Source organism: Lytechinus variegatus, chromosome 7 (genome assembly GCF_018143015.1).
Source record: "Lytechinus variegatus isolate NC3 chromosome 7, Lvar_3.0, whole genome shotgun sequence".
In the NCBI taxonomy this organism is placed as follows: Eukaryota; Metazoa; Echinodermata; class Echinoidea; order Temnopleuroida; family Toxopneustidae; genus Lytechinus; species Lytechinus variegatus.
This window is the reverse complement of record NC_054746.1, coordinates 37,792,574-37,936,752: the sequence shown is the minus strand read 5'-3', so window position 1 is coordinate 37,936,752 and position 144,179 is coordinate 37,792,574. Positions and strand designations below refer to the sequence as shown.

General features: G+C 35.4%; 3 protein-coding genes across 3 annotated transcripts in view; 2 read left to right on the top strand and 1 right to left on the bottom strand.

Annotated features, from left to right (window-relative positions):
- Positions 1-46,805: 46,805 nt before the first annotated feature.
- On the top strand, positions 46,806-98,074 carry LOC121419203 (adenylate cyclase type 10-like). Its single transcript, XM_041613560.1, has 35 exons — positions 46,806-47,122; positions 48,995-49,177; positions 57,690-57,833; positions 62,557-62,700; positions 63,089-63,297; positions 63,733-63,847; positions 65,082-65,246; positions 65,673-65,755; positions 66,051-66,207; positions 66,588-66,619; positions 68,734-68,852; positions 71,313-71,389; positions 71,863-72,046; positions 72,380-72,441; positions 73,625-73,790; positions 75,039-75,231; positions 75,595-75,681; positions 75,886-76,166; positions 76,585-76,810; positions 77,199-77,358; positions 81,843-82,095; positions 82,777-82,878; positions 83,585-83,886; positions 84,149-84,434; positions 84,853-85,087; positions 85,881-86,024; positions 86,513-86,688; positions 87,024-87,174; positions 89,677-89,768; positions 92,206-92,324; positions 93,172-93,268; positions 94,887-95,002; positions 96,289-96,406; positions 96,917-97,115; positions 97,214-98,074. Exons 1-35 carry the CDS (start codon positions 47,062-47,064, stop codon positions 97,553-97,555), a joined length of 5,580 nt encoding a protein of 1,859 aa, XP_041469494.1. The 5' UTR covers positions 46,806-47,061; the 3' UTR covers positions 97,556-98,074.
- A 12,740-nt stretch (positions 98,075-110,814) lies between these two features.
- Positions 110,815-122,120, top strand: LOC121419202 (transcriptional repressor protein YY1-like). The gene is made up of 5 exons (XM_041613558.1): positions 110,815-111,448; positions 115,770-115,968; positions 117,241-117,301; positions 117,899-118,057; positions 119,337-122,120. The coding sequence occupies exons 1-5, from the start codon at positions 110,887-110,889 to the stop codon at positions 119,544-119,546; spliced, it is 1,191 nt and encodes a 396-aa protein (XP_041469492.1). The 5' UTR covers positions 110,815-110,886; the 3' UTR covers positions 119,547-122,120.
- An 11,676-nt stretch (positions 122,121-133,796) lies between these two features.
- The window catches only part of LOC121419201 (mitochondrial basic amino acids transporter-like), an 18,394-nt gene continuing 8,011 nt past the window's right edge, over positions 133,797-144,179 (bottom strand). Inside the window, exons 3-5 of the mRNA XM_041613557.1 lie at positions 140,052-140,095; positions 137,540-137,623; positions 133,797-135,128 (exon numbers count right to left, since the gene is read on the bottom strand). Coding sequence (XP_041469491.1) covers positions 134,415-135,128; positions 137,540-137,623; positions 140,052-140,095 — 842 coding nt within the window. The 3' untranslated portion in view covers positions 133,797-134,414. The remainder of the gene's footprint in view (positions 135,129-137,539; positions 137,624-140,051; positions 140,096-144,179) is intronic.

Sequence of the window (144,179 nt, the reverse complement as noted above, 5' to 3'; positions counted from 1 at the left end):
CATATACACTCTAAAAACAAAGTAAAAAAATGACTCGTTAAAAGAGTCAGCTGGGTGCAACTGTTATTCTAGTCATATTCGACTATTTTCTAGTCGTATTTTACTAGAAGAGAGGTATTTCTGACTAGAAATTAATATCAGAAATGTGAATATCAGTGATTGCCATATCAGTTGCACCCAGCTGACTGCCTAGTCAATTTGACTGAGTTGTTTTAACATATACCTGCGCACAGAAGTAATAATTACTCCTCAAACAATAATTGATTAATAATCAAGCATTTGCTTACAAAGCAATGCTTACAATAATGGCAATTTTTCAGAAATATTGAAAATATTTGTTTATCGGATGAAGTACTCGTACACTGCACTTCACAGGACGAAAACACACCAGACGTTGGCCTGTATTGTCCCAGGAAGAGGAGAAGAAAAAGGAGAAAATGACAAAATTGCATAAAAGAATAAAAAGTTATCATTTGTGACGTCATATACGAGCAGCTTTCCTACATATCGTATTGTAATAAAATCAATGAAATGCCTTTTCCTCTTTTTACTGTACCTTCAGTATATAAATAGACAAATGATCTCACACCCGTTCCTATAAAAAGTAAACAAGGTTAAGTAATCACGAATCATTAAAAATGTGAAATTCATGCCTTTTGTATTATAATTATATCACATATTACTGGGCAGTTGCTCGTTTATGACGCCACAAATCCAAAACCTAAAACTGTAATAACCTTACTTCTCAATCTTTAATTGATCTTCCTCAAACCTTCACCAATAATTTTTGTATTTTTTTCACTTATTTTACAACAAACTTTTCTTCATGCTGAACTTTCCCTTAAATGAAATTCACACACACTTCTATGAAATAAGAATAATCATTACTCTATTATCAAACCTTCAATTATAAGTATAATTTGCATATCTTGTTTACTTTTAAATGTTTCTTTTGTGTTCTAACTTTCATTTACAAACCCCCAAACCTTCGACTCGAGGATACTCTAAGAATATAAAATTCTCAACTGATTGTTTGGTGATTAAGACGCATAAGCCCCTTGAATAGCATTCTAAACGTGAATGTAATGGGTACGCGTATTAGCACTATCATGAATGTGATTGGTTCGCTCGGTTGAAGCACGTGACCCTTTGTAAAATAGTCCGAGGTCACGATACAACGGTAATTGATAACCCTGTTATAAATGGTTATTGTCGTAGACTCGTCTTTTGACGGTTAGTATACATCTGGCTCGATTGGCTTCCTTCGTTGCTAAGTTGGCCATGCGTTTTCTTTTTTTTTCTTGAGAATGATGGCGATCTCGATTCTTGAATGCCCAGAAGGGCACTGGAAGAGGAGGTAATATTTATGTACCACGACCCTACCCTTCGACTGCTGACGACACGACCAAAATAAACGGTAAGTGCGTTTTACAGAATTTGTTTGTCTTGTCTTTCCGCTGATGTCCAAAGTCAAAGAGTTGGTTATTTTGGCACAAGTGGCAAATGACCTGATGGTTGTTACACTGTCTATCAATCAACGTTTATAATGACGACCGATTTCTATCGACCGGATCAGAATCTTGAACTAGCGAAATACTCTCTCTTCAAAGGGGTGCAACCATGAAAGCTGAGATAGTATTAAATATGACATGTCCACTTACTATTTCGTTTAACCCTAAAAGGACGGGGGGGGGGGGCATGATGGCCGGGCCCTTCTGATCTCGGCCGCCGAACTTGGCACACATATTCTTTACCACATAAACTACAAGTTAGTATGAAAAAAAAATCGAAAATAATTATTTTTATCTATTGTGAATAAAATATGCATTTTTTTTCATGAAAAACATTATTTGCATATTTAACACCGAATTTCAATTCGAATTTTCTTCTGTTTTTGTAGAAGTCATCTTTGTCATCTAATTTAAGGGTTTCCACAAATAAAAATTGCGAAAGTCAATTTTTTCCTTATTTTTTTGTTTTTAGAATTTATTATTTCTTTGTTTTTTCATCTCTTTTTAATTGTTTTATCATTTTTTTCATTTCCTTTTTTATATGAATTTATTACAGACCATTTAACAACTAAATTAACCCTAAATTAATTAGAACGAGTAATAATCATCCTTTTATGAATTTCATCTCCCATAGACTTTGTACACAAAGTATAAAATGAGCCATTTTCGCAATGATATTGTCTCGTAAACAGTCACATGACGTCGCGATGCTCTACCCGTATGTCGTGAATAAATAATGGTCTAAAAAGTTGCGCGAGAATTCAAACAAAAAAGTCATAAAATTTTACGGCGCTATTTTTTTGCGTTTCGGAAATATCGCGTCGAGGGGGGGGGGGGCATCATGACCCCCAGTCCTTTCAGGGTTAAGCTCATACAGAAAATGAGAGGGGCGAGCATAGCTTATTAGGACGGGGAAATTTTGTGACGTCATCCTACAATAGATGTCTGTTACTATCATGCGAGAGAGCGTAGCCAAATGAAATGTCGAATGTTATATTTCGCATTTAACATAATCATGATAGTACATTATGCAATCTGGTATAAGCAATAAAGCGATAATGTTAGCATGGTTAGGTCCACCTACCAAAAATAAATGTAGATCTAAGGAATTTTCATTTGAGGGAGCTTTGCGAACACCCAAGTAAAATCCCCAAATTTCTTTAGCGAAACTTCACATTTAATGCTTATGATACTGTATATACTCAGGTATAGAATATTAGGATGGGACAGGGTCGATGATCTGGGGTTCTTAACTAATATAGTATAACTCAAATGCAGAGATAGGAAAACATAAGTAGGGGAAGGCGGTGTAAGTTGAGCATAGGGGCAAGTTGAGCCACCACCCCCCAGGCCAATAATGAATGAGTCGGACATTGTGGTGGTGTCATATATTGATAACCCATTACATAACCATTTACCCAACCTTATTGTTTTCGACTTTGAAACAAAATGTTCTTGCTCAATTCAATTCAATTCAATTTATTTCACATTTGCATAAAAAGACAATACATACAATTACAATGATAAAAGGCATATAATACATGATATCACACAAAATACAGAGAATACAAATGTGTGGAATTTAACAAAGGCCAAAGGCCTATCAAAGGCAAATCCCAAACGGTTGTAAGCAGAAAAGAAAAGTATTATAGATAAAAACAAAACATTAAAAAAAACAGAACTAGCCAAACACAAAAGCAAACAACAAAACGGCTTAAAGAACAATTCATGAGTTTACAAGAATTTTTTTTACTTTCGTTTAAAAGAGTTGAGTGTTGGACATAGTTTAAGATCAATGGGTAAACTATTCCACAGAGTGGGTCCAACATATTCAATTGTAGTTCGTGAGAAATTATATTTGAAATTAGGCAAATAAAAGTTGTCAGACTGTCTAGTAATGTAATTACTAACATATTTGTTTTTCACAAATAAATCATCATAAAAAAGACGGAAAATACAAATTTCAGCCCAAAAAAGTAAAAAAAGGGTGTAAAATAGAGGAGTGCTTTTTACCCACACACATCTTTAAATATAATAAAGAAATAAGAACAATATTGTTAATCCAGGTATGGATCTTCATTCTTGTCATAGTCTTTTAAGTGATGGATGCATAAGAAATGTGTCGATGTGAAAATATTGCATTAAGTTCGGACTGGGGTACTGTGAGCCAGCCAACATGGGGCAAGTTGAGCCATGGTAATTCTGGTGGTAATAAGAATGAACAATTAAAAAAAAAATGAAAAGCCATTGATATGCAGGTAGCAAAGTGTAAATTCACGTGACAGTTCTTTCACTTTTAGAGGATGTTAGTATTTATAGAGAATTAGCAAGTGAAAAGACTTGAAATAAAAAATTGACAAACTGCTTCTTCCCGCATACATTTTGTACATAGTTTTTGTGATTCAACTTACCCCAGAAGGTGGCACAACTTACCCCACATATGGGGCAAGTTGAGCCATTTGACATCATTTTTTTCAAAGGTCACAATGAATTTCAGTGTGGGGGTACAAAGTTATATATATAGGTGAAAAATATTTCCCACGAATCAAATTTAAAGGCAATGTACTTGTTTCTACAATATTATTAGTCATATCAATTCTAACATGCAAAATGCGAAAAGTGTCACAACTTACCCCGCCTTCCCCTACAGTTACAACGAAAGTTTAATGTGTGTCTGCCTCAATCAACTGAATCTTACATGGAGAGCAGGCATAGCCTTGGATTGAAATCTGTAAGATGCTAGGACTGTGAACAAATACAATAGACAATAGAGGTGGCATTGCAACGCTTTCTCTGTGTGCCCCTTCCAAGATAAGTGACCATATCAGAAAAGTTGAAACATTTCCCTTTTTATTAACATTTTTTTTTCTCCCCTGAAATGGCACGTATACAGTACAATGAATACACAATTGGAGAATAATCTTCAACAAACGTTTTAAGTATAAACGAAGGCATTTGACATCTCATCTTTATGCCCTCGTGGGGTAGCAAATTTAGACCCTCTTAAATAAATGATTGACCCACAGAGCAAGACAATTTGACGTCTTCGAGTGTGAATATTGGCATTTTCAATCTGTAATACCGTGCAAATTTGCACCATTAAAATATATAAAGCAATGCCACATTGGAACCATCTTTTAAAGGTTCTTGACTCCCTTTAATTTTAGCCCGTTCGTTCTGTTTGATATTGTTACCCTTCTCTCCATTTGAACACGGATAATGATATCGTAAAATGCGAAACATGGGGCCGATTGCAGGAAACGGTTTTTGCAAGGACCGTCTTTCGTGTCGCCGATTTTTTATGATGCGCCATGTGAAACGCATTTCAAATAAATTATCTGCAAACATATTTCATTCGTTGGTTAAAATAAACAAAATATTTCTTCATGAAATGATGTGATATCTCATAAAATTGTATAAAATTTGATTTAAAAGCAAAGTAACTAATTCTATCTTTTTATTTTTCAGAAATTTCAGAAACACCCCGCTTTATAGCGCATTATAAAAGATGGGCAACACGAAAGACGGTCCTTGCAAAGACCCTTTCGTGCAATTGGCCCCAGGCCTTTCCTCTATTCTATTTCATCAATGTATTGCGACATCAAACAACTATACTCTCCTCGGGATTCTCCAAATCATAGAGATGCCCTTGTATCGTTTAAAAAATCATTTTTATATATCTCATCAACATTATGATCACTTGTCTGTTTGAACAAATTTTATTACATTCGTAGAATATTTGATTTTCATTTTAATTTCAAACTTCAATCATCTTGATTTTTGAAGAACTGAAATGATTCATGACAACATTTTCATTCTGAACCTCAATTATCAGTTTCATGGCGCTGTCTTTATTGAGTTTCTTGATTTGGAGTTGGATGATCTGAGTTTGGAAAAATATTCCCCATGCATATGATTTTTATAATTTCTCTTCCGATACAATATTTACTTCCTTCTGCGGAATATGGCAGTGGAAAGATTTGTTGATGTCTTTTAAAAACAAGGACTAAATTTGCCCTCTGTGATATATACTTAATTGTAAGAATATGAGAAATCAACACAGATTATTTTCGTCATTTTGTTTTAGATTCTGCTCCCGTCTAATGGCCGTTATTGAACTATGATTTTTTTAAAAGTTATTATGAACAATATTTGTGACAATATAATACATGATTTTATACCCTTTAATTGCCCTAGTTATTTCAGGCATAAGTCTCACAAGTTTACCGGTGTATCAAATGTATAGTTGTGTTATTGTGGACCTGGCCACGGATGATTATCTATTGTTATTGAGGATGCTGTGACAATGCTCATCACCCCCAGTAACAAAAGAATAATCCTCCGTGGACAGGGCTATGTGTGTTATTTTTTATTATTGCATATACGTGAAGAAAAATAATCATGAACACTTAAGAAAGCCATGGAGAATAGAAATCTTGAATGAGATTGTAGCTCTAACCTGTAGTAAGAATAAAATGATTTTTCACCTGATTGACAAAAAGTCAACAGTTACCATTCACATGAATTACCATTTTTAAGATATACCGTACTGTAGCCTGTCTTTTGAGTATAAGTCGGAGGAGGTGTGCTCCATGTCCCAAGATAGTTCTTTGCACGGCCCTGGGAAGGGGGCAAGCGGGGGAGCTTGAAGCAACTCCCAAGATTTACACGAGGGTGCTGCGTATGATATCCAATACAGGCAGCACCCCTGGAAATGTTGTAGATATGGTAAATATCATATATTTAACCAAAATCACCTTATCTGCTTCAGTATGTTCAGTTTGTATTGTATTGAAAACCTTTTTTTGTTGCTTGTCAATTTTTTTTTCACCAAAATCACCTGCATTTTGTAGTGAACCCCACCTTTTTTTTTTTGGGGGGGGGGGCTTGTCAAACTTTTCTGGACCAAAATCCTCCGTGAAGCGTACAAAAGGAAGAATCTCGTGCGATTTCCAGTAAGAAAGGAAGATTGCATGCATAATACAAACTTTAGGATTTAAGAATGCTATTGCACTGTTTGGAATGTACATTTGAAACGAATGTTTCAAATTCATTAAAATAAGGTGAAAATGATAATGAGCAAACAATGAAGTGCTAATAAATGCATTCCATTTAAAATGACACTGATCGAGTATAGGAGGTTACAATGGCAAGGTGATTATGTCCTATACTACTCTGATTGATTTAAGAGCAGCATTCCTGGAAATAGACGATGGAATTTGTATTTCTTCATCCTCCCTCAATCCATGCTTCTTGTTTCTTGTATATAACAAAAAACTATAAAGGTAAACACCGTTTGAATTTACACTTATAACTTCAGAATAAGTTTGTTATCAATTATACCCGGGGGGGGGGGGCCAGTTCCATTCACGAGTGGATACCATGCGCGACCATTGGGTCTCGGAAAGCACCCTAAACACGTAATTTCCATATTCTGAAAATGCACCCCTTAACAAGTACTGACGTGTGAAACCCTACTCTTAACAAGTATTGGAAACAAAACGATACTCTTGGCAAATATTCCCCGAAATGAACCCCTAAACAAGTATAGGAATGTTTTATTGTTACGGGTCCTCGGTCGTCGGCTTTACCTTATTTGGTTTAGTTCGACCCCACCTTCTACACCTCGCGCAAATCGGACTCTAAACACGTATAGTGTTGGGGCAAAAAGGACATCCTTTATAAAACTTTTTATTTTTGTTTCATCATCCCCGCAAAATCGACCCTAAACACGTAATTTTCCTAGTGAAATAGATACCCTTTTTTCATTATTTTTGTGTTTTTGACACCCTTATCACGTTACGTACGTAACGTGCCCTATCGTGAAAAAGACATCCTTTTTACGTGTTTTTTTGGTCGCGCATGGTATCCACTCGTCAATGTAAGTGGCCCCCCCGGGCAATTATAATGTTCTCTAATCGACAAATGGAAATTATAACTGCTGGTGGTCATGGTGTTGATCGAATAGTGTAGGTATGTCTGACTTGGAGATATGAATTAGTAATTCATGTTTTTTCTTCTTCTTTAGGGCTTATAGTAGGGCTGGTAAGTTTCCTGACCGCCATAGGTTTATTAAGAACATTTTAAAGGTACTGATTACTCACTCTTAGAAAAAAAAACCCAAATTGGAACCCTTCTGTCCCGTATTTGGAACCCTCTAGAAAAGGGGTCCCAATTCGCTAATTTACCTGCTCAAGAACCTCAATAGTTTTAAAAGATACCTAAAAAGGTTCAAAAGTGGCTGTTTAAGGTGGATTTAGAACATTTCCGGGAACCTTTATAGTTTTCGAATATCTGATTCGACCACATGAAAACGTGGAATTATGCAACACAGGAAACTTTTACAGGTCAATAATTTGTCTCCCAGGTGACTCCCTATGGTTCATAAGAGTTAAAATACACAAAAAGTTAGTAAAATTACATAATATTTGTTCTTTATACGTCCCATGACGTATTTTTACATGACATGACACATATGATTTTTTATGTACATAGGTTTGATAATGTAAGTGCTTCATGTCACATACAAGTGTTTGATAGGACAATGGCTGTTCCATACGTATTTTGACTCACTTATTATGGAACTTGAATTGATTTAGTGTGTCTTAATATATTATTATTATCATTATTATTATATTTGTAGTTTGTTAACTTTTGGACTCCTGCCATTTACAACCTTTTTAAAAAAGCTTTCTACAGGTGTTCCATCTTCCATTTATTTCTCTCACTTACAATATTAATTTGCCATGCTTATATATTTGATCTATTTCTTTTTTTGTATATACATGTGCAATTCAACTGTACATATTTTGATGTTTTTTAATGGAAAAAGAATAAATAAATTTGACACTCACTTATTTTACAGGGCGTCAACTTGTGGACAAGTTAATGAGTCATTTGACATAGAAAAGTTTGTGTAAATGTTTGAAAATGAAGTCATTCTTCTTTCTTTTAACAATCCATTCTTTTAGCCTTTAGATTGAATGGATTATTCAGTTCTTCCTGGAGACTAAATCACAATTTCAATAACATTAATATATATCATATTTAGAAGACACACGATAATTTGCCCCACATGTGTATTCTCTAATAGTTCAGGTTTAAACCCAACTGCATAAAAGTTGTTACCTGCGTAACTTTGCCAGTCATGCCCTAAAACTAATCAAGTATTCCATGCAAGTTTCCATTGGGGTCAAAGTTAACATATATTTTTTAATGCAACGGGGCCCAGGTCGCAGTAGTTTTGCCATTATTACCGTGGAAACCTTTGTTTTAATTACTGCTGAGCCATATTGTCATGATAGCACAATTATAATTGTAAGTTCTGTATAAAATGGGCCCCATAAGGTTGCAATGTAGATATAGGCTAACCCATCTGGGGCCTGATGGCCTCAAGTGCTATACTAGAGCTTCTGTGAATGATGTGCTGACCGGGCTTGTCCCTTAAACTGTTGGTGAACGAAGCAGCAAGCAAGAGGCCACCAGGCCTCATCTGGCGCAGTTGAGAACACCAATAGTTGATGCAATTTGATGTATATAATTCTATACTTTTTGTTGCTTAACATTTATATATATATATATTTTTTATTTTTGACAATTCTAAGCGCTGTGATGGTTTTTGTGTATAGTGCATATAAATAACCGTTATTATTATTATTATTATTATTATTATTAAATCAATTTTAATATTAAAAACATCTTTTATGTGGGTATTATTTGATGGTTATGCAGAAAAAAAATGTACAGCAGCATGTTAAATTTGATCGTAAGTTATGGGCATGTTTCATTAAGAACGTAATAAATTGGACATTGGCAAGTACCAAGGCAACAGGTCTCGGAAGCAAATCACAATCGCTTTGAAATGATCTATCTCTATATATATATATATATATATATATATATATCTACTTTAGTAAAGGTTTTTTTTATCTGTACGTAAGCCTATCGGTACTTACCTAAACTCTTATATATTATAATTTACACCTGCATAATTTGGAGATTTTTGTGCATCTATGTAGCAAAAAAGGGAAAAACATACCCACTCAGATTTTAAAATATTTTCAATTTAGACATTCAAAATTATAATACATAACGTGGAGCAAGACTGCAATAAAAATAAGATATAGCCCATTGTTAAATTCATTCAAAGGTTGATAAAGACATTTTTATTGAAACCTGACAGCCTATAGAAATTTTGCATGAGTAAATGTATGAGTGTTGCTGTGTGAGGTTCTGAGTGAGTGTATGTTTGTGTGAGGGTGGTGTGTGGAATTGTGTGTTATTGTTATTTATATGCAATTTTTATATCGCATTAATCTTAAGTTTATATTTTGAAATTGCGTACTTCTAAGATTATGTTTGTTTCCAAGGAGATAATAATTACTTTTACTTTTGTTGTCCCCCACTGTTTGATAATCATATACATGTAATGTGAGAAATTATACATGTACAACAGCTGTGGCAACTCTTTTTATTAATTGTAAAAGAAATGAATGAAGATATCAATGGTAGGCGTAGCTTTAATCATGTTAATAAAGGTTTCCCAGAGCTACCTGCCCTTTCAGAAAGATTGGTGATTTCCGAAAAAATGTCTCTGCCGGGAATCGAACCTGGGCCCCCCGGCTACCTTAAGGAAATTGAATTGGTATGATGTCGAGAATCTGTTCATGATTGTCAGTTGGATCGGGGTTGCCCTATCCATTAACCTGTCTCTGTGATCTCGTGGTTAAGGCACCAGCGTTCCAAGCTGGGGCCCGGGTTCGATTCCAAGCACGGAATTTTTTTCGGCATCACCATTTTTTGCAAAGGGCAGGTAGCTCTGGGGAACTTTGATTTAAGCTACGCCTACCATTGTTCGCTTCATTCAATTCTCTTACAATGTATATGTATATACACACACACACACACACACACATACACACACACGCAGAGTTGTACACTTTCTATTTGAATGACTGTGAAATCCAAGAAATTCAATTCAAAATAAAGGGTTCAACTAAGCACCTTTAGCCATGTTATCAATGTAACACTGTGAGCACCATTTTGCGGGCTTGTTTCAATTTTGCAACCTTCTGGTCTGAAAGATGCTTAGTTGCACATAAGAGTGTAAAAAGACCAAAATGGGTACAGAGTTGCAACTTTTAAAGGTGCTCCTATTGTGACATTTGAACTAATCATATAAGTGTGTAATGAAGCATTTATCATTATTATGTTTGCTCGCTTTTGATAATTCGTATCAAATTTGTAGGGAGTACATTGTGTTTATAGTCTCAATGTTCACAAATTGGTTGTAAATTGAACATATTAATATGATCGTTTTTTTTTTCAGACTATAAACAATATGTTTTTTATGCCTAAATCTATGAAAATAAAATGTCACTGGATAAAACACTCGCATATACTGAAATGATTATTTTGATAAATCAATGTCTACAGTGTAATCTTGAAGAGAAAATCCCCCCCCAATTTGATACAAAATTTAAGTTAGATTAAAGAAACAAAGGTTTGGTGAAATTCCATGAGATATCACAGCTATGAATTTTAATTTCATGACGTTATATTGCACATTTTCTCCATATAACATGTTATATGACTTCCATAGATATTCATTTTCAAAACTTCTTTATGATTGATTTTCTTTTCTGATTTTATATCAATGAACAAATAAATTCACCTTATATTTCCTAAGAAATGTATGGACTTATACACAATACATAATATTTTATTTAATGCACGAGGTCGCATGTGACGTCACAAAATTAATATTTAAGGTTAATAACTTTACGAATTCTTAAGGGATTCTCATATCAGGTATGCCGGTTTCGTTGCTGTAACTCCATACAAAAATCAAATTGTAAATTGCTCATAAGCAATTTACAATTGGATTTTTGTATGGAGTCACAGCAACGAACCCGACTTGATAGAGACTTGATATAGAGTGTAATTTACTTTTGGTCTGATAGGATTCGGTTCTGTTGGTGTGACGGTGGCGTGCTAATCTGCGATTCTACTGAAGCCAATAATGGGGGCGGGGGTAAAGTGTGTATTAATTTTGATTATGTTGAATACGGGAAGATGGAAAATAACATGCGCTGATCCATCTCTCCTTCACTCATTTGTACGAGAAGGGATACTTACGCTGTATATTCCGTTTAATAATGGAACACGTTATTGTAGAGAGACTTTATAAAACTTCGCATTACACAATATATGGGTAGTGTTGTGCATTTTATGAGGATATGTCAGTTGTATAGACAAAAATGTTTGTTTGATAATAAATATTAGAATGTATGATTATAACTTTGCTTTGTTTTATCGTGAAAGGTAAAATCGACCTATCAATTAATCATTCAAATCGATTATTGCAACCTTTTACTTTTCCTTTTGTTTCATGCGAGAGTACAGTGTTAACATAATGTGTTAATAGGTTGATATTAACGAAGAGTCTTATGATTTTACACAGTGCTCATTCATACCTGTATATCCATATTATCCCTAGTTAAATGAATATTGTTTTTAAGATTTCAATTATTTTTTTATTGTAGGTTCGTAAATGTTTGTGAAATTTGATAAAATCATATTCACGAGTTAATATTCTATAAACAGTGAATGTCTTTGGCAAATGGTTATGATGGTCATGACAAAGAAACAGATAAACAGTCATTGTCGAGTTGAACATGTTAAATGGTTATAAACCTTTCAGCTAAAATCAGAGGCGGGACAATGATATAAAACAGGATGGAAAAGGTTATGTCCAAAATGATGGAATATTCCTTCGAAGAAAAAAGGACTTTTTTTGGTGGGGGGTGGGAGTTGCGTCCTTTTGGAGATGATGAATTAAGAAAAATCAAAATATTTACAAATGACCAGATGAAAGGTTTAGCGGGAAGCAACTGTTATTTTAATATTTTTCCTAGTCATATTTGACTATAACACAGTCATATCTGATCAGAGAATGCAAATATAATTGCAGCCAACTGACTACTAATGACGTCATTTTCAACTAATTTGTTTTCGAAAAGAAGGAATCATCACATGGGAGTGGGGGATGCCTCCTTGGTCTGTACTTTCCTACTTCATAACATGAATTACTCAACAAATTGTATATTTCATATTGTAGCCCATCATATGCGAATGTTCCACTTGTTTTCATAGACTCATCCTAGATATTGTTATTTACTGAGAAGCTACTGATCCAGAAGCTTGAAAATTATGCCTTTCGTCAATCTGTCAACAATGCCAAGACGGATCAACTGAGAAGGTATACCTATTCCAACAAGGTTTATTTTCATTTCGTCTAATGCCAATTCGTCACATTGCCAACTTGTCTACTATCATTTGGTCTACCATCGGTTCGTTCACTATCCACATGATCTAATTGCCGATTCATCCACTCACGATGGTAGTGAGACGAAATGGTCATAGACGAAATGGTGATTAGACGAAGTGGGCATTGGACCAAATGGTAATTGGACCAAATGGTTGTTAGACGAAATGTTGATGGATGGAATGGCATTAGACCAAATGAAATTAGACCATGCGGTAAGTGGACGAGTTGGCAGTAGATGAATTAAGGAAGTAGACTGCAGAACCTTGCCGAAAAGCCTTAATAATACAATATTTCAAGATGTTTTCTTCAAGATTAAAGGAATGTATTTCTTATATCATGTATTAAGTACCTTCTGTGGCCTTGGCATCGAATATATTGTAGGAATGCCTGGATGGGAGATGGTGTCCTGTGAATGATGAGCCTACGGGGCCTTGTCCCTTAAACTGTGGGTGAACGGCACGCCCAACCAGGCTTAGTTACATATCTTTTTTACCTCTTTTTTCTAGGACTTAGCTTAGATAATAATGACTGTCATGGCCACATTAACATTTAAAACGTACAGAATGAATAAACCAATTGATTCATATCAGATTCATGTACTGCATAGTTGCTCTATAACCATTATGCTATTATTTTCGTGATTAATTCAAGATAATTTTCATTACTTTGTCACTTTGTATTTTAAGCAATCAGTTGTAGAATTGTGTATCATATTTTTGAGAAAATTTGAAGAGGTGTGAAGAAAATTTATATCCAGTATTCGATAGATGAGGTTAAGAAGAGGAGATGTCAGGACCTATCCAGACGAGATGTAATACGATAAAAAGTAATCTCATTCTCATTAAGTAAAACAAAACAAATGCGACGACGAAATCGTGGATCCCGTCTCCTTAAAGGTCAATTCCTCCTTAGAAAAAAGTTGAATTGAATAAATAGAGAAAATTCAAACAAGAATGCTGAAAACTTCATTAAAATCGGATGTAAAATAAGAAAGTTATGACATGTTAAATTTCGCTTATTTAAAAAAAAACAGTTCTATTCTCAACACAGTGATATGTAAATGATGTAACTCACTCACTATTTCTTTTGTTTTTTATTGTTTGAAATATACAATATTTCAGTTTTTACAGATTTGACGATGGGGACCCTATTGTTTGAACCAGATAACAATTGATTAGACATGTTCACAGAGGAATGCAACTTTAGTTCACATGACAATGAGGAGAAATTGAGAATATTTCATATGTCATATAATAAAATACAAAAGAAATAGTGTGTGCGTGATATCATCAGTCCCCTCATTTGCATACCGACCAGAATGTACATATAAATGTTTTGTAAAATTAGGCGAAACTTTAAAATGTCATAACTTTTTCTTATTTTAGATCCGATTTTGATGAAATTTTCAGTGTTATGCTTGTTTGATTTTTCTCTTTCTATTCAAATCAGCTTTTTGTTGGGGTGGATTTGTCCTTACAGTCGACAATATTGAAATCTTGTCATTTTGTCTTGTCATCCCCATCAACTTGGTTTGACTGAATATCCCTTCACGAAAGAGAATAGCTACAATGCTCCAAATGAACACAGTCACTATGTTAATTATTAACATTTTACATCGTGACTAAACACTAAGAAATTGGGGTGCAAGAAAGGTGCAACTTTGCGATGATAGGTGCAGAGCGAGTATTCGAGCAGAGTTGCACCTTTCACTCGCCACCGCGCCTGCGCAGGCCCGCAGCGGCTGGGTGGAGTGCACGTCTGAACATCGCGTATAGTCAAGGTTCCTGTCATACTTCATACTTATCAAAATGCTTGAAAAGATAAACCAGGGCCCCGTCTCACAAAGACTTGCGATTGATCAAATCAATCGCAATTATGGAAAGCCAGCAACATCAACATCAAAGATACAAGTTTCTTCAAAATATCTTCTAAAATGATGTATATTCAATACATTCGCTGTTTTCTTGACAGTTCAGTATGTTTGTCTTTGTTTTCAAAGGACATTGAGCAAATTTCCTAGAGAAAAATTATGACATTGATGGATTTCCATATACTTGAGATTGATTTATCGATCGCAACTATTTGTAAGACGGGCCCTGCTTGGCAATGAAAACATACTTTTTCTTGTTTGTGTGTATGTGTAAGAATGTGCGTATTGTATACATGACATGACAGTGAAACTTTATTTTTACTTGGGAAATTGCTCCTGATTAATGTATAGAGTTAGTAATCACCCAAATCACTGACTCTGAAAATGTGTCAAGTTGGATCCGTGGCAGTCTTAAGTATAATTTTGCATCTTTAAAAGTGCAGACCACATGTCACAATGGGAGTACCTTTAAGGTTTATCTTTATACTTTTCTTGATGCAAATAAGCACCAAAAAGCCAGTTCGTAGTTCTTTTCTGCGCATGATCAAAAGATTCTACGCACGATCAGACGAAGGTTATTTGTACTAAAGTGACGTGGTGGTTCAAAATCAAATGAGATAAACACCAACTTTGATGTCTTGATTTATTCATTCATATATTGTTTTTAATTGTAGTTTTCTATCACATCCACAAAAAACAACAATGCGTCCACAAACGACTGCTATTTCACACTACATTCTGCAACATGCCTTGATATGCATTCAAAGTAGGAATGCAACAGTTGCATAAAACTTTTTACCTGAGAAAACTCAGGTTGTTTTTACCGGAGTTTTTGCCCTGTGTTAAAGTCAATGGCAGAAATCAAACTACCCTAGTTTTCAGTTTTTACCAGAATTTTCTCAGGTAAAAAGCTTTATGCAACAGGCTTGGTGTGCCATTCTAGTTACCTGGTCTATTCAATTTCTTCATCCTGCTATGTAAGGCAAGCTTACGTAATATCTTGCTTTGAAATCTGCCTATCATAATGAAAGAAATAAAAGGGCATTTGATCAAATTCTAAGACAATATTTTTAACCAATTCTTTATGGAATACGCGTTTTGGCTAAGAATTTTGTCTTAAAGAGAAATTTAGAAAATATTGCTTAGATTCTTTACTCGAGCATGCTTATCTCGTTTATGGAATACGGGCCCAGGTCTTTTTGTCCTCATTAATTCGAATTGTGAGATGCCGCATCTTGGCATTTATGCTTTGTGTACTCATCAATTTGACATGTCGAGATGCGGCATCTTGGCATCTTTTCATTTTTGTCCTCATTGAGTCGACTTGCAGAGATTTGGTATTTGGTATATTTTGGTATCTGGTATTTTATCCTCATTACTTCGGCTTGCCGAGATGCGGTGTTATGGAATATGGTTTTATCCACTTCCGTATATCATAGGCCTATGCTTTAATGGGATGATCCGGGCTGTGGAGCGTTGTGGGCCAGTGGATTAGTCTTCTGACTTTGAATCAGAGGGTCGTGGGTTCGAATCCCAGCCATGGCGTAATTTCCTTCAGCAAGAAACTAATCCACAGTGTGCTGCACTCAAGCCAGGTGACGTAAATGGGTACCGGTAGGAAGTAATTCCTTAAAGATCTGTGTGCGCTATGAACGCCTATAGCTTAGCCGGGTAATATAGGAGCGCCTTGAGCACCTAACAAGATGGATATGTGCGCAATATAAATACCCTATATTATGATTTATCTGTATCTAAATAAATATATTAAAATTCACAGAGCAAAATGAAGAAAACTTCGTCAACATCGGATAACAAAGTTATTGAATTTTAAAGTTTATCAATATTTTGTGAAAACAGTTTTATGCACATCGTCATGAATATTAGGTGGGCTGATGATGTCACATTCTCACTTTCCGTTAGACGTTATTACATGAAATCTTAAATGTTTCATTTTTTCCTGCGTGTGTACATGTGTCTCCATTATGATGGAATTAGTTGCAACAATAAATAACTAATGCATCCAATCGGCTGCCAATCCTTTGTTTTATTTCTTGTTAGAAAAATCTTCCTGCTAGTGCCGTAAAGAAAATCCTTAGTATATAGTTTCTCTTTTGGGAAATTGCTCAAGCACATTATTCTCCCTTACTGAGGCTAATAAAATTCTTTTTAAAGGTATATTACTATCTGTTTTTATTCTCTACAGAACCTATTGTTTTACTACTGTATGATGCATGCAGTAATCCCGGATATTCTATTCATCCGGACAGGAATTTTGAAATATTGTAATAATTGGATATTCATAATAAATTATTGTTCCAGATGCGAATTCTCACTTTGAAAATTTTCTCCTCGGTCACTAAATTCCCTCGTAATTGCTATAGGCGGTTGCCATTGACAAAACCACATTCCCCACGTTCCCTTCAATACCGTGCTGTACATTATATTAAGTTCAAAAGTCCCTGAAATGTAAAGAATGTTTCTTGGAAATATGGATATTTATCGTTCGTTCGATACGCTCTCTCACGGATAAATAATCAAAGTGCATGGAGATGGTAACACAGGACTCTTCCAGTTTGCATTGCCAGCCTTGTCTCCGTTGTCATGAATTGAAATTTAACGACCAGATAGATGTGATTCATTTACGTAGATTGAAATAATGGTTCGGAAATTCTAAAGCCGTTTGAATAAATTATTTTTTTTTCAATGGAGCTCATTCACTACGTTCCCTTGATTTTTTTTAATTTAAAGTATTTCGCCATGGGGGATGACACGGGCTGGCATTACAGATCCCAATTCCCAGCTGAGTCTGTTAAGTCTCCCCTATCTTCATGCTGCCTATGACAGGCCATTCAAAATGTTCTCAAGCCCCCAAACATCCCCCAAAACGTTTAGTCTAGATAAGCCACGCCTGTAGATTCTCAGTTAGAAGGTAGGCAAGACCAATTGGGTTCGTTTATAAAAAACTGTTTATAGCCACACAAAATAATCCCGTGTTTGTGAATAACTTGCCATGGTTGTAAGTTGTTTCGCTCCCAAGCTTGAAAAATCACAACTTCAGTAACTTCACAATTTCATGACTACTCGACTTATATTTTCTTTCCTTTCAGCGCTAAAGTCATGTTCTTATGATCTATCTTTATTTATTTTTCTCTTTGTTTCTATATCCTTCGAGTTCATTTCCATTTTCTTTTGTTCTTTTTCTTTTTGTCATTGTGCTATTCTATGCTCTTATTACCTTTGTGTCCAACTTTGCAAGCAATATCATTGTTCAATATTTTTTAAGAGGGGTCCACATCCTACAAGTATTTGCTTTTTAGTGGATCCTTCATTTTATCAGATTTTTATGTTAATGATAATATATCATTGTACCTACCTCAAATTCTTTTATAAGTTCCATTTGCAAATGCCATTGTATTTATTTACGACCCTTTTTTATTTTTTCTGTTTGAAATGAAATAAGGCACATTTGAATAATTTGAAATGTTCCCGTTTAAAAAAAAAAATATTGCCCAAGATAAAAAGAATAGCCAATTCTGCCTAAAGCCTTTCTAATAATTATTTTCCTTTCTTTTTCTGAGTTTGTCATTACTTTGAACTCATCGGAGGGATGGGTGCCCCTACCGTCTATAGCTTCTCCCTTGGCCGGCATGACAACAAATCTGCATTGTCTAGACGTTCGACCAACCAATACTAGTAGTGGAAGATCAATCTTGTATGTATGACTCCGATGTGAGTATGGTCGCAGCTCCGCCTCCAACTGTGTACAGCCTGGTAGGTATCAGTGAAAAATGGGCTGAGTCCTTTATCATGCTGATGCCAGCCTGACACTTGCACGATTTTGTGTCACGCATTTGCACGACTCAAGTCGTGCCAGTGCGCAAACTAGTCGTGAACTGGCGTGAAGTCTGCGTAAACACGTCGTGACATGTCGTGACTGCGTGCCATGTCGGGACGAGAATTTTGAAATGTTCAAAATTTTGGTCACGACAAAAATTAGCGACCGGGTCGTGAACTATGCGCAAACTGTTCGTGAACTCGTCGTGAACTCGTCGGGACGATGCGGGAGGGTGCGTGGCAGTGCGCGCCATGCCACGACTGTCACGAATGGTTCACGAACAGCTCACGTCGTGTTCACGAATAGTTCAGCACGACACCGTCCAAATTGCGCAAACCCGTCGTGCCAATGCGGGAAGTGCGTAAACTATGCGCAAACTATGCGTGAACTCGTCGTGCCAGTTCGTGTCTATGTGGACACTGACGTGTACGCATTCGTGAACTTGTCATAAACTTGTCGTGAACTATGCGTGAACAAGTCGTAAAACAGAGCGGGAGCCTCCCAGTTCGTGCCCCAAAATGGCACGACTTGCCACGAAAAAATCGTGGCCAAAAGTCAGCGTATATTAGGTTCAAGGTTCAAGGTTTTATTCATATCAAACATACCACATTTTCAACAATGTCAACAACTCAGTACAAACAATAATATTATACAAGGCAAACAATAATATTATACAATACAAATTATTATAGGTAAGCATGAATAAATATCGTAAAATATGAAAAGTGTACTTATAATAGAAAAAAGTACTATAATACATTCTTGTAAATGGTTGTAATATAATGACAGAGAAAGAAAATGTGAGGTGTAGATATGGGGAGCCAAAGGTAAAAGTAGAGCTTGTTGGTCAAAGGCTCCAAGGAATATGCAGTGAGAGTCCCGTAAGTAACACAGTTCTGATGACCAGGCGTGAAGGAACGTATTTTCGTGGGGGGGGGGGCAAAACCAAAAAAAGGCACATGTATGTAAAAACTGGCATTTTGGTGCAAATAGATATTTTCACCATGAGATTATCATCTGCGTGAATGTGTGTTTTGTAGTAATTAAGTTGAGCAAAGCATTTTGAAGTAATTTCTGATTGATGAAATAATATTCATGCTTTATTTTTTCTGCAAGCGAATGGTTTGGATATTTTTTTCAAATCTGAAGCTGTGAAACTCTGTTTTTGGTCAATTTTGGCGGTTATTACTGCTAAAATGGCATCCTCGCGAGATGTTGCGAGCGCGAAGCGCAAATTAAAAATTTCGGACATTTCATTTAATAAGACATGAAAGTTAAACTTCCAAGTAGTTTTTGTTATGAAAGATTTGTGTTTTCTAAAAAAAAAATGATGTGAGCGCGAAGCACGAGCTGAAATCTTTTAATATACTGACCAGAAAAGAAACCTGTTATCAAATGTATTTAGTGACGTATTAATAGGATACATAATTATCTAGCCAATCAAAAACTGGACATTCTAAGCACTTCTTGGATAAAATGAGTACCTTATTATTAACAATAATTGATGCAAACACAAAGCGCGAGCCAAATATTTGTGATATGCCAACCTAAAAAATGGATATTCTAAGCATTTTTGTAACCAAGGAGAGATTGAGTACCTTAAGAACTGATGCGAGCGCGAAGCGCAAGCCAAACAATTTGTGATTTTTCTAACCTAAAATGTATCATGCTTTACTTCAAAAAGGGTATTTTTATTTTTGAAAAAGGGCACATTTCATTTTATATAGGGCATTTTCCATTTTGAAAAAGGGCATTTATTCCTACGAGGAAAGGGAGGGGGTTACCCCCCCCCCTGCCCCTCCCGGTTCCGCCACCCTTGTGACAAGTTTGTTCATCAATGTCATGGATATGGCCACCAGATACTATACGATCGATAAACAGGCATTTAATCCGAAAACGAAAAAGGGTTCGTTAATCCGAACATTTGTGGCGTTATTCAAGGTTTACTGGTAATCCTAAACTAGACTACCGTATTGTATAATGTGTGGATCGGATTTTTTTTTTTTTTTGGGGGGGGGTTACAAGTAAAAATCTTTTTATTTCATGTTCTTAAATTTACAATATCTCCTCCACTAATTTCAAAAAGATATTCTGGAAGCTTTAAAGATAAAGGTGTCACATTTGTCAATCCATTCTGCTGGGACAGCTCTTTATATTCAAATTCGACTAAAAGTGATTTACATGCTACTACATGTATTTGAAAATTTCTTCGGAAGGTTTCCAGGCATGATTTCGTAATAATTGGTAAACATAAAAGATATTGTGGTCGGACCATCTGTTGAATATAAAACGTTTCTTTCAAATGTTATATGACTGTTATACTATAAAATTTCGTGTTTTATAATTGTGATATTCAGTAAATAGTATGTCATACCAAGAGCATAATAGATCTGTATAAAAGGATGAAATTTGCTTTTTCATATATACAATTAACATATCTTTTGAAACAGAGACATAAGGGCATCGGTCCTATCTTTCCTGTCCGAAATTTAAACAAGTATACATCCATGATTGATCATCGTATTTTAGATATTTTGAAATCCATGAAAGTTTTAATGAAGATAATTTTGAATTTTAGTCTATCATATCGAACCCTCCTTTATGAAATGAATTTCGTTTTATCTTTTCTTTTTTAGAGCCCCAAATAAACGTATACATCATTTTCTCTATTCACGTGCCAGGTTGTTTGGCACATGTATTACATTTGCAGGGTAAACAATTTGTGATATCAAAGATTGAAGTATTACTCTTTCGCCATAAATAGTTAAATTTCTCATTTTCGAGATGTTCATTATAGATTGAATCTAAACTAATTTTGTTATCCCAATTAGTTTTTTTTTACGTTTATCTGTAGGGGAAGGCGGGGTAAGTTGAGCATAGGGGCAAGTTGAGCCACCAGCCCCAGGCCAATAATGAATGAGTCAGACATTGTGGTGGTGTCATGTATTGATGACCCATAGCATCACCCCTAACCCCACCACATTGTTTTCAACTTTGAAACAAAAGGTAGTTTTTTAGAGGGAAAAATATGAATTTCAGCCAAAAAAGTAAAAAAGAGTGTGAAATAGATAAGTGCTTTATAAACACACACATCTTTAAATATAATAAAGACATGATAACAACATTATTAGTCCAGGTATGGATCTTCATTCTTGTCATATTCTTTTATATGATGGATGCATAATAAATGTGTGGATACAAAATTATCGCACTAAGTTCGGACTGGGGTAAGTTGAGCCAAACAGCATGGGGCAAGTTGAGCCATGGTAATTCCTATGGTAATGTATCTTAAAAAACAAACAAACCATAAAAATTGATTGAAATGCTGGCTGAAAGGAGCAAATTTACATGACTGCTCTTTTCCTTTTAAAGGATGTTAGTATTTATAGAGAATTAGCAAGTGAAAAGACTTAAAACAAAAAATTGACATATGCTGGTTCTCCCCCCATACATTTTGTACGTAGTTTTTGTGGCTCAACTTACCCCAGACGGTGGCACAACTTACCCCATATATGGGGCAAGTTGAGCCATTTGACATCGTTTTTTTCAAAGGTCACGATGACTTTCAGTGTGGGGATAGAAAGTTATATCTAGGTGGAAAATATTTCAGAAGAATTCAATTTCAAGGCAAGGTACTTATTTCGACAAGATTATTAATCATATCAATTTTAACATGCAAAAAGCAAAAACTGTCACAACTTACCCCGCCTTCCCCTACCTACCAAAGTACCAAGGTATTTTACTGAATCATTTATCCATTGTATAGCTCCCAAGGTTTCATCTTGGGGGAAGATGGACATTGCATGAGTTTTTGTTAAATTAAGTGTACACAACAAAAATTGTGGTGTTTACGGGTTTACACAGAGCCTACACACCAGTTATTTTACACCGGTGTTAAATTGGCAGTGTTAGTTTAACACCTATAGGTATTATTTCAACACCTTTGGTTGTTACATTTACACTCTTTGGGGTAATGTTCAATCTATAGGGTGTTAGCTTAACACCACAGGGTGTGGTCTTCTATTAACACCAACTGGTGTCAGTTTTAACACCAGTGTTTTAACCGTGTAGGGCCTGCAATTACCAGAATTAACAGAACTCACAAAAATTACTGCATCATCAGCAAGCTGTGATATTTTGATTTCTTTTTCTGAACACTGGGTTCCAGTTTCTCCTGGAATATGACTCCTTCAATATTATCGTTTTGTTTAATTTTCCTTGACATAACATCAGCAATTAGGCTGAGAGTGGGCAGCCTTACACCTTGTTCTATTTTGAAATTTTGTGACATCCAACCGTTATTAATTACTCTTCCGGAAGCATCATTATACAAACTTTAATCCAATTAATAAGTGAAACCTTGAAATTCAATTTGTGTAATAACTGAAATAAAAATTGATGGTTAACATTATCAAAAGTTTTTTTTGAAATCTAAGAAAATAAAATAACCTGGAAGATTTAGATGCGAACACTTATCAATAACATCTTCAACTAAACGAACATTTTTTGAAGCTGAATGCAATTTTAGATAACCAGTTTGATCTTTAGAAATGATTTTATCGATAACATGTTGAAGACGTGAACAATGCATGACTTTGGCTGCAATTTTGTAATTGACGTTTAAAAGTGATATAGGAACATAAATTATAATAATAATAATGATAATGATAATAATAACAAATAATAATAATGTTGGTATTATTTACCCAGGGAAGCCACTTCAGTTCTGAAAACTTTTCTCCCAGCTGGCCCTACTATTATTATTACCCCAGCTTTAGCTTGGCTGCCTAGGCGCCCAAAGGAAGGCATTCAATGAATTTCTTCCTACCGGGTACCCATTCACCTCATCTGGGTTGAGTGCAGCACAGTGTGGATAAATTTCTTGCTGAAGGAAATTACGCCGTGGCTGGATTCGAACATACGACCATAGGCGGCGGAAGCGAGGGGGACGGGGGGACGTGTCCCCCCTAAATTTTAGGTGGGGGGACTGTCCCCCCCTAAAAAAAATTTCTGATAATTTTTTTTTTTTTTTTGCTTGTCAATTTTTTTTCCTGCGTCCCCCTAAATTTACGTGGCCCCCCCTGAAACATGTGTCCATCCCAAAATTTCAGGTGGACACCCCCTAAATTTATTGGCTTCCGCCGCCAATGCATACGACCCTCTGTTTCATTGTCAGAAGACTAATCTGCTGGGCCACAACGCCCCCCTCCCCCATTCGAGCATTTTACTCATAATCGCAAGGTTGTGTGTTCGAATCCCAACTCTGCCATTGTCTCCACTTTGATAAAAAGGCTCAAGAGTAATATCTGGCGTCTATAAGGTCAGCCATCATGACTGATTAAAGTAGACGTAAAATGTTTCATAAGTAATTGGTTATATATACCAGCTTGGCGTTAACCAAGCCTTCGGAATTACGAACCTCACTTCGTATTCGGATTAACGAACCTTGGGAATTACGAACCTCATTTCGTTTTCGGACTAACGAACCTTATTTCGTTTTCGGACTAACGAACCTTACTTCGGAATAACGAACCTTCGGAATTACGAATGTATGCGGATCACAATTACGCTAAATGACTTCATAATGAACTACATGTAAGTCGCATGCCAATGACCAAAATTGATCCGAATCTCCCTCTTTTTTTGGGGGGTGGGGTTTATAGATAATGATATTGGATGGCCTTATTTCATGAAATACCAGAAATATTCCACTCGTTATATTGCCAATTTTCCCAAACTCTTGGAATATTTCTGGCATTCCATTCTGAGCCATCCAATATTATACAGATATTGCCTACCTATATAGAGTTTGAATATTACATTTCTTCTCCCTAAAGGAGTTATATATTTCCCGAGGGGTTAAATTTTGCTCGAAGCGCGCAGCGCTGAGGGAGCTTCGGAGGGGAGTTGAAATGTTTATTTATTGATATATTCATATTCCACAATCATCAAAGTACATTTCGTAATCATGTTTACAATGAAAAAAAAGCATAACATATGCAGGATTGAAACGTAGCAATGAAATGAAAAAAGTGGAGGGGCCTACTAAAAAGCAGAGCTTGTAAAATGTAGACCCCTATCAAAACTTTATACAAGGGTAATATGATACAAATAGAGTAAAATAATCAGCAAAATTCTATAAAATTATATAGATATAAACACTGTAACACAAATGTATTTACACTATATACAAAATTAAATATTGACTTAAAAAAATAATCAATGCTACCGTGGATAAGTATGAAGTTCACAAATATTAGATTGAATCAATAAGAATTCAGGAGAATTTTTTTGATGAGTAATTTAAATCGTATAAGATTAGCTGCCTCTTTCATTTCTCTGTCCAGAGAATTCCAGAGTTTTGGTCCTGTGAAAAATACAGTTTTGCTAGAAAATACTGTTTTACTTTTAGGTAAGTGATAGTCATTTGATTGTCTCGTATTATATGAATGTAAAGTATTGTTTCTCATAAATTTCTTTTGTAGGACATTAGGTACACTATTTCTATCTAGCTGATACATGAATTGGAATAGTTGCAAGCGGTACAGGTCATTGATTTTAAGGATACGTTTCTGACGAAACAATTCATCCGTATGAGCTCTAAAGGACATATTGCATATTATTCTCAGTACTTTTTTCTGAAGTAGCAAGACTTTATTTAGTCTCGTTTGAGAGGCATTAACCCATGCCAGAATTCCATAATTAAGATATGGTAGAATTAATGCACAATACAACATGGATAGCGCCTGTGCTGGTAGAACGTATTTAAGCTTATTGGTGACTCCAATATTTCTTGACACAGTTTTGCAAGTATTGTTGATATGAGCATTCCACGTAAGCTTGTTATCAATAGTAAGACCTAAAAATTTTGTTGTTTGCACTTCTTTGATTTCAGTATTATCTAAAAGTATTTGATGCGGTAGATGTTTCAATGAATGACTAAAAAGCATATAATTAGTTTTTTGCAGATTCAGTGACAATTTGTTGGCTTTAATCCAGTTTGTTACTTTTTTAAATTCTGTATTCATAGTGCTCACAAGTACATGTGGATCATGGTGTGTATAGAAAATATTGGAATCATCAGCAAAGAGAATAAATGAGAGAACATGAGATGAATTTTTCATATCATTAACATAAAGTATAAATAACAAGGGGCCAAGAATACTACCTTGTGGAATTCCACAGGAAACTGGCCTTGTTGGAGATTCTGATTCATTTACTGTAACAAACTGAATTCTATCAGTAAGATAACTCCTAAACCATTGTAAAGCTGTCCCTCTGATACCGTAATTTGATAGCTTACATAACAGTATTTCATGATCTATTGTGTCAAACGCTTTTGAGAAGTCAAGGAATAATCCTACAGTATGATCAGAATTATCAAAAGAAGTAGATATTTTATTTATTAATGTCAATATAGCATGAGTTGTATTATGTTTTTCTCTAAAACCAAATTGATTATCACATATAATACTACAGGGGCCGCGGAACCGGGGGGGCTGGAGGGGCTTCAGCCCCCCACTTTTTTCCAAAACCGTGTACAAAAACGCAAAAATGACCATACGATTGTGATTTTTAGCATGGTCAGCCCCCCCACTTTGAAAACCGTTCCGCGGCCCCTGTACTATATTTCTTAAGGAAAGCAACTGTCCTTTTATAAATGATCCTTTCAAGAATTTTTGAGAACGAAGTTAACAAAGATATTGGGCGATAATTACTAGTAATTAATTGGTCCCCCTTCTTGAAAATGGGTATAACTTTAGCTATTTTCATCTTCTTTGGGACCTGGCCAAGCTGCAATGATAAATTAAATATATGAAGCAGGGGATCAGCAAGAGAATGTATAATGTTTTTCAATACTTTATTTGTAATGCCATCATATCCGGGTGTCTTTCCTGCTTTCAAATTAAATACAATCTCAAGTAATTCTCTATGAACTGGAGTAAGAAATATTGAATTATCATTTTGTTTGTCCAAAAAGTCCTTAAACGAATTTTCTACAGGGATAATATTTCCAGCTAACTTTGGTCCAATTTGAGAGAAATATGAATTAAATTCATTTGCTATAGAATGAGTATCTTCAACCATATTTCCATCTACACATAATTTATTAACAACACTAGATTTGTTAATTTTGTTTAGAGCCCCATTTATTGTTTTCCATGTATTTTTAAGGTCGTTTTTATATGATTGTAATTTTTCTGAATAAAACCTCTTTTTTGCTATTCGGAGAGTAGTTGTTAAGGTATTTTTATAAGACGTGTATCTATTCCGTGAAACATCATTTGGATTTGATATATAAGAAACATACAGATTATTTTTCCGATTAATAGACCTTAATATCATTTTTGAAACCCATGGTAGCTTTGGAACACGTTTATAGTCGTAATTTCGATATTTCTTTAAAGGAACACAAGAATCTAAGCAATCATTGAAATATTTCAAAAATATGTCAAATGAGTCATCGACATTCTCTTTCGAGTTATAAACGTCAGACCAATCAACAGAGCTTAAATCTTCTTGGAGGCGTTCAATATTTTTGTCACTAAAGTTGCGACAGATCCTATATTTCTTTTCCATTTTTGCGAGTGATTGCATTGTTTGGATATGGGTAAAAATAAGAAAATGATCGGATATGTCTGTCGTTACAATGCCAGCTTTCGGAAGAGGGTGAGAGTTACAGAATATATTATCTATAAGCGTAGCAGAATGATCAGTAATACGGGTTGGTCTATAAATAATCGGTAAAAAAGTAGAAGTTAACATTAATTCAAGGAAATCGTTTGTTGCAGAGTGATTACTGGTCAAGAGATTAATATTGAAATCACCAGTGATGATACAATTGTTATTTATCAATTCTCCGTTTTGCAAAAGTTCATTAGTAGCAAGTAAAAAATCTTCTATACAAGAAGTTTGAGGAGGTCTGTAGATGACACCTATTAGAGTTTTCTTATCTTTTTGAAGTTTTACTTCTACAAATAAGGATTCGATGATATCATTCATATATTCAAATTCATGTCTAATTGCATAATCAAATGAAGACGGAATATATAATGCTAGTCCACCTCCAATTTTATTTTCCCTATATTGTTTATAACATTATCATAATTCGGGATGGTGCATAAGGAATTCGGTGTTTCCGTGAACCAAGTTTCAGTAAGAGCAATGATTGGGCGATTGGCAAATTGTGTATTTTCTAATAATAATCGTAATTTCTCGAAGTTTTGGTTAGCGCTTCTTATATTCAAATGCAAAATAAAAACATCATCTCCAATCAATTTAGCATAGTCTTTGAATGAATTTTCTGTATAATATGGAGAAGAGGAAAGATTGTATGCTTTATCATGAATATCGAATTCAACTTGAAGTTCATCAAAATTATTTGTAAGAATATCAGTAGAAAATCTATCAAATGGAGTATGATGATTTGAGATAATATTGCTTTTATCCTGACTTGGATGATTTAGTAATAAGAAATCATCATTATTCAGATGATAAAATGGGAAATCACGCATATTATCCACCATTATGAAATAGAATATATTGCCATTTTAAATCAAAATCTTTGTAAGCTGAGCATATAAAGCATCTTTTAGATTTGATACCGTCATGACCCAAAATTCGAGTTTGAAAAATACTGCAGTTGTAATAGTTAACAAAATAAAGATTATTTGATACAATTATTAACGGTCGATGAAGAATATTTGCACACAAAAATAAGTAAAATGACCTCCATGAAATGTCTGGTATTGAAACATTATTGAAAGGGCAGTGAAAGAATGCAAAATATACCACGGAAAATAACACAAATATTGATCGATGCGAAAAATTTTGTGACGTGAATTTCATAAGAAATAAAAAGAATACTGGAAAATGGAAAAACATGGATAGTCCTTCTACAGCTTAGAAAAGTCCTCTCTGGAATGAATGATGATGGGTTGACACTTCTCATCCTTCCTTACATAGATTCGGCCATTCTGGGTCCACAGGAACTTGTATCCGGCATCTCGGCGGGCCTTGTTGACATCTTTCATTAGCTCCTTAGTCATGTTAGTGGAAGCGATCAAGTTTTCATTGAGGTAGATCTTGTCATCGCTGTTGTATCCCAGATCCTTTGTGGAGAGAGTCTTCAGCTTCCTTCTCCCATCGTACATGATGTTCCGAGCTCGACTTGTGGTGAATCGCACGATGATTGGGCGGGCTTTGTTATCAGCTTGGCGTTTGGAACCCAGCCGATGAACCACATCGAAGTCGGATGCTGCAAGCTCAGGGCTGATGTGTTTCGCGATATTAAGTACGATCCTTTCAGGAACCTCGCCCTGTCGTTCTGGTACACCTGCCACCTCCAAGTTGACTCTTCTGTGGTACTGGTCAAGTTCGTTAAGCTGGAAAGGTCAACTCACTGAATCTCTTCTGAAGACAGATGTTCTGTTCCTTCAGTTCTCTGTTTTCCTTTTCTATCTTCTCGGCCTTCAACTTCATTTCCTCAAATTTCTCGTTGAGGAACGACAGCGAGTTGACAATGCTACTTTGTCCCTCTCGTATACTGTCGATCGACTGCTCCAAGACGGTCAACTTAGCATTCAAGGAATTGGAAAGTTTCCCTAGCTCATTCTTGATCAGTGATAGAAGATAGTTTTCATTCGTCTCTTCATTATCACCAGAGTTGTTTTTCGACGACTTTCTCTTCCCAGACATCGTGACGTCACAATTACATGAAACAATCAGAATTAAGCGCACAAAGAATGGTTGCGCAAAGAGATACCAGTGATGCGTTCCATCCAAGCCAGTATGCGTTTAATGATGAGTTGCTTGGCAATGACGCGTAAATGATGCTAGTTTTAGAAGTCTATTGACACTTTCTTCTCCAAAATGATCAAAATTTCAAGTTAAAAATGATTGATAGTATCCAAATAAGTAATCCAAATGAAAAATGAGTATATCTCAGGTGCGTCAATCCATTTTTCAGATTGGGGGGGCAAAATCATGAATCAGTTTTCCTAAAGCGCTCGATCACACAAAACAAACTCACCCTCACACACACCCACACATATGCATATATATATGTGTACATATATATATATGTATACACACACACATATATATATATATATATGTATATATACACATATCTCACCAGCAGATTAATGCGAGCGCGAAGCGTGAGCTGAAAATTTTGACATTTCGATCTGAAAATTTTTTAGTTTAATGGACGTTTTTTAATAAAGAACAAGATATAGATATATCCAACCAAAGATTATTGCAAGTCAAAGTGGGAGTTCTTTTGAGGTTTAGAACTGAAAACGGGACCATATTCACCTATTTAATCATGGAGAGTATAGGTTTTTGTTACAGAAATGATGCGAGCGCGAAGCGCGAGCTGAAATTTTTTGATATTCCAATCTGAAAAGTGGATATTTTGAGCACGATTTTAGACGAAGAACGAGTTGTGTATCTCAATCTCGCTTGCTGATTTCCTAGTAACATTACAATCTTATTTTATTTTTAGCACATGCGGAATTATTGGGGGGGGGGGGGCAAAACGACATGTTTGCCCCCCCAATATTTTCATTGATGGGGCGATCGCCCCCCCCCCTGCCCCCCCCCCCATAATCGACGCCTCTGTCCTTGATATTCACTATCCAGTTTCTGATGCAACCATATAAAACGTTTTCACAAAATGTCAGGAAACACGGTAAAATTGCACAAAATGTCAGAGCACTTTTAAAACACGTCCGACCTCTCCAACCTTTAAAACGATAGACCAGGCAATATTTTTTATAGTCTATATGGATTCGCCATCAGAGATTGCCTTTATCATCTAGCTGCAACCCGAAATTCTTGCTACAGCTCTGATCCGTCTATACAAAATACATCAAGCGCGTTCTTCATCATGTTCATGCAATCGACGTGTTAACACTATAGCGCGTACATCTGGGGGGCGTTTCATCAATATTTTCGTCCGGCAAGTTGTCAGATCTGACAACTTTCCTGGGGGGCGTTTCATGAAAGGACTTGTCAGACGTTTTATCCGACAAGTCCCATTTCATCCGACAGTTACCATAGGAACAGTGCCTCTTAGCCAATCAAAATCATGGAAAGATGTCAGATCTGACAACTTGTCGGATGAAAATATTGATGAAATGCTCCCCTGGATTCTGATTGGTTGAGAACCACTGTTACTATAGTAACCGTCGGATAAAACAGGGGAGCGTTTCATCAATATTTTCATCCGACAAGTCGTCAGATCTCCATGATTTTGATTGGCTGAGAGGCACTGTTCCTGTGGTAACTGTCGGATAAAATTGGACTTGTCGGATAAAACGTCTGACAAGTCCTTTCATGAAACGCTCCCCAGGCAACTTGTAAGCAGCGAGTTACGTCACCTTAGTGAATATAACGCCGCAATTGACAATACAACGCAGTTTTATTCACTGAAGTGACGTCAAAACCTAGAATATGAAAAATGCGATCCTCGCAGCTATGGTCACGTGATGGCGCATTGATCAATATCACTGATTCGAATCTACATAACCTATGTAATATTATATAAATATTCAATAATCCACACCTGCAAAACGATCCGTTTTTTGGTCAGGTTGCTGTCACATAACTACCAAATGCGACTCTGTTATCGGCGATAAATCTTTATTGTCCGAAGATGTACAGGGCTTACATTGTTTTAGATTTAATGATCAGCAAATTAGAACGGTCTGATTCATGATAATTCGAATCCGAATCATGTTGCTGAGTAAAACTATTTTTTTTACCGGTTTCGCATAATTATGTTTACTTTTTAAATCACGAGCACTGACGACTGATGAGCAGCTAAAAAAAAAAAAAGAAAGGACGTGACAAATTTCTTACTAGTTTGTAGATCTAGCTTTTATTAAGTGTATAATATTTTTTCCTCGCTTTGTCCCCCCCCCCCCATTCTCTTCCCTTGTTTCCATTCATTTATTACCTCTTTTAATTTTTTTTGTTGGGGTAGGGGCGGCACCGGGCACTATACTTATTGTGTAAGTGATGAAATAAAGTATTTCAAAGATAAAAATTGCCACCCCAATTCTCGCAAATGATATCTTTCGTGTGCTAGTATATAAAAACACAAACATTTCGAGTCCTGTGGCAATTAAATGGAAAAAAAATCCATGAGAAAAATTAAATGCGCGTAAAAGGTTAAGGGGCGCCGCCAAAATATGAGGGGATGTGGCGGGGGCAAGACGACCTAAAGTTGACGTTTCTTAATTAAATCATGGGATACAGAGAGTTGCACTCCCCAGATCTTTACACTTTTTATCCTCTCCTACTTCCGCCTTTCCTAATTTTAGCTTTCTCCTTTCTTTTCATGATCGATTATATGGCGTGCGCGTGTAGCTGTCAGCGCGCATGCCCACTAATCGAATATGTCGACGACGTACAGTATGCTTGCAAAATCAAGTGACGCGCGTCGTGATGATATCTACACTATATAGTAACAAGGCCTAACCTCACTTTTTTGCTTTGGCTTTGGTCGAACTGTGGATCTAGAAACTGAATTATATGCAGAGGGCAAACGACATGCTACCATTATGAGCAACCTTCAAAGTCAACAAATAAAGATGCCGAGTGTAAGTATGCATATAGGCCTAGGCCTACTATATAGCCTAGCCCTAGGCCTACCCAGTAATGTTGTTGTGTGTCCGGACGATCAGTTTTAGAAAGTCATTTGGAAAAATATGCAAGCGAAGTTAGGAAATATTATAGAGAACAAAATAGAAGATGATTACTTCCATTGAATTCCTATTTTTAGTGTAGGCCTAATCCTAAGACAAAAAGAAGGCTTCAAAAATGTAAAGTGTCCGGACACCCGACCCTCCCCCATCCTACGAAAACGTAACAAAAGTTAGGGCAAGGTCCGAGTGTCCGATATTTGGGTCTAAGAATTAGGCCTAGGCTAGGTCTATTTAGATCTAGGCGACATAGGCCTGGGCATAAATACAGTTAGGACCTCGCCATAGCCTAACGTTAGGCCATACCATAGATATAGATCCTAGATCAAGACTTATTAGCCTACTAGTATAGGCCCTACACTACAGTGCGAATAAAAAAAACTGGACAGATTTGAAGTCTACAATTTTTAGTTTCAATTTCAAATTACGATATGATCTCTATATTTTGGTGTCAATGGGTGCTCTGAAGTCTTATCCTTCAAATGCCATTAAAATAATTTAGTTTCGTTCATGCTTGAGCGAACATAGAATGTTTTTGTCTGGGGTTAAAAAGGAGGCTTGTGCCCAAAATGGCATAAAATGATAATATAATGGTTGGACTTCTTCCTAATCAGCAGACTTCCTCTTAACTCAAAATTCATTTCCAAATATACTTATTTGCTTGAATAGTTATGTTGTCCCTTTTTAATATGTCTTCTTTTAGTTTTGAATATTCCTTCTTTAGGCAAGAACATTTTTTTAACCAAAGTACCGGTATGGGAGTCTTGGGAGAGCGTGTTTTTTTTTTCAAATTCTTTGATTGTGTGCTACAAGGGTTATGGTGCCTTTGAACAGTGGCATACTGATGGGTGGGAGCTTGGGTTGCTCTACCCAAAACAATAAATAAAAAAATAATGACCAAGAAAAAAAATAAGGAAAATAACAGAAAACCTAGAAAGCGAAATGTGATATCATTTTCTGATTATGTCAAAATCACACAATTTTGTATTTTATTAAAAAAAAGGTGAAAATTTTTGCTTGATGGCTTCACAACTTTTTTTATGCATTTTACCCGATCTGCCATATCTTGCTCCTTCAAAATTGATTCAATACACCATTGCCGTTGAAAGACATGAATCCTTTCCTGTTTGTCCTGCCAAGCACATAAACTTGGTGAAAGATTCCATAAAACCCCTTGAAAATAGGATTCATGTCTTTTATAGGTACCATATTTTGTTTCACATAATAAAAGGATTTGAATAATTACAAATTCTCCCAATTAAATGCAAATCTTTCTTACTTGGGTTGAGAAGAAGTCTTCTTTTCTTACTTATGAAGGAAAAGGTAAAAGAAGTTTAAATGAAAAACAAAATAATTCAGGTCAATAAATAAAGTTGTAAACGAAATTTGACAGCAAAATTCGAAAATTATGGCAAAGACAAAGAACAGATTGAGAGGAAGTCTGCTGATTGGCCAAAAGTCTAATCATCAAATTTCTTATTTCTGCCATTTTGGCGCAAGCCTCTTATGACCAAAATTTATTTAGTTAGAACCAGGTGAGTCTGCAGAACGGTATTTTTTGTGCTCTTGAAGAAGTTGAGAAGTGGAATGATCTCGTACTATATTACACTTGCTAAGCTAGGCTACCGATTCTGGTGCGCACAGCTTTTTGAGGAATTACTTCTTGCCGGTACCCATTTACCTCACATGTGTCGAGTGCAGCATAGTGTGGATAAATTTCTTGCTGAAAGAAAAACACGCCATGGCTAGGATTCGAACCAACGACCCTCTGTTTTAAACACAAATAAAAACACAAATTCACCCAAGGTTACATGTAAATCTACACCAGTTAACTTTCTTTAACTGATTCAAAATATGCATCGTGTACCGTACTCTGACCAAACTCTGTTCATAATCACTTGGTCTATATACATTTACTTCTCAGATAGTCTTATACCACACATGCCACACATGCCACATGAATGTGCTAAATCCAAATTTATCTATTGGAAATTGGAAAAAAAATTGTGTTTGTCCCAATAAAACTTCAATGTTTTCAGTTCCTGCAAATATAGATAAGCTTGTATTAAACCAATTGGAAACTAGACGGAATTTGCAGTGCTGCCTGACGGGAAATTAAAGTTGATATAGGATGAAAATGTATTCATAAAATGGTAAGTTGGCTAAATGACAATTAGACCAAAGAATTAGCAAGGCAAACTGGTTATATACAAAGTAAAATTAGACCATGAAAGTAAACCAAACAGAAAGTATACAAAGTGGATATAGAGCACTCGTTAATTCACACCCCCCCCCCCCTCTCTTTCCCTGGAACAAACGAGAAGTAAATGCTATTACATCATATTATATTGTCAAATTTGAAGTTTCTGTCTGCATATTATAGTTCAAGAAAAGAAATCGAAGACCATGGCCAGGGTATATGATAATTTTCTGGCCGCCCCCCCCCCCACACTTTACAAGCTACCAAGGGTGGAATTATCAGACAAGTTTGCTAAAATATCCGTTGAATTACAACGTACAAAAACAAACACCGATTATTTCCCCATGTAAGTATATGATAAAAGATTTTCTGTGTCTATACAGTTCATACATATACAACATCGTTCATATCTTGAAGAAAAGAAGGGGTGTCGCCTTGCTCCGCTTTTTCTCTTTTATCTTTATTGAAAGAACTCCATTTTGGAGCCGTATGCGTCCAGAAACCTATATATAGTTTTGTTTTAATGCACTATTCATTACCTCGTAAAATCCATCTGGAAACAGTCTACTATTGTTCTTTCATGGGACTACTAGTATACTAAACAAACTTGATACAATAAAATCATGATCTTAAAATAGTTTTTCAATAACTGAGTCAACTTATATTAATCGCAGGCCTGCATCTGGGAATACGATCCATGTCTAACTATATCCAGAGATATCGCCATCTTCGGCTATAGCAGGTCAGTGAGGTAGCGTTGAAAAAATGGTGGAAAGAGTATAACAACCAGGGATGCAGGCTTTTCCAAAGGGAGGGGGCACATTTTCCCGATGAAAATTTGACAACCCCAAAATATAAAGTTTCACTTAAAATTGAAGACCATTGTGTCCGCGGAAAATTTTGACAAGCCAAAAAAAAAGATAAAAGGTCCTCACTTTCAAAAGGGGGGGGGGGCACAATTGGGTAAAAACGGCATAATAATATTGATTCCTGTGGCTCTCAAAAGGTTGGAGGTGCACGGGCCTGATGTGCCCCCCCCCAGATCCGTCACTGATAAGAACTAAAACTACTAAACTTGTAATACTTCAGGGGCTCAATCATGAAGGTGGTTATTACACACAAATATGATAAAACATTTTAGTGTGGCAAAGGCAAAGAAATTAATGATGCAATCACTTTAGGCTCAATTCGAAATATTCCTGTGCAGATATTGACATTATTTTAAATGCTAAAATACGCTTCAAGGCAAGGCTTTTTTCGGTGAATGGGCCCTGATGTAAATCAAAGTAAGTGTTAAATACAGCCGGAGTTTGTTAAAATGTGAAAAAAAGTTGGCTCTTATTCTGGCACTTCATATCAAGTAATGTCAAATACTAGTAACTATAGGATTAAGTTTATGAAACGCCAGTCGGACAAACATAGGGGTAGCTAGGTTATGATTATGGAGAACCATAAAGGACTGGAGAGACTTGTGAGGAGATAGAGAGAGAAGGGGGAATACATACAGAATAAGATATCAGCATCTCTCTCAAAGTCATTATTGACAAAGAGAGCTATTTCCTGTTGCATCAGGGATTGTCAATGAGACCCTGGTTGCATAATACAGGAACAATTTGCAAACTCTTTAATATTTTTCTAGGGGCCGTTTCATAAAGCTTTTCGTAAGCTAAGCGTGACTCTAAACGACTGGTGATCCTTTCTTGTGGTAAATGATATTCACCATTCAGGCGCGTATCCAGGGACCCGACCTAATTTTGCCGCCCCTTTGAATTTTTTGGAAAATGCCCCCCCCCCCTCCCCGGCCAGTGAATTATAGGTGCCTTAATGCATATTGAATTATATCATAATCACGTGAAAAGGGGCAATGGCAAAAAATATCCATGAATACATGTTGTAATACTACTGTTTGAAAAAAAATCAACGCAAAAACAAATGCAACCAGAAAGCAAAGTAATCATGAACAGGTTGGGCATCTAATTAATTGATGCAAGAGCGAACTGAATTTTTTAAATTTCCGACCCAAAACTGGACATTCTGAGCATTGGCGGCGGAAGCAAAAAAATTTAGGGGGTGTCCACCTGAAATTTCGGGATGGACACAGGTAAAAAAATTGGACAAGCGCCCCTCAAAAAAGGTTATCCACCTAAATTTTAGGAGTGGCAAACCAAAAATTTTTGACAAGCAAAAAAAAAAAAAAGAAAGAAAAAAAAAAAGCATCAACCTAAATTTTAGGGGGGACAACACACGTTTCGAGGGGGTCCACGTGACTTCAGGGGGGGACGCTGGAAAAAAATTTGACATGCAAAAAAAAAAAAAAAGTTTGTTATCTGAGCAGTTTTTTGTATTTATGAACAAATTTTTACCTAAATTCTCGCCTAAAATTGGGAAATTCTAAGCACTATTGGTATTCATGAACACAGTTTTTAACCTAAATTTTCACCTAAATTTGGGACATTCTAAGTACCGTATCTAAACGATTGATGCGAAGCGCAAGATGAAAAATTGTAATATTCTGACCTAAAATTTTGACAATCTAAGCACTATCAGTGTCATGAACATGATAGATATTTAACAAATAATTTTATGCGAGCGCAATGCGCTAGCTTAAAAGTTTTGATATTCCGACCCCAGAACTGGACATTCTAAGCACATTCTGTAACCATTAAAGGATGGGTATCTATTTAAAGGGGAATGAAACCTTTGGAACAAATAGGCTTGTGTAGAAACAGAAAAATAAAAGAATAAGAATAAAGAAAGTTTGAGAAAAATCGGACAAATAATGAGAAAGTTATGAGCATTTTAATATTGCAATCACTAATGCTATGGAGATCCTCCTATTGGCAATGCGACAAGGATGTGTGATGTCACTGATGAACAACTTTCCCTTTGGTGGACTATAAAATACCCTCAAAATGTCTCTTTACTTTTTCTTATGATGATACAAACTCTCTATCCATGATGTATTCTTAAAAAATATGTATTACATGCCCTCATGTAGAAAGAACACATGATCTATGGATAGATGTGATAAAAGAGGCAATTCAAGTGAAATATATACTAAAGTAATGGGGAGAGTTGTTCACAAGTGACATCACACATCTTTGTCGCATTGCCAATTTGCTATCTCCATAGCATTAGTGATCGCAATATTCAAATGCTCATAACTTTCTCGTTATTTGTCCGATTTTTCTCAAACTTTTATTGATCTGTTTCTTTGATTTTTCTTTTATCACACAAGCTATCTTGTTCCAATGGTTTCATTCTCCTTTAAACAATTTTGCGAGAGGGACGCTGAAAAAAATTCATTCTGACCTAACAATTGGACATCCTAAGCACTTTCTGTAATCGTGAACTGGATGGGCATCTAATCAAACGATGCGAGCGCGAACAGAAATTTTTTGACATTCCGACCTAAAATTTGCACATTCGAGTAAACATGTACAGAATGAGTAAACAATTGATGCGAGCTGATAAATTTTGATATTCTGACCTAAAATTTAGCCACTCGAGTAAGCATTTTTGGTAATCATTAACTGGATGAGTAACAAAACTTTTTATACAAGCTGAAAATTTTTGATATTTCGACCCAAAGTTGGACATTCCAAGCACTTATCTAACCGTGAACAAGATCGTCACCTTAATACTTAAAGGCCCTATCACACCTAACCGAATTGCCTGATATATGCCTTGCGATGGCTGGCGAAAGGCATTTTTATTTTTTATTTTCAACGGTAACTGATAGTAAATCATATTTACCCTTCGTAATTGGGTTCGTAAACCTTGTAAACTAACAGCTGCGATTATTCAAATTCGCGCGGAAATTGTGAAAATGTTTAAAATTTCCTGACGAATTGAAAAATCGTTGGTCATCTGTTTGAATTCACATCTCTTATTTAGTCTGCGGTAATCGTTAGTTTATCGTTCGTATGTTATTGTTGCGCATAGTTCCTCATCGCGATTTTGCCAAAGTGGACCGATCTCGAAAGAACCCTTAACGAAGCAACACGAAGACACGAACGTTCAAGAACGCCCGATCTATTCCCTCGTCTTCGTTTCTAATCGCATGCCATATCAAACCATTGTTCACTATTTGTTCGTCTTATTTGGTTATATCAACCCTTCGCTCGCATTCGGCTGCAATTTATTCAAAGAGGTGAACAGAAAAATCGATATCCTTTGCATGTCTTAATTACGGTATCCTTTGCGTACAGTTCGTTGATAAAATTTGACACTAGTTACTGATCGCATGATTTGACGGGAATTTTATTTGAATTTGTTAAATTCGCTTGCATTTTTTCCCCATTCGTCACCCTCCGTCCACCTACACTCGGTCAGATGTGAGGGGGCTTAAACAATTGATGCGAGCGCGAAGAGCGAGATGAAAATTTGTGATATTCTGACCTAAAATTTGGACTTTCTAAGCACTTCAGGTATTCATGGAATGGATGGGCATTTGATGCGAGCAAACATAAGTTTGGCGCCCAAGGACAAACACCAATTTGGCGCCCCTAGCTAGAACATAAATTTGGCGCCCACTAGGTTTGAAGATCATTACGGCCTTTTTATGTCGAACTTCAATTTTGCGCGCCCCCCCCTCGATCGAACATAAATTCTGCGTCCCCTATGTTAAACATCGATTTGGCGCTCTCGGTTGGACATATATTCGGCGCCCCCCCCCCCCTGGCCCCTGGATTTGGTTGAAGATCACTTCGGCGCCCCTAGGTAAAACCTCAATAAGGCGTCTCCACCCCCTAGGTCGAACATAATTTCGGCGCCCCCCCCCCTATATGTCGAACATCCATTCGGCTTCCCTTGGTCGAACTTCACTTCGGCACCCCCCCCCCCCAGGTCGAACATGAATTCGGCGCTCCCTATTTCAAACATCAATTAGGTGTCCGAAGGTTTGACATATATTTGCCTATACCCCCCCGGTTGAACATCTATTGGGCGCTCCTAGGTAAAACATATATTCGGCGTCCCCCACTAGGTCGAACATAAATTCGGCGCCCCCTCCCCCCCCCAGTGGCGGATCCAGAGGGGGGCGCCCCGGGCGCGCGCCCCCCCTATTTTCGCCGGATTTTTTTTTTTTTTTTTTTGATGGTTATATTTACTGGATTGGTACAATGTAGTAAATTTTAAGGGCTAGATCTAGTCAAAACTATATTTTAACTTACGCTCATGGCCTTTGTGTTCGCACAAATGCACCTCTGTCATACTGTATTGCAATATGTAAATTCCGGAATTCCAGGGCGCGCAAGTCGATTGGTTGGAAAGTTGCACCACTTGTAATCGGGAGTTGCAGTGCAGTGACCAGTGTGAAGATGTTGGATTGGATATCATTTTTTCCCGAAATTTTGTGTTTTTTGTAACATGCGTTTGTCCGTCTTTATGGCAAATACATGTAAATTGTAAGTAACAGATCGCGAGAGAAAGTGTCAACGATGCGAATGATAATGTCTATCCCCGAGATTATTCTTCACTCAAAGATGAAGCCCTATATCGGGCGCCACGTGCGCAGCATTATCATTCTGCCTTGGTCATGTACGTTTTCACTGAAATGTATAGGTCAGACATATTTGTATTTAATGTAAACTAACTTTTACACTTTCTGGTAGATTCAGAGGCATATTATCCAGGGCGCTCCAACTAAGTTTCGCCGAAGCAATCATTCCAACGAATTATCAAGGAGCAAAATTGTATATTGTCAATCACCAGTCGACCCCACTCCGCGTTTGCTGTGTATAGGCAGCTATATGTCAGCGTAAGGAGCGAAGATTTTATGTGACGGGGGGGGGGGGGGGTTGGGGGGAGAATAAAAATACTTTCGTGCTGGGGAAAAACGTCCCGAGGACACATTGTGTATTGTTGAAAAGTAGAAATTGTGACATTAACCCCCCCCCCACGGGCCAATTTGTAAGTCCTAAACATTATTCCTATTCCGTAACCCTAATGCAAAACCATTATCTTGCAACCCAGACCCAAAAAGTCACAATTTTCTCTAAGATGGTATGAAAAAATGAAATAGAAGTCTGCAGACTAAATAACTATTTACCGCTCCGCATATGAAAAAAAATCATTATCTCTTTTTCAGAAACTAAATTTGTACCAGCGATTACGCAAAAAAAAAATCAACACCACTGAACAGACACAAACCTAGCTGAAAGTAATCACAACATTGTAATGGTGATGAACTAGTTAAGTATGCAGTATCTTAACACAATATAATTATAACAAAATGGGAGGATACGGTATTAAATCTAAAGCGGGACATTGTCATAACATTCCTCCAATCGCGCTTACGTGATAATGCATTGTACGGCAAAACTTCCTTGAATTAATCATGCATGTCAAAGAAATACATTTGGGTGTGATATTCGTTATTAAATTATTTACTGAAGTATTTCACTTACGAAAAACGTATATAATATTTTGTGGCTATGCCCACAGAACCTCGAGACTTGCACAGGCAGCAAACGGGATCTATAGTGCAGAGCTTTAAAAGTATATCCCTTATATATTATAGTGTGAGTAATTAAATTCCACTATTTCGTCTGTTCTGTGCATAAATAAACTTTCCATATTTTCATCTTAAAAAAATAAAAGTCATGATTGAGCTCAAACTTGGCAGGAATAGCTTTGCCCAACAGAAGGCAATCAATACAGTTTACAACATTTACTCTGTTGGTTGGAAAGCTAGTATACATTGATTCAACATGTAGAAAAAACATCAAATTGGAAGCCTATATGAATTCATGGTCTAAACAAGTTGTAATTTCATAAATGAAAAGCTTACAAAATGCCTTCTGAACTCTGTATACCGAAGACGAGCCTCGGTTTATTTTACATTTTCTGCCACTGATAGTTATAACTTATACAATTATGGACTGGATATCAAAGCTCCTTACATGTATTTTCTAGCATTTTATCATTGACCTTATTTAATTATTTGTGGTATAGTTTTGACAAGTGCTTCGTAAAAATTGATTATCTTATGTTAAAATAAATATAAATACAATTTCATCCTGGCTGGTCATAAGTTAAGATGGCAACGCGATGAGAGACTTTGAACGTAAACAATAAAAATGATGAGAATCCCCTTAAGAAGCATTATATTACTTTGAGGTTGTGCAGAATGACTGGATTATTGAAGATGATTTGAAAATAATACGAGGGAAAAGGTTGATTACCAGAAGATGATGTCGTTTTTTTCTGTAGTTTTTAACAATTTACTGTGCATTTTGGGGAAAAAAGAACCAAATTTTATGCATGTTGCCATACGACTAAACAATTCTCGTTTGAAACACACAATGTAAATACACAAATGACAATAAACAGAATGGATTATTTGGAACTTATCGATTACAAGTCTCAGTTTCGTATCATTTAAATTTAACGTTTCAATCACACGATGCAAGCAAGTGAAGAGCCTTTGCCAAATGTATGTTTTGAATGACCGCTTATACGGTGTGTGACTGGAAACCAGCTCCTAAATGAGTCAGTATGTGTCTTTTATTCATGAAGTTACAGTGATTTAAGTGTGCATTTTTCTTCTAAAGGTGCTCTCAAAATACGACTTTTGGACATGATTTTTTGAAAAAGTCCTTGCCGTGGGAGGGGGTATCCCCCCTCCCACATCCTCCCCCCGCTCGGTCGCTTCGCTCCCTCGCCGCTGGCGCCCCCCCTATTTCAAAATCCTGGATCCGCCCCTGCCCCCCCATGTCGAACATCAATTCGGCGATCTGCATTTCCCCCATTCGTCATCCTTCGTCTGCCTACATTCGGTTAGGTGTGAGGGGGCTTTTAAATAATTGATGCGAGCGCGAAGAGCGAGATGAAAATTTGTGATATTCTGACCTAAAATTTTGACTTTCTAAGCATTTTGGGTATTCATGAAATGGATGGGCATTTGATGCGAGCAAACATGAGTTTGGCGCCCCCATGAGCAACATTAATTTGGTGCCCCCGGTCAAACATCAAGTTGGCGCCCCTCCCTAGGTTGAATATGAATATGGCACCCAAGGAAAAACATCAATTTGGCACCCCTAGGTAGAACATAAATTTGGCGCCCAAAAGGTTGAAGATCATTTCGGCCCCTTTATGTCGAACTTCAATTTTGCGCCCCCCCCCCCTAGATCGAACATAAGTTCTATGCCCCCTATGTCAAACATCAATTCGGCGCCCGTAGGTTTGACATATACACAACAAAAAAAGTAGGTCCCCCCTAAATCAAATTGCTGTAACATTTGAACCGAATTAGTTTGAGATATGATATTTCATAGGTGATTTTCTACTCTCATCAAGCAACTCCTGGGGAAAAATGAGATCGATCGGTTGAGTCATGCATGAGTGATTAAAGATTGAATTAAAAATGACCATGAGTCGTTTTTCAGTTTGTTCAAATACAAAGTTGGGCAAAGTTGTTTTTAGGTGAACTTTATGGTGTTATGCTGTTTTACTATCCATCATTCAACCACTTCAGAGCAGATTTTGATATCGTATGTTCATGGTTGAGTGAGCACAATGTATTGCAGGGACTGCGGAAGCTGGGGGGGAGTGGACTTCAGTCCCCCTCTTTTTTCCAAAAGCATGTACAAAAAATGTAAAAATGACCATACAATTTTGATTTTTTTTGCATGGTCAGCCCCCCCCCCCTCACTTTTGGCTCAGTCCTCCCCACCCCCACTTTGAAAACCGTTCCGCGGCCCCTGAATTGTGACGTATCATCATAGGGGTTTATGGTAATATCCTCTACAACTTGTTAGATCATGTTAAAATTTGAAAATGTAGGTGGCTCCCCCGATTATAGGCCCCTCCCCCATTTTAAAATTCTGGATCCACCACTGATTTGTCCATAAATTCAACTGATCCTGAGAATTTGTTAGGAAAAGAATACATTTATGCAGTATAAAGAGTATTCATTCCTAAGTTTTCGAATGTGCTCGCTCAACCATGAAAATGTTTAAAGTTCGGAAAGTGTATGGTGATAAAAATGATGGATGATAAAAACAACAGCAATTAAAGTCACATTTGACGCCGAATTTGCCCCCAATATTCACTTTATACCAATTTTCCCACTTTGATGCGTGCTCACTCATCCATAAATAAACAAATCGATTTCATTTTTGCACAGAATTTTGCCCATAGGTTGATAAACATTACTGCCAAACGACATTGCTAAAGACAGCCTTGAAAAAAAGTCCCACCATATTGAATAAGGGGATACTTATTCTTAAACATATGCACCCATAATGTACACAAGTCTATGAGAGAGGAAGTCAAAATGTTAACAAATATGAAATGAGGGTTTGTTTCATGGACGGTTTTGTTACTTCTGCCAACAGTTATTTCATGAAACTTCGCACATGGCTTCAGAGTAACACTATCCAAAAGGCGCGCACACCAAAATAACCATTCGATACGGCACAAAGTGGGGCCAAGGCCTTGAACTTTCTTCTCATTTGCATAATTTTCGAGTATTGTGTGCTCACTGATGCATTAAACATCGGGATTTTCACAAAAATCAAATCAAATTAACTATGCAAGGAGGTTTGTGACAGATATCCATAGTTACAAATTGCATTTTTTCCAATAACGTAAAAAAGAGCTAATCACATTCCACATGTTCATTCAAGCGTTAATGTTTAATTAAACGCCTTTGAATCATTGAAACATGTTAATTGGTCATGAACACAACGGAAAAGATGAGAAAAGATCATTTTCAGTTACCAAAATGAAACAATACTTGCCTACGATAATTGAAAATCGCATTTTTTGTTTCCAATACATGTTCATTGAACCGTGAAACGATAAATACTCTTGAAGAAACTCTTCCCCAAAATAACTGTCATCATATTTTATCATTTTATTGATAGAAATGAGTAAAAAATCCGATTATAGCAAATTGGGACTTGTGTTTATTCAACCGTGAAATTTAGCCAAAAAAATTGTATCATCTTTTAGAAAGTACCTTTTACAAGCCTGACTATTTTTGATGATGAGAATGTGGAATTAGTTCCAATAAAATGGAATCAAAGTCATGATATTTGGCTTGTGACTTTTGAAAAGTGACATTTTTGCCTTCAGACGGTGCTCACTGAAGCATGACGTAAAATACCTTCATGACATTTGCTCAGAGGGCAGCTTATAAAATTACCTACACGCTCATGTAAAAATATACTAAAAACTCGCTCTGGTTCGGAAATTATTGATGTTTGTTTAAGGGGGGACTTACTTTTTTTTGTTGTGTATATAATTTATGTTTGGCTATCCCTCCCCCGGTTGAACATCAATTGGGCGCTCCTAGGTAAAACATAAATTCGGCGCCCCCCTATATCTAAATTCAATTCGGCGCCCCCCCCCCCCCGCGGCCCCTGGGTTGGTTCGAACATCAATTCGATACCCCTAGGTAAAATATCAATTCGGTCCCCCCCCCTAGGTTGAGCATCAATTCGAATTCGGTGCCCCTAGGTAAAACATTTATTCGGCGCCCCCTAGGTTGAAGATCGATTCGGCGCCCCTAGGTAAAACATCAATCCGGCGTCCCCCCCCCAGGTTGAACATAGATTCGGCACCCCCTATGCCAAACATCAATTTGACGCCCCCCCCTATATGTCGAACATCCATTCGGCGCCCCTAGGTCGGACATCGATTCGGCACCCCTATGTCGCATATCAAGTCGGCGCCCGCCTATATTGAACTTCAATTCGGCGCCCCTAGGTTGAAGATCAGTTTGGCTCCCCTATGTCGTTGAACTTCACTTCGGCGCACCCCCCCCCCCCGTCGAACATGAATTCGGCGCTCCCTATGTCAAACATCAATTCGGCACCCTTATGTTTGGCTATCCTCCCCACGGGTTATTGGGCGCTCCTAGGTAAAACATAAATTCAGCGCCCCGTGTATCTAACTTCAATTCGGCGCCCCCCCCCCCACTTGGTCGAACATAAATTTGGCGCCCCCTATGTAGAACATCAATTCGGCAACCCTAAGTCGAACATCATTATTCTGCCCCTTCCTATGTCGAATATCAATTCGGCGCCCCCCAGGTCGGACATCAAGACGGCGCCCCTCTATGTCGAAAATCAATTCGGCGCCCGCTCCCTCTTCTCTTTTTTTTCCTTCTCTCTTTCTTTCCCTTTTTTCTCTTTTTCTTCTCTCTCTCCTTTTTTCTCCCCCTTTCTTTCCTTCTTTTATTCTTCCTCTTTAGGCGCCCTCTTTTTCGCCTACTCGGGGGACCAAGACCCCGAGCCCGCCCCCCCCCCCACTCCTCCCCCAGAATACGCGCATGTCATGAAACGTTCTTGGTGATTATTTCACTCGTAACTTGCGTAAGAAAGGTTCACCAGCAATTCTTAAACTCGTTCTTAAAGGTCAAGTCCACCTCAGAAAAATGTTGATTCGACACAATAGAGAAAAATCAGACAAGCACAATGCTGAAAATTTCATCACAATCAGATGTAAAATAAGAAACTTGTGACATTTCAAAGTTTCGCTTATTTTTAACAAAATGGTTATATGAACGAGCCAGTTACGAGAGTCGATGATGTCACTCACTCACTATTTCTTTTGTTTTTTATTGTTCGAATTATACAATATTTCAATTTTTACGAATTTGATGATTAGGACCTCCTTGCCTGAAGCACAAAATGATAAAATAATGGAATTCCACATGTCCAGGGAGGAATGAAACTTCTCTGCACATGACAATGACGAAAAAATCAAAATATTTCATATAATAAAATACAAAAGAAATAGTGATGTCATTAGTTCCCTCATTTGCATACCGACCAAGATGTGCATATAAATGTTTTGTGAAATGAAGCGAAACTTTAAAATGTCATAACTTTCTTATTTTACATCCGATTTTGATGATATTTTCAGTGTTATGCTTGTTGATTATTTTTCTTTTTATTCAAATCAAATTTTTCTTGGGATGGACTTGTCCTTTAACTTAGGAACAGCTTTATGAAACACCCACCAGGAGCAAGAGGGACCTTACCAATTCAACTCGTTAGTACTTATAGACCCGTACATACATGTAGAAGACAACAATCTGCAGATTGATGAAAAAGCCTTGTCGAAATTTAGTGGTGGATTAATTGGCAACCTTTATTTTGGATATAAGAGTAACCACCTCAAACACCCGGGTTCAAAACTTCGCTCTTGCTATTTGAAGGCTACTTTTTAGAGAAATAGGGTGTGGCCATCTCGTATGAAAATTTAACAAGAGCGAATTATGGAACGTGCACTTGTATTTCATCATCACTTTATTCAATTTTCGACGCTTTGATGATAATTATTAGTCACACAGACAGCCTAGGAACCTCTGTGTCGGAAGTGATCATTTGGGAAAAGCGAACCCGATCATAAGCGACGAGATCTTGCACACCATGACCAAGTACGTCTGAGTTAATTTATCCTGAACATAGGCACACATGCCCCGTGGACACGTGTAACATTCTACTCTCATTCCCCCAGACAGTTGGAGGATTTTCATTATGTTTATCCTTGGTGATTCGGAGCACAGTAAAAACTGTCATATCGACCCGGCTTTGTACTTTGTGAAAGTTTGATTCTTTGGATATTACTTTTGGAATATTAAACATTGATGTTCGGCTGTTGCTTGTATAGGCCGAGGCCTGACAGCATTGACTCATCATGTTACTACGGTAAGTATAATAGCTAGCTCTGAGCGGAAAGTATTTATTAACCCTTCTCAGAACACGTTTCCACAAAAGAAAATCTGGAGTGAACTGCTCTCATCCCGTAATAGACAGAAGTTATGAAGAAACGGGATATACATGCACATTGTAGATCTATTTGCAGAGAACAATGATTTATATTTTCGCGAGCAAACGCAGATATCTGTTCCGTTCATATATTCGCTTATCTTTTGCTCATTGTCACCCGAAATTATCATTATTATTTTTTGTATTTCATGGGCGCGTAATTTGAACAAAAAAGTATTAATCAAAAGCTTTGAAAATGGAAAGAACTATACATTTATTTCTGTAGGTCTATTATGTGTACCTGCATTCAGTATCATGGCAATATACAAGCAAAATATTCAACCCCAAAATAGCGGAATATTTCATTACGCCATAATTCTATAGAATCTCCAGATCTTGTAATTGCAAATCCAGTATAGTACAAGAGCTCGGAATGATATGTCAACATTGTGTCGCAATACTAATAAGAGACATCAATCATAATACTCTGAAGAAACAGGTAATACGTGTACATGACTGTGTTAAAATCTTACTTGACTCACCCCTTCCCTATTAATTGATTTTTTTTTCATCCATGGTTAAGACCATTGTTTTATTTTGTTTACCAGTACACTTAAAGGACACGCTAAGGACCAACTTTTTGTTTTACATCATGGTCGCATCATGGTATTTTCTGCACATGCACGAAGTGTATAGAATAACATATATTTGAATAAATAACAAAAATGGAATAAAAATCATTATAAATCCTATTATCCAAACGAACTTGATAATTTTTACAAATATTATCAATAAATCAAGTGATCTAAATTTAACCCCCTATAATTCGTTTCAAATTCATATATATTCATTTCCAACAGAAAATGTACAACATTACATATATTATCATTACATTCGTTATGAAACCAAGAAGTAACAGATAAAGAAAGGCTACAAACGTAATTTTATACAATTTTAAACATTCTAATCAAAGATCTCCTAATTCTGTGAGGGAAAAGAAGTTCATTTGTCACTATTCGGGCATCTATTGCAAGTATATTTGTTCTTCAATCGTTAGAATTCGCAAATTACCTTAAGCAAAGGTCATATCCATTTAGCAATTGTTCGTGAATTTCTTTGCCATGTTCCCAGTTTTGATAGATCTGATGGGATGCGTACATGTTGCGAATGATTGTACAAATAACTGAAACATATTATTGTGCTTAAGCAGACTCCAAATCTTAAAAAAAACGCATCAGCTATCAAAGTCAAACTTTGATAGTCTATGGATCTAGTTCATGAAAAGTAGAAATAAGAGTAATCAAGTACACTGAAGATCTTGCCCGAGTATCAGGTCACGTGATCAAGGTCAAAAGTAATTAAGAGTCAATGAACTTAGATCATATTGGGAAAATCAACAATGAAATCTTAACCAAGGCTAAGTTAAGAAAGGTCGTCATAACTTTCGTGAGTATATATCTTAAGAGAAATGAAGTACCACTGATCGTCTTACATGAGTTTCACATGATTGAGGTTCAAAGATCATTAGGGTCAATGAACTTTATCCATTGTGGGGTATTTGTTGACATGCCTTTATATCTTTAAATTAGTTTTTATTGGTCCATGAATGCAAGCATACAGATAAATTTAGGTTTCAATGGCTTTCAGTTACATTCATAAGCATACACAGAGATGGAAAACACATTACATAATACTAGAAAATTATACATAAACAATATAACTTTTCTGCAATAATTTAGTACTCTTAAGAAATCACAATACATGAGCATATTCATATTCAAACGTTTTCATTTTATTTTCACCATGTTGCAGTGAAACCAAAGGTGATGCGAGTCAAAGATGAGCATCCAAAGACCCAGAGGCTGACCCAGAAGGGTATGGTCATTAATAAACTGGCCACTCATGTACCAGATCTCGTACTCGCCCGTTCACAAACAACAAGACTACCATGCAGCCAAAAATTTGAAGGGGTACTTATGTTTGCTGATATCTCAGGTAAGCACATCATTCGGACCTGAATAAAACTGTTTATATTATTCATTAATTAATTCATTTTTTCGCATTCATTTATTCATTCATTATTTCATTGATTCGTTGATTTATTTTTCATTATTTTGTATAAAAATGAAGAATGTGTATTTTGTTATTTTGGAATTATTTGTTTATTGGTTGATTGTTTCATTTATTAATTTCACTGATCCATGAAGCACTGTCTCTGTAAAAACAAATATACACCCGTGTATACAAAAATATATATCCTTTAGAAAATTTCAGAAAGCAAATTAAAGGGTTGGTCCGGGCTGAAAATATTTATAGCTCAATAAATAGAGTATAATTCACTGAGCAAAATGCCGAAAATTTCATCAAAATCGGATAACAAATAATAAAGTTATTGAACTTTAAAGTTTAGCAATATTTTAAGTAAACAGTCGTCATGAATATTCATTAGATGGGCTGATGATGTCACATCTCCACTTGTTCTTTTGCATTTTATTATATGAAATTAGGTTTATTCATTTTTTCCCTCCAAGAACTAGAAAAATTTGATTGACAACTGATTTAGTGCATTAGATATTTATTGCTGCAACTTATTTAATTATAAGGGAGCCATATTATTCACACAAGTATGAAAAATTTTGAATAAACCTATTATATTAAAATACAAAAGAACAAGTGGAGATTTGACATCATCAGCCCAACTCATGAATATTCATGACGACTCTTTACTTAAAATATTGCTAAACTTTAAAGTTCAATAACTTTATTATTTGTTATCCGATTTTGATGAAATTTTCGGCATTTTGCTCAGTGAATTCTACGCTATTTCTTAAGATATAAATATTTTCACCCCGGACCATCCCTTTAATGAAAATCAAGTTTGCTAGATAAAGTATATAAAAATGTAAAATGAATACATGATGAAGAAAAAAATGGAGGTTTATTCAGTTTTCTACGAGAAGAAAATGTTTTATTTGCTAAAATTCCTTTTTTTTCTAAATTTCTAAACATCTATTATTTACGATGACAGAGAATTGTAGACCACAAGTTACAGATAAACCAATGAAACATAAAACACATTCACTTTCCAAACTCACAGATTCAATAAACACTAAATGAATGAACTTGAGTTGAATACCCCCTTCCTTTTTTGCTCTCTTTCTCTCTTTTTCGATCATTTCTTTGTCGAGGCTTGGGTATTTTTGGATTTTTAAAAATTATTTTCTTTGCACTGGAATAACGAAATGTGCTTTATTATTCAAAATTGATTATGAAATTCGAAGCTTGATTAGTTCATTTAAATAATAAAAAAGTCAACCATTTCACTTACCACATTTCAAATTTTCATCAAGTTTTTTCTCTATTTTTATTTTTTTTTATTATCAACGACTGTATTAGTATACCGAAAATAAATCATGTATGTGAATGAATAAACTGGTTTTCATGCAGCTGTCTATTTTCGGTCAGTGACTGGCCGACCGCGGACCCATCATGAAATCCTTTCTGACAAGGGTTGTCCATTGCATTGTCCATAATGATGTTAATCGATTAGCCTAATTAGGATTATTCGAAAAGATAAATGTGTCTGGGCAGTATTTTCCATTTGATTTCTGCAGGTCGTTTTACAATGATTTTTAGGAATATTGCATGTATTTAATGCGGGAATTTTATTGCAAGGTTTCTGGTTGTTGATTGATTTTGTATCCCCAGTAAACTATGGATTGTATACAACGAAGAATAAAATCAGTATATGCTTTAATAGGCTAACCCACGGCCAAGCTCATAAGTTTATTTCTTGTGGGGTCCTCGACATAATAAAGAGCCAATGATGAATCAGGAACATCCATAAATTGGTGCATTTGCGTTTATTTCTTCCCCATTTTCATATTGCCGTTGTTTTAATAGAGTTTTACACTCTAAATTCAATATATAAAAAGGTGTCCGCAATGCAGCTGGGGCGGATCCATGATTTTGCAAAAAGGGGGGAGGGCTCATTTTCATTTTCCCGAGAAAAATTTGACAAGATAAAAAAGGAGGTCTAAAAATTCAGATCAGTTCGTCCAATTATTGGACAAGGACAAAAATGTCCTCACTTGTATATGAAAGGCATGTTCACATTAAAAATCTATGCTGTTTCTTTCAAGGGGAGGGGGGGGCACACTTCTGTAAGAAGGCATATTTACATTAGAAATTTTGATTATGGCTCTCAAGGTGGGGGGCACGGGTCGGATGTGCCCCCCCCCTCAATCTGGCATTGATACAGGTGCCTATACGAGTGCTATAAGTTGAACTTTATTTCTTGTAGTGTATATTTTTGTTCTCATTTCTGAAGTAGTAAAGCTCAAGGCCAACCTGCAAGCCATATATATTTTTTATTCATTCGAACTTACATTTCATTGGTAAAGATGCACTCGTTAAGATGGCAGAAATGCTTATCTAAAATTATTTTGAAATACGTTCAAAGTATGTAGAGCACATGCACATAAACCACTGCAAAACAGTGCGTAATTGAAAAGGGAAGCAGATAATTTTACTTTATTATTGCCCCTTTTCCTGATTAGCTAAAATCCTTTTTTCAGTGATGAAAGTTTCTCTGGGACAGGAGGGAATGGAACGGTGTTTAGAGAAAAAAATCAAGAACGCTACGCAGAGCTAGACATTGACAGCTGCGTGTATTTCCGATTTTCATGAAAAACCGCAGTTCGGAAACGTGGAGAAAAGAGGAAGAAATGTGTTAGAAATCGGGAAGGATATTGCATATTATCCGTCTTTTAATATACATGAACAATGAACCTCAGCTATCAAATGGAATAGGAGTCGTGCCTTGTAAGACCCCCCCACCCATAAATGAACTAGACTACAGTTCATTATTTTATTTTATTTATTTATTTCAACATTCCAATAACAAAAGTATATACAAGAGTAATCATTAATCTTAGTATAACATAATGATAAGCAAATGATAATGAATAACATATGCATATATACATTCTAATAATCTAATTTGAATATATTTATACCTGATAAATGTCCTTTTTTTTAATCATTAAAACAAATAGCAGAAAAGAAATATATATATACATAGATATAATGCATTTTGAAATGTGGGAGACCTCCATCTTAAGCTTAGAGCTTGAAATTGATAAAGGCCTCAAAAGGAATGGGAAGGAAAACCAGACAAGCAGTGCAATAAAAGAGACTTATCATTTATTGCATAAAATAATAGTAATATTACCCCCCCAAAAAAAAAAAATTGACATAATACACCTACAGACGAGGCAGGCTTTAGTTCTGTAGTATTATAATTCTAATGCTCAACCAATTTCAAATCAAGATTTTATTTTTTTATTAAGAATGTCATGGTCGATTAATTAGCATTTTTATTTCTTTACCTAGATACATTCACTTTATCGAAATACTCAATAGCAATACAACTTTTTTATTTGTTTATTTTTTGATCCACCTGTAGAACATATAGAAGTATGATTCATACATTTTCTAGGTAACTTCATTGCGGTGTCCACCTACTTTCAATCTCAAATTCCAGTTACTGCATAATTCACCATCATTACCATTTTAATACTGAGGAAAGTTATGACGGAAATCATGGTCAAGCTTAATTAACTCAATCAAACACGTTTGCACATTGCAAGAACAGCGGTGATAACAACATAATTATAGTGAGGACAGGTGAGGACAAGGACAGGATTAAAAAGGTTAGAACGTTCAGCTTCTGGGTAATAGTGCTGTGTTCTAATTGAGCTTTATTAATACTTGTAATCTATTTCCTCAACATCCTCGACATAGTCATGTATGTGAATAATGTATATTGTGATCAGGAAAGCTCACTGTGTATTTCGACTCTGCTCTAAAGATGGGCGAGGGTTCTGTATAGACGAGCGATGGGTAGGCTAAATATGGATTCACAAAACTAAATTTAGAAGAATTTACCCCCATGAAGCCTCGTTGACTGATTCAATTCAAATGGTTTTTACCACATCTGGCAAAAAAAATCCATGTTGAGATTAGCTCAGCTAAATATAGTCCAAACACATATGTTAGTAGTACAAGGCAGGTTTGTTGACTGGGGGAATTTTTGACAACATAATCGTGAAAATATACAAGGCATTTACATGTATTTACAAATGTATGATTTTAATAACACTTTTTAATTATTAACTTTTACATATAAAATGTCACTGAAATTATTGAAATCATAATCAAGTCAGAGAATGCTAATATTTTTAACTACAAGTCAATCATATATCAACAATTTCTTTTGTAAAAAAAATTAAACAAACAAAGGAAGCACAAAATTAATATCTGCATATGCTCATGAAGATGTTTAGCATTTAAATGTTATATATATTTCATTTATTTATTAAAGCATCTTTCAACAGGATAAAACATTAATCACCTCGAAGGCTGTTTCACATAATGTTCCTACACAAAGAGAGAAATACACACATTAAAATGAAAAATTACAAATAATTAAGAATAATCATATGCAGCAAAACTAAAGTTCAAATAGTGAATACTAAAAGTGAAACATCAAAAACAACAAACAAAAAGATTTAGCTTATTGTACGATGAAGAAGTAAAGGAAAAGGAGAGGTTTTAGGCCTGTACATCAATATGATATCATGTTCAAACAGGAATAGGCCTAAATTTAAAGCAGTGTCATATGGAAATCATAATAGTAATAATAAGGTGTGTATTTTTCGGTTGTCATGCTAATAATAACAATACTGTAAGTATGCAAGAACGAAATAGAAAAGTAAAAAAAAAGTAATGATTTTTTTTTATTTAGCATAATCTACAATGATGAATACATTCGTCTAGTTTGTCTGGTTAATCAAATTTGTGTTATTGTTTTTTTTTTTGTAAACCAACGGCTGACGCATTCATCCCCATTGTAAATTAAAGACCTATACAGTTTTTCTATTTTATCTTTGTCAAGCTGAGATGTATACATACAGAGGTGCTAGAAAATTAGTAAAGCCCACCACAAAATGCACTTCTTTATGCCCAGTGTTGAATGTAGACAGCAACAGAACACTACAATGTCAGGCTAGCCCAGAGAAACAAAGTTTATTGAATGTAATGTTTTGTCACCAGACGTCATTGCAAAACTTGAACACTTTTAGATATGTCCATTTTCTTGTGGGGTTCACTAACTTTTTAGCACCACTGCAAAGGTTTGGCAAAAAGGCCAGATTTTTAACCATCACTGTGGATCGAGCTTTAAATTGGATCTCGTCCGGGGATCTATAGTTAATGAAACTTTAATAAAAGAGTAATCAAGTATCGCTGATCGTCTTGCATAAGTTTTAGGTCATAAGGTCAAAGGTCATATAGGGTCAGTTATTTTAGATCCTGCTGGGGAATCAACATCGAAATCTTAATTAAGGTTAATAAATGTTTGAAATGTCATAACTTTAAAAGGATATTGATCTAGTTCATGAAACTTGGAAGTTAGGGTGAGCATGTATAACTGATCGTCTTGCAAGTAAGTCTTAGGTCACATGATCAAGGTCAAAGGTCATTTATGGTAAATGAAATTGTCATATGAATGTTTTTGTGAACAATTATTCACCTTAGTTTTTGTCTCACCTGCATAGCAGAGTGGACTAAAGGCGCCCCTTTTCCGACGGCGGCGGCGTCAACACCAAATCTTAACCGAAGGTTAAGTTTTTGAAATGACAGCATAACTTAGAAAATATATGGACCTAGTTCATGAAACTTGGACATATGGTTAATCAAGTATTACTAAATATCATGCCTGAGGTTTGAGTCACATGACCAAGGTCAAGGTCATTTAGGGTCGATGAACTTTGGCCGAATTGGGGGTATCTGTTGAAATACCATCATAACTTTCATTGGCGTACCGTGGGTCACGGCATGGGGGGGGCACCAGCAAAAAATTTGAGTCACTTCGTGGGCGCGCGAACCGCGCTCAAGAATTGCGAGGTAGGCCTATACTGACCTAAAAAGAGAAATATTACGGATCGTTCCATTAAACGAATATGTATCTCACTGATCAATTAATGCGAGCGCGAAGCGCGAGCTGATTTTTTTTTTATATTCAGACCTAAAAAAAGACATTATAAGCTATTTTTTACAATCATGATACATACCTGTCTCACTAAACAAACATTGCGAGCGCGAAGCGCGAGCTGATTTTTTTGCATATATAGTTGACCCCGATCAGGGACAAGAATTTTTAAAGAAATTCATGAAGGGCATACGTATCTCACCACAACCATCTAATGCGAGCGCCAAGCGCATGGTTATTTTGTTAGAATTACATTTAAACACCTGAAACACTTTTTGTAGTCATTGTAATCATGAACATGATACATATATCATTAATCAAATATTGCGAGCGCGAGCTGAAAATTTTTGAAATTCAAACCTGAAGAGGGCATTCTAATGCTTGCTCGTAGGAATTTAATAAGACCAAAAGTATTTCAATATACAAATGATGCGAGCGCGAAGCGCGAGCTGAAAATTTTCGATATTCAGACTAGAAAAATGGACATTTTAATAATTGTTTTTTAGAATTCATGAAGAGTTAACATATCTCATCAATCCACTAACGCGAACGTAAGTACGGATTGGAAATGTTTTGTATTCAGACCTTAAAAGGGGGCCATCACTTTACGTAATCATGAAAAAGAAGTATAATATACCACTACATAAAACAATGATAACTGGAACTATAGGCCTATTTGGTGTATATTGATTTGAAAGCGGGATGTTTTAGTACACCAGGAATTGAACAGACAATGCGAGCAGCAGGAATGATGAACACATAGACCCTAAGCAAATTATGTTTCATTTAGTTATGAAAAATATTTCTTATGTAATAAAATACGTTATATATAACATAGTATAATATACAATATTTTTTCATCCCCCACTACGTTTTTGTCTCACCTGCGAAGCAAAGTGAGACTATAGGCGCCGCTTTTCCGACGGCGACGGCGGCGTCAACATCAAATCTTAACCTGAGGTTAAGTTTTTGAAATGACGTCATAACTTAGAAAGTATATGGACCTAGTTAATAAAACTTGGCCATAAGGTTAATCAAGTATTACTGAACATCCTATCAGAGTTTCATGTCACATGACCAAGGTCAAAGGTCATTTAGGGTCAATGAACTTAGACCATGTTGGAGGAATCAACATCGAAATCTTAACCTGAGGTTAAGTTTTTGAAATGTCATCATAACTTAGAAAATATATGGACCTAGTTCATGAAACTTGGACATAAGGTTAATCAAGTATCACTGAACATCTTGCATGAGTTTCACGTCACATGACCAAGGTCAAAGGTCATTTAGGGTCAATGAACTTTGGCCGAATTGGGGATATCTGTTGAATTCCCATCATAACTTTGAAAGTTTATGGATCTGATTCATGAAACTTGGACATAATAGTAATCAAGCATCACTGAAAATTTTGTGCAAGTTTCAGGTCTCATGATTAAGGTCAAAGGTCATTTAGGGTCAATGAACTTTGGCCGAATCGGGAGTATCTGTTGAATTACCATCATAACTTTGAAAGTTTATTGGTCTAGTTCATTAAACTTGGACATTAGAGTAATCAAGTATCACTGAACATCCTGTGCGCGTTTCAGGTCACATGACCAAGGTCAAAGGTCAAAGAACTTTGGCCGATTTGGGTTATCTGTTGAATTACCATCATAACTTTGAAAGTTTATGGATCTGATTCATGAAACTTGTACATAAGAGTAATCAAGTATCACTGAACATCCTGTTTGAGTTTCAGGTCACATGATCAAGGTCAAAGGTCATGTAAGGTCAATGAACTTTGGCCATGTTGGGGTTTTTTGTTGAATAACCATCATATCTCTGTAAGTTTATTGGTCTAGTTCATAAAAAGTGGACATAAGAGTAACCATGTATCACTGAACATCTTGTGCGAGTTAGAGTAGTATTCAAAGTCAGCACTGCTGCTATATTGAACCGCGTGATGCAGGTGAGACGGCCAGAGGCATTCCACTTGTTCTTTCTTTCTCCCTCTTTTTCTCTTTTTCCCCGTTTTTTTTTTTTTTTTTGGCCAGCCGATGGGGGGGGGGCACGTGCCCCCCATGCCCCCCGTAGTTACGCCACTGATAACTTTGAAAGTTTACGGATCTGATTCATGGAACTTGGACATAATAGTATGAAGTATCACTGAACTTCATGTGCAAGTTTCAGGTCACATGGTCAAAGGTCAATGAACTTTGGCCATAATGGGGGGCTGTTGAATTACCATCATATCTCTGTCTAGTTCATAAAACAAGGACATAAGAGTAATCAAGTGTCACTGAACATTCTGTGCGACCGCCAGAGGCATTCCACTTGCTATTAAAGCCAGCACTGCTGCTATCGCGGATTGCAGGCAAGACTGCCATAGAACTTTCAGTTGAATTAAAACATATGACATCTAATATTAAAATACAAACAAATCATAGTATGATCATATCTTATCGCCCTACATAGGTTTCACTGCCTTATGCGAGCGATACAGCATGAGTTCACGATCAGGTTGTGGTACGGACCGTCTTTCTCGAACTCTTAATGACTATCTCGGAGAAATAGTAGAGAACATCCTGGGCACGGAGGGAGACGTCCTCAAGTTCGCAGGTATAGTAGAATCACAGGTAGTATCTTTATAATTTAGGTAGACTATTTTGGACATGAATGTGATGTTCATTATTCATCTTAACTTATTTACTGGTGCCTCTGACATGGATTACTATACCTCAAAATACAGTTGTTTTTATTATTACTTGGGGTTATTTTAATTCTGTGGTAGACTGTAAGATATTTTAGAACTTGCAATGTTCATATCACTATAAAAACACATCAGTTTTACGTTTAAGGCATTTTTGTCTCACCTGCATAGCAGAGTGAGACTATAGGCGCCACTTTTCCGACGGCGGCGGCGGCGTCAACATCAAATCTTAACCTAAGGTTAAGTTTTTGAAATGACATCATAACTTAGAAAGTATATGAACCTAGTTCATGAAACTTGGACATAATAGTAATCAAGTATCACTTAACATCCTGTGCAAGTTTCAGGTTACATGATTAAGGTCAAAGGTCATTTAGGGTCAATGAACTTTGGCCGAATTGGGGGTATTTGTTGAATTACCATCATAACTTTGAATGTTTGTTGGTCTAGTTCATAAAACTTGGACATAAGAGTAATCAAGTATCACTGAACATCCTGTGCGCATTTTAGGTCACATGACCAAGGTCAAAGGTCAATGAACTTTGGCCATAATGGGGTATCTGTTGAATTACCATCATAACTTTGCAAGTTTATTGATCTGACTTTTGAAACTTGGACATAAGAGTAATCAAGTATCACTGAATATCATGTTTCAGGTCACATGATCAAGGTCAAAGGTCATGTGAGGTCAATAACTTTTGGCCACATTAGGGGTATTTGTTGAATTACCATCCTATTGATCTAGTTCATAAAACGTAACCAAGTAAGTAACCAATAAACCGAGTAACCAAGTATCACTGAACATCTTGTGCGAGTTATAGTAGTTTTCAAAGTCAGCACTGCTGCTATGTTGAATCGCGTGATGCAGGTGAGACGGCCAGAGGCATTCCACTTGTTGTATACGAGGGTTAATTCTAGCGTTATCAATAAATAAAAAATCAATAAAATAAATCAATAAATATAATTATCTGAGTGTTTGCCTCAAATGGCAGAGTTTGATAACTTACATGAGTGATGAAAATCAACCTGTTTGCTATTACATCTTTAATATGTTGAAGATTGCGGGGAGGCAATCATCTACGTCCATGTAGCAGCACTTGTCAAATGGACTATCGATTGTTCTTTTTTTAAAAACAAAATCAAATAGAAACTATACTTGGCATTGTACTGTATCTATTGAGACTCGTCTTTTCCGACACATATCATATTAATGTTGGCAGTAATAAAAAGTCTTGTGAAAATGCGAGGCTAAATATAGCCATTTTGCTTTGTCATTGAGAAATCTCTTGTATTAAGCATTCAAATGGAAGGTCTGTTTGGGATTACGCGGTAGAATCATGATGAAGACAATGATATTTCTTGGATACCGGCCATAGATTGCTGAGAGAACGAGGTCATCGAGCAGTGTTGAGGATTTCTAATTCGTAAATATCCCTTCCTCGATGGCGACTCGTTTTAAAGGATTTCTGTATCCCAGTATACTTGGATTTTGAAACGTGTATCATGTATCTTTAAATGACAACTCTCTTTCATGGGTTCCAAAGGATTTCTTAAAAGCGACAAAAAGTGAATGAAGAAGAAAATATCTATTTCCAGTATATACATTAAGCTACGTGCAACAATGGAAATGCACACTCGAAAGAACACTTGGATTCGATAAGAGCTATCAATCCGTCTTCGGGCCCTTTCACACGTGAATCTTGAAATATCATTGTAATGGTGATTGCTATTAGTCCAGGATAGGCCCCATAGAAAATTGACTAAATCTAATGAAAAATATCTAGCATGTGTGAAACCAAACTAGAACATTATTAGAATTACGAACGATAATCACAGTCAAGATTACAATATAGTCCAGGAAAGAAGAGGCATAACCTTGTTTTTTTTATTTATTATACAAAATTTGTTGATGGTTTCTTGTCAATTCGAGGGTTCTGATTACAAATCTGGATGATGCCACTCTTGTAACTTTGAGCATTTTCCGCAAATTGGCAAAATCCAATATGGTCGCCAAAATATGCAAATTACCCATGAAAATCATAAAATTTGTTTTTTTTTTACAAGATATTTACTTTCCTGATATTCAAAATGGCCGCCATAGGCCATTGTATACTCTATTATGTACAATATGAATACGGACAATGCAAAGTGGGAAACCAATATTCATAGAAGTAAGCACCATAATAGTGATCTATGAGTAAAATATTGTCTGAAAGCATAATTACTATTAAGATATATAATTTATTCTGCCAGTTAGGTGATAAATGCTGCATTTTTAAATTGAAAATGGCCACCATAGGCCCTTATCATATAATATACAATTTGAGTGGAGACAAATAATGTTCACAAAAAGGTCATATGGCAGCCATTATGAATGTTGAAATGCAGTATTCATCACCTAAATTACATAAGATATGATATATTTTGTAATAAATCGTGTTTTCAGACAACATTTCGCTCATACATCACTATTTGGCCCCGGCATCTGGCCAGCAAAGCCAAATTTTATTGAAATGATTTGTTCCCATTCACATTGTGCATAATACCGTAAGGGCCTGTAGCGGCTATTTTTAATTTAAAATAACAGTATTTATCACCTAACTGGCAGAATAAATTATATATCTTAATAGTAATTATGCTTTCAGACAATATTTTACTCATAGATCACTATTATGGTGCTTACTTCTATGAATATTGGTTTCCCACTTTGCATTGTACATAATACAGTTAATGTCGATGGCGGCCATTTTGAAAGTCAAAATACAGTATTTAACACAAACTTGAAACCTGAATGATATATTTCGTTAGAAAATACGTTTCTAGAGAGTATCCCATTAATTTATCACATGCATATGCATCTTAGTGCTCACTCTTGTGATTTCTTTGCTCCTCTTTCTCATTACGGTGCATAATACTTTTGAATATCAAAATACAGCATTCATCACATACATCGCATATTAATAATATATTTCGATAACAATTATGTTTTTAGTCAGTATTCCACTCGTTTAATCTTAATAACATGCATCATAGTGATCACTCTTGTGAATTTTTTGGCCCCCATTGCCTTTGTACGCAATACTGTTTGGGCCAGTGGCGGCTATTTTATGTATCAAAATACAGCACTGTTCCCATATATGACATAATAAATGATATATCTCGTTAGTAATGATGATTTGCATTTATTACTTAGTTCATACATCGCGATATTTTTTCAATTTAGTGCTCATTTCTGTGAAAATTAGTTTTCCCTATTCATATTGTACATAATAGAGTATACAAGGGCCTATGGCAGCCATTTTGAATATCAGGAAAATAAATATATTGTCAAAAATTATTTTTTCAGAGAGTATTTCACTCCTGCCATACAATTTCATGCATATCATAGTCAATTTTATGATTTTCATGCGTAATTTGCATATTTTGGCGGCCATTTTTGATTTTGCTGATTTGCGGAAAATGCTAAAGGTTACACGAGTGGCATCATTCAGATTCGTAATCAGCACCCTCGAATTGACAAGAAACCATCAAAAAATATTGTATATATAATTTAAAAAAAACAAGGTTATTCCTCTTCTATCCTGGACTATATTGTAATCTTGACTGTGATTAGCGTTCGTAATTCTAATCATGTTCTAGTTTGGTTTCACACGTGCTAGATATTTTTCACTGGAATCATTCAAATTACGATTTTTATTTACCTTGTGAAAGGGAGGTGAATGAATTTGTAAACAAAGATAGCTCTCTCAGACATGCCAACCGTTCCTCTTTTGTTATAAATACACCAATACTTATTTTGTATGATTTGTTTCTTTTTTCTAATAATGGAGTAGGCATATATGTATTATACACAGCATGTGACACTAGCGCCGGTCCAACAGTCCCAGACCGGTAAAAATATCTGTCGGACCAGTTACTTGTTGCATGAAAAGAACAAGTAAATTCTTGTGTCCGAGCACATGTTTAAAAGGTTGAATTATCAAGTTTTCAAGTGGAGACATTTCACATGTTTATTGACCGAACAGACTGGCGATTGTTACGTTGAGACAAATTTTTAAAAATACTCTTTTTTTAATTGTCAAAAATACTTTTTTTCCCTTATAAGAATACTTGTTTTGGTTGTAGAAGGTTGGCAGGTCTGCTCTGTACGAGGTAGGGAATAGCCGTTGCGCCCGAAGCAACAAAGACCGATCTTGTTTTATTGTAAAACAAACGAAGAAGAAATTGTTACATTTTCATTTTGTTCATACATGATTAATATTTGGGTTGTCTCCCCAAGCGCTCTTTCAGGTGTTTATTTCTATGAAAATATGTGTACCAACCAAACAACGATGTTGAAATAATAATAAATAATAATGATACTAATAAAAAAGAATCCTGCATGCAGTGCAAGACATAAAGTGTTTCTGTCAAATACACTTTTTTAAAGTAGGAAGACCAAGTGAATACGCATATCTGCACAGTAGGTCCATGCCTACATGTACAATCACTATGAGCATTATTATTTCCATCACGCACACAAGTTTTACCAACAACTATCTGCGAAGTATTAACAGTCTATCATGATGTTGTATATTATGCATCCCGATATGTAGAGAAAGCTAATAGCGATGTATGTTTGCTTTGTGTCAGGTGATGCTTTTCTAGCCTTATGGAAGGTGACTAGAGCAAACATGGATCACATCCTAACACGTGTCATCAAGTGTGGTCTTCGTATCCAGGATAGATGTGATAACTGGGACACGGAGGTTGGCGTCAAACTCAGAGTAAAGATAGGTAAATAAAGAATCATTGAAAAATACCACCAGTTGCCCAATTATATATGTAAACATAAAAATCATTGTAATTTTTACATTTAATTCACCATGGGGAAAACCCCCATCTTTTGTATTTTGCAATATTTGATTCTGGTCTCCACTGAAGACAGAGAATTTGCGTTTAGCTATTAAGAGCAGAAGACAATGATTTTGCTTCGGATGACTTTCAGATTTTCTTAGTTCCGTTCGCTTCTCATGTTTCTTTCTATACGCCGTGTGCATTGCTGGCTTGAACCATATCAAGTCCTCCCCCACCCCGTTCGACCCTTTCCTTCCTGTAGTCCATTCTCTGTTTCCTTTAATTATTCTTGACATAATTTCACCTGTCCCTTTGTCATGTTGACTAGCTCTTTCCATCGGACCTGTCAGAGTCACGACCATTGGCAATGAAGGATGCATACACTTTGTCCTGAGTGGTCCAGCAGTACTCGAGGCAAACATTGCTGAGAAGTTTGCTCTATCAGGCGATGTCATCCTCTCTCCAAAAGTTTGGGCCTACTGCCCTGACCATGATCTTATCGACCATACCTTCAAATCAGATGACAAACACATTGCGGTAATCACGTCAATTAACATCTATTTTAAGTATTGCATGAGGAATACTAAGACTTCATATGAACATTTCCTCCTCAGACAAACCCTGGAGACAAAGATCGAGAGATGAAACATAACGATCTTAAAGAACTTTAGACTTGAAGCTACATGTACATGAAATTAAGTTTAATTTGAATTGTATGACAATATACACCATTGATGCAATGACAGTACGTGCTGAATGCTCAATATGATTCCTATTAAAAAAAATATATATGTGCAACTAAAAAAAATTATAACTTGGATTAATTGCATGCAGAGTGAGACAATAAAGGAAATATATTTAAAATGCTAGCACAATCACTATGGTGCCCTTTGATAAACTACCACTGGCTTTAATACATAAAGCAATGTGATAAAATATCTAGCTCCCTATTTGATATTATCTGTGGATCAGGTGACAGCGTATCATCGTCGTAAGCCCATTGAACCTGGGAAAGGTATGAAAGCATCTTCAAGTCTTCCAGCCAATCAACGTCAGCGTGGGGTGGGAGGTAAAGCCCCTCTAAGAGGTGTGTATGTGAAAATTAATAAATTTACATATATATTTCTCTGATATTGACTGCATTTTACCAATTTTAGAATTATTGTTGTTAATATTATTTCTACAATTCCATTACTACATGTTTCGCTCTTTTTGTAAATTAAAAAAATATGATAATACATTCATAAGACTTTAAACATGGGCTAAAGCCTATTGTAAAGTGTACGAGATGGATAAACATGTAGGATAGCGCTATCAAACTATAAACTTAAATTTGAAAGTTAACACCAAAGAAACTTGATATAGAAAATGAGTTAACTTTCTGATACTCGGTACTCAAAAGCATTATATAAAGGCTTGGTCACACCCCCCGAACTTTGTTGGAGTATTCCCTGAACGATAGGGAGAGGGGCCGAATTTCGACAACTCTCGTCACCGCGCACAAAATTGGAACAAAAATCGGAAATATGCGTATTGCCTTAGCGTGCACCACTGAAGCCGGCGTTGCTTTAGCGTTGGTTTGGCGATGACGCGAGCGTTGATAGAGCGGCGTTCTGTGCATGCGGGGGTTTAAAGTTGAATTAGCGGCATACCGCTTTTGACTTCGGAGCTGAGCGGATTGCTTTGATAGAAGTCCTGATATCCAAAAGGACTCCTGGTCCATTTCTCCCCGTATTTATAGCCAAATGCTTGCCCCAGTCCGACACCTCCATACTAACGCCAAACCAAAGTTAATCACCGCAATGGATCGCTTCTTCAACGCCCGACACCGTTCCAGCAACAACGTGTCCGCTCGTAAAACGCTTAGAACCGCTTCACCAAAGTTTGTGCGACGTTTAATCACCACCGGGCAAAGCTGGCGAAGCAGCGGTGGTCCAGCGTTCAAGATTTCTGCGTTGGCTTAGCGGACCCAAGCGTCCACGAACTTGCGTCTAGCGGTGCCAAACTTTGACTGGGCGTTGTTGGAGCGGTGGTGAACTTTGCCGGAGCGGAAAATTGCCCTCTCCTCACCGCTCGCAATATTTTGTGCAGCTCGAAACTTTCGGAGCGGTAGGAGGGACCATCAGTGGTGGCCGAGCGTATACATCGTTGCCTTAACGTGGGCCAACTTCTTTTAAAACGGTGGTGAACGGTAACGAGCGGTGATTTATTTTTTCACCGCTCCAGGAACGCTCCAACAAAGTCTTGGCGGTGTGACCAGGCCTCAAGAGCATAAGAAAGCCCACGTCAAATGGTTGAAATTATTTTGCATTTTGAATCAGATGAAAGATTTACAGGATGGAGACGACTATCAACTGGAGCTTATCTTCTTCAGAACCAGGCTGCTAATGCTCGTATGGGAGTTCCTAAACCTTCAATGACGGATGCTATGTATGGTGATGCTGAGATCACTGATTCAGCAGTTGAACAGGACGCTCGTGGTAGACGTAAGCTTAGCGAAAATTGTAATTATGTTTGTAGAATGAAAGTTTCTCAAAGGTCATCAAATCAATAATCTTGTTATCATGTACCACATGATAAGAGTATAAGGTGAGAAAATTTACGGTGTCAAAAGGCATGTTAAAAAGATTTACCTGTGCTTGTATCAGTGAATTTTCGGTTAATAGTCCAAGTCTTGCAAGATGTGATTAGTTTATAATATACTTGTGCAAAGTGTATGTTTGTTTCTTTTAATTGTTCTATTGTTTTGCTATTCTATAAAAAGTTACGTGATAAATAAAAATGAATATGTATACTAGTATATGGCAAGAGAATAAAAGCCTAAAAATGTTTACCTGAATCTGTGTTTTTGGCAAATACGACCTTGGCGGAATTTCAAAATTAGTTCACTTTCCCCTACTTCTTCTTCACAGAGAGACCAGCCGTGTTTGTTTCACCGACAGATGACGAGAAAGCTCGTTTGCGGAAGTACATTATCAAGCCCGTTCTTCAGAAGGTAGGCTTGATATGGGAAAAGTAAAGAAATATACAGCCATTGAAAAATATTGAAACAAACAAGATTGAGATGTTTGGTTAACCTTCATTCCTATCTATAAGATGATGTTCGTTTTTGTACTGAAAATTAGCTGTTCTTTAAAATAAGCTGTGATGCAATATTTTCTAATTTCAAGTTAACGATTCATCAAGACAACCTGTAACTCTATGTTTCGTTTTTCGTTTTACCCATTACAAAAACTAAACAAATCTATGCTTTGTCAAACATGCATTTACGATGTTGATTTTATATATAGATTGACGATGACATGCCCCTTGAGTACTTATCAGAGATGCGTCAAGTTTCTGTGGTGTTCATCAACCTTATCTTTAAAAGTGGCGCCGACATTGATGAAAGTGACAGTCTTCAAGATGCTTTCAACGTCATATACGACAGTATGCTTGCATTTGAAGGTATATTCTTTGGTCTCCCCTCCCTCTTTTTTAGGTGGTATGAATCTCATACAATATCAGTGTATGATTTGAAATGTCAATCATTTGATACTACTTCTTAATGCAAGATCATTCTAGTGGGCGCAAGTCTTTGGGGTTTTTTCCCTCCCTTATTGGCACTTTCCATATACATGTATAATTATGGTTGCTATAGATGCATGTTGTTATATTGCGTTTTTAATGTATTTCTTATGTATGCCTATCCTATGAAAATATGTGATTTGGCTTTCCGGACGCAATTTATTTTTCTTGTGATAAATCATCTATATTGTATTCTTATTCCACTCTATCTCAGCTCTCCTCCTTTAATAACTCTGTTTTTCCTTCAAATTTTGTTTCAGGTTGTCTTAACAAAGTCTTCATGTTTGATAAGGTAAAGTACAGACGCATCTATGAAATGAAAAATAAATAAAAGTAGGGTGTCTGAATCCACACTAAAAAGTGTCGGCATAAAACAGGCTGATTTAGGGGAAAAATATGGCCCATTTTTTCAGGAAGTTCAGGGTACTAGAAAAATGTGATCTGAATTGATTATTATTTGTGTTTGGCATATTTGGAAAGAGAAAATTCAGGGGCTTCTTTTGACAGTAAGGACAAGTTTATATGATCATTTTAAATAAGGATTTAGAGATAAATTGCAAACCCTTATGTTTGTGTGTGTTGAGATTGCCATTTCCCCATGCGTTTTCTATGGGAAAATGACATTTCTGTTTTGCACAATTTTTTCACTTTGTCGCAATTTTTCATTGTAATCTGGTTTCCAAATCTTTATAAGTCATACCATCAGAAAGAGCATAAAAAAATCCTATTTGACTCTTTATGGACAAGTTTTTGGCATTAATAATAAATTTAAAACAGCTCTCGGAAGCTAAAAATTTGGATTTGTGTGTGTCCATTTCTTAACTACACAGTCTATGGCAGAGAAATGCTGAAAATTGACCTTATTTCATTCTTTTTTGCAGCCAATAATTGGATTTTTTCAAAAATGTTACATTTCTGTCAGTCTAAAGGTCATTTCTCTTCAAAATCACATTTTCTTGAAATAAGAAAAATAATTTTTTTCTCCAGACACCCTAATAAAAGTATTATGATGTTAAAGTAATGCATGCAATAGTCTGACTATTCGAGATTGTAACATTTTCAATAGAGAACTGTCATTTTTAATAAAACAGATATTAAAGTAGTCGTCAAGAAAAAAAATCGGTATATTTTTTCCCCTCTGGAATAGTAATCGTTGCCACCAGTTCTCGTACCTTTTGAACAGGATGAAATGCGAGCAAAGCTCAACTTTACATGTACCTTCAATGTGATGAATAATCTAAAGTAATCTAATTAGGTCGCGAGGTACATCAAGGACCTCCGCATCATTTTATTTCCAAACTAGCTGGATCAATGTCGGAATCTCATTTTTCTCTGAAAAGAGTGACTTACATAATATTTTCTCTATCTCTCTGGCACTGTATCCTCAAAGAAATTTTCCACAAGCAAATTTTAGATTTTAAAAAGGAATTCATCAAGGCTTCAATCAAAGAAGTATCTATGTAATCAATACCTTAATTCAATGAGCTCCAAATTAATGAAAACGCACGCCTCTTCAGCCTTCGACATTTGTTTATTTATTCATTTATTCGACATTTATTTATTTATATGACAAATGAAATCCAGCCAATGCTTTTGCCAGTCCAGTCTCCGATCCTTTGTCTTCATCAGGGCCCCGTCTTATAAAGAGTTACAATTGATGCAATCAGCTGTAACTCTCTTGAAATCCATCATTGTCCTATTTTTTTCTACAGGAAATTTGCAAAATTTCCCTTTTAAACAGAGGAGAACACCGAACACACCAAATTGTCAAGAAATCAATGAATTTATGGATATACATTCATATCTAGAAAATTTCATGAACTAACATGCATTTATATGTTGACTTTGCTGGCTTTCTTGAGTTGTTATTGATCGAATCAATCACAACTCGTTGTAAGACGGGCCTCAGGAGTAAATGACAGTGATCAAATCAATCACAATCATAGGGTGCATTCACAGACAGACGTCGATATGATAACTGCCTGAAAATGCGCCTTCTGATTATGATTCATTTATATAATAGAATTTGATCGGCAACAGCATTTACTGAATTTATTTTGTTTTATATAGATATACATGTATATATGACCCGTTTACTAAAAGTTGTTACACTAAACAATTTGAAGAACAGATTAAAGCCATTGAAATCATTCATTATAATTTGTAGCTGATATTAAACTTGTCATAGAAAATTTTGACTTTTTATTGACTTTTTGACTCGATGAAACAAGTCACTAAATGACCACAAAGTTTTAGCTAATAATCGACCGTCATTTATCTGAAATTTGCCCTTAGGTGGAATCATATTATTATCATTATGCCGAGTCTGAATCAAAATAATTTAATAGACAGCTGGAAAAGGAAAATTAAAAATGAAATAAATAAAAACATATCTTTATATTATAGGGGTGCACATTCTTAGCCATCTTTGGTCTACCAGGCTACAAACATGAAGATGATTGCGCTCGTGCTCTAAGATGTTCTTATCGTATGATTGAACTTTTGAAAGGAACAAACAACATCATGTGAGTATCAGCCTTAAAAACTACTGCTACGATGATTTGAATTGTCTTTAATACGTATACTACCTGTAAACGCATATATATGTGTGTGTGTATAGTATACACATGTTATTCTGAAATTGATCTATGTTCCGTCGTTATGAATGTGCATACTGTGATCTCTTGCTATCTTTCATGTTATTTTTAAAATAAAAAAAAAATCGAAATTTATTTTCATGTGTGAACGCGAAGAATTTTTCAAAAATCTTTTAATCAACAATTATGAACATTAAAGATGGTTCATGTGTTATTTCATCATTGAAATGATTTTCTCCCGTTTTACACATGTCATTAAAAAAAGTACACTTTTTCTGAAATACTTCGCGAGATCATAGGGGGAAACCCCCTATTACGTATTGATACAAGCAGATCTGAATCATTCGTAAAGCAAAATTGAGAGTCATTTCTTTCATACAAGAGTGTTATAAAACAATCCCGAATGTACATAAACAATACCCTTGCAGACAGTGACGAGATTCATGGACGTTTGAAGGTTCCATGACTCATGCGTGCAGACAGAAGAAACTAATACAAAGATTAAGTGGTCATTATATTCTCATTGAGACATAAAATTCGATAGTGACAAATTTTGGCAGCAGACTCTGTGAAAAGAATTAAGGTACCTCCCGATCAGTATATCCAACGGAAAAACCCCAAGTGTGCCACATATGTGCATATTTCACAGCAATCTACTATGCACGGATGAGGTATTATTCATATTGTGAGTTATAGTGTAGAGGGGATAGGTCCCCGGACAATAAATCCACTATTGTATATCGGTTACAAATCTCACCGTTGCATGAATGATCTTTGGTAGATGACGATGGGGCATACTTCATCCTGATGACAGCTTAATTTGAATGGATAGAGCGAAACCAAACAAGCAAGACGCGGAAGTTTTCTCAAATTCGAGTGAAATGTAAAGTTTCCATATTTTGCACTATTTTTTCTAAAACGTTTATAACGTTTCTTGTTTATAGCATGAAACATCAATGAACAAGGAACAATGTTTGCTATTCAAAATCAAGCTATGTATCTTAGAGCAGAAAGTTAAACGACTTGATATAACAAAGTGTTGTTTCTTTTCCTATAGTCTCAAAACAATGGCACTCATTCGGATTGCTGATTTTTGTTTCCTATTTTGATAACATGTTCACTATTTTACTTAATATTTATTCCTCTTCAAATATAATCGTTAAGGGCCCCCTTTAATCTGTGTTACAGCAATTATCCCTGTCCCCTTCCGCTCCTTACCTAGGGTCCTTACCTTCACCTCTCGAATCCTTCAACCTTTAAAGTCAGAAAGAAAGTTTGAGTAAAATGGTTGTCAGACGAGAAGCACCTGACATGTTGCTATCGTCTCCTTTGATATTTCGCGAATGACTGACTCTGGATATCGTCACACAGTCAGAAGTGTGTTGCTCATATCAAGTATTTTTAGATTAGGCTTCAATCTCTTTCTATTTTTGTGGCATGATCATCGTCTTATTTATTCAAACTTGAACTGTTAAGCTTTACTATTAAAAGAAGTTTTATATTTAGACATGCTCTAAATATAGTTATGGTTAATGGACTGCTTGTTATAAAAAGTGTGATTATTTACATGGTATTAGCACGCAGACAAAACCGCTAATTGTTTTGTACAGGTGTAATAATTGTCTTTAAAAAAAACAGTTTCCAAACATGAAAGATTTCTTCGAATGAGCATTTTGATTTAAGCAGGGAATTGATAACAATTCCCTGATTTAATTTTTTGTTTTAACTTTTTTTTAATGTACTACTGTACATCCAGATAGTACTCGAGGCTTTTGAGCTCGGCCTTATAGTTTTAAGTTAAATAAAAAGAAAAAAACCCAATACTTCAATAAATCAATCCATATGTACTATAGATGAATTTCACACAATTTTACATGGTAGACTTTTCATTGTGCGAATTCTGTCAAGTTGATGCTGAAAAATGAAGTTGAACTTTATCGAAGTACCTTTCGTCTATTTCAAAGCAATTTACTCATCATCAGGGGTGTGAGAGTTCAGATTTTTATCTGATTTCAGATTTTTTTGGTACTGATTTTCAGCTGAATTTCAGCTTATATTTGGCTTTCCTCTGTACAAAAAGTATGGGAGCTCTTTCTTTTTCAGACTTTTTCAATATTCTTCCGCTTTTTTCAGATCTTTTTTTTTTTATTTGTGACCACTCACAACCCTGCATCATACATCATATAAAAAATGTTAGGTATAATGTAAAACTATGTTAGAGAATGCATATTTCCCTATTTATTTCACCTATTTCACCTCTTTATATCAGAAATCAAATGATCTTTATAATGCCAGGATTATAATCAATGTATATTTTTGTATAATTGGGAAAATGTTTTATTCAATCTCAGAATAGTATTAAAACCGATTTATATTTCTTGATTTTAGCCAAGCATCAATTGGCGTCACAACAGGTGCTTCATTCTGTGGCGTAGTTGGTCATGTACATAGACATGAATACACAGGTATTATTTTTGCATGAAATATAATTCAGTTGATAAGACTTTTCATGTAATTTTGTATGAAAATCATTTCCAGCTTGAAGTTTTGAGTTTTCATCGTATCCTTTCAAACTATATAATTGTAAATAGGTAATCCGTAAATGTATATTTTTCTCACATATCGAGGATATAGGGTAGGTTTTCCGTAAGTGTATCATTTATGTAATCTATATGAATACGTTTAGCTTTATTTTCTTTATAATGCGGTCTGAACCTACATGGTAAAGCTAGCTTTAAGAAGGAAAAACTAGCCTATTTTTTCTATATCATGAAATAGACATGATCTTTAATAGTATTACCGAATCAATGAAAACTACTTTCCAAAATTAATTGAAATCAATTGAAACTTATGGTTATGTATCGATGCTAAGGTCAAGCAAACGTCATAATGATAGCTTCTCTAACGTAAGCCATGAACTTCTTTCATTACCCTCCAGTAATCGGACGTAAAGTGAACATGGCTGCACGATTAATGATGCACTACCCAAATAAGGTGTCATGTGACTCAGAAACATTCCATCATTGTAAACAACCTCGTGCTTTCTTCCATGAGCTTCCTCTTCGAGAGATGAAGGGTGTCAGTGATGCAGGTGTCATTCATGAATACATCGAAGGCGATGAGTAAGGCATCAGTACTTACAATCAATGCAATTCTTATTTTCTTCTTTTTTTTTGCCTGTCAATATTAAGTCAATTGAGATGTCCCATAATTCTTTTACCAACATTTCATATGAACAGCAAACTCATAGAATTAAACATAGAGAACTGACACATTTAGAAAAAGTATTTTTTTTCGATGACGTAATCACTGTTTGTAGGCTTACACGTAAGAATTTAGGCGCAATATTCTGGCTTTCTGAGATAGTTCCTCGTATCTTACAATTTATCGAGCAAGCGGTTATGCAAGTAAATTCCTCTGAATGTAACATTGCTATCAATATTTTGATATTTCAGGCGCCGTGTTTCAACTGGTTTCAATGCCGTGTCAATACCAGAATATGAGTATCCTCTGCTCGGTAAGTGACCTGAAATGATCCTCAAGCATCGCGCCCATCCCCTCCTTATTATAATATTCTGATTCATTTATTAACTTCTGTGTGTGTTGGATCTATTGGCTTGGCCTGTACGATATTCCCTATTGCTTATCAGAGGTTAAGGTTTCAGGTACTACTACTACTACTACTACTACTACTACTACTACTACTACTACTACTACTACTACTACTACTACTACTACTTCTACTACTTCTACTACTACTATTACTACTACTATTACTACTATTACTACTACTGCTGCTGCTGCTGCTACTACTACGACTACTACCACTACTACTACGAATGCTGCTGCTGCTGCTCCTACTACTACTACTACTACTACTGCTAATACTACTACTACTACTTCTACTGCTGCTGTTGCTTCTACTACTACTATTACTACTACTGCTACTGCTGCTGCTACTACTACTAGTACAACTACTACTACTAATAATACGAATGCTGCTGCTGCTCTGACTGCTACTTCTACTACTACTGCTGCTAATATTACTATTACTACTTCTACTACTACTACTACTATTACTACTACTACTACTACTACTACTGCTACTACTACTACGATGAAGACAGCTACTACTACTTCTAATATTTATACTACTACTACTACTTCTACCACTACTATTACTACTACTACTACTACTACTACTACTACTACATCTACTACTACTACTTCTTCTTCTACCACCGTTACTGCTACTACTTCTACTTCTACTTCTACTACTACTACTACTACTACTACTACTACTACTACTATTTCTTCTACTACTTCCTCTACTTCTACTTCTACTACTACTACTACTACTACTACTACTACTACTACTACTACTACTATTACTACTACCACTTCTACTACTACTACTACTACTACTACTACTTCTACTACTACTTCTACTACTTCTTCTACTACTACTTCTACTACTACTACTACAACTACTACTACTGTTAATATTAATACTTCTACTCTACTACTACTATATACTTCTTCTTCTTCTACTTCTACTACTACTACTACTTTTGCCTTTACTTTTTTACTGCTACTAGTTTACAATTACTACTTCAACTGCCACCACCGCCACTAAGATGACGGTACTAGCACTGTTACCAACATGAACGATATCAGCTGTATTTTTTTATCCATTTCAGGTCGAGATAAAGAGATGGCCGTCTTCATGCGTGAGCTTGATCTTCTTCACCAGCAGAGAAAACGTGGTGATCATCGGCGGATCATTGTCTTCCAAGGTGACCCTGGAATCGGCAAGAGTCGTATGATGGATGCAGCTATCACGGCAGCTATCAAAGATGATTACACGTAAAATAAAGTTAACCTAGTTTGTTTGTTTTTTTGTCATATGCTTATCATTAGTGTATGCATGTTAGATTGTTATCTAAGGTAGATGATAAACTATACATTAGGATAGCCCGTTTATGAAGTTGAGATTGGCTTAGTTCATTCACATTACACATAATTTCACCACTAGACATCTCAAATTCACTCGATTCAAAACTTCAATCAAGTATGCAGGGACGTCTTACGTGTACTTCATTCCAATGTTTAATTCATTTATTAATTTCAGTGTCATGTTATTCATCAAGCATTAAATTTTTCTTCCTTATATAAGTCCAGTTCTGTGTACCATTGCTTAATTCCCAGATGGCAAATAAGACGATCACTTTTGCACCTGTAGACCATCTCAGAAATTCGCCTTAAAGGAAACCAAAACCCAAGAAGAGAAGTTATCTTATTGGAAAGAGTAAAATGAGAGGAACAATTTAGTTCAAAAAAAGTTTCATCAAAATTGGTTATAAAATAAGCAAGTTATGGGAGTTTCAAAACTCTTGTTGTACTTTCTATGGGCATCCTCAAATTGGCAAACGTGCTTCAAAATGGCTGATTTTGTGGACAACTCTCCATTTGTTTTGTACACAAATTTTCAGATTTTTCTCATCATTCAAATTGCATCTTGCCTTCATCTGAGCACAACATATGTCATGGGAAAATATAATCCATTTCATATATGTCAAGGTCAGGAGGAGATCATGTGAAATATGTAAAATAAAGGGGGAAATCTGAAAATATGTGTACAAAACAAATGGAGAGTTGTCCACAAAATCAGCCATTTTGAAGCACGTTTGCCAATTTGAGGATCCACATAGTAAGTGCAACAAGACTTTTTAATCGTCCATAACTTGCTTATTTCATAACCGATTTTGATGAAACTTTTTTTTTTTAATTGTTCCTCTCATTTTACTCTTTCCAATAAGATTGCTTCTCTTCTTGGGTTTTGGTTTCCTTTAAAAATATCTTCATCGTTACCATCATCGTCTGGCATCATAAATGTCACCATATCTTTATTACAATCATATTATATTTTCCTATTAATACTATAATCCATTCATGATTTATCTAAATATGAATCAATTATTGCGCATATGCTTTTATCACGTATAATCATAAATCAATACGCGAGTTGCTTACTAAACTTTCAAGTGTAACTCATTAACTTCCAATAATTCTCATCACACAAACTATCTTATGATCTGTCTTTGTTATTGCCAGTGTTGTGCCACTAGCACTGACCTTGAATGATTCTGGTACTCCATACTACGTGGTCAAGCTCCTTATCGCCATCCTACTCGAGATGGAAGATTGTGCTAGTCATGTTGAAAGGGAGCATTCTGTTATTCAACATGTCAAAGAAGAGAAACTACGTGAGGATCTTTGTCTACTCAATGATCTATTAGTTCTCAAGGTGAAATTTCTTAACATACATTGTACTCGTATCTATGAATATAACCTTTAATATCCATATTCATATTATAGATTTCATATATATTTAACCATAATTTATGTAGGGGAGATAAGTTTGGGGAACAAAACCACATTAATGCGCAAACCTATATGTACATAGTTTGAAGTTAGACTGTAAGCTGAAAAAAAAATTTGGTTATCGGTTATTTCACTCTGTCAAAATATTTCATGAATAACGCCTTTAAAAAAAATCATTAAAATTGCTGCGTAATACAGCATATTTCTTTCACATTTAAACAGTGTTTTTTCCTTGTGCATTTTTTTTCATTTAATGCTTTTGTTTTTATCTCATTTCATCCGGCAGTTCCCTACAAACCCACGATGCCTTCACATGACCAGTGAGCAACAGACAAAGGCATTGCACAGACTATTAGTACAGATCGTCAATCAGGTTAGTCAGATCATCACTTGTAATGCGAACAGATGAAGAGAGTCTAACTTTCATTAATCGGGAGAATACACAATTGTTGTAATTGACCCTCAAAACATTTATATACTTCAAAGTGACTACACTTCCCACAGGTCACATTTGATACTTAATAATTTTTGCTGAGTTTATTCATTGATTCATTCGATTATGAATTTCCTGTTTCAGTCTACCTCGGATCAGTCTGTCATATTCGCTATTGATGATGCGCATTATATCGACAACGAGTCCTGGGACTTCCTATCTCACCTTGCCTCTAGCAACTCATCAGCAACTCTCCTACTCACCATGCGTCCTTTCTCAGATGTTCAGCTCTGTCCTACAGCTATGGGTATCCTTAATGATCAGAAGTGCTATCATATCAAGTTAGGACCGCTCAGTAAGAACTGTATGGCTGCCTTGGCTTGTCAACTCATGGATGTTGTCCAAGTGCCAGAAGAACTCGTCAAGTAATTCTCTTTCCTTTCGTCGTAATATTTTGGTTTACTGAGTTGAGTGTATGTTTGCAGATATTTATTATATTACTGACTTGAAAAAGAAGATTGATTGAAATATATCTCTTACAAAAAGCTTCTTTACAATTGTATGGTTCTTCTTGTTTATAAATTCAATTTAATTATTTTACCAATGTGGCATTCTCCTTATTATATACATGATATATGTTACGATGTTCAAGACGAATATATATAACAAATATAAGAATGCAATTTCTGTGCTTAAGGTCGTGGAGGAATTGACAGATAGTACTATATAGACAAATCTAAAATACTAAGCATCACATTGAGGACCATGATATTCAGAACGTGGGAATGTATCACAGTAATACACTCAAATCTGGCGTGTTCTCTGACTTTTCAAATTCATCAGGATTCTTCAAGAGAAGAGTCACGGCATTGCTTCATGGTGTGAGCAGCTTATCCGTGAGATGTTCTCGAGTGACAAACTTCAGTTAGTACCTCGCCGCAGTCCTGAAGCTAATAAACTGGTCGGTCAGATCATGCCTGATCACTCTGTACTCCAGAAACGAAGAGAGAGTAGTAGTAGCAGCTATTCAGGAAGGCTTCCTAGAAGTCGAAGAGCAAGCGTCGATGAGGTAAACGTCAGGTCATTCTTAAAAAGCAAAATCACCCAAATGCCAAGATGAATTAGCATAGGCAAAAAATGAATTGATTGAACATATAACAATAATGGTACATCATTTGTCTTTTAGAATATATTTTCTAAATCAGTTAGAGAAGAGTTGAAAAGAGATATGCATTTATCATATTAATCGCAGATAAGTTGTCAATTTTTAGCGGAGTTATTTATTGTCATACATACCATAATGATGAAAATACAAGAAGGGATTAGGACCATGATAATAATACTTGTTCAAGAAAGGCTTTAGAAGAATGGGCCATACCATCACGCATCCACGAGTTATTGTGTCTGTTTACGACTACTCATATTTTAATGGAATGTTTTTAATATTTTTCATCTAGCCTGGACCCGTTGTTCAGCTTCCAGCCGAGACTATGAGGAGACTTCAGCAGTTAGATCAGGATATAGAGGAAGATCAAGGAGAGGCAGATACCAGTGTGGTGTGTATTGTCGCACCCGGTGTACAACTACAAGACCTTGAAATACCAGTCTCAATGAAAGGTTAGTACGTTCGTAGAATTTTGCCTTTAACTTAAAACCAAAATGTGATTTTTGTTGCCATTGTTGATTATATATACTTGATTCTATGGGATTTTCTTGAAAAGATTTTATCTCTAGAATAATATTGATTAATAATTCATACACTTTTTACTTCAAGAAAGAAATACTACCAAGAGGGCAATTGGGTATTGTATCCGCCTCGCTCTCTTTCTTTCAAGTCTGTCTTGAAGTAAGATACAGTTAGAAGGTCTCGCCTCAATATTGCTTCTCCTTGTATATCAGGGGAAGTGTATTAATAATGAAACAAGGGTAGCGATCCGGGGGGGGGGGCACAGTGCCCCCTCTTTTTGAAGCCCTGAAAAGTGCCCTTTTTACGCAAGAAAAATGTCATTGCGAAGGTGTACTGTGCCCCTTTCGCCCGAGAAGGACCCGTTTTTATGTGAGAGCTAGTAACATTTGCCTTCTTGTAAGTGCCTTTTTCGAATCAGTGCCCCATTTTACCCAAGAAAAGTGCCCTTCACAAACGTGTACTGTGCCACTTTCACATGAGAATGACCCTTTTTATGTGTGAGCAAGTACCACCTTGCCTTCTTGTAAGTGCCCTTTTTACCCAAGAAAAGTGCCCGTCATGAACGTGTTCTGTACCCCTTTCACCTGAGAACGATTTCTTTTATGTCTTAATGAGTGCACCTTTAAAACACAAAAACGATATTCTCATTTTTGTCTCGCCCACCAGAGGTGAAGGCGAGACTTGGGGATCCAAATGTCCACTATGTCCATAGGTCACAAACATTATGACACATATCCCCGCAACTGTAAGTCACTTTTCAACCAAACTTGGATGGTATATATATTCTTAAGGGACCTGCATGTTATGCTGCAATCAGAGGTCACATGTTACGGTCAAAGGTCATTTTCAATTCAATGTTAAAGTTTACATGCAAGACTCTTATGACACACAACTCTGCAACCGAAAGTTACTTTTAACCCAAACTTGGGTTGTTGATGTCCTTAGGGTACCTGCATGCTATGCTGCAGTCAGAGGTTACATGGTAAGGTCAAAGGACTTTTTCAGGTCAATGTTAAAGTTTGCGTGCAAGACTCTTATGACACATAACTCTGCAGCTGTACGCCACTTTTCACCAAACTTGGGTTGTAGGTACTGAGGAGACTCGCATATGTCATGGCGCAATCAGAGGTTACATGGTAAGGTCAAAGGTCATTTTGAGGACAATGTTATGACACAACTCTGCAACCGTAAGTCACTTTTAAACCAAGCTTGGGTTGTAGGCTTTGGTTGTAGGTGTACTTAGGAGATCTGCGTGTAAAAGTGTTTGGAGGACACATGGTAAGGTCAAAGTTCATTTTGAGGTCAACATTAAAGTTTACATGCAAGATTCACATGACAAATGTTATTCCAATCCAGTCATTTCACAATGAAGTTTCGATACAATTCTGTTGCGTGCCCTCGCAAAGCATGATATTTCTGGTTATTTTCATAAGTGGGCGAGACACAAGATCGTTTATGCCTTGTTAGATGTTACTACTTATGAAGAGAAAACTTGTAAGAATAATCCTACGTGCCTTAAGATTCATGTGAGTGGGGTGGATAAGCAGTGGCGTATAGATGGGGAGCTTGATGGGGCTCTTGCCCCCACCCCCATTCTTCACTATGGGGAACTAAGGGAAACAAAAGAGAAATGGAAAGAGAGAATGGTAAAATATATTATTTTCTGAATATTATGTAAAAATCTATCACAAAAATTTTTGCTTGCTGGCTTCGCTCACTTGTAGTTTCTTTTAAATTTAATGTGATACAATATCTAGCCCCCTTAACATTTTTGGCTCATTAGTCATTACACCACTGTAGATACTGTAAGTAATTTTTCCCCTTGTTTTTAAATAGTGCCCTTTTCGAAAGAAATGTGCCCTTTTTTCTCTGTGCCCGCCCACCCCCCCCCCCTTTCAAATTCACTCTGCCGCCCTGTAATGAAAACAGTAATAAATTGAGATAAGTAAAAAAAAAACGAGCTATATATCTTGTCATTTTGCCTTATCCTCATGGGGGTGACTTCGGCGCAATTCTAGAAATATTTTTTTCCCTTAATGCCCCCCCACCCTGAACAATTTTGGGTTGAAAATTATGAGACAGTGAGGTTTTTGTCTCACCTGCATAGTAGACTGAGACTATAAGCGCTGATTTTCCGACGGCGGTGGCGTCAACATCAAATCTTAACCGAAGGTTAAGTTTTCAAAATGTCATCACAACTTCAAAGTATATGGACCTAGTTCATGTAACTTGCCCATAAGGGTAATCAAATATTACTTTACTGAACATCTTGCCTGAGTTCCAGGTCTCATGACCAAGGTCAAAGTTCAAGGAACTTTGGCCAAGTTGGGTGTATTTTTCGAATCACTATCATAACTCTGAAATTGTATTGGTCTAGTTCATAAAACTTGGACATAAGAGCAGTGGCGTAGCTACGGGGGGGGGCACGTGCCCCCCCCTGAGATTTGGTGTGCCCCCCAGGTGCCCCCCCCCCCAGAAAAAATTGGCAGAGCAAAAAAAAGAAAAGAAAAAAGGGAGAAAGAAGAATGAATAGAAGAAGAAAGGCAGAAGAAAAAAGAAGACGAGTGAATGAAATAATGTGAGGGAAGACTTGCAATTAAAAAAATATATATTTTCATGTTACTATATAGAATTTTTGCTGGCGCTTCGCGCCATAATTGCCCGTTCGATGGGATTCATATCTTGCTCAAAAGGCTGATGTGGAGCAAGTTTTGAAGTCAATATGCAAAACATATTTTAGCTCGGACATCGAGCTTTCATAATTTTTTTTTCATTTACAAATTTAAGTGCTCTCTAAAATGTCTGTTTTATGGTCTACATATCAGCATTTTAAGCTCACGCTGCGTGGTCATATTGTTTGATTTGCCAAGTTTATATTGTCTACGTGTATTCCATAATGTTCCATTAAACAAATGTATTCAGAATGCCCAGATTTTAGGTCTAAATATAAAACATGCGCGATAGCCTGCATGTTCTTTATATTATCCAGTTTTACATCAGAATTCCATAATAATTAATGATACCCAATTGACTATATCCTATTTATGACTTACAAAATATGAATAGTGTCCCGCTTTTAGGTCTAAAATCTCAGTTTTTGTTCCTCTTGCGCTTCGCGCTCGCATCAACTGTTTAGTTACATACCTATCCCATTAATTAATACAAAAAGTGCTTAGAATGTCCATTTTTTTTTAGGTCGGAATGTCAAAAAATTTGCTCGCATTATTGAAATATATACCGTCTTCGTGAGTAACTGTAAGCAGTCCTTAACAGGTCCCTTTTCGATAATGCTAGAACAGTTGATAAAAATTTCTGTTCGCGCTTGGGGGTACATACGAATCTTGTTCAGGATCACACATTACATTGCCCAGAAAATTAAATTTTCAGGAAAAAATACATTAATTTTTTAAAGTAAAAAAAATCGCTCGCGCTTTGCGCTCGCACTTTTTATAAGGCTTATGAGATTATTTTATGTTATTTATAAGAATAAAACTAAGAAGTGACTGATATTGGTGAAGAAAATTTCTGGCCCGGTCCCCTAGTGGCGAAAGTCGGATCCGCCCTTGTGGACACACACCGGAAATGGCCGGTGCCCCCCCCCCCCCTGAAAAAGCAAGGACCCCCCAGTGCCCCCCGGGAAAAAAAAATCCTAGCTACGCCACTGCATAAGAGTAATCAAGTATCACTGAACATCCTGTGCGAGTTTCAGGTCATGTTACTAAGGTCAAAGGTCATTAAGGTCAGTGAACTTTGGCCATGTTTGAGGTAATTATTCAATTGCTGTCATAACTTTCAAAGTTTATGGATATAGTTTATGAATTGTGGACATAGGGGTAATCAAGTATAGTCACATGATCAAAGTCAAATGTCATTTAGGGTCAATGAACGTAGTATTGTTCATTATATGAATGGTGTTTTTTGTGAATTATCATTTTATAGCTGTTTTCAAATTCAGCACTGCTATATTGAGTCGCGTAAATCGTGGGATTGCCTGAGGCGCTCCACTAGCTTGTTTAATGGAGAGAAGCATGTGTATCTTTTTATTAAAGGGTCGTTCAAAGCATTCTAGACACGATACGCAAAAAAGTATTCGTATTGAAAAAAAAACAGTTTATATTAAATTGCAATATAATTTATTATGCTCTTAATAATCCTTATACATGAATTACATTAAGATATAAATGTCAAGCGCTTAGAAACTATTGTAATAAGCGCTATATAAATGTACATTGTTATTATTATTATTTATTCAAATATCATCTTAAAATCCCAAATTGCATGTTGAGAATATAATACACAATGTTGGTTCTATTGGGTACACCCACGAGAATATCTACCCAAGTACCGTTTAAAAGTACATAAAAGCGGGAATTACCATGAACTTTTAAAAATGATTTTATGATTCTTGAATCAGGTATCATCGTGTCTCGTATTGATCGCATGAAACCCACTCAGCAACTCATCGTCAAATGCGCCTCAGTACTCGGCATGACATTCTCTCGTCGGATGCTGGAAGCCATCTTACCTCATAACACCATATGGCGAAAGGCAATCCTACGTAAAGCTATCCATGCACTGATGTTGGCAGGAATCTTTGAGTGTGCTATGTACTTCCACGATACCCACCATACCTCAAAGATGAGAAGCACGCTATGTGCAGTGGTTTCGTAAGTATATAATAACTCACTTTTTCGTGCTAAATAATGAAAAAGATTATTCACAATGCACTCTCACTTTTATATATCAATTTTTCCTTCTAGTTGCCCATCTTTCCTATTGTAAATTATTTGACCCATTATTCAATCAAGGACAATAGAATAAGGGACATTACTCATCTTTTTAATAATCGTGATCATGCAATAATCCTCAAGCTGAGAGAAATGCCAAACAAACGTAATTTGGGATGGGGCTACCGGTTATTTTGCAACTCTCTAGTATGAGTTTCACCAAGACTGCCGTCGATGTATCAAAGATGGTGATAAAAGGATCTGATCGCAGACAGTGTCGTACGTCAAGAGAGGCTTTTTTTCTGATATACAAAAAGATCAAAGGTCATAACAGATTTGTCAAGAATAATTTTTGTACAATAAAAAAACAGAAAATCCGATGAAGCCCACCCCCCCCCCCATAGAGATCGAAACGCACTATCACTTTCAGAAGCATTTCCCGTATGAAACATTCAGAGAAGCAAAAATATGAATAACTAAATAATAATAAATTAAAATAATATATTAAAAATGCTGATAAACTGGATATGTACTGAATCAAGCTGTAATATACTAGTTTCTAACTAATGACAAAATCTAACCCTCGTTACTACATACCTATGTTGTTGTTTGATCATAAAGGCATTCCCATGGGCATGGTCATCGCTTCAATACAAGAGTTGAATGTCACTGTGATGGCTTTGCACCGGAACATAGTTCTCATCCGGAAATAACCAACTGCAGGTAAGCTTTATTGCATCCTTCATCATGTTTTCATTTGCAGGTCTTAAGTATAATTATTTCATATCTGAGAGACTAAAGCATGACTCAAAGAATAGCAGTGGAATGTTCTAACAATGTTAGATTATCGCACAACTTGAAATTACATGGTCTGCGAACCTATTTGAAAATAGGATGTTACCGTTGATATAAATCGTAAAACTGATAAATATTAATTATCAGTTTTAAACAGTTCATTGAAAACTTAGGTCTAATTCCTCATAGAATATTCACGACAAGTTAAGATGCTAATCGCATTGACGTAAATAAAATCATACCCGCGGCATGATTCGGCTACGAATCGAGTTGGGTTTTGCCTTTACTCCAACCTCCGATCTTGGGTTGAAGCAACATATCTAGTTCAATGGCTCTATGTGAACCTTATATTTTACGGTTTTTAGAAATTAAGGAAAATGATAATGGTACCGAGATCGGGACTCGGATCAATCAAGAGGTGAGAGATATCCTTTACGTGCATTTAGAAGTAAATACTTATCTAAGGTAGATGTGGATATACTATTTTTGTTTTCAATCTCAATGATTGGGAGAGTTTACTCGAGCCAAACTTTAACATTCATTCAAAGAAATAATGAAAGTGCAACATTTATCTGACTATATTTTTACCAGCTTTTTCATGAGCGCGACTGTATCGATCATATCAATCTTTCAGAAATTTGCGTTTCGTAAGTGCGCTCCTGCAGGAGACTCTGTACGAGATGCTCCTGCTCGACCAACGCAAGAAACTCCACCGCCTCTCTGCCCTCTTCCTGGAGTCTTTCGCACATCGATGTGACTCGTGTGGAGGTGGAGAATTCTTGGCTGGACATCAGGAGACTGAGGAAGAGACTGCGCAAGAAGAAAAGGAAGGTGATGATGATAATAAGAGCGGAAAGGAATCATCAAATAACGGCGTGCCAAAAGATGAGCCCTCCGGCGGTGACAAAGGAGGGGCTACTTCAAAGATCAGTACTGGTAATGATTACTATCATCTTTTCTAAATTCAAAGTGTTATTCATATATTCATACATTGAAAAGAGAAATCAGTATGCGGAAGCGTTTAGTCCTTTATAATAAACCATATCATAGTCATATAATAAACTCAATCATAGTCCATGTAGTGGGATTATATTTGATTGCAGCTAAACTTAAAGTAGATATTTATAAATAAGCACGCTTGACAAACCTCATCTGGGGAGGGAAAACATTTTTGACATTTTTTGTGTAACGTTCTCAGAAAATGAAACATTGAAGAAAAACGAGACGACAGCCTTGAACGTCATCCAAGGGTTCCGAGGTCGAAACCAGTCAATGGTTGAACCCTTGTTAGAGAGCGAAGAAACAGAAAACAAAGATAACGTTGATGATGAGAGGACAACGCATCATGCCGAGGAGGGAGATGAAGATGATTTCTCAGATGATGATGATGATGATGATCAGGGACTAAACAAGTTCGGTACCGGACGCCGTAACACCATCAGTCTCCGTAAGGGTTCGGTGGACAGTACTCTTAGCATTATAAGGTACAGATACCCTTCAGATTATGTTCATGATCGTGATGACTCTTAATTCACATTTCAGATTTTTGGCGTAATGTGATACTGTTGAATGACCTTTTGGATATGAATAATCACAGCCTCTCTAACCATTTATCATTTCTTCAACCTTCTGCAACTCTGCAATAATGCCTCACAACTTGATTAACTTAATAAAACTGATATTTGATAAACTGTTTTCATTTGGGATTGAATTATTCAATGAGACAATATTACAAAATATAAGTATTTTTTACACTAACCATTTTTGTTTTTATCTTTTTTGAATAATTTAATTGTAATTAGGAAAAATCATATAGATATTTATTAGGTAAATAGTAGGTTGCATAACGTAAATCCCAAAAGAGATCTCTGAATTGATAAACATATCTATTTTGGCTTTCAGTTTTGATGAGAAAGATGAATCAAAGGACAAGAGTGTCAACCGGACACACCGAGCCAGCAAGCTTGGTATGGAGTTTGATAGTCTAGATCTCCGAGAATGCAGCTGTGCAGACGTTCTGAACTCCATCCTATCTCAGATAGTGAGACATTGGAGAGCAGCAGGCAACACTGCCAAGACCATCTATTATTTGCTTGAGGCTGGAGCTGCCGCAGTCGCTACAGGCAACAACATGCAGGTAAGCATGAGGTTAGATCTCTTTAGATTAATTATTCAAGGGCAGGCGATTGTGGCGAAATCCTATTTTCTTTTTTAAAATTGATTATAATCACCAAATAGTGCTGAAGGAGCGTCGCATAGAAATGGGAATATGGGTTAAAGCAATGTAAAATTTGATTTATATAAAAATTGTAAATATGCAGCATTCAATGGTTTCCAAAGAAAGTGAAAGTCTATCATTATCATTTGTTTTATAATTCCTATTTTGGAGAGGGGGGGGGGCAATCTCAAATTTGGAGAAGAATGCCTTACTTGGGTGCAAACTACGTCGTTTGAAGATTCTAAGACAAAGTAATCATGCGAACTTTGTTATTTGGGTGAAATATTGGCAGGCTTTATCATGTTTAGTGATATTTAACATTATGCACATCTTGAGTAGATCCCTTACATATATGGCAGAACTTTTAACAAAATACGATGAAACACGACTTTCAATTGTTCCCCTTTTGTCCAAAATTCCATCAGAACTAAAAAAAAATGCAATGCTTTTAAACCTTCTCGGTCATGACGAAAATTTGAAGAGCTTATGCTCCATCATCTAGACTGTTGGACTGCATATTTGATATTTGCATCTCTCGACAATCGTTAGTGGTCCTGTTTAAACGCATTCTTACACTTTCCCATTTTCTCTTTGTGTCATCCCATCTTTTATCACTCCCTTTTTCTAATCTATTTTATTTTTTAATCATAGTCATATTTTAGAATAATTTTTACTTCTATCATGTCTAAGCTGTTCTATCTTTGCCTTATAGGCTATGTCATATCTACACGAAGCCACGCACTTCATTAGTGAGCTTGACGAAGGTAAGAAACCATTAGCTGAAGATCCCAAAGAACCACATGAGATCATCATCAAGACACAAGAGAGAGCCATCATTGAGAGGATGATTGGACAGGTATAGCATTGAAAACTAACCAATCTCATTTATTTTATCAAGTAGTTTGAAATAGGGTTTTTGGAGGGACAAAGTAGAAGTACAATATTCATAATCGGCCAAAAAAAATCACGATTTTTTATTCTATATCAATAATGTATTTACCGATGGGCAGAAGACTTATTTCGCAGTAAGTTAAAAAAAGTCCATTTTACATTCTAATAGATTAGTTTCAGACGGGAGTAGGCCTATTAAATCCATAAATAGCATATTGACTGCTGTTCGAAAAAGAAGCCATTACAAATCGTTCACAATGTGCGTGAAGTGGTGGAGATTTTGTTTAGGCCACAACAAGATAATATCTACAAAGCCAATAAATTGTCTGGAAACTGAATTCTGTTCGTTTTATCGTTGGAGATCGACTGCGTCAAAAAGTGTTGATCAAGTGTTGCACAAGTTTACCTGTAGGTACAATTCTATAATACTTTCCCAAACCTGAATTAAAACAGACGATGTTTCGGATGGGTCGAGTAGAAGAATCTATACCTCACTTCTATCGAGCTTTGACCGTACTACAGAATGAGCAACCACGTAGTAGGACTGGTGTATGGGCTAGTGTCGTCAGGGCTGGTTTCAAGCAGTTGATGCATCTCTCTTTCCCCACCAGACTCCATGGCAGAATCAGGTAATCATTTATTTAATTACAATTTCCCGATTCCTTATATACCCTTCTTTCCGCCAACCGTCCACGTAAGCCCGTCACACGCTATATGCGACCCAACTACGGCCCTTTTTTCTTCAAACAAATTGCATTTTGCATTAAACATAAAGGCTAAAAAAAAAAAAGGTGTGCCGTGTTGTTCGTCCACTCTAAAATTCCTATTTGCAGTTAAGTATTTTTTTATTGAGTACATCGATGAAGATATATACTTTATTTCCAGCATTTCTTAGATCTAACACGTTACTATTAATACCATTGTTTTTCATGATTTTCTCATGATTTCACCTTCACCTCCTTAGTTCCAGTAATTGGAATCGGTTCAACGAGCAAGCCAGATGTCTCTCTCACCTGTGGTACTTTCACCACAATAATCGTGACTTCATGCAGGCACTTTTGGCAGTCTTACAGCAGATGAATAGATCAGAAGCAGCGAATAATGATCTCAGTGAGGTATTAAGTTCTTTTCACATAAAAAATGGCGTACGCAAATAGGTGCCAGGTAAAAATGGCATAGGTAAAAATGGCAGAGGTAATAATGGCAGAGGTAAAAATGGCAGAGGTAAAAATGGCAGAGGTAAAAATGGCAGAGGTAAAAATGGCAGAGGTAATAATTGCAGAGGTAAAAATGGCAGAGGTAAAAATGGCAGAGGTAATAATGGCAGAGGTAAAAAATGGCAGAGTTATACCATGGTCACATTTGTTCTGCAGCGGCCGTACGGCGAGTCGAAAACAGCCATTAAACATTTTTTTGTCCAACTACATATAGGTGGTTTGAATAAAAATTAATAAAACGGCCGTTTTCCATTCGCCATACGGCCGCCGTAGAGCAAATGTGACCAAGGTATTAATAGTGGCAGGGGTAAAAATGGCAGAGTTAAAAATGACAGGTAAAGATCATGACATGCTACATCAACAAGGAAAAGACAGAGTCTTTCCAGTTAATATCAGTCATAATTATTGGCCTTGAATGGACTCCTATCGACGGAATGAGCATTATGAACTGAAACGATATTTAGATTTTTTAATCATTTTAGGTCAGCTCTATACTTTATCGTTGATATGATTAAACTCAACCATTTTCATGCCAAAATGATTTCAGTTAGTGAGTGATGAAAGAATTTATCTTGGCCATTCGTAGAGTAGAACAGCACTTCATCACATACATACCAAATAAATTTTAATGTAAACACCAAATGTGCGCTACCATTAACACACTGAAATAGACAAGTTCGGGATTTTTTCCAACCACTTGCATTACTTGGATTCTGTAATTTCTGTAATTGAAGTAATTTTTTTCATATTTCAATATCATAATGGATCCGAACAGATATTGATATGATACGTAATAATGTGAATGATACAATAAAAACAATTAGTGTTTAATTTTTCAGAGCAATACCTCATTGCAGCTAGTCCAGTGGATGGCAGGTTCCTAAACTAGTTTCTATGGTAATAGTTACCGCATGAATCTGGAAATCTGTAGCAAATCAAGGATTTTAATTCAAACTTGTAGGCTTTTCTTAGGTACCATTCTATCGACCTGTTTTACAGGGAAAATTCACCAAATTATTTACTGTAAAAATAGAAGAAAAGAAAGATTAAGTAAGTTTTTAGAAGTTTGATTTTTTTGATCTGTGACGTTAAGTTTTAATCAGTGGTTCATGATTGCTAAAAAGTCTTTCAGGAGCTGATGTGAAATGATTTATATATTGATATACTACAATAATTATTTAGAGGGGTCCACACAATACAAGCAATGCTTTTAGTGGATCCCTCCATCTTCTTTGAATTTTATTTTATAATGATATTTTGCTAACAAATAATACTTAGCTCTGTTTTACTTATGGAAAAATATATATTGTACATACCTCAATTTATATTGTCTGTATAAGTTCATTGTAAATATTTCGACCACTTTACTTCGATGTGTTGAAAATGAAATAATTGAAATTCAAAAACAATAAAAAACATTTTCTTTTTTTTTTTAATATGAGATTTCATTGATATTTTTTATAAAACCAGACTTGAAAAAAATGCTCGGAAATGACGTCACCATTAAAATATAAAATTCTAATAGCTTTTTAAATCTTTGATGGATTCCCTTAAACCCTAAACAATATTTTAATTATTTCCTGCTATTTTTACCATAAACTTTATGTCAGGGTGAATTTCCCCTTTAATGAATTAAGTATAAAACTTGGGATCCAGAGTGTGCTTTAAATTTGATTATTTGAAGAGTGGTTTAACATGAGAAAGCTGTGCATGTACGTCCATGAATAAATTAAGAAAAACCAAATCAGGTGTCATCAATTTGGTGCAGAAAATTTACAGTGTGATTTTACAATGTTACCCTTTCCATTGCTCAAACATTATAATTCTGATCTTTTCTTAAAACCTTTCCTATTTAATCTATTGTACATGGAATGGCTTTTGGATTTTTGGCATGGGGAGGTTCCCGGGGAGGTTATTAAAGACTGGCCATTTATATCTCTGTCATTTTTGCCTCTGCCATTATTACCTCTGCCACTATTACCTTTGCCATTTTCACCTCAGCCATTTTTACCTTTGCCATTTTTATCTTTGCCATTTTTACCTTTGCCATTTTTACCTCTGCCATTTTTACCTCTGCCATTTTTACCTCTGCCATTTTTACCTTTGCCATTTTTACCTCTGCCATTTTTACCTCTGCCATTTTTACCTTTGCCATTTTTACCTCTGCCATTTTTACCTTTGCCATTTTTACCTCTGCCATTTTTACACCGAGCCTTCAAATAACAGGCACAAAACATGCATGTACAATACTGATTTTAGAATTATTATTTTATAGCAAAAGAATACTCATCTAAATATTCTAAATATTCATTTTTCTCTTTTTTGATAACTTAAATCCATGGCTGATTCAGGTTCTCATAGTTTTTCGTTATTTGTTCTTATTTACCTTGTATCTAACAGGTTATTAGGTCATATAGCAACATGATGGAAACATGCCATTCCTACCACTGGAGGAAAATGGGACGACGCTATGAAAAAATCGCTATGCAAAGGTATATAAAACGGTTTTTTTTTTCTTTAAAAACTCTCTTCCGATCACCTTTTTCTGTTAGATGAAAGATTACTTCTTAGATGATAAACATTTAAAAACAATGAGATACCTGTCTTTTGTCTAGCATAAAGAAGACTCACAATCATGAAGAAATTGCAAATGAAAGATCCCTTTATTCTCCATCGAAATTAACACTTCTCATCGGAATCAAATCTGTAATGTCACGAATTTCGATTTGGCATTATTTTTTTATTGAGCCCGCATATGTCAGAAGCGACGGTGACAATGGCGGTGGCGTCTTCAACACTGAAATCTTATTAAGGTTACGTGTTTGGAATGTCATAACTACGAAAGAATACATAATTATTTATTTCATGAAACTCACTCATAATCAAGTAGCACTGATCATCTTGAATGACTTCCAGGTCAGATGACAAAGGTCATTTAGGGGTCAATGAATGTTGATCACGTTTTATCAACATTGAAATGTCATTGATCTCATTCATGAAACTTGGACAAATGGGCAATGAAGAAAATCTGTCATTGATCATTTTTCAAAAGTTTGAAGTAACATTATCAAGGTCCAAAGTCGTTTAGGGTCAATAAACTTTGACCATGTTGTGGTTTTAACATTAAAAACTTAACGAAGGTTTTGATTTATTTTTTAAAAGATGAAATGGAAAGTATGGGTCCCTATCTCATAAAACCACGATACTCGATATAGAGTAGGCCTAATGACTAATAGATGAATTAAAATTTAGGTCACGGGTGAAGGTCAAAGATCATTTGAAGTCATCGAACTTAGTAGTTTATTATCATTTTTTTTAAGAGCATTTTTTAGTCGTTTTCAAAGTCAGCACCCTGCTCTAGTTAATAGTTAATGAAATGTTCAAAATTGTTTATTTCCGGCAAATTCATCATGATAACTTTTTTCTTGATCACTGAAAGGAACCTATGATTTTCAGTAAACATGGTAAAGTTCGGTTTCGGCGAAGAATTTGAAATTCGAAACGGGTCAGACAACCCTGAGACACAAATTTCGACCGAATGCTTGACGCATTACGCCATTTACATAATCCGACTAAGATGAAGAATGGTCATCATATTTTGTAAAATAAATTTGTAATTCCTGCCAAAGAAGTTGATTTACACTACAGTTTATATAATAACAATCAACTAGAGATTATATCTCTTGAACTGCTTTTTCGACGTCAATCAGAACTACAACATTGGGTTAAATCAACTCCTTTTTATAATTTCGTGTCCTTCTGCCGATCTCAGCTGAAGAGTTACTTTATTTATGTTTATGGAGTATCCTTGTCTTATATAGTGAACTAACGATGAGGACAGTCGCGTGCGACCTAGTCATGCTAGTCTAGATCTGTTCGACCTTGCCCCGCTTGCCAGGACAGATCTCTGTCGCGTGCGACCTCGCCTGACCTCAAGCTGAGGACAGATCTGTTTTGCAAAAATCGGTGGCATGATTTCAGATTTTGTTGGATTGCGCCCACATGTGCTCATGAGGGTACGTGTCTTTGCGCCGCTTTCCGGATACTCTCTGGGGTGGGTGGGTCAATTTGTGCCCGTTACTATTATTGCCCTTGTATTGTACATATGTTTATTATCATGATGTTTGATTCTTTTTTCTTTCTTTTTATTTTTGTTACTTTGGATTTTTCTTATGCCTATTTATATTGCCATTGTTATAACTTGTTATATTTCTTCTATGCTCCCATGCAGGAGGGACCGTCAAAGAAATAAAATCATTGCCGACAGAATGTTTTCTTTGTTTGCGGTCCCTGTCTTAGTTGAAGTTAGTTTGTAGGTCTTGTATTCTAATATCGAATTTATAAAACGCTAGAAAGGACTTGAATTGAAATGCGGACACAGAATCATCTTTATTTAACTACCATTTCATGTAGTGGAAGCAGCTTCATACGGAGATAACGATGTTCGACTCCTCCCTTTCTCAAGGATGACTTACATTCAAGATAAAGTGCAACGTATGTGAAACTTCGAGAGAGAGAGAGAGAGAAGTCAAAAACTAAATTGAGAATTTGGAGATTTATGCAGACGCATTGAGAGATGGCGAAAGGACAGAGTGTGAAATAAGAGGAGTTTGGGCAAACTAACATATTATTTGTGATACCCAACACCTGTAAGTTTATTTTAGTATCGAGGATAATAATCATGACTTTTTTTATTGCCGGTTTTATTGCCGTTTTAGAATAGCCGGTGGCATAAATAAATTGATTGGTGAATGATTTAGTTGCTCATGATCAAATAAAAAGAAGTTGTAAAGTCTATACATAGGAGGGAAGAAAGAGAGGCATTCAAATTCACATCTTTTGCGATATGAATGCACATTGTATGCAGAATGAAGTAAATGCACTACATTATTAATGTTCAGATATGAGTAATCACTCTTGAATTTCTAGATGCGTTTCATCTCCACGAGAAGTAGGAGCAGAAGAGCTAGCAGTTATCAGCCATCTGTACTGTGTTAGCATGAAAATACGACTCGCTCATGGCAAGATTCAAGGTGCCATTGACACAGGTATGGATGAAAAACATTGATATATTGACACTGATTTTGTTTGATTGTTGGGGGGGGGGTACAGTACGGCAGAATATGATAGACCTTAAAGTGATTGGTTAACATTAGTTTGACTTTTAAAAAATCTGAGCTAGAAGGTCACACTTGTCACCTGTGTCTGTGATATGTTACAAAAATGAAGCCCAGAAAAAATTGCGTTCGAAAATAATTACTTAGTCCTTCAAAAATTGAAAAATAAAGTAACCGGAAACACCATCTTAATTTCATCCCATACACTTATGTGTACTATTTAGGCGTCTATAAGACACCTATTTACAAAATCAGGGTTTGCCTTGTAGTTTAGCTTTTCATTCTCAATGATGGTTGTTTTCAGGGTTTATTAGTTCTAATACATGCACTTGTACACATGTTTCATCTTGGTTTGAGAATTTTTTAAATCGGCTGCTCACAAACTAAGTTTAACAATACCTTTAATGTACCCAACTAGCAAGAAATATGAGTAAGGAATTATGAAAACGTATACAATAGAATCATTATACATTTTTCCCCACCTGACTAAAGTAATACCTTAAATCAAGGGACCTGACTTTCCCCTTCAGTCTGAGACAAAATATAAGATCGCGGGTAATTAAAAGTGATTGAACAATTAACAATATAAATACTTCGTAATTATATTGCTAATTCACTTTAATAATATTCATAAATGTGTTATCTTCACTTGATTAACGTATAACCTTGACCCCAAATTAGTGTTTGGTGATTAGAAATACATTCAGTGTAATTGAAAATAAAAATTATACGAAGACTATTTTATCAACTGCTAAATGAAAAGTTTTCTTTTTGATAGGATACAGCGCTCTGAAAGTAGCTGAAAAGCTTCATGATAATGAGATGGCAATTCAAGTACTACCTACACTTGTCAGAGCTCTGATGATTGCTGAAAGGTTCGATTGTATTCTCTTTGTTTGCATTTGTCTGTCTGTATCTGTAGCTTATAGTATATGTTGGACAAATCAAAGGGTAACTTAATTTGGCTTGTTACGATCGTCTGCGTTCGCGGAGCGGGGATGGCCGCACCCTTTCGAGAAAAGCCCCCTCCCCCCCCCCCCGGTTTTTTCGAAAGGGTGCGGCCATCCCCGCTCCGCGAACGCAGACGATCGTAGCAAGCCATATAATTTTAACAATTTCCTTGGCATTTGGATTTCCTATGGGGGCTGGTGCCTTTATTTGCTAGAGCTCCTGTGAGTACTGAGCTGACCGGGCTTGCCCCTTAAATTGTCGGTGAACGGAGTAGCAAGCAAGAGGACACCAGGATGTAGCTAGGAATTCCAGTGGGTGATGCAAAACTGTATTTTAGTTTTTTTTTATTCTTCATTTACATCTGTAGTTATATGTATTTATGTATATCCAAAGGAACTGTTGCTGCGCTAGCGCCATGAGCGTCTCTGGACGGTGAATGCGCTGAATAAGACATCACTGTTACAATCATTAATTTACAACTATCTCACAACAGATGTGTGGTAAGATACTTCACCATACTTCAAGCTTTAAAGATATTACATTTTCCATACTTTATCGCTTTTATCAGCGATTTACTTTATTTTATAAATTTTATGTTAAACAATACAAAAAACATTCTAATTCATACAACTTTTGATTTGCATGGTAAAGCATGGGTTTTCCCATATCGTTTGAAGTATGAGTTGTCAAAGATGCATTATAACAAAATAATGCATTGGGCGATTTCAAGTACGGTGTTCGGTGTTGGTGTTGAGAACGTAAAAAGTCCGCTGAACCGAGCTGGGCTCAGAGGAACGATACCGGTTGCGTTTATCGATAGCGCATGACGTCACGCCTCTGCGCTGCTCTGCTAAATCATCTCAACTTCACGCGAGAAGTCTCGACGACGAAAATGAAATCGGAGAGAAATGCATTAAATTCTCATCGTACAGAATACCAATGCTTTAATTAATTCAAGAATTCGAAAGAGTGAACATTATTCTTCATAAAAATATATAAAGCTCGAATGATTTGTACTCATCTTAACTGTAAAAGCTAATTTTACGAGGATGTTTCATCGTGTTCGCCGCCTGTTCACGAGCTTGAGATTGCCAACACCAACACCGAACTTGAAATCATGATTTTCCCAATCCCTAGGAGTTGGTGTTGGTGAATAGGGAATTGCACGTAGATCGTCAACACCAGCCGCAGTGCTGGGTTTAGCAGACGACATTCAACACCATTCTTCAACACGAACTGCCGGAAATACGTCATATTTTTCGAGGTCAATCCCAACACCAGCCTGATGTCAAGTAAGATGTTGTGGCTGGTGTTGGTGTTGTCACAACACCAACACCAACACCAGATTTCAACACCGTACTTGAAATCACCCAATGAGTCTGTCATTTTTCACAGGGGGAATATTGGTAGATATTTATTAAGAATACAGTGTCCTACTTCTTCAACTCCAACTTCTAATTTACTACTTTCTATACTACACCACAGTGAAACAAATTATAGTTAAGAAATATCTACAATGTGCCTTCATTGAATGTTCTTTAGAACGTCATCAGCAATTGAGAAACTCAAAAAGTTGGATTATGCCGCCGCTGAGGAAGAAGATGTACTCGGTAAGGGACTCTACAATAACGGATGCATAGATCTTGCTTTAGAGACAGGTATGTAAAAATGACCATCTGATTATTATAGGAATAACGCATTCCGCGGAGTTGTTTAGCGAGTATGCAGTGCACGAGAGGTTTCTTCTGAGCATGCGCACTCCACATTAGCACGCTCAGCCCCCCCCCTTCACTTTCAAAACCGTTCTGCTGGCCCTGTATTATACATCACATATAACTTAATCAAATGAATGCTAAAAATACAGATTCAATATCGATCTGGGTCCCGTTTCATAATAGACTTACTACTGTTGTAACTTTGCCATTATTGCAACTACCATGGTAACAGGGATCAGAAGCCAACCATAATGAAGGTTTCCATGTTAACTGCCATAATGGCGAAGTTACAACAGTTGCAAGTCCTTTATGAAATGCCTGGCCCAAGATACGCAGTCGCTATTGTCGAAACATCTGTATGTTTCCATCAACAGGGGACGAAAAAATCACTTGAAACAATGTCCATCCATAATAGGTCCATTAAAGAGACCTTAAGACGTATCCCCGACCTAGCAAAAACCCAATCGACTGGCTCCGTGTGTTGGAAGCTCCTTGCACAAATCTGGTTTGAACCATTAAGTGCAAGTCAGTATCAAGGTGTGTTGGAAGCTCCTTGCCAGTATCGAGTTGTCTGTGCTTTTGACGTAAAAAACAAATGTAGGAGATTCGATGTCCCTCCGTGTCAAGTGCGTTTATCAGAACACGGAACAAGTTCCGAAACAAACACGCAACGTTTGCTAAAGACGGCAGATGCGTTATTGATGAAAAGTGCGGTGCAAGGATTTTCTCATTAATTTGCAAATCGGTGTACATGTCGTCAGTGTGGCCATTTCATTTATTTTATGATTACTTTGTTGTATTTCACACCATTTTAGTTCTCTTTCCTTTGAAACGTTGGAAACCGTCTTTGAACAGTGTTATTTAATATCTTAATTTGTAAATCTTTGTTCATGAAGGCAAGGTGAAATACTATTTGCACTGCAAAAGCTCCGGTGTTGATTTAACACCAGCCCGGAATCTATATGACGCCAGAGAAATGAAACAACACCAGTTTGGTTTTGGTCTAACATCAGATATGTATTTATTCAACACTAATTAGTATTAAAACAGCATCGGTTTGGTTCCAAACTGGCTGTGGACAGATATAGATTCCGGGCTGGTGTTAAATCAACACCGAAGTTTTTGCAGTGTGATAAATCATCAAATACATGTATATCAAATCAAAGTTGCTAGATGTACGTACGTGTGACGTTTTCTGTTTTTCATGGGTATGTTTTTATTAATTCCAGGTGTATCTTTAGAGAGTCATGACGCTCTCACTCAGTTCTGTCGACATGCAGCCAGTGATTCAGCTTTCTCCATCAATACTGTACCACGGTTCCATCTCATGGCTTGCCTGGCTGTATGGTAAATCATTCCTCTTCCATTGTTCATTCACTATACACACCTTTATAATCCCCTCAGTATTACATTCATCTCATCTTTGAAGGGATAAAGGTCTGTTCCGTTCCAATCCTGGTTCTTCTTTTACATTAAAATCTCGTTCTTTTATGTTGCTTTTCATGAAATTACCAACTTCCCCACCTTCTGGTTTTTTTTTCACCATTCACACTCTTGCAACAACCAATCAACCATTCAATTGTAAGCTTATTAATCTTATGTATCAAAAGACCCAGAGTAGTATTCCCAAATTACTTTTATACGTTTTGCGATTTCTGAATTTTCTCTCTCCGACGGTCATAGGCAACAATCTTCTTTTATTATTGTTTTTTTTATATATATATTTGAGATGAAGACTAAAAAGTAAAAAAAAAGGAAGCATTGAAAAGAAGTAAATGTCTTATTTCAGTAAGTAAAATTCAAAATATCCATGAGCAGATTTGGATATATATTTTTTTTATTTACCAATGTCATCAGGTGTGCTCGCCAGGGTCGATACGAGATGACCAATGAGTGGTTGGTTTCAATGGAAGTTCTGATTCCTGTTCATCCAACCTGCTTCCTTGCCATAGATGGTCTTCTTAAACTAGCCGAATGTCACCTTATCAACTACTACAACTGCTTCAACAGTGCCTACCAGAGTACTAGAGAAAGATCTCGTGTTAAAGCAAAAGAGGTGAGAACCCGTCATTTTCCATTTGTATAAAAAGAGATATATTCCTTGTAAGTCGGGAGAAATTAACATCACTGCATCATGATTCCGTTGTGTATCAGATTCTTGATCATCTGAAAGCTGAGATGAAGCTCTTTCCAGTCTTCCTACCTCGGTTATTGCACATGAAGGCTTACTACGCCATGCTCCTAGGTAACAGAAGGCTAGCCAAGAAGCTCCTCACCAAGTGTCTGAAGGAAAGCGAGAAGATGAGCAACCTGATGGAGCAGAAGTGGGCTCAACAGAGTTGGGATTCTTGGGCTGACACGACTGAAGAGAATGTAAAGAGACAGGAAGGATTGTGGCTGGCTAGGTCAGCAGATGATTCCACCGGTAAAGGAGGTGCATCTGATATTGAACCGGTCAAGTTTCTCTTGCCTTTCTCTCGACCAGAAGCAAATTGATTGATGATCTATAGGGCGTTTGATAAGGAACATATACAAGTGTGGTGATTATATGATTATAGGGCTCATCACACAATCATATTAAAGTTTCTATGATATTTATAGTTACCATCACACTATAATCAAATCAATGTGTCTATGGTAGATGCCGCACACATTATGGTTACCACACTGGCTGAGTTACCGTAATCATAATTTCTTTATGAAACGGGGCCCCGATCCCCACACCTTTGTATCAAAGGCGGTGCTTGCTGACTCTTCATCCCTTATGGTTAATTGTGATTTAGTTCTAATAAGTGGCTGTCTAAGGACATCCATATCAATTCAATGAAATTTAAACAGTTAATTGATGTTATTTACATTGGTTCAGAGACATTTACATTGTTGTTTTATGCTAGTTAGATTTGTCAAATTGTTGTATTTGAATTTGAATCGTTGCTGGAAATGTTACTGGAAAATAGTTATGTCCTGATGTCAAAATGATTGCACAATCTGAATGGTTGGTCTTTGAATGATTCATTAATCAATATGATTGTAAAGGCTTGCGGCCTCATGTTTCGATAATTGTAATTTTAGGATATATAATAAGAAAGCAGGAATTTGTTATATGAATGAAATGGCTGCAGTCATAAACCTCATCCCATCGCATTGTAAATACAGTCGCTTTCCGAATAGTAAGATTGTTTTTAAAGTATTTATGAAGTTCAAATTCCAAGATAATTTTCAGGCATTTTGAATTTCTTTTATTAAAATGTTGTAATGTACAAAATTGTACAGTAAATCTCTAAGAGTTTTTAATCAAATTATATTACTCAAGGATAATCTTAGAGTATGATTAATTTATTACTAGTATGATATATCATAGAATACAATCCATGAATATTGAACTGCAAAAGAAAAAAACGAGTATTTCATCGAGAGCTATAAATAAATCTTTGAAAAAATTAAGTGCGTGCATACGTTATTAAAGGTCGTCAATGTGAAAAGGGGATGGACGTTGATTGTTAGCGTTTAAATGATTCTTTTCTGGAAGGAGGTGTTGCATATTCAGCAAAGTGAAATTTGAACATTTTTAGTACAATAGTTTCAGGTATTGGCGTTGAGTTACATAACGCGTGTATGATTTGGAAAACACCTTTTCCAAATGTTGTTTTCTGGGATGATAATTTTGCAGAGGCAAAATCACAAAGTGCAATTTAAAAATATACTTGTATTCATCAACATTGTTTAAGTGACACGATGTCTTACACACCCTTTTACTCAGCACACAATCACGGTGCAATAAATGTGTTAGTATATTAGGCCTGTCATTTCCCATTATTCTCAGTTTGTCTGCGTACTATAGACAAATTTTTACGAAACAAATATTTCTTAATCAGCCCTCTCTATTTCTAATTCGGTACCAAACATTCCAAAGTTACTTCCAGACTTCATAACGCAGTTCATAATTTATGACATGAAAGTTAAACGACCTACTACATAAAGTAATATTGTCTGAGCCCAATCTTTCAATTCGATTCAATTTATTTACATTCTCAATAAGAACATAGAAAACATACATAAGATAATAAAACTTTGTCACAACATCCGAATAACATATTTATGAGAATGAGGGGTCAACAAAAAAAGAGCAAATAGCCTTATGGAACGTTTACCCAACATCTAAGACAAAAATGATAATCTTTCTACTGATGTTATGACAAAATTTCACTACATGTCACCCGATTTCATTAAACATGTGGAAAAGAACATACTTTTGCATTAGAGTTTATGTTTACAATGCGAATATTGATGAACATCTTATTCAAACTTCAAGGAATACTACTTTAAGTGATTAAGAAATTTTGTCTTTAATATTCCATTCAATCACATGATTCTTTATAACTTATAGCTTCATGAAACACCGTTATAGTGACAATCACAAGAGACACTGATTTAAAACCAATTAATCTCTTTGTATTTGAAGAGAGGGCTCGGGAAGATTTTAGCTTGTAAATACATGTATGTGAAATACTTTCTTAGGCCTGAATCACATGTGGAATTGATATTCTAGGAGTTGTAGATTTTGTGCATTTTTTCAATATGTATGTTAAGAGTGTGTTTCCAAGTCTAATTACCTATTAAAAAAGAAAAAAAAAACATCATTCCATATTTATTAAAAAGCTTTTCAATTTGAATTTAATCGTTCACACTACAGTATTCATTCATGTATACTGTCTTAGTCGACAGTTACGATGACTCTAATGTAAAATAAGGCTAAATTTTCATGTTGATTGTTTATCTGTTAATTTCTGTATCATGCATTCGTGCTGTTTGTATTCTATTGCTATAGAACAATTTTCCCTGTTCGACATTGAAATATGAATTGAATTCAGTTTTACTAGATTTAATACCATTGTAAGCATGTACATAGATTTTACATGTTAACCGTTTTTCATTAAAATCTATATTGTTTTCTTTTGTTCATGAAAAAAAAAATCAGAGCTTTCTGCATTAAATTTCAGAGGAAAACTTAAGCGCTTATATGATGTTCAAATCTGTCTCCTTTGTTTATCACCGCATACAGTCGTAATTCGAAGATTCGCTATTCCGAAGGTTCGGATATTCAGAAGGTTCGTATTTCCGAAGGTTCGTTATTCCGAAAACGAAGCTAGGTTCGTAATTCTGAAGGTTCGTTAATCAGAAAACGAAATGAGGTTCGTTAGTTCGAAAACGAAATGATTAACGAACCTTATTTTGTTTTCGGACTAACGAACCTTCGGAACAACGAACCTTATTTCGTTTTCTGATTAACGAACCTGCGGAACATCGAATCTTATTTCGTTTTTGGATTGTCGAACCTTCGGAATAACGCCACAAATGTTCGGATTAACGAAACCTTTTACATTTTCGGATTAAAGAACATCGAGATATAGGCAATTTACGTGTTTCGGAATTACGAAGTGTAACCATTTATCACAATCTATTAGTAATATAAGACAATCCTGACAAAATAGTGTTTGACGGCGGAGGACGGTGAGGCGTCTTCCAATGCGGAGGTATACAAAATAAGGGTCGCATTTTTAAAGGACATTTCGGTACCCCGTTGCATTAAAGTATGAAATATTAAAGGAAAATGAAAGCTTTGGAACAAGATAGCTCGAAGGAAAACAGAAAAATCAAAGAAATAGATCATTGAAAACTTGAGAAAAATTGAATAAATAGTTATGAGCATTTGAAGTTTAAATAATTGTAATGTGGATCCTCTAATTGGCAATGGAACAAAGATGTGTAATATGATTTATGAACATCTCTCCCACTAATTTTGTATATATTTCACTTAAAGTGCCGTACTATCACATCTACCAGTAGATCATGTATTTTTTTCTATAGGAGGGCATGAAATAAAGATTTTCAAAGAATACATTGTAAATAGAGAGTTTGTATCACCATGAGAAAGAGCAAAACGAAACATTTTGGGGGTATTTTATAGTCGAATAAAGGGAAAGTTGTTCACATGATTGTGACATCACACATTACGCAAAGCGTGCCAACACTTACAGAGCGCTTCCTAGGAGGGAGGGTGTTGGGAGCGCGAAGATTTTGATATATCATCTCAAGTTCAAATCAAATAAAGGCGTCTCTAGTACCCCTATCAACTTGAATTCAATTGAATTGCTGTGATTAAAAAAAATATTTTCAAAAGATATAATGAGCTTGAAGATTTGAAATAAGATTGAAGAATTTGAAATAATTCCACTTACTGCGCGAAGCGTGAAAGCTAAAACGTTTTATAAAAATTGACAATAGAAGTGGTATAAAATGCCTACCTTGGTCACATCAGATTTAATTTAAGTTTCGTTAATTCAAGTTAACTCAAGTCGGGAAATAGAGTAGAAGACGGGTATAAGCAGGCCTGAGGAAATAGGCCATATTACTTCCCGCGAATGGCGTTGAAGCTCTGAATTTTGAAATTTCTCTGAAACTTTAACCTGTTATGATTTTGACATTTCTTAGACTATAATAACTTCATTCTGAAGAGAAAAGAGCTCAAGATGTGAAAGGGATGATGCAAGCTAGAAGAGGGACTTTTCCTTTCCCATGCTCGCGAAGCACGGAAACCTTTGTGATTTATTGAATTCATTTTGGAAGAAATAAAATTATACAATTTCACTCATATTAAGCCCTTCCTTTTGTTTAATTAAGAAACTTCAGTGATATTAAAAACTTTTAAATCAATGGCACTGAACAAGGCAGGAGATGGATGTGCAGCGATATAGAATTAAGTTTCATATCGTACATACTTTTGCATATAGCACGGCACGAATTTAATACCTCTCCGTTTGAGCAGAAATTGCCAAATGTTAGTCATGAAAAGCGAACGAAATATAATTTGGGGAGTCGGGAAGTGACGGTCATGTTTACCCGCTCCGATCAGAAGAGCCGAAATTGTGTGTCAATGCAATGGAAAAAAAGGAAACTTTCAAAGTATATACTCTATATACTCTTAACACGCATGTATAATTTATAATTTTTGGCAGGAATATTTCCCACAGCCGGGAAGGGGAAAAGCGGAGTAGAAAAAAGGTTTGGTAAACAAAAGGGAAAGGCCATTTTATATATATATATATATGTATGTATGTATTCTCGCGCGGAAGCAAAAATGTTGTATGAGGAGAGAACATCAACGTTTTGTTTAGGTTTTTTTATATTCTTTTGACAAAAAAGGAAACAACAACAAAGCTATACCTTTCTTTCCTTTTCGCCTTTTTTCTCATTTTCCTCTTTTTTTCGTTTTGGGGGCTACGCGCCTGTTTGTAGGTTTAGCATAATCATGACTATAAAAGCGCATTGGGTCTTACAGGAAAAGCGCAGTAACTGTTATTAAGGCCACCGCACCACTAGCGCACCTACTTGGGGGGGGGGGCAGACTGCCCCCTTGACGAATCACAACCCATGCAAGGTACCTATCCCAGCCCCTCCTCCTCCTGACGAGAAGTTAAAGACCCTTTTTTTTGGTACGAAATCCTTTATTTGTGGTTGAAGACTTTTTTTTTGCTTGTCAAATTTTTTGGCGGACGATTTTGCCCCCCCCCCCTGGTGAAAAATCATAGGTACGCCACCACTGCACCGGCACACCGAGTGGTCCGCGACCCGATTTTGGAATAAAACGTAGTGGATTTGATGATAGTTTTGAGACATGGAATATTCATAGGCGGTGCATGGAACGTATTTTCGTTGGGGGGGGAGGGGCAATGTCAAAAAGTGCGCTTATATGTGAATTACTACATTTATCAAAACCAAATGCCTGCGCAAACCTAAATAAAACGAAAGGTACATATTTTGGCTTGAAATATGAATAGGTTTGGATTAAGTTAAACAATTCATTTAGAAACTATTATCATTTGAAAACAAGAGGTCAAGTGTTACAATTACCCCAACATCACAGGGGCAATTTTAACAACTATGGGGCATTTTTTTCTTTATCAAATTTTATGCACTTGACAGATACAAGGTTTTTAACATTTAATTTTGAACAACTTTAGCCTCATGTATAATAAAACAAGACAATTTGACCCATTTACATTATTTTTTCCATTTGCTATTATTATGGGGGACATTTTGACTTTTTTTTTTAAGGTTGTGGCTTCACCCTAACTGTAGAACTATACATCAGTTTCTATTTGGGTTCTATATCTGCTTTAAATGATTGATATGTATGCATCTCTTTAAATGGACGACTGTGGTAAAACACTACACATTGTGCTTTTTAACTTTTTACAGGGATATTATTTCTTAAAGAGGTGGATTGCAGGTTTGTTTAAAATCTATCAAAAAATATATACGGCACTTTTTTCGGACAAAATCGATATTTCTTTACCTTGTTAATAATTCATCAAATCCCGAATTACTGTTTTATTCAGATGTCATTTGTATGCTCCCACTTTCGGTTTACTTCCTTTAATTTACCCTCTCTGTATATTTATTTGTGCTGTACTTTTATTTCAAGCCTATACTCAGATTTACAATTTTAACATTAAAAGAACCTATAATAGTTCACTCTCCTTGAGTTTTTAACTTATTCTTTTCTAGTAAAGTGCTATGAATTATGAAAGAAAAAGCACAAAAACTCTTTAGAATTTTCGAGAAAATGGGAGTAGAGAAATTGGACGATAATTAGATATATCATGTTCATATTTTTTATGTATAGGAATCAATTTAGAAATTTTAAATTTGGAAAGAACTATACCGGATGGTGATGACGAGTATGACATAATGGTTTTAAAATGAGTATATGAGTATTCATAATGACATAATGGTTTTAAAATGAGTACAATTATTTTTTTAATGACTATGGGACTATATATCATCGATTCCACAACTTCTGCTACTTTTTAATTTTTTAACACTATCAAGTATTTCATTCTCAGTAACAGGTTTTAAAAATACATTACTGTGGCAAAAATTTGCCACAGTAATCATTATCATCTTATATAGCAATTTCAAGATTTATTTGTCTTCAATCCAATTTTCACACACACACAAATCATTAAAATTGTTTCCTATATCCTTATCCCGATGAACTTTGTGACCATTTAGTTAGGCAGCTTGTCCATTTTATTTCCAAGTCTTTTCTTTTTTCAATTTACCACTACACTCTAAACTTATCTTCGTAAAATCTATTTACATAATCTCGTATTTTCACATATTTTGTCTTTGAATTCTCATAAGGAGTTTCAAGATATTTCTTGAACAGTCCTTTGCAATCCACGGTTTCTTTGTTTTTCTCTTTCCTATGGATCTAGAAACGTTTTGAAAGACATTGTTATATGATTTACTAAATTTCATTCATTTTTTTATAAACAATTTCACTGTTTCCACAGAATAATTTTTCATCCAAATTAATAACGGCAAGTTTTTCCCAATTAATAATTGCAAGTTTTTCTTTGAAAACATTGATCGCGTATTGCCATGAATTTATACAATCTTGTTCAATCAATTTTTTTTATAGAAAATTTGGAATACCGGGAAGTAATCAGAAGTATCATTTACTAATAGACCAGATGAAATATCTAAATTGAAATTATTGGTAAAAATATTGTCAGTTAGGGAAAAATGAAGATTGTGTAATTCTACGAATGGTTTATCAATAAGAGGCAAGATACTTTTGGCATTTTTAGGATTTTCACAATAATCTTTAAATAGTTCAACATTTTCACGATATTTTCTTAAACTGTTGGCATGACACTTAAAAATTGATTAACAGGACCACAATTAAAATATTTCCTAAGTCTGTATATAGGACATCAAAGTTAAAGGTCAAGTCCACCCCAGAAAAATGTTAATTTGAATAAGTAGATAAAATCAAACTAGCATAACGTTAAAAATTTCATCAAATTCGGATGTAAAATAAGAAAGTTGTGATATTTTAGAGTTTCGCTTATTTTTCAAAAAACAGTGATATTCACATTTCAGTGACATGGAAATGAGTCGGTTGATGATGTCCATCACTCATTATTTCTTTTGTTTTTATTGTTTGAATTATACAATATTTACAGATTTGACAATGAGGACCAACTTCACTGAACCATATAGTATTAAACAATGCTAATTCCATATGATCAGGGAGGAATAAAATCTTTGTTTCACTTCTCAATGAGGAGAAAATTTGAACATTTCATATAATAAAATACAAAAGAATTAGTGAGTGGATGACGTCATCAATCTCCTCATTTGCATACCGACCAGAATGTGCATAATCTGTTTTGTGAAATTAATCAAAACTTTAAAATGTCATAACTTTCTTATTTTACATCCGATTTTGATGAAACTTTCAGTGTTATGCTTGTTGGATTTTTTTCTTTTTATTCAAATCAACTTTTTGTTGGGGTGGACTTGTCCTTTAAAATCACCGGGGACAGGAAGGCGTATCGCTAGGTGAATTATCGGATGGTCTAATACCACTTGGTCTATTCATCAGTTCGTCCAACTACACATGTCTAAATCTAGTTCGTCTAATATCCAATTTGCTTAATTCCTACTTAGTCTAATATCCAATTCGTCAAATTCCCATTCGGTCTAATATCCGATTCGTCTATAATGAGCAGTTGGGCTAAAACAATGTAGTCTAATTTCCAGTTGGTCTAACACCATTTTGTCTAATTTTCATTTCGTATGATAGTCATATGGTCCAATGACAGTTTGGTTTAATTTCTATTTAGTCTATTTTCCACTTGGTCTAATATCCAATTGGTCTAATGACCACTTAGTCTACTAGCCTATAATGTTATATGACCAGTTGGGATATCGTCAATATTGGTCTAATCATAATTTTGTCTAATTGTTATATGGTCTGATTATCATTTGGTCTAATCCACACTTGGTCTAACTTTTAGTCCAATGTAAAATAATTTATTATGATTTATTTGATCTGAAATTAACAAATATGGTCATGGATAAATAAATACACCATAAATCAGTACATGTCGCAAGGATCCGGAGGGGTCGAGCAGGGGTAAGGCTGTTGGCCGGCACAAAACCTCTCCATGAAGGACTACTGATGACGAGTTGCTCATCGAATGAATTCTAATCAAATATCATGCTTATAATTAGGCCTATATCGATTATATCTATGATGCTGAAAATGTAATTACATCACCGCATGCTCATTTACATATTCTAAGTAACAGATGAGCAATAAGTTTGGGACCTTGCAGCTTATAATGGTCGAATAGCGTGGGTTTCATCAGAATAACATTATTATGAATTTAGAAAGGAACGAAAATATAATGTAATTGATTGTGTGGATACGTATCTGGTAAACATGTTTCTGCCTTTTTGTAATCATACTGGAACTTGACGGAAAATAAGCGAATGATTATGCAGTTTGGGGGATTCCAAAAGTTAAAGCCATTAGATCATGTAATTTTGTTTTGAATATTTTGTTCATTCATCTTACCTTCCCATTCTGTTTTTGTTCTACTTCTTAGCCCCTCCTCCGTAAAATGGAGGGAGGGGGGAGGGGCAACGGGCTCGCGATCCCTAACATAATGAATGTTGTCCCCCAAAAATATTTAAAAGAACTTGCAGTGTTGTATGGGGTAGCAAGATAAATTTTTTCGATGTCGTATGTTTATTCTCACCCTTTTCTACTTTTCGTTTCCTTTCACTTTATTGCTTTCTCCTCCGGGAGGAGAAAGCAACTCCCCTCTCTCTTACATTTTCTCTCTCATTTTCCCTCTCTCTCTTCTCTTTTTTTTGGTTCTTTCCTTCATTATTCTCCTCTCTTTTCCCTTTCCTTTTCACCCTCTCCCTTCTTTTCCTTCTTCTCCTCTCTTTACTCTCCCTCAATTCCTTCTTTGTCTCTCTCTCTTCCTTCCCAATCTTTTCCTTCCTTTTCTCTCCCCCTTCCTTTTCTTTCCCCTCTCCCTTTCTATCTTTCCACTTCCTTCTCTCTCTCCTTTCCTATCTTTAACATTCCCTTTCTCCCCCTTTTTATTCTCCTTCTTTCTCTCTTGTTCCTCGTCTCCTTCTTGTTGTTCTTCTGTATGCTTCTTCTTCTTTTTCTTCTTCTTCTTCTTCAACTCTTTTTAAATGTAGGGCTTCTTAATTCAACCTTTATCATTTCTTTTAATTCATTTTTTGCTTGTTCTTGTTTTTTTATTATTTCACCATCCCCTCCCGTTTCCCATTTACATTTAACATGTTTAAGAAAATGGATCGGACAACATGCAATGCAATATTAGATTTCTTCAGTGTTCAGCTTAGAAAAAAAAAGAAAAACACAAATAACATGAATAAACTGTATGTATGGCCTTATGGGAAAAGCCCTTACAAATCATTATCCTAAATGGAAATTAGACAAATCGGAAATTAGAGCAAATGGCATGTAGACGAAATGAATGTTAGATTATCTGAAAATTAGTCCCAGTGGAAATTAATCGAAATTGAAATTAGACCAACTGCAATATAGACCAAGTGAGGATTAGACAAACTGGTATTAGACCAACAAGTATTAGACTAAACGACAATTAGACGAACAAGTATTAGATCAAATGCATTTGGACCAAGTGACAATAAAATACATTAGACCAAATGAAAATTAGACTTAGTGACGATTAGCCAGGCTGGGCATTAGACCAAGTGGCTATTAGACCAAATGGTTATTAGACCAACTGGTTATTAGACCAAGTTGTATGTCATGAGACTAATTGGCTATTAGACCAAGTGGTCGTTAGAACAAAAGAGTCTTGGACTAAGTGGGTTTAGCCCGAATGTTGTTAGCCCATCTGAAGATTAGACCATGTGATATTAGACCAACCGTTAGTAAACCGTATTGCTATTTATCCAGGTTTCCAAAAATCCGAATACAGAAAATTTAAAAGATAATTTGGATAAGCGGCTATTACATCAAGATTTTACTTAAACTACGAGAGTTGAAATGTAATATACTACAATAATTATTATTCATATTTTTAAAACTATCTACAAATTGGTCATCTGAAAAAATATTTACAGTTGCAATCAATATCCAAGTCCATTCGGTGTCTTCATTTGCATTAAAAGTATCATACAAATTATCAAAGTCCTGATTACCATACTACTATACAATTAATTGTTATCACAATTCATCATCACTTATTTCATAAGGTAAAATGGAATGAATACAAGATTCTTGGGAAAGGAGATTGCATGTTTCATGAATATCACATGATTGAATATCTGAATGCCAGTGTTATATAGTCTGTCTGTCTTTACTTCAAGGTCACAATCTACAGATAACATTAAATACAAATAGTATCAAACGTTAAAAATATACAAGAGTTCAATTACAAAAGAGAATAAAATTACAATTCAATGATTAAAAAGGGGAAAAAGGGTGAAAGAACAGAACTCATAAAAAAATCGTCCAAGAGTACAAACTTGAGAGAGTTATATCTCCTTTTGATCTAATCAGTTTGGAACTTCCACTTTATTTGCTTATTTCGCTTTTAAACACTCTTTTAAATTTCAGTTCTCATTTCTTTTATGTTCTCCATTTATTTTGCATCACTAACCGGGATAAAGACCGGGGATAAATATACTAACAAAAATGAAGTGATCAATCGGGTTGTAAATTGAACGGGACACATCCCATGCGATTGGTTGGGGGTGGGGTAAATTAGAAAAAAAATGTCATGTTTAAAGACAAACATGAACATGTTATTTTACTTATTTCTGGACTTTCTACTTTCTCCATCCGTCTCCTACAATGTCTATATTTGATTTCGTAAATGTACAATATACTTATGACGAGCATTCTTTTCTAAATTTTATAAGTAAGGATTGGCATGCATTTGCCCATTGTCAATGTGCCACCGAGTTGCAGATTTTGTGCTTATTTGTTCATATGATTGAGCCCAAAATTATAAAATAGGGTCCTTCTCACAAGCCTATAATTCTCTCATGTTCTTAAAAACGTTCATGGTATTATGTAGATGATACATGTTTGGTTTTTAATAATTCATTCACGATAGATAACTTTGATACTAGTATTTAATATATTCATATACTAGTAATTAGAGATTGTCTTAGAATCAGACACACAACTCTTGCACTTCCCTTGATCTCCACTAGAATAACATTTGCACTTGCATCAGCTTCGATCCATTACTTATCTGATTGATTGATTGATTTTATTTGGATAGTCACCATAACATATTATACAGTAGCATTTAAACAACAGGCTTGCACAGGATGACCCACGAAAGCTCGAAAGCTTATTTCCAGTGGGGTCCTGAATTAATATAATAAAATGGTACAATTATACTATTTACATATTAAAAATGAAGAAAAAAATCAGAATTTATTATTACCAATAAATAAGATATATAGACAATAAATAAGATATATACAAGAATATAACGAAGAAGAAAAGAAGGAGAAGGAAGAGGAGCAACAGAAGAATAGTGGGGACGAGGAGTAGAAGGAGACGGAAGAAACTGATAACGAAGGAAAATAAATAAGGAGAAGAACAACAGCAAAAACGGTGACGACAATAACAACACGAAGAGGAGAATAGGAAGAGATAAAAGAAATAGAAAGAATAGAAGAAAGGACATATCGAAGCTTGTTCAACCACACTATGTACATAATAATACCTGGTAGAGAAGAGAAAAGACCTAGGTCAGTATTCAGGCTAAATCAACCGTATAACATACCTTACCGATAACTACAGACATGTATTATAACCAAACATGATTATTCTAGAATATGAACTAATTTAAAGGGACAAGTCCATCCCAACAAAAAGTTAATTTGAATAAAAAGAGAATATCCAAAATTTTACAAAATAGTTATATGCACATCCAAATGAGGGACTGACTGATGACATCACTCACTATTTATTTTGTATTTGATTATATGAAATATTATTTTCTCCTCATTGTCCTGTGAAACAAAGTTTTATTTTGCCATTATGGAATTATACCATTAATATTTTATGGTTCGGTCATGTTGGTTCTTATTGTCAAATCTGTAAAAATTGAAATATTGTATAATTCAAACAATAAAAAACAAAAGAAATAGTGAGGGACAATATCGATTCTCTCATTTGCATGTGACTAAATTGTGCATAAATTTTGTGAAAAATAAGCGAAACTTTAAAATGTCATAACTTTCTTAGTTTTCATCCGATTTTGATAAAATTTTCAGCATTATGCTTCTCTGATTTTTCTCTTTTTATTTAAATCAACATTTTTCTGAGGTGGACTTGACCTTTAAGTTAAACCCGACTTTAACTTTGACCTGTATTAATAATTTTGCATGAACCATGTATACCTGAGTTGGAATTACTCCCTCATGCCAGGGGCGGATCCAGGATTTTTCGAAAGGGGGAGGGGCACATTTTCCCGGGGAAAGAATTAGTGATTTTCGTCCACGAAAATATATGACAAGCAAAAAAAAAGACATCTTCACTTTCGAAAGGGGGGCACACTTCTGTTTTAAAGGCATTTTTACATTAAAATGTTTGATTGTGCCTCGGGGGGGGGGGGGCACGGGCCGCCTGTGCCCCTCCTGGGTCCGCTAGTGCCTCATGTTGACATATTTTGTTTTGTTTGGTGTATATACACTGTATCTACATGTGTGTTAACCAGTGAAAAAAGAATATCTTTTATGGACAATAAATCCATTCATTCAATCAAGATAATCGGCCACAAAACAAAATGTTCTGTATCGTCAGACTAGCCACTGCTTTAATTGTCACGTGACTGAACCTCGCGAGAAATCGCGAGATTTCTGTCTACGTCACGACCCCCTGCGATGATGAGACGAACTTGGCTGCCAAAACTGGAAGCAGAAGAAAATCCAACATGGACGCCGAAGAAGTTGACATTGAGTTGCCCTATATTACGGCCAAAATGGCGGCTGATCCGGACATTATTAATACTGCAATTGAATTACCTGTTCAAGAGGTGGAAATAGAGAGCATACCAATGGAAAATATTGAGGGCATAACGACTGAAAATATAGTTACAATACCAGTAGACGGAATAGGACAAGTGGAAACGGTGGAATGTGAAACTGTCGATGGAATTGAATGTCAACCCATCTCGATTCACCATTTAACAGATCGTGAAGAAATAGTTCTCCAGACTCGGGAGGAAATCGTTGGAGATGTTGATGATTTGACAGGTTCTAGTTATATAATTGATGCAGATTCTGTCCCTGTTCCAGTACCAAATTCAGACTTATCTGACGAAACATTAGCTGGTCCAAGCAGACGGAAAAAGGGGAAGAAAAATTCGCGAACGAGAGTCTTGGCGAGTGGGGAGTTGTCTTTTGACTCAGAAAAGAACACCAGAAAATGGGAACACAAGCAAGTTCAAATCAAAACTCTGGAAGGGGAATTTTCAGTGACGATGTGGGCTTCAGGTGGGTGATATTTTTCTTCAGAATAATTTGCAAAAACGTCAGTTTAAACGATCTTTTGCATCGCCCTTCCTTCAACGTGCATTCCTCAGCTGCAGCTGCAATGCGAATGCCGTTGTGGAATTCTCGATCACACACGCAAAACGAATGAGCGAACGCTTACGCAGAACTCGCACTCTATTTTCCGTTCATCAAAATATCAAAGCGTCTCCATCAACTAAAATGTCAATTTCAAAGAACATATTTGATATGAATGATCACACGAATAACCAAAGGGTCTAATCGACCCAAAATCTTGAATGTTGGATTTGTTTTGATGTGATTTCGGCCATGTTTTTGTCATGGGCGCAGCCATGTTACAAAATGGCGTTTCCAAAATGGCGAATTTCGGAGAGAGTTTTTGTAAGGACACTCGTGAAAAAAACAGATTTTGCGTTGGGGATATGTCTCATTTATTGACTTGTCGGTAATTATCAAACTCTTTTAATGTTATCTGATGTTTTGAATATCTTATATTAGTGCATTTTAAAGCATTTAATCCTTATAACCGTCAGAACTAGATATGTTTTCGGCTGTTCCCTTGACCTGCTTGAATTGAGTGCAGAGACTGCACACAGTTACGCCTATGTCGCCGCCCTGGGCCGATCGCCAAGGCGTGGATCGTGTGATTGGGTTGTCATTTATGCCGTGTCGTGGTTTTTGCACATGCAGTTGTTCGAGGCTGAGCCATGGCCTGGGACTGGAGTGGCTTGGTGCGTGACTATGCCCGTGACTATAGTCTTGGGGTGCCGCAATTTAATTATCTAGTTTGACATTGTTTCATTTTTCAAAACATTTGAGTTTTCTATTGATTTGTAAAATATATTTTCAGAATATTTCATTGAAAAAATCAGAATTTTTAGATGAGTGATTTAAAGTACATGTGAGTTTGAGCTTTCTTCCCCTTATGTTTTTTGTTTCTTTCCTTCTTTCTTCGTCCTGTCTTCTAATCCTTGCTTCATGCATTTTTTCATTCCATCTACATGTATCTTTCTTACTTTCATGTCTTTCTCTGTGTCTATTTATTTATTTTCTTTAAATTTCTTTCAATCTTGTTTTCCTTCATTTTCTTTGCTTTTTTCAATTCCTCTCCTTTTTCTTTTTTCTTTCCTTCATTTTTTCTTCCCTTCACTCTTTCCTACCTCTTAATTATTGAATAGTTCAGTCTTTCTTTTCTTTTATCCTCTGTTTTGCTTTCCATTTATATTCTAAATTATCTTTTCTTCATTGTTATTTCCTTCAATTCTGTGATTTTATTTATTTTTTTGTTTCTATATTTTTTGTTTGCTTGCTTGCTTTCTTTCTTGCTTTTCTATCAAAGAATGAAGAAAACCTTGTCTTCTTTCCTTCATTCTCTCTTTCCTCCTTTTTTTCTTTCTTTTTTTCTTTTTTTCTGTCCTTCAGTTTTTATTTCCTTCTCCCTTCATCGTGGTATATCCCAAAACATTGTTAGTTATGACAAGTTAATCACTATTTACCACAACACTGCTCTGCTCTGATATGTATTGCTTTAAACCAAACAGAGCTTGGCAAGTTTGTACCCAAATGCCTGCTTTTCATGGACAAGCACTGATGAAGAAAGCCTTTCATTCCTCCCTACAACACATTCAATGAACAAGGTTATGATATAACATGTACATGTATGTAACCTTGTTCTCAGTTGCATCTCCATGTGTGGCAAAATAAGGGTGCCAATTTTGGCTTATTTTCTCTTTTTCTATAGGACAAATGCTTGATTTTCTTACATTGTCAGTTTCCAATACAGCTATTCATAGTATAATTTGGCTCTTACAATTTGATTCTTTAAATTATTATTTCTTAATTGAAAATAGAGATTGAAAAATGAAAATTTTCTTGCCATATTACTTTCCACCAATAGAGGGCATACAAGTGTGCTACATGTATGTACAGCATTAGCATACCATAGGGACTACAGTACCTGTAGATTCCCCACAGGCAGGATGGTTGCAGTGAACAAGTGCTTAGTGCTCCCTACATGTACATGTGTACTTTCACAGAACTGCAGCTCATAGTAAACTTTCATGTACATTGTACAGTGTTCATGTAGACGTACATACAAATTTATTTTGATCAATTTTCAGACTCGGTGATATTTTGCAGGCAAAAATCAACTAACATTGATTGATATACAAATATATAATGTGTAAGTGTGTTTAGGCCTAGTGTTGCGTGATTCAGCACATTCAAGGATATTTGAAAATCGCGATCAAGAGCAAGGTGTTTTTGCATGTTATGGTGAATACATTTACATTTTTTTGTACATGTACCTGAATTACAATGTACCTGCATTGTCAACATTACAAACTTTTTGTATAATTAAGTTTTTATTGATAAAATAATTATACAACAACAATCAAAACAATGACATTGAATATCACAGATACATGTACATGTAGCATTACAATATAAACAAAACTTGAATAAAAAAGAAAATCAAAAGGAATAAAGGCGTAATATGAATTTCATCACATAGAGATTACATGTATTAAAGATAACCATGAACATTCACAGCAAATTTCAGCTCAAATCTCCTTTTGCGGAAATGAAGAGTTAGTTTACCTTGCTTTTGGCTAACCTACATGCATACTCTGTTTCTCTATTAACATTCAAATAAATTTGAAAAGCTTGGTACATGTAGGTGGGAGAGTTAGTTTGGAATCGACAAATAATTATATAAATAAAATATTTCAGTAAAAGAAAAATATAACTTGTAAGTCACTACAAATCTATCATCCTTATATCCAAACATTCTTTCAAAGGGTATAAATTTAATGTTATGCATTTTCATATTTATAGATTTTATCACTTCCAAAGAGGTTGAATGTGGGCGCATTTCATAAACAAACTATGTGAAAATGTTTCTGGTTTGCTTTTACAAAAATCGCAATTTGGAGAGTCCTTTCTTTTATACCTTGGTCACATTTGTTCTACGGCGGCCGTACAGCGAGTCGAAAAAAGTTGTTTTAACATTTATTTCTACCAGCTGCATGTAGGTGGTTCTAGTAAAAATGAATAAAACGACTGTTTTCGACTCGACGTACGGCCGCCGTAGAACAAATGTGACCAAGGTTATATTAACCTTGTATAAAAAGAAATTAAGGGCAATGAAAGAATTTAAAATAAAAAGAATGAAAACGGGTATTGATCGAACATTCAAAAATTTTCAGATGAATTTCTTTCCAATTCAAAGGTCCATCTTTACATAGAGCATTCCAGTATGATAAAAAAATTCAGGAATACAGTCCGCCAACATCGTATTATACACATATTTAGGAACTTGGATGTTTGCATAAGTTTGGATTTGGTCCTACATGTACATGTATCAAAACTATCATACTTGTTGAAATCAGAGCTAACAGCCAGCCTTCTGGAATATTTTTTCATGAAAAAAATATATATCCTCCTGTCTGTGTAAATCAACACCATAATAGAAAACAATGTCTTCAAATAATTTACTGCCTGGAATAGGAGTGTGAAGTAAATTGTTGATATAAATCAAATCTTTATCCAGCCAGTCTTCATATAAACAGTATTGTTTTGATTTGGATCTAATATTCCTGTTAAACCATAAGCATGGACATGAACCAATTTCAAAATATTTGACACCAGATTCGTCCTTGAACGTCAACATCTAAAACTTATTCAACAGAACATAAGGATAAATTTGAAGTGGAAACGTTTGATTTCCACCAATTTTTTGAGGGATTGCATGAAGTGATCACACCCATACATGTACATGTGCATGTACCTTCTTTTTGTTATGACATCACAGGCATACCTAGTACTGGTATGTACATAAAAAAAAGCATCAGCATCAATAGACTTTTCTTTGAGAGAACACATATGTCAGATGGTCTCTTTAATAGTTTATACAAGCTAAAAATGATGCACAAAAAATGGAACAGTACTTCATAAAAATGCACGGATGGGAGGTTTTGTAGAATTAAAGCATGAACACATGATTTGTATAACATGTACATCCTGTAACCAGTATTATCAAACCAAATATCGACCAGCAACATCCTCTACATTACAAAGTAGTTTGGTTTAGGTTTGTTCTTTTTAGACTTATTGAGGACACTGAGGGATAAGCTTATACATGTATGTGTACTTGTACCTCTGAGGGTGGTTTATCATTGAGGAATATAATGGAATGACTGAACTTTGTTAAGTTTCCCTTTATTACATGTATAATGTACATGTACAATCCTTTAAAAAATGAGGTGAGAAGTCTAACTGAAATGAATTTGATTTTGTTGAACAGAAGAGAAGAAACAGCTGTCAGATGACCCAGTGACCCCACCTCAGCAAGTGATAGCACCACCAGCTTGTCATGATAGATCTCTTGGCTTTGAGTGTGAACCACCAGACTACTCGGAGTATCTGACTGGCAAGAAGTTACCACCCGGTGGCATCCCAGGCATTGATCTCAGTGATCCTAAACAGTTAGCAGAATTTGCAAGGTGTGCAAGGTTGTGTTGTGTAGCTTTTAGAATAGTCAAAGTATCACAGGCCCATGAACTGTACATGTTCATCTTTCTTAATATGTATTAATTGACTAATGCTCAATAGAATGTACATGTATCTCATCTTTGTTTCTTTTTTTTAAAAGTCGTGTTGACTTTTGAAGATGCGATTCATTGTTGTGATTGTCCCTTATAAACTTATTGTATATGTACATGTAATGAATGTTGACTGATGCAGTTTTATTTAGAGTGTACAGATCTGCAGTATCTATTTTTTTCATACATGTAAGTACATCTATATGTAGGAACATGCTCAAATATAATATACACACCTGTACAGACATGTTTATATATATTTTATGTTCAGTTTACCCCTTTTCTTTGAGGGAAAAGTCCTCTACGTTAATGTCTGCCATTTCTACCCAACAAATTGCCATCTTTCCCAAGTTTCAAATCTTTTTACGCTTCACTACTAGATTTAATTTGTTCCAAGCTCTGAATCACTGATAAACTTTTTTCTATAAACATTTATCTTTTATGTCTAATCTTATTTACAGTTTTTTCATGATCACAATCATGAATATTATCGTTTTTCAAGTAATTATTACTTTGAAAGAATACAGGAACTTTGTCCATAAACAATCAACTTATATTACAGTTGCTGCTACACTACTACAGTGTGTCTAAAAATATTGTACAAGTGAAACTACTCTCTTTGGCAATTATAAAATACTCTTATGATATGATGCTTACATTAACTTCAAGAGCATCGTTTAAGCTTTTCACTACCATTAGTTATTTTCAATTTGCCTTATTAATTTTTAGATTTAGATTAAAACAAATAGAAGAATGGCATTTGAAAGCTCAGACTACAGTGTATGCTCTTGATGGTGATGTGAGCATAGAGGACCCTTATGACTCGTGCAACTTTATGTTTCAGACACACTGTATTACTCATGCAAGCATTAATAGCTGTTTGATCAGTGCTTTTTTTTTTCTTAATACTCTATTTAATATTACTCTACATACATGTAGGTTGGACATGGAGTTCTTTCGGTCCATGATTGAATATCATGGTGCAATTAAGTAATTGATTTTTGATGTTACATTTCATTTCAACTCTTTCAGCATAAGGTAACTTCAGGTCATACATGTACATGTTACTTGATTTTGATTTACATGTAATTCATATTATCCACATTCAAATTTACATTTTAATAGAAAATATTATTTCTTTATTTAATTTGTGTGTTTTTTTTTTAATTGAAGGATTAAACCAAAAAAGCCAAAAGATGATGATGTACCAAGAACAATAGCTTGTCCTCACAAGGTAAGTAAGTCAGCCCCAAGCTGGCAACTTGGTATATTTTTATTTGTCTAAATACATTGTAAAATGCACTGTTGTACGCATGCCATTTTCAGTAAATTTTTACCTGGGGGGGGTCTTTGGGAGTGTAGATTGAATGCGATGCGTAATACATACAATGCATACAGAGACACAAGCATTTAGAGACCCAAGAAAAGTATTTCTAGAGAAAAAAAACTACATACATGTAGTACTTGAAAAGAGAAAAATTGGTGTGTGATAAAGGTATTGATTATTTGAATGACATCGCTGTTTTTCTAATCAATTTCCTAGTTTGTCGGTTACAATTTGAGAATAGATTTCATTACACAGTATTTGTATTTTTTTCATTGTTTATTGGGATCAATGCTTTATGTGCAACCACATTTTTTGACTGTCCTGCTGGATGTATTTAGATAAATTTAACAATAAATAGGTGAACAATGTGTAGCTGGTACTATGAATAATTTCATGTAATCTGTCCATCTCTTATATTCAGAAGCAGAAACATGTACACAGCATCTATTTGTGATTGTCCAGTACTTTGATTCTTATGTTGTAATTCGTCTTGATTTGACCCAGGGATGTACCAAGATGTTTCGTGACAATTCAGCGATGAGGAAACATTTACACACCCACGGACCGAGGGTACATGTATGCGCAGAATGTGGTAAAGCCTTTGTTGAAAGCTCTAAACTCAAGAGACATCAACTGGTCCATACTGGAGAGAAGCCTTTCCAGGTAAAGTATTTCAGTTTCTCCTGCTCTCCAGACTTGTTCTCATATAATGTGATCACCAGCCAAGCTGACAGTGTTTGGACTGAATATTGTGTTAATATGATGCTAAGGGGAAGGCGGGGTAAGTTATAGGGGCAAGTTGAGCCACCACCCCTAGGCCAATAATGAATAAGACATTGTGGTGGTGTCAGGTATTGATAACCCATTGCATAACCCTTAATCCCACCACATTGTTTTCAACTTTAAAACAAAAAGTGCTATTTAGAGGGAAAAATACAAATTTCAGCCAAAAAAGTAAAAAAGGGTGTGAAATAGATAAGTGCTTTTTACCCACACACGTCTTTAAATGTATTATAGAAATAAGAACAATATTGTTAGTCCATGTATGGATTCTCATTATTGTTATAGTCTTTTACATGATGAATGCATGAGAAATGTGTGGATGTGAAAATATCGCAATAAGTTTGGACTGGGGTAATTTAAGAAAAATCAACATAGGTCAAGTTGAGCCATGGTAATTCTTATGGTGATGTATAATAAAAAGAATTTGAAAATGTAAAAAGCCGTTGATATGCAGGCAGAAAGGAGCAAATTCACATGAAAGTTCTTTTACTTTTAGAAGATGTTAGTATTTATAGAGAATTAGCAAGTGAAAAGATTTTACATTTTGTTCATAGTTTTTGTGGCTCAACTTACCCCAGACGGTGGCACAACTTACCCCACAGATGGGGCAAGTTGAGCCATTTGACATCGTTTTTTTCAAAGGTCTCGATGACTTTCAGTGTGGGGGTAGAAAGTTGTCTATAGGTGAAAAAGATTTCCCAAGAATCAAATTTAAAGGCAAGGTACTTATTTCTACAATATTACTAGTCATATCAATTCTAACATGCAAAATGCAAAAAGTGTCACAACTTACCCCGCCTTCCCCTACTGTACATGTAATTTCACCTGGATATCTGTGCCAAAGCTGAAAGAGTGCACACATAAGAATCCGATTTCACAGTTTAAAAAAAATGTTGAAAACACATGGTTTCATTTGATTTAAGACAAACTCTAAATGGTAAAATGTAAAAGGGCATAAAGTATCAAAGGCCAAAGAGAGAGGCACTAAGGCCAATCAACAGATCATCAATGGCCATGTCATTTGTGGCTTGGATTAATGTATAGCCCTGTCATAGATTTAGCATGAGTAGTCATAGTTGCACTGGTATAATTGATCATTGCATCTGTCATTTATCATATGTATTTAATTCATTTCCCCCTAACTCATTATTTTGTACAGTGTACATTTGAAGGATGTGGGAAGAGATTCTCACTGGATTTCAACCTTCGCACTCATGTAAGGATACACACAGGAGACCGTCCATACGTCTGCCCATTTGATGGCTGTAACAAGAAGTTTGCCCAATCTACCAACCTCAAGTCTCACATACTCACCCATGCCAAGGCCAAACAGCAGCAGCAGACTGTTGTAGTCACCCTGCCTTTGTGAATGTAGTCAAGACATCTGAGCTGTAAAAAGCTCTATGCAGTGCTCCCTAGCCTTAACCCACGTACCTAATCAAGTGATGAGGGAATTTTTAAAGCTTTATTATTACCTATAATGTATCAATGACCCAGCAAACATTGTTGGTCAGTGTACATGTATAGGTTTGGTGACTTTACAAAGTAAAGATGTTCATGTATTTTAATACTTCTCCTATAGTTTTATCTGTCCCTCTCTTTCCCCTTTCCTCTGTCTACATTGTATTTCTCTGTCTGTCTCCATTGAATATCCTATAGATGATGACAACATTACATGAATGCATTTAACTGATCATCTTATCAATAGTTTAGTATTGCACCTGTTGAGATGTTTCCTGTCTATATATGTCTACAGTCATCAGCTTTACAATATTCATAACTTTCTATGGTGTTCTGCAAACCCCTTACTTGGCTGGAAATGTACATACATGTATCTATACATATTGTGTGACCTATGGCTTATCAGTAGCTGTCTCATGTTGAAATAGTATCTCTTAGCACTCTTTCAAATGGACTTAAATTTGTAAATATACAGTTTGAATTGGTCAAGAAAAGTGAATTGTATATCTATGCTACCAGGTTCATTATTGGTATATATTTTTTCATGAAAACATGGTTTGGGAAATACAGTTTATTTTTATTAATATCCTAGATGATTTTGGGGATATTGATTAATTTAAGTTGATATAGTGCATAAACCAGTCAATGCTATCACACCCGATTGAAGTTCTGGCCAATTGGTGCATAAATTTTCATTCATTATAGCGCTGTTGCAAAAAATATATTTATTTTGCTTTAATTAAAGTGATGTTTAGTTATGTTTCTATTAATTTTTTTCTGGATTGACCTTGACAAGTATACATAGTTGTGCATTACACTACTTACCTGCATAGATGTACATTCTGTTACAGTATCAAAGTTAAAGAAAATATACAATTTTGAACTACTGTATTTGCTAAGATTATATCTTTGTAAGGAAAACCATCCACATGTGTTAACATGTTTCTGTTATCAGTTAATTGTAATTCTACCAGTACCGGTAAGCTAAAGTGTAGTCATATCTTCCTTGTTATGGCAGGAATGTCATTGACTATTATATAAAGAATTCCTTAATGCCAATGATTAGGCTTTCTTGATTTTTATTAGCCTTAGTCCTTGATTAGGCAACACTGGAATCCATCCGATGTGATCGCATTTCAGTAACATTTTTTCCCTATTCCGATATTATAGTTAATGAACAATACCACAATCCATATTTATAAATTCAGTATAATTTCTAATGTAGTTTTTTTTTCTCACCATTCAGTATAGATTATTGAGTTGATTGTGATGCAAGTACCCAGATTTTAAAGCGCCCTCTGTGGCCGCAAATGGTGCATGATATGGTTACCAGCTTTGTGAGGCTGCAGTTATGAGAGGAACATCAGAAACAACACTGAGTGTTGGGTAGGAAAGTGAGGATATGTGACACAAATCCTGCTTTTGATTTGTTTGATAATTTTTCAGAAATGAATTTTGTTGTATAATTATGATTAAAGCATTTCATTGTCAGGAAAATTAGAATCTGTATTTTCTATTCATTTCTGTTACATGATTCTTTCCTAAATTTTATCATAAAAATATTGTATTTCATGGACATTTTCAGTCATTATGTGCATGTATTTGTGCTACAGAAAGGTTTTTAATTTAACAAACTTTATTCAAATATTTTTTTACTCTTTTGATTAGTGAATACTTATATTTTTAAATGTTAACCTTCACAATCATGTGTTTTGTATTTTGATACCTTATTTGAAATGCTCTTGAATTTCTGTGTACTTTGCATGGTTTGATTTTAAAAGAATTTTCAACAATGACTTTAAAAATTGTGGAACAGCCCCATGTCGCTGAGATATATTATTATTCAACTTCTGCCCCCCCCCCAAAAAAAAAAGAAATAGACAATACCGGTAGTTGCAGAGCCCATTTTATGTACATAGCCATTCAAGTAGAGATTAATATCTTGGTTTGGTTAGGAAATAAATGTACGTTGCACTTGCATTATTGGACACTTCATTGAATGTACATGTGTTGATCAAGACTGACAATGAAATAAATAACATCTTAATTTTTGGTCGAGGAGTAACATCCATGATCCCTTTTGTCCCATTGTGCAATATCAGATGAGAGGCAACTTGACTGCAACAGGGGGGTGGGGCATTTCATGAGCGTTTTGTAAGTGATACATGACTACATGGAAGGTGATCATCTCTTATGCTTGATGGAAAATTTCAGTTTTCACTGTTTTGGAGTGCACTTTCTATAACCCTAATCTAACTTTGAAAAATATTGCATTTTGTAATCAGATGCTTATTGAAAATCAGAATTTTGTTTTGCATAAATTGTATATCAACTGTAGCTGATGAAAATAATAATTTGGAATTTGATTTAGCACCCAAAAAAGGCTCATCAGTGATATGCAATATAACTTCTTAAAAAGACTTTATGAAACATTTGTTGCAGTCTCAATATGCAAGATGATTTTACACAGGGTTGAATAATTACTTCAAAATTTTTATTTTCAAATGTAACAAAGAATTAAATGAATTATTTTGGGTAATTGATGTTGCTTTGGTAATTAGTGCACCTGGTATTGTAATTGAATACTGTGTTTGCATTTGGTGAGGCTCAGCTGAAGATCTGTTTCCACCAGAGATAATATTTACTCAATGATGATGCCCCAGTTCTCATCATATTTTATTTGTGTTTCTCATCAGTTGAATATACACCTGTGATCAAAGTGCATAATATATTGTCAACAGGCAGAGTCTACAATGTCTCACATTTTCGTTTTGAAGTTTTACATGTTTTCATGTCTTCAGCATGTTTGTCTTGAATAGTTGCAGTAGACTTATTCTGTTGTTTCTTTTGAATCCATCACATTCACATCCATTTTTACCTACCAAAATACAATTATGTATTTGTTCATGTAGGAGGCCTAATCAATATAATGGTGTAAGTGTGCCATGTAAATAGTGGTTAAATGGAGACAGAAAGCCAACGTTTTCATAACCTTAAACTACATGTAGCTATTTGAGATAAAAGATAACTCCCATCTCATGTTTTAACAATAACGTATTTTATTATCGCAGCATAATTAGAAAGTAAAACAAACAATTATGAAAAGCAATATCATTGGTAGCAAGGCAAACAATATCTATGTTTTTTTTTCCACTCATTTTAACCTCTAAAATGAGGTGAATTAGAGCCTATATGACTTAATGATAATATACTTTGTTCTCAGAGTGATGTTTTTTAGATTTTTTTTATTTCTGTTAATGTTACAGGTTAGTTTCTAGTACATGAAAATACTGATCAGTGTAATTACTAGTGTCAAAACTAAATATGTTTTGCAGGTAATACACAATTAGATTCTATCTCAAATTTCAAAACAAACATTGCATTAGAAGCCTTGTCATCTTCCTTTCTGATATTCATGTTCAAATGATTCTGAAAGTATACATGTACCTCAAGTGTACCATTTATACATGTAGTTTAACAACCTTAATTTTGCCCAATATTTTTTTTAAGGAATATCATTTACATGTATAAACTAGAACCCCATCATGCTGTATGGTATTGTATACATTTATCTGGTGTAAACCAGCTTTCTGTTGACTGGAAAGTATATTGCAAATTTACCAACATGACCAAGAATATGTAATGAATATGTAATGATGAATGAAATAAATGGATGGCTCCAACAATAATAAACTATTCCAGATGATTTCTTTTGTCATCAATTGTTTGCAAAATGAATGAATAAGAAATTAATAAATAAATGGAAGTAAAAATGATAAAAAAAGAGTAATTATGAAAAAACAGACTTAAAAAAAGGAATGAAAAATACAAATAAGTGACGACTTCATTCAATCACATAGGGACCTGGTATTGCCAGCATACTGTTTCGTTTTTGATATTGAAGTATTCTGTTTTTATATGCTTTGAAAATAAATCTCTCATCCATATCTTTCACAAAGGAAACCAATCAAATAGCAGAAGCTAACTTGTTGAAGCACTGTTTGCATAACAATCAATCCATACTGAGCTAGGAATAATTGACAGTTCAACATAAACAAATTCTGTAACATTTTTTTCTTTAGTTTGTGTAACTTGCGTTTGTTTAGCCATTTAATGCAAGAAAACTGTTCTATTGTGGGATTTTGACAAAAGGTTTACTTTAAAAATAGAAAAAAACAAATATTGAAGGTTTCAAAAAAATCCATCAAAGTTGAAAAAGTTAGAAATGCAATTTGAATTGTTTGATTTGTAAAGTCATATGCAAGCAGCATCCCTATAAATTGTGTAGTATAACAATGAAATGTCATTTTCTGAAAAAAAGAAAAATGTTTTTTATTGTACTGTCAGTATAATATCAACTGATAAAGTATTTCATACCTGCTCCTGAAAGAAAAAAGAACGAGTCATGAACCATTAAAATATCAAAATTTCAGCATTTTATTCTACGGCACTGAGCACCGGTGATGGTAGCTCAAGCTAAAGCCAGTGTAATAATAGCAATTGCTTTGTATCCTCAGGCAAAAAGCACTTTATAAATCCAGCTATTAACATTATTGTATGGGACCGCTGCTAGTATATAACATGAATAAAAAAATTCAAATTCAAATAACTCATGATATTTGATGGAATTTCCTCAATTCACCAATATTTTCATTGGTTTGGTTTTCCTGGTAATTTTACAACTTACTTCTTGCCAGGGGGAATTGTCCCTTTAAAATAAAATTCCCAGAGAATTCAGTAATTTTCAAAACTGTCTTATAAATTCAAACACTAATCATACAAATTTAAATTACAATGCAGAAGGCATCATTCCCTTTATCAGCTTTATGTGAATCAAGAATATTAATTTTCTGGATTATTAACATAATTGTGTTTTTTTTTTCTTTTAAGGGGAATCCAACCCAAATAAAAACTTGTTTTTAGCATGTTTAGAGGAAAAAGAAAAATCAGACAAGTTCATAGGTGAAAGTGTGAACAATATTGGACAAACAATAAGAAAGTTAAGAATTTTCAAAAGGTTTAAAAATAAGTAATCACTAATACCCATGGAGACTTCAAATTGGTCGCATATGTGATGTCATAGTGATGCAAGGCAAAGGCATATACATGTATCTCTATGGGCAAAGGCTACTCTTCCATCTACTCCAATACATGAAATGGTAAAAATTTCTGGGTTTTTTTTTCATAAGTTCACTTCAAACTATATTTTTCTTTCCTGAGGACATAAAACAATATACTACCTGTGTTATATTTAGATGACTGCACCAGGGGGGAGGGGGTACTTATGAGAAAACCACAAATTCCTAATATTTAAGAACATGGCCTATGGGGAAAGTTGTCCTTGCCCAGTCATGATTTACTTACCCAGTTGCCAATTTGAAATCTACATAGTCTGAGGGATCTCAATTTTAAAGCAGCCATCGTTTGTCCAATTTCTTTCAAATTTTCACCATTCTGTTTTCTTTATTTTTATTCTTTCCAACACAACATTTATGACCAAGGCTGGTGAAGCATTGCCTTAAATATTCGACTCAAATCAGAAAAAGGAAAAACGGAAGCACAAATTTCAATCCTGGCACTTTATATTTAATATTCAACCTTAAAAAGGTGTGAAATAGGAAGACAAGATTTGCTTTGAGCATAAAGTATTCACGCTTACACTTTAAGATCATTATTTCAGAAGTTAAAATGCTAATTTTGAGACTTAAGTGTGCATTATTTCTGTAATACGTAGAATTCATTAAGCATGATGATACACGTTCTTGAACAGAGATGATACACGTTCTTGAACAGAGATGCCACTCTAATTTTTTTTTAAAATCCAGCAAATGTGTGCCCAAGGGAAGAAACTGTTGCTTAGAGTTTGATCCAGCACATCCTGAGTATTGTTTATTGATCTTATAATTACCACCAGAAACAAATATGACTAGGAAAAAATATATGAGAAAGTAATTATTTCATCCTTTCTGAAGTATGTAATCAGTCTTGACAGAAAATACCCATCCTCCAGGGATTATTATTTTGAAGAGTGGCATCTCTAGGTATACACATAAAACAACCTATGGATGACACAATCTAATAACAGAGATGAAAACAATGTAATTGAATTTCACAGTCACTTTTTTGTATAACATTTGTGTTAGTTTGACTTGCCATTTATATATGTCAGCCACTAATAATATATAATAATATTTTCTTTACAATCTATATATTTGTGACATTAAAAAACCCAGCTAACATGACACAGTTCAAAAAGGCACATACATAAATTAAAGAATACCCACATTAATTTCTTATACAATACAGTAAAAAAAAAGGACCATTACACTTGTTAGACTAGTATTCAGCATTTGAAGAACATGTAAATAACGATAAAATAAATTTTGTGCACATGAACACCTTTGTAGATATATTTTCGATATATTGATAACTACAGTAAACTTTAAGGGAATATATTGCTAGGAAAAGCCACTCCTATATGCCACTACTGCTCTTCCATACAATGTAAGAATTAGTTTGCCGTACCCTCTAAAAAATCCATTTAATGATGTTACATTTAAACTTCCAAATTTTGTCAATTAAGAGTTGTAACGGAAGGTTCATCTAATCAAGTAACAAGTTATAACAAAATCAATAATGTTCATCTATGATCATTGTATGTTACTAAGGGCCTCATGGAAGACCACAATTATTGGTGACGAGTCATTCTGTCTAAATATCAGTAATACATAAATAAATCCATAAATAAAATGGTTATACACATGCTGAATGTAAGCGGAAATTCTTTTGAATACCACATGTATTTTAATGCTAACTGATGACAGTTAAGAAAATTTACGAACAGAGTAAATCATTCAAAATACACCCATTCCAGCAACGAATAAAGGATTGACAAAAAGCTAGATAATCTTCATTTAGAATAGACCTTTATCAATACATGTATTTCCTGCACACTTAGCACAGCTAGTAATGGTTCATTTATTTATTTATTTTTTTAATCTGCACTGTATACTGGTATTTCAAGTTTTCTATATCTTCCACCACCTGGAATTTGTTCTTGGGATCATTCATGCCAACAAAACTATTTTTGATTTTCATTTTTTGTGTACTTGGGTTTTCAGTCTTCAAACAGTACAGGACTTAGTTATGACAGGGTTTTAAAAGCCTATCTTTGATTTTGGAAAACCACCCAAAATTGATCTCACTGTTCCAATTCAATATTAAATTATATGTGCGTTCCTTAACCCTAATTCTCCCGGGGGGGGGCCATAATGGCCCCCCTCAACAATTTTCGCGATATATCTGCTGCGCGAAATTTTTTCACCTCGCAGCTCACTGACTTTTTACATTCAAGTCTCGCGCAAATTTTGAGACCAAATTTGTGACGCCCGGGTACGCGGTTACGACATTACGCAACATTATGCAAGTGCATGTCAGACCCAAAATTGCTCATAAACGTGATTTCATGTACAAATCCAATGCAAATTGCGTATTTAGCGAAAATTCATAAATGTATCATTATTTCTACTTTTACTGATTAAACTTAATTAATTTTGCCTTGTTTATGATCAGAATTATGTCTGGAACAATTTCCATTGAAAAAACAATAAAAAACAAAAAGTAAAAAAACAAAGAAATTCATAAAACAATAAAATACATTAGAAATTTATTTCCAAACCAAAGTTTTTTTGAATTACGATTGTTAAGAATGCTACAAAGAAAATTTTTACCAAAAATTAGCATTCTAGGAGCTTTATTTAGTGAATTAGAGCAAAAAGTATGATTTATGCATAAATTAGCATAATTAATTCATATAAAATAAAATCTCATTATTTTGGAAAATTTTACCATACAGCCTTGTAGATTACATCGCACACTACCAGCGTGCAAATTTTTTGCGTCGCTCGCGCGATCGGCGGCCGAGATCTTAAGGGGGGCCATAATGGCCCCCCCCCCGGGAATGACAAGAATCAAAATACCCCGGGAGATTTAGGGTTAAAACAATTACAAAGTGAAGGGGTACTAAATCAGTATATGTTTTTATTGAAAAATGTATAGATTTTACATTAAAAAATTCTTGATCAGGTGCCCAATCAAAATAAAATATTTATTTTTGACTTGCTTATCAATTCCCTTCTCAAGCATGGAATGGGCATATCAAATCACTCATTTTGTAAAGTAAGCGCCATAAGGGCTATTTAAAAGATAAAACATTACAGAGAGAGGGTGCTAGATGCCAAACTCTGAATTCTATCAGCTGAAAAACAGTCATTGATTGACCTCTAATTCTTTTAATATGAATATTGGAGTGTAACTCCCTCTAGCAATTCCATAAAATAATCAACCATTTTGTACGTCCAACCCTCATTTTCCTCAAGTCTTACCACACTTCATAAACTGACAAAGTCCTGGTCCTTTGAGAACATTACAGACTGTCAGAAGGACACAAAATTTCAAGATTGAAGGTCTCACATATAGGAGGTCGGACGGGGGGGGGGGGGGGCACTCGACCAAAAAAGTGGTGGGGGGTGTGCCGCAGGCGAGACAAAAAACGGGGGCCTTGGAGCGGGCTTATTGTAAAAAGGAGGGTCCTCGGAATGGGCTTTGGAACAACAAATGTTTGTAAAAACAGGGTCCTTGGAACGGATCGCCAGTGTGTGAGTGCGTATGCATCCCTATGGAACAGGCATGCATGTATGACGCAGCTAGCCGCCGGGTGCTCTCGCACAGAGGCGATGGTCGGACAGTGCTCTGCGGCCGCTTTCCACCAAAATTGCAGCTCAAAAACATAGCAGATCAATGCGACCGGAACGGCGTAACGAAATATATGGGAAGCTTTGGAGCGAATTTCTTTCTTCTTTTTTTCTCGATAAGAAGAAAATGCTATGCCTTGGAGCGGCTTTCTTTGTTCTTTTTCTCAATAAGACAAAAATGCTATGCCTTGGAACGGAAATTTGAGTGTAAAAATGGGAGTCCCCTCCGCGGCACATACCCACTATGCATTATATACCCCCCCCCCCCGGGGTCGGACATACTTCTTTCATGGAATTGCCCATTATACTGACCCTATACCAAAAATTTAGACAGGCTTTAAAGCCAAGTCAAATTAAAGAATATGAAGTAGCTGATGTACAGGTGTGGGTCCATATACCCAGCAATTCTTCTGAATTCATATCATGGACTGCTCTTACATACATGTAAATGATTTGAACGCTTACATAAATGATATGGACACCACATGTAGAATTCTTCAAATACACAGTACTAAATATTATTCATTTCCAGAAATTAAATGCGACATACATTGTAATGCTACATAGATTTTGAAGCAGTGACTTGTAAATTCTGAACTTAAAAACGGTGTTCCATAACTTATATTCAAATAACAACATATTTCAGCAATCCACAAATACATCATTTGGTAGTAACTATCAATTGCATATCAGAGTATAGTAAAATAAAAACCCTATTATTCCAGAAATTCAGACAACTGCTATTTACTGTATAAGCTGAAAGAACCAGGAAAACATAATATAGTGTAATTCAGTTTGTTTCAAGGCACATATTATGAACAAGGAATACCAACTAAATAAAGTAAGAAAACATTAAAATTCATGGAATATATTTAGTACTAAATACAACAATCTTTGTTTTTTATGCATGAAAATAATCCAAGTTTATAGATGATTGAAAAGAGAAAAAATAGACATCTATATAAATTTGTATCCTTAAAGCGATAAGATTGTTTAATACTTGCTGATTTGGTTTGTTTTACCTGAATGCTGTTAGTCTAAAGGCCTAATACCAATCATAAAGATAGGGTAAATTCTGCTTTGCTTCTAAATCAAATTAAAATTTTACTAAATCTATATCTAAATAATCAATCTTGCTTTGAATACAGGTATAACTATGAATTATCTGTGATCTTTCTCATTTTTAACAGACACTTCCTCAGTAATAATAACAAAAAAAGTAAAGTACTTCATCATGTTTGTGACTCCCAGCATCAACATGTTCAATATTCATGAATTCTTCATATTCTGGAAAAAAATCATAATTTTGTGCAAAGATAAACAGTATCAGTAACAAAGTATTGTTTACGGTCAGATAGTCGATGAGCATATTGTGCAAATATGAACATTCACATGCATATGAACTAACATACCCAATAAAAACAACTCGGGACATCAACTACAATAACAAATTTAATCATAAATTCAATACACTAAAACAAAACCTTTCCTGTAATGAGGGGTGTAAAACATGTTTGCATAAAGAAATTACATGTATCAAGTTAACATGGAAGAAGTACAGTGCCAGCCTCAGGAAACATCACACCCAAGACAAAAATAAATGGATAGGGCTTGTCCTTGGATATAAGGACATTGTACGCTGGCGGCCCGGCTATATTTTTCATCCATGGACCATTGACCCATTGATTTTGGACGGGAGCACTCATCTGACAGACAAGGAATTACTCAGAAGTATGGACAATTCATTATGACAAGTAAAAATAATGATGCTGCCTCGAAATAATTTGCTTGGCTACCTATTAAACGGAAAGTTTTTGGTTCATCAGTCGTCAAAAAGATATCTTGTAAGAGGAAAATGATGAAAGATTGCTAATTCTTCATCGAGATGTTTATATACATTGTAAAGGAAGATGGTGACCAAATCAACAATATGTTGTACCCAGTTGTTCATGCTATGCTGGAGATCATTAAACATTATAAAAGCAGCAGAAACACTGTAAATCAAATAAAGTTTGTCAATTTTACATTTACTAAATCCTCAAAAATATGAAATACTGTATACATGTAACATTAATAAACAATTTACATTAAGAAGACATCACTAAAATAACATACACATGTAATGTTCAACATGCCCAGAAAAGGAAGAGTGGGGATAAAACAGAGATTTATAAGTAAAGCAAGAGAAAGAATACTGAAGTGATTTGATGTAAAAACTGAATAAAGATTTTCCTATTATTTTGTAATAAGCTAACACAAAACCTTATCTCTTCAACAGAAAATAAATTAAAGTAAAAAGTATAACATGGTCTTTCTCTCTTGGCAGCATGCATATAATAAACCACTGCATAACACCAATGTACACACCATGGATAGCAACTAACAATTCCCTGCGTAAACCAAGAATACAATGTTCAACAAGAATAATTCATAGAACAATGCTATTTTAGAGTGACAATCCACCAATTGATTTGTTTGAAAAATTCAGTCTGAATACAAATAATCTGACATTAGATGATAATATTCTAATTCATTGTATTATATATTTTTCCTTTATGAAATAGAAATTTACACAATCAATTTTGGAATTTAACTGCTGATTTACAGCCTATTCCAAACCATGGAATAGGCTTAACATTTTAGGATATATTCTGTCTTACTTTTAATACTGGTATCCAATCACTAAATTTCAGGAGGGATAGAAGATAGAATTAAGAAATTAACATTTTTATTTTAACAGAGAATCTGCTGTTGTAAACAGATTCAACAGCTAGATACACTCCTTGGCATGTTAGATGGTAATTGACATTGTTGACCTTTTCCAAAGTTTTAGCCAGTTCTAAAAGAATTTGCTTCCATCGAAATATAACTAAATATAAAAAAACGAAGGGAGGGGGGTTCAAATTCACAGATAGAATCATAAAGTAAAACATACTTTGCATTATTACTCAGTTCATTGATGGTACACAGTCAAGTAGACGCTAAATCTAAATAAATTATGAGGAAAATAGACAAAATGGAGACCCCCTTGATATTTTGAACTCCCATTACTGTTATTGTGCATTTCATTTTCACTGTAAAAATGTAAATGGAAAATGAAGTATTCATTTCCATTTTTCACTAATCAAATTAAAACTCTTCTGGGTAATATTTTTGTTCTCTTTTGATATACAAAATAAACTCAATGATGGTCCACAATTAGTGACAATACATCTAACAATATTGTATCTTACTGGGTACCGGTAATCATAAGGCTCACTTCAAACTTCATGATCAAAAATCTAAACAAAAATAACAAATTGTGAAAAAAAAACCCACCCTTGAGTTGTTGATTATGAAAATTGCCCCTTAATCCATTTTCGGTTGGTCTCATCCCACATGGATTTATCCTACCTACAAACCAAATAGTCATATGAGAACGAGTTAAAAAATATTACGACTGGGCATTATACTAAATGACAAGTAAGTATCAGACCAAGTGATGATTAAACCATAGGAGGTATGGCCATGATGTTGTTCAAGAATGAGACCATCTGCTAGTAGACCAAGGTCCCATTCTCATTATACTTTCTAAAACTAGTTTACAGAAAACCGGTTCAGGAAATCAGTTGTAAGATCACTTTGCTAGTGTTCCCATCTGATCAGCCGAAAGTACTTCTCAAACCACTTCATGTTTTAAGTGGTCTTGTTGTTAGGGGAGCGCTCTTAGTGGGGTGTAAAGTTTTGCAAGCTATTTGAAACTGCAGCGTACATATTCTACATACAGTGTGTGGAGTAGTGCGCTCAAAATGTGCGAAGATCGCTTCCTGAAGGACAGTTGTGTCGTCACTTACGCAAAAATCAGTTAAATGAGGCAAAGCGATCTTGAAAATTACATCGTGAGGTGGTTCTCCGAACCAGTTTGGAAGATCACTTCCAAGGCCTCTTGGACCGTTGTTCTCCTTACACATTAACTAGTTTCATACATGTAGTAATAAGAATGGGGTCACAGTGGACAGTACGTCTATGATGGTGTTAAAGAATCTGAGAATGATACCATCTGCTAGTAGACCAAAGTGGATACAAAATATTGATAAGATGTGTGTATGGATGAAACATTCCCTTTCACCTGCATACATGTATATTTCAAACATCATAAATACACTTAATATAATATGTTTCAACTAAAATCTTCAGCCTAGAGGTGCCTCCAAACCCATTCTGTTCATTGATGGATTGCAGCCCTGGGGAGTGTTTCATGAAAGTTGTCAGACGTTTTATCCGACAAGTCACATTTTATCCGACAGTTGCCATAGTAACAGTGCTTCTCAGCCAATCAACATCAAGGAAAGTTGTCAGATCTGACAACTTGTCAGACAAAAATGTTGATGAAACACTCATCTGGTGGTTAACTACAAACAGCTTTATGAAACGGCCCCAGATGGGATGTTATTGGAGGCACTATAAAGGCCTAATTCAAGTGGCAGGGTATGTTGTATTTGGAATAAAAGATTCTCCAGGCTATGGCATCCTCACAACGAAGAGAATAACAAAATAAAAACCTCCAAACTTTATTAATGAAATGTTGATGTGGATACTGAATTGATTGCATTGATGCTTACGCTGATTTGTTTTAATTGTTAGTTATGATGTATGAGTGTTGTGAGCAATCATGGCATTTGGATATTCATGTAAATACAGACAACTGGCTATTATTGGCTATTATTATAATTATCATTATTTACTAGTTTTTTAATTGTTAAAGAAATAATAATAGCAACAATAATATTGTTTTTAAAAGTAATTTTGGGGGGTGCAAATCCAAGGTCTTTCAAAAACTAGCAACCAAGAGATCAGTGCTTGAAAGAATGCAGCAGCTGTGAGATCTAAAGAAATGACCAGTCCCACTAAGGTGAATGATTGTTTCAGCTTGCAGCCTCACATTTTAAACATACATGTAGTGGTATACTATTTAGATTATATTATGATTAATATCATTCTCAATGTTACTAATAACTTGTATATTCATGAATGGTGCCATTTATGACATAGATTAGCCCATATGAAAAGCGAAATGTCTTCAGGGTCAAGATGATAATTTTCTTATTCATATCGTAGAATACATCATGCTACACCTTTTTTATAAAAAGAATTCAAATCAACCAAATTCTAATTTTGACTTGTATTCATGATTAAAGATGTTCCACAATTTTCTACTATATTCTTTTAAAGACATGATTCAAATCCCAATTCCCTAGGATTAAATTCATTCAATATATGGGATCACAACTTCCCTCCAAACACTGAATAAACAAATATCTAATGTGATTAGTTACATAATATTTTTTTAATATCGTCCACAAACAAGATTCTATTTCAATTACTTTGAACACTTTCTTTGAAAAATTTGCAACCTGTGAATAAACAATTTTGAAACATTTCCCACATGCATCATACCTCAGGCCCTGTTCAATGCCATTAGGCTATAGTATATCCCATAGAATCCTCGATATGATTGGATGTAGAACAGGATTTAATACAAAGTTACTTTAAAAGTATTGTTATTACAGAGCCTGTGTCACCGAATAAAATAATTTCTGTCCCAATTCCATTGTATCTCTATAAAGAAAATTTAACTACATGTACATGTATCAGTGATGTCTGTATAATAATGAAAATTATGAATGTATTGGAATAACACAATTTCTATACACAAATATATTCTATGCCCAATTCAAACATTTAAGTTTCTGGTGAAAGCAAATATCATTTCATCATGCAAAATCCATGCATTTCTTTCAAAGGAATATCTCAAAACAATTTTTCTGGCTGGATCATGCTACTACATGTACATGCATAATATTTGCAAAATGCAATAAGCTCTTGATCATTTATGATATTGATATATTTTTGTGCAAGTACACAATGCTGTGATCAAGGTGACACAATAACATACATTCAATGATACAATAAGACTTATGGAAAAAGTTAAACAGATTATTAATAAATAGCTCCCTTGTACAATTCAACCTATACACCAACCATCAACCCTGTCTTCCATTACTATTGTTACTTGTCTGTCCCATTAGTTCCAGTGATAATGTTGCGCAGGTGAATATTGCAGCATTGGTAGGAAATGCTCTCAGGAGCTGTGTACCGAGTCCCTTGTTGATGACCCGTATTCCTTCATTGCGGATACTCTTCTGTATGACATCGATGCTACCTTTGTACTTGTTCTGTCCATCCAACCCTTCAGCTTGAAGCCTTGTCTTAAAAACATCAAAGCTGTACGTACAAACCCAAGAGGTCATACCACTAAGACCACCAGCGGTCAGAAGTCCCATGATTCCGATCTGACCATCAGCATACATCTTGGCTATTTCACTACAGTAGAACTCATATGACATGAAGTAGATACCTAAACCAGGTGTGTCTCTTGCAATGGTCAACATAAGACCACGGTAGCATCCTCGAAACCCTTCCATCCTGTAGATCTTCCGCAGGGCGTCAATAGATCCATGGTATTTTCCTTTCCTTTCCTTGCCTTGTGTATCTATCTGTACCTTTATTTTGGCGAGTTCCATTGGCCCAGATATAAAGGATTGCACAAATCCAGCAAGACTTCCAGAAATAAAGTGGCTATAGAGAGAAGACTGGTCAAACTGCCGTTGTACATTACCCTGTACACCGAACACTAGAGTGTTTATGAATGTGAGACCTACCAGCGGAGAGGCCATGCCCTTGAACAAACCAAACACCTGGTTAAGAAAGAAAAAGAGAATTCCTGAAAAATGTAATATACCATCAGCCAACAATTCTTGGTCATCAACCAAATAGGCAAACAAATAAATATTAAAACCTCAACTTATAAACTACTTTAAGGAAATCGGCATACATACATTGTATCAGTTTACTTAAAGGTCAAGTCCACCCCAGAAAATGTTGATTTGGATAAATAGAGAAAAATCAAAATCACATAATGCTGAAAATTTCATCAAAATCAGTTGTAAAATAAGAAAGTTATGAGATTTTTAAGTTTCGCTTATTTTTCACATAACAGTTATGCACTACTCAGTGACATGCAAATGAGACAGTCGATGATGTCCCTCACTATTTCTTTTCTCGTTTTACAGAATTGAAAATAAGGGCCAACTTGATTCAACCATATACAGTGTACATGTAGTATTTAAATAATGCTTATTCCACATGTTTAGGGAGGAATTCATCTTTGTTTCACTTGACAATGAGGAAAAACTTTAAAATTTCATATTTTATGTAATAAAATACAAAAGAAAGAGTTAGTGGAAGATGTCATCAGTCTCCACATTTGCATACCGACCAGGATGTGCATAACTGTTTTGTGAAATCAAGCGAAACTTTGAAATATTTTAATTTACATATCTTATTTTACATCCAACTTTTTGTTGGGGTGAACTTATCCTTTAATTACTTTAAAGACATGATAATAGTCTTATTGCTCATCATTATTAGTTTTTATTTATGCAAAGTAATTCTCCGATTTATATAATGATACATAGTAGATACAATTGTAGATATTTTTTGCCTAAAAAATAAAAATATGATGTTCATCAATTGCAAAATGAAACTTTTTCTCCAAAAAGAAAAGATTAAATTAATTTTAAATTGAAATTATACAACAAATGGAATGCCTCTGGCCATCTCACCTGCATCACGCAGTTCAATATAGCAGCAGTGCTGACTTTGAAAACTACTCTAACTCGCACAAGATGTTCAGTGATACATGGTTACTCTTATGTCCACTTTTTATGAACTAGACCAATAAACTTACAGAGATATGATGGTTATTCAACAAAAAACCCAACATGGCCAAAGTTCATTGACCTTACATGACCTTTGACCTTGATCATGTGACCTGAAACTCGCACAAGATGTTCAGTGATACTTGATTACTCTTATGTCCAAGTTTCATGAATCAGATCCATAAACTTTCAAAGTTATGATGGTAATTCAACAGATACACCCAATTCGGCCAAAGTTCATTGACCTTTGACCTTGGTCATGTGACCTGAAATGCGCACAGGATGTTCAGTGATACTTGATTACTCTAATGTCCAAGTTTAACGAACTAGACCAATAAACTTTCAAAGTTATGATGGTAATTCAACAGATACCCCCAATTCGGCCAAAGTTCATTGACCCTAAATGACCTTTGACCTTCATCATGAGACCTGAAACTTGCACAAAATGTTCAGTGATGCTTGATTACTATTATGTCTATGTTTCATGAATCAGATCCATACACTTTCAAAGTTATGATGGGAATTCAACATATACCCCAATTCGGCCAAAGTTCATTGACCCTAAATGACCTGTGACCTTGGTCATGTGACATGAAACTCATGCAGGATGTTCAGTGATACTTGATTAACCTTATGTCCAAGTTTCATGAACTAGGTCCATATATTTTCTAAGTTATGATGACATTTCAAAAACTTAACCTCAGGTTAAGATTTTGATGTTGATTCCTCCAACATGGTCTAAGTTCATTGACCCTAAATGACCTTTGACCTTGGTCATGTGACATGAAACTCTAATAGGATGTTCAGTAATACTTGATTAACCTTATGGCCAAGTTTCATGAACTAGGTCCAAATACTTTCTAAGTTATGATGTCATTTCAAAAACTTAACCTCAGGTTAAGATTTGATGTTGACGCTGCCGCCATCGTCGGAAAAACGGCGCCTATAGTCTCACTCTGCTATGCAGGCGAGACAAAAATGGCAACAAATTATTTATCTATCGGTAGAGCAGTATACAGTACTGATAATGGTGTATTAAGGCTTTTTAACTTTGAGGTTGATGGTTTGAGGTAATACAAGATGCATTAAGAGGAGAGTATTGAGTTGAGGAGGAGAAGGGACGCTGAACATTAGAAGTGTAAGGAAAATCCAGTCATTCACATTCATGGGGGACAAACAAGATTCATAATATGGATTTACTACACTTCTACTGAGAAAAGAGTGTTGACCATATAACAAATAAAGAAACCAGACAAAAATTTATAAAGTACAGTATAAAACACTGAGGAGATCTTACAACAAAAACAGTTTGATTCCGCTACCTTTCAGTGGTGTGTAAGGGATCTTTACATAATGGAAATGTTTTACACACTATGTTTTAAACCTACCGTTTCCTGTTTTATTATCTTGATACAGCAATTAAAGGCACCAGAGTACTTGGGGGCAACACTGCTCTGTGTCTGCAGACGAACCTGAAGGGATTCAAGATTTTAATACAAACTAGCACATCAATAATGTGGAGCTCAACCAGCATCTCGCAACAAAATTTAACACAATTTTAATTTCAGCTCATATGACACTGTAGTGAATTATATTATTGACATAAATTGAGGACTTGGAATTGAAATTGATGAAGAAATGACATAGAAGCATTTTTTGTGATCTATGAATAAATTTCACATGAATTAAGTATTAATAATTATCTAGTCAAAGTTTCTTAACTCTGTGTAAATGTAGAACCTTGGTGAACCTACATGTAATATAGCTCTCAGATGGAACAAAAATAACCAAAATCAATCAACAAATAAATAGATAATTTGTGAGTTTTGAAAATATATGAAGAAATTAGCATATTTAATGAGTTTCAAAATTCTATGTTGAAATTTTGTATCACCACCTCAAGCTATCAAGCAAACAAAATTGAAACTGATCAACAAATGAAGAAGAATTTTTTTTGTGTGTGATTTATGAATAAATTTCGCATAAATTAGCGTAAGTAATTTGCTACTGAAAAAAGTTCAAAATTCTGTGTAGAAGTTTGATGAACCTTATGAAGCTCTACAGATGAAAAAAAAAATTCAAAATTGGTCAACAAATAAAGAAGTTCTAAGCATTTTATGTGAATTTTTCAAAATACGCATACATGTAATTTCACATAAATTAGCATAAAAATTGTTCTAGTCAAAATTTCAAAATTCTGTGTAGAAGATTGGTGGACCTCATGAAGCTCTACCAGATGGAAGAAAAAATCAAAATTAGTCAACAAATAAAGAAGAAGAAGCATTTTATGTGAATTTTTAAAAATATGCATAAATTAGCATAAAAATTGTTCTAGTCAAAATTTCAAAATTCTGTGTAGAAGATTGGTGGACCTCATGAAGCTCTACCAGATGGAAGAAAAAAGAAATCAAAATCGGTCAACAAATAAAGAAGAAGAAGCATTTTATGTGAACTTTTAAAAATATGCAAAACTTAATTTCGCATAAATTAGCATAACATGTGGAATGCCTCTGGCCGTCTCACCTGCATCACGTGATTCAATATAGCAGCAGTGCTGACTTTGAAAACTACTCTAACTCGCACAAGATGTTCAGTGATACATGGTTACTCTTATGTCCACTTTTTATGAACTAGACCAATAAACTTACAGAGATATGATGGTTATTCAACAAAAAAACCCCAAATGGCCAAAGTTCTTTGACCTTACATGACCTTTGACCTTGCTCATGTGACTTGAAACTCGCACAGGATGTTCAGTGATACTTGATTACTCTTATGTCCAAGTTTCATGAATCAGATCCATAAACTTTCAAAGTTATGATGGTAATTCAACAGATACACCCAATTCGGCCAAAGTTCATTGACCTTTGACCTTGGTCAAGTGACCTGAAATGCGCACAGGATGTTCAGTGATACTTGATTACTCTAATGTCCAAGTTTTACGAACTAGACCAATAAACTTTCAAAGTTATAATGGTAATTCAACAGATACCCCCAATTCGGCCAAAGTTCATTGACCCTAAATGACCTTTGACCTTAATCATGAGACCTGAAACTTGCACAAAATGTTCAGTGATGCTTGATTACTATTATGTCCATGTTTCATGAATCAGATCCATAAACTTTCAAAATTATGATGGGAATTCAACAGATAGCCCCAATTCGGCCAAAGTTCATTGACCCTAAGTGACCTTTGACCTTGGTCACGTGACATAAAACTCACGCAGGATGTTCAGTGATAATTGATTAACCTTATGTCCAAGTTTCATGAACTAGGTCCATATATTTTCTAAGTTATGATGACATTTCAAAAACTTAACCTCAGGTTAAGATTTCGATGCTGATTCCTCCAACATGGTCTAAGTTCATTGACCCTAAATGACCTTTGACCTTGGTCATGTGACATGAAACTCTATTAGGATGTTTAGTAATACTTGATTAACCTTATGGCCAAGTTTCATGAACTAGGTCCATATACTTTCCATATACTTAAGTTATGATGTCATTTCAAAAACTTAACCTCAGGTTAAGATTTGATGTTGACGCCGCCGCCGTCGGAAAAGCGGCGCCTGTAGTCTCACCCTGCTATGCAGGTGAAACAAAAGTTGTTCTAGTCAAAATTTCAATAATTAATTCTAGGCAGTAATGTAAAAAAATATGCAATTCAATAATCAAAAGAAATTATAAAATGTTCAGCTCAGTACTAAAAATCCTGAGCTTATATCAATACTACAGTAGATAGGAAAATCTGAGTGAATAATTTTTCAATTGAGAATATTGTATTCAATGTCAACAGACTGGAACAGATGGTTCAATGACTACACAACAAACATGAATCCACATACAAAAAGACTGAATAATGTAATGTAATGAATGATTACACTCTGTGTGAGCAATTACCTTGACTGTGTCAAATGGATGCCCCACAAGAACACCTGCCACACCTGTATTAAAGGGAGAGGGAGGATAGAAAGATTTACAGAATGATAAATGGATCAAATTAGTTATGACACTAATACCCTCTTCACACTGGCCACAAACAACCCGAGACTCGGGACAATCTCGAGACTAGCTCGGTGTTGCCTTCAGTGTGAATTCTCGGACACACAATTAACTAACCGGGATAACTTCACCTTGCAAATCCGCAACAAATTATTGCTAAACAAGCCAGTAATATCAGCGGGACAGCCCAACAACTGTCGCAGTGTTCTTTCAGTGTGAAGGCACACCACAACATCGGGATAAACCACTTGTGATATGTGGGGGCACCGTGATCTAGTATTAAGACTCTCATCTTTCAATCTGAATGACGTTTTTTATTACGGAGATAATAAAAATTACTTGCTGCAGTGTGAATGGGTACATGAATTTATCCCGGGACTGTGCCGTGATAACTTTTCTAATGTGAGGGTTTATAGCGGTGCTGCCATCTCATGACAGCACCTGGACAAATTTGAAAACCAATGTGAGAGGGGGTATGGTACCTTAAAGGGATGGTCAGGCTGAAAATATTTATATCTAAGTATAATTCACAGAGCAAAATGCTGAAAATTTCATCGAAATCGGATAACAAATAACAAAGTACATGTACATGTAATTGAATTTTAATTTTTAAAGCATATTGTGTGAAAACAGTAATATGCACATCGTCATGAATATTCATCAGGTGGGCTGATGATGTCACATCCCCACTTTCCTTTTTGTTGAAGAGAAATGCCAGTAGTTGCAGTAAACACTGATTTCATGAGAAATTTCATGTAAAACCAGGCTTAATTGTCAGTATATCATCGAGGATCTAGATCTGGTACAGTCTCATAAAGTAAACTGAACTTTGTGAAATCTTAAAATCTACACTGAAAAATATTCACACTTAAGATCACCAACAAAGATAAGCGCACATGGGACAGTGTATTATTACTGCTTTGAATGTCGTGCCGACGCTTGACCCGAATCCCGTGCTTATTTGCTAATTTCTCAGCAATTACACAATTTCTTCCAGAATCCTTTGGCACATATTCTTTATTTATACAAACAGACACTTTGGTGGTCATTTCATTGGATTCTGTACAAACTCATTTTGATATCGTTACCAAAACTGGCATTTACCTTTAAATATTATTACATGAAATCATATATGTTTCATTTTTAATGCATGTGTAATTCAAGTGTCTCCATTATGATGAAATAAAATGCGGCAAAAATTAACTAATCAGTTGCTAATCCGATTGTTTCAGTTCTTGGTAGAAATTTTTTAAATAAACCTAATTTTATGAAAGAAAATACAAAAGAACAAGTGGGGATATGACATCATCAGCCCACCTAATGAATATTCATAAAGACATGCTAAGAACCGTCTCACCGGAGTAATGCAAATCTTTAATATAAAATTCAACAACTTCTTTATTTGTGATCCACTTTTGATACAATTTTCAGCATTTTGCTCTGTGAAATTCACTTTATTTATTGAGATATAAACATTTCCAGCCTTGACCATCCCTTTAACAGTTTCAGCTGTTGGCCTAACTTTTTGCAAGAATCACACTAGGTCCATGAGCACAGTAAGCATTTTTCACAATGGTTTTTGTGCATCCCTATTTTATCTGTACATGAAATATGAGGGTTTACATGTACATGTAGGATGAAAAGATGTCTGTTCACTCTGTTGGATTCCTACAAGAAAGATGCAACTTAATTTTTGATAAGGTTTCTAAGTTAAATACATGTACATTGTAACGTGCTCGGTCATAAATCACACGGTTTCTGTTCAATCATGAAGACAAGACGACACCATAACAATAATACCAATAAATGAAATTCAATGAACATAATTTTAGTGTTCATACATATACACAGTAATTCATAATTAGTAGTTGAAAAGTCTATATTTTTTTCTATTCTTCAAACATTTCCAGAATCTAAATTATACAGTTAACAACAGACAAGCATCATGTGCATTATACACATGTCACATCGTTGCACGCACCACGAACCGTCCTCGTGGAATAGATACAGAGCGCTATCGCGCCTCGCGATTTCACCACGAACCGTCCTCTCTGTTACGATACCCACTGTGGCGTAAATAATTCACTTCAAGAAAATATAAAGATACGGGATGAAACTTTGGAACCTAAAGTTAAACTATCGAACGAAGACACTGGCAAGTAATTTGCTTTTCTTGTAGACCTATTGCTGGTTTTAAAAAAGCTTTTCTTTTAATGCGTTTTCTGCAAAACTAACTTTCGTATCGAAGTGCGCAGAGAGGATGGTTCGTGGTACAGGGTCACTATATTCACCATATAGGCCCCTATTAATTGGGAGCATAATTTTGTTCTTAAAAGCAATTTCTGGGCTCCATATTTGTATCTGCCTAATATCAAGCCCAACTCACTGGTTCTCTAAACCCCTTTTGGGCAGGCATTAATGTGTGCATGCCAATCTACATCTACAGTTGTATGTACAAATTTTAGTCACCCCTACCCAAGTTTTCATTGACAAAAATGAAAAAAGCTGAAATGATTTGTTGACTGGGAAAAAATCATTTATTTTCATTTCTCAAATTTATCATGAAGTAAGAGGAAACCTATTTTTAATTTTGCTTTAAATTAGATGTCTGACATTTAAATTTTTGTTAACTGTATGTCAGGTCAGAGCAGGCCTAAATTGCTGAAGGTACAGTATATCAATTGAACTACATGTAGTGACTGTATTAATGACCCATTTCCAAATATCAAGGTTGCCTGTTTTCTTGCTTTCTCATTCAAAATAGCCTTAACTCTTTGCATGCTGAATTAATTTTGGCAATTGTTTCCATGTTATATTCTTTAATAAAAGATTTCATATTACACCATTTATTATGATTATTGTATGGATTGGATGTTATCCAAGAACTAATGCCTTTTATTACATGTAGCTTCTATAATTTAAAGGTAGGGGAGAAAACTAATCATGTTTGTTCAATTCAATTGTACGAATGTGAATTATTGCAACATCAGTGCACAAAAGAATAATAGAGATTCCAAGGCTTGCCTTTTTCCAAAATACATTTCTAAATCAATTCCTGGAAGTAAGAGGACACATTGAGCCTGAGAGCAATTAACTATTGATTTCAATGAACAGTGAACAATCCGAGACCTTTAAAAAGAAAAATGACTTGCAGTTTAGAGAAACCTTCCAAAATCCCCCCCAACTCCTTCCCGAACAATCAAATGTAGAAAAAAAGTCAATTGTGATGCCAAAGAGCTTATTTACATTGAAGGGATGGAAAGAGTGTCTGTCCAGTCGTATTATACAATGCGTCCCACAAAAAAATGAAACCGAGATTTATCGATGATTTATCATAACTTAATCACAAATACAATAGACAAATGACCTACCATTGTAAAGCTTTGAATCTCCTCTTTCATCCGAAATTACTTAGATTATTTCTCATTCACGCATGAGTGAGCAAAAACAATTTGAAGAGGGGATATCAAAAAGTCATTTGGCAGACTGTATCTGGGTTTCAAAAAGAAAACCGTATTTTTAAAAAGTTCAATATCTGCCCTTTAATTTGATACCTCAATTACAGAAAATGGTTAAGAAATAACAAAGTTCTGGTTATTTGAAATAAGGCTTGAATTTCAATAATTTCATAAAATGAAGAAGTTCTAGAGGCTAGCGTTCACTTGACACTCCGTTTTATTTACGATCAGCCATGCATTAAGTCTTTTGTTAACCATGCGATAGCTTCTGTGGGTAACCGGTGAAAACACGTTTTTATTTAATGAAATTATGGAAATACAAGCATTGTTTCGAGGGAACATAACTTTTTTACTTCGAGACCATTTTTTTTATTAAGGTATCAAATAAAAGAGCAGATATTGAACTTTTTTCAGGCATGTGATTTTCTTTTTGAAATTCAGATCCCCCCCCCCCCCGCCAAATGATTTTTGGGTATTTTTTCTTTCTTCAAATTGTTTTGCTCACTCATGCGTGAATGAGGAATAATCTAAGTAATATCAGATAAAAGAAGAGATTCTAAGCTTTACA

Bases quoted from the DNA above. Each gene is read 5' to 3' on its own strand.
- LOC121419203 (XM_041613560.1), top strand. From the start codon at position 47,062: ATGTTCGGCTGTTGCTTGTATAGGCCGAGGCCTGACAGCATTGACTCA. The intron at 49,178-57,689 runs GTAAGCACATCA...CGCCCTACATAG, and splicing joins TATGTTTGCTGATATCTCAG to GTTTCACTGCCTTATGCGAG. The intron at 66,208-66,587 runs GTATATTCTTTG...ATTTTGTTTCAG, and splicing joins CAGTATGCTTGCATTTGAAG to GTTGTCTTAACAAAGTCTTC.
- LOC121419202 (XM_041613558.1), top strand. From the start codon at position 110,887: ATGGACGCCGAAGAAGTTGACATTGAGTTGCCCTATATTACGGCCAAA. The intron at 117,302-117,898 runs GTAAGTAAGTCA...GATTTGACCCAG, and splicing joins CAATAGCTTGTCCTCACAAG to GGATGTACCAAGATGTTTCG. The intron at 118,058-119,336 runs GTAAAGTATTTC...TATTTTGTACAG, and splicing joins CTGGAGAGAAGCCTTTCCAG to TGTACATTTGAAGGATGTGG.